The sequence below is a fragment of the Podarcis muralis genome, chromosome 15 (genome assembly GCF_964188315.1).
Source record: "Podarcis muralis chromosome 15, rPodMur119.hap1.1, whole genome shotgun sequence".
In the NCBI taxonomy this organism is placed as follows: Eukaryota; Metazoa; Chordata; class Lepidosauria; order Squamata; family Lacertidae; genus Podarcis; species Podarcis muralis.
The window spans coordinates 33,789,773-33,906,030 of record NC_135669.1 but is presented as its reverse complement, the minus strand read 5'-3'; the positions used below and the strand labels follow the sequence as shown (position 1 = coordinate 33,906,030).

At 47.9% G+C, this 116,258-nt stretch overlaps 1 protein-coding gene and 1 non-coding gene across 4 annotated transcripts; one reads left to right on the top strand and one right to left on the bottom strand.

Annotated features, from left to right (window-relative positions):
* Positions 1–1,391: 1,391 nt before the first annotated feature.
* Positions 1,392–103,322, bottom strand: SPNS2 (SPNS lysolipid transporter 2, sphingosine-1-phosphate). Of its 3 annotated transcripts, none has more exons than XM_077919630.1 (14): positions 102,919–103,322; positions 65,081–65,146; positions 50,777–50,913; positions 37,672–37,823; positions 35,539–35,605; positions 29,659–29,801; positions 28,407–28,559; positions 26,144–26,333; positions 25,059–25,124; positions 23,454–23,552; positions 22,352–22,515; positions 18,195–18,278; positions 6,156–6,202; positions 1,392–4,064 (listed from the first exon to the last, which is right to left on the bottom strand). In XM_077919630.1, the coding sequence occupies exons 1-12, from the start codon at positions 103,250–103,252 to the stop codon at positions 18,218–18,220; spliced, it is 1,632 nt and encodes a 543-aa protein (XP_077775756.1). In that variant the 5' UTR covers positions 103,253–103,322; the 3' UTR covers positions 1,392–4,064; positions 6,156–6,202; positions 18,195–18,217. The 3 variants fall into 3 exon arrangements, with proteins under 3 accessions (XP_077775756.1, XP_077775755.1, XP_028563924.2); XM_077919629.1 differs by having other exon boundaries at positions 18,203–18,278; positions 102,919–103,321; XM_028708091.2 differs by lacking the exon at positions 18,195–18,278 and having other exon boundaries at positions 102,919–103,319.
* TRNAK-CUU (transfer RNA lysine (anticodon CUU)) lies at positions 10,976–11,048 on the top strand. Its single transcript has one exon. It is a non-coding gene; the product is annotated as a tRNA-Lys (tRNA).
* Positions 103,323–116,258: the final 12,936 nt, after the last annotated feature.

Sequence of the window (116,258 nt, the reverse complement as noted above, 5' to 3'; positions counted from 1 at the left end):
CCAGGTCAGTCACTGACTTCCCCTGTTTGCAGGCGGCTTCTACTTGAATCTGCCTGAACGCAAGTAGAACCATCCGCACTGTAACAAGTCATTTAGCCCTAAGGCTAATCTCTCTGTAGCTGACAAAAACAGTCAGGGTGACAACGCTAACCGGTCTAGAGACCGATGATCTGAGCAACACAAATCTCAACAAGAGTTGCACTGGATCATATCAACAGCCCCATCTCTCTATTGATTTCCCCCTAAATTGATTTTTGAATTCTGAATTTATTGTTATTCACGTTTTATACTGTATTTTATGCTCATTTTTGTTGCGTCAATTAAGTGTTTTAAATTTGTTGTTAGCCACCCTGAGCCCGGTTTTCTGAACCGGGAAGGGCGGGGTATAAATAAAAAATTATTACAGTGGTACCTCGCAAGACGAATGCCTCGCAAGACAAAAAACCCGCAAGATGAAAGGGTTTTTTGTTTTCTGAGCTGCTTCGCAAGACGATTTTCCCTATGGGCTTGCTTCGCAAGACGGAAACGTCTTGCAAGTTTGTTTCCTTTTTCTTAACACCGTTAATACAGTTGCGACTTGACTTCGAGGAGCAACTCATAGAACGCGGTGTGGTAGCCTTTTTTGAGGTTTTTAAAGACTCTGGTGATTTTTGAAGCTTTTCCGAAACTTTTCCGACACCGTGCTTCGCAAGACGGAAAAAATCGCAAGACGACAAAACTCGCGGAACGAATTAATTTCGTCTTGCGAGGCACCACTGTATTATTATTATCCCAGACCCTGCGGTCATCATCTGAGGCCCTTATCCATGTGCCGCCTCCACGAGGGGTCCGGACGGTGGCAACATGAGAACTGGCTTTTTCTGTGGTGGCTCCCCACTTATAGAACGCTCTGCCCCAGGAGGGTTGCCCGGTGCCATCATTACTGAGATTTAAGGGCCGTTGCAGTGGGGGGTAAGGGGCCCACCCTGAATCGCACCAGCAGAGCCCAGGAGAACACAGATGGCAGCCCCCACGATTGCTTCCTAGTGGTCAGAGAACAGTAGCGCCTCCTATTTGCCAAGACGCTGCTGTAGAGGTGGCATGGGGGGGTGCTGCCAAGGAGGAGGCAGACCCAGCTTCCAAGGAGCACATCACAGGTGTTGCTGGAGACACGTTCCTTAGAGGCCGGATCTGCTGCCCCTGTGTATCCTGCCGCCCGAGGCAGTTGCCCTGCTTTGCCTCCTGCGTGGGCCGGCCCTACTTGTTTGCAGCAAGTCTCTTCAGATCTCTGCACAGGCATGGCTGTAAGCGCTGTTGGAGGAGAAACACCCGCGGTTTCTTTCAAAGCCACTGTCTCACCTGGAACCCGCGTCTCCCGACAGGCAGCCGAGCGAGAGATGAAAGCTGGCACAAAGTGTTTAAATAGCTTTATTTCTTAATTTACATAATGCATATATTTATATTTAATTCTTCTTCTTATACTCTGAGATCCATAATCAACTTCATTGCTCTTTAAAATATAAAATAGCCATTTTTCGTCTTATTTGTTTTTGTTTTGCTTCTGAAAGAAAATCAGAAAACTGGTTCGAGTCCTGCCTTGTATAACAAGAAAACGTACGTCACATTTCCATCCCTTTCACCATTTGCCAAAGCGATTGTTTTTAAGTGTCTCTTTACAAGGAAAGAAAGACGGGGGGGAAAGGACGGAGCAAATGACAAAAGCCCGGCAGTGAGAGGCAGGGTGAAAGGTGGAACATTTGAGGAGATGCGGGGAGATGATGAGGGTGGAGGTCAAGATTACTTTCCCATCTTGCGTGGTGATGCTTTGACCTGATTTATGCTCTGAGAGCGCACCTTTTTCTTAATGTTCTTCTGTGGCTGAAATTCAGACCATGGTGATACCTTCCCCTCCAGGCCCTGACAGCTATGTTCTCCCTGCCACTGCACCATTCTCTCTGGCAAATAAATTCAGCCTAATCCCAGAGTTGGCTCATAGCTTTCCAATGCAAAAGTGGGTGCGTATAATAAACAGTAAACTTAGCTCCACTGTCTCTTCACTTTGTATTTTTAGGCCTCTTCTGGAGAGCAGCTTCCTATGTGCCTATAGCCCGCTCCAGGCTTTCTACATCCGAGTCAAGTAAACAGGTGAAGGACAAATGTCCTACACAAACCCACCCCCTGCCGCTATTCCTGTTGAGCCCCCTGGAGTCCTCATCCTCAGGGGTTCATGCACAGAAGAGGCTCCCTTCTTCAGAAGTTTGCCCTCCAACACACCTGACTTGCGGTGTCTATGTGTGTGTGGAGTTAGCTTGCTTGTCTCCACCACCCCACGCAGCTGCAGAAAGCTTGTAGCACCAACAACAGGAAGTGGAAGGGACTGACACTTCTATCAGGGATCTGTCGTAGAGAATTGGCACCGTGTACCATGCAACTTAGGGACGTGGGTGGCGCTGTGAGTTAAACCACAGAGCCTAGGGCTTGCCAATCAGAAGGTTGGCGGTTCAAATCCCTGCGACGGGGTGAGCTCCCGTTGCTCGGTCCCTGCTCCTGCCCACCTAGCAGTTCGAAAGCACGAAGTGCAAGTAGATAAATAGGTACCACTCCAGCGGGAAGGTAAACGGCATTTCCGTGCACTGCTCTGGTTCGCCAGAAGCAGTTTAGTCATGCTGGCCACATGACCCGGAAGCTGTCTGCGGATAAACGCCAGCTCCCTCGGCCAATAAAGCGAGATGAGCGCCGCAACCCCAGAGTTGTTCACGACTGGACCTAATGGTCAGGGGTCCCTTTACTTGGCAGGCCTTTCGTCTTCCAAGGTGCTACAACCTTTCAGCAGAGCCTCGAACCCCCATAGGAGTCACTACCCTCCTGGCCCTTGCTAGAGGTGGGAGGCAATATTCCTGACTATATGTGCATGTTCACTGACAAGAGATGGCTGATGTTAAACCCAACACAGCAGAAATCACGTTCTTTCTGCTTCTCTGAGTGAGTTGACAGGCGCTACTGGGAGCCAATCAGGTTCTTTCTGAACACACAAATTTCTTGGAACAGCAGAGACTGGAGATTTCGGGATCTGGGTGGGATCACTGTGGCTCCACCACAGCCTGCCCTACTCAAAGAGTTCCCTAACATCAACCTACTCCCATAGCATTTGACTCCAGCAGGAAACAGCGGTTCTTCTCCAACCTAACCTTGACCCAAAAGCAGCAACTATCTCACATTCACTTGCATTTAAAGAAACGGACACTCTGGGCAGCTTCATTTCTGACCCGGAGGACCATCAGTAGGTAGGTAACGTTCTCGGCTAAAGCTGCCCACGCCGCCTCTTTCTCTGTTACTTCTCCCCACCCCTCAAAGGGCTTGAAATTACGCTTGGATTCCCCAGTAGAAAGTTGAAACACCAAATTCCTGGCCAAGACCAAACCCTGCAGTGGCCTTGAGGTAGCTCCAGCAGCTTCCTAATAGTGCAAAGAACACCTTTAAATTAAATATATATATGTATATATGTGAATGTGCCCATCCGGCCCAATCTTTTTGACCTCCTGCAGGAAGTGTCCTATGCCATGATTCAATAATACAAAACAGATCTTGGCTTTCACAACCCAAAGCTGAGGCTCTGCTTCTCCAACTAGGATGATGCCTCTGGATGGAGACAAGAGATGGATGGCAAGAGCAGCAGTGTGTTCAATGGGGCAGGGAGTCTTCGCCGTTGACCCAAGGGAGCATCTTCATGGAGCCGAAAGCAAAGCTGTACACCGGTCCTTCAAGTGACTTCTTTTTGGGAAAGATGCCAGCCAGGAAGGTCCCTTCCCTCTGGAGCAGGGAAGACGGGAGCTCTTCTTTACGCAAGACCGCAAAAGCACAGGACTCCACGTCTGTTGAGATGTGCTCCGAAGGACTCCCCCTCTCCTCTGGCTGAAGTAACACCATGTTGCTGCGTAATTGGTTCCCCGGGATGAATTTCCCGCGGCTCCATGTTCCGGGAAGGGTGGATCGGAGGGGGGAGGGCGTCTCCTGCAGGTGCTCGTTTTGGGGTTTGGCGGCTGCTGGAGCTCACAAAAGCTTTCCTTCATCATCCGGGACGTCAGCTGTGTGGAAGGGAACAAAGACAAGTTGTTAGCGTGGAAGAAAGGAGACACACAAGCTTTCAGAGCAAGGGAGACAGTTGGATGTGTATTAGCTCGGACCGCTAACGGGAATATGTGTGGCCATAATCCAACAGGCTGCAGAACTGGGCCAGAAGTAAGGGAGGGAAGACAGGTTCAGTTGTTTTCTATGGAAGTCTGCTGCATCAGGCAAATTGCTTACAGTGGTATCTCGGGTTAAGAACTTAATTTGTTCTGGAGGTCCGTTCTTAACCTGAAACTGTTCTTAACCTGAGGTACCACTTTAGCTAATGGGGCCTCCTGCTGCCGCCACACCGCAATTTCTGTTCTCATCCTGAAGCAAAGTTCTTAACCTGAGGTACTATTTCTGGGTTAGCGGAGTCTGTAACCTGAAGCGTCTGTAACCTTAGGTACCAATGTATTTGTAAAGACAGAAATACGTGAGGATGGTATGGGCCTGACTTCATTCCTGGTTTCGATGTAGGATTTTAAAATTGGGCAGTTTTATCAACTCAGCCAACCCAAGACTTGCAAGTTACCTAAAGAGGGTTTTATTCTCCTGTTCCTCCACGGCACACGGCTGTAAGCGGTGATAAGTCTTAGGCTTAATTTTCCTTTATAGCTGCTTCAGATACAAAGCAATTTTTTAGGACATGGATCTGTTCCGATCAGGCCCTTATTAAACACACTACAATGCCGAAGTATTAAGTTCTGCTGATCTAGTCTGTTCTTGCAAAATTAAAGAGTGAACATGGCATTTTCCTCTAGCAATGAGTGACAACCTGTAATTAAATTGTGACTCTCTCAATTTATTTTACAACAGTCACATCCTGTCTGTGCTGTGAGAGAGCTCAAGCTGGCAAACACTGGCATTCCCAGGTGGCCTTCCATCCAGGAACTGACTAGTCCCAGATCAGCTTAGCTTCATTGAAGGGCCTACATCTCCCCACAGCTATAGGTCATGTGATGCTCCCACTTATGTGCTGTAAGACCAGACAAGTTTTTTCCCCCCAGCGGCTTTTTACATGCAAACATATTCAATGGTTTGTTACATGCCCAAATATGCAATGGTTTGCGGCATACAAATATATGCAGTGAAGCTATTATTTAAGCAATACAGGTAAAGCCACATTTTGGGACTGGGATCAGCTAAAGGAAGCAAGGGGCTCACCCAGTTTTGGAACCCCAGAGTGGGAAAAGCCATTGTGAACTTGGAGGTGGGGATTTGGAGCAGGAAAATGGCAGGCTGGGGAAAAGTAAAAATGCCCGCTTCCACTTCTAGAGCCTAACAGCTCCCTCTGAAGTGGCATTTTCTGCATTAAAAATGGAGGGGCTGCTGAGCTACTAATACACTTGAAAAGCCTGTTTGCCTAATAATGTACCTAAAGTGATTAAAAAAGACTAAAAGGACTGTCAAATGAATCCCTTGGTGTTCATACGATTAAATTTAATCACAACTGTAAGAGCTACTTAATAGGATTGTGCAAAGGCTCCTACTGGGATGGCCGGATTCCTTTTATGACTCCTTTCGCTGCTTCCTCCTAGGAATGCTCTGTCCAATTTAAGAGTCACTGAGGGGAGTCTTGAAGTCCACGTACTCAAACCTGCTGCATTTCCAATACATGGATAGAGGAGCAACTCAATTCAGCATACCTTTAAAGCCAAACATTTCCCATTTTGTCATTCTGAAAGGAATATGCACGAATCAAAGGAGCCAAGCCTTCAAAATTTGCACTCATCCGAATTTTTCAATGCCCAATAAAGCTTTACGGACACAAACGCTTCTGCCTTGTGGTTTCACAGGCTTCCTGGCCGCAAACAGCCAGCACACTCCTAAGGTTTTGTCAGAATCTCCTCCCCTGCATTTTGGATCCATTGGCTCAGATCCTCCCCTCTGGAGCAGCGGAAAGCAAGCTTGCTCTCTCTTCCATGTGACAGCCCTTCAGGTATTTGAAGATGCTCCCCTTCAACAGGTTTAGCTCCCCTTCAACACATCAGCCCAAAGGCCCGGCAACCACCTTCCAACCTGCACACACACACAGAAGACGCACACATCTCTTTGGGTTTACTCACCACCTTAGACTTTCACAGAGGCTGGAGGCATCATGAGTTGATTTACTCTGCAAAGCAAGAGGGGGAGGAAAGGTATCAGCAAGTTCCAAAAATTAAAAAAAAAAACACCACAGAAACTACAGACACAGACCCTGACACCGAGAGCAGCCGTCACTGGATACTCAACCAGCCAATGCTGAAGCCTATCCTGCTGGCTCACTTGTCATTTTTGGACAGGCGAGCCATTTGTGGAAGAGAACAAGAAAACAGGCAAGCGGAAATGGCATCGCCCAGGTGCACTGGGCATCCCTCCCACGGTGGCCGTGCAAGAGTCGCGCTGCTCCCACACTGGGAACAGTCAAAGACCCAGCAGCATAAACTCCCGAAAGGTTTCTGCAAGCAATGTCACCCCTTCTTTAGCTGGGGGGAGATGGTTGTTTTTGTACAGTGGATGTTGACAAGCCATCTTTAGACGACTCCCTGCCTGTCATCCATCCATCCCCTCTGGCAATACAACAACATCTGCCTACTTCCTGTCCTTTCCTCACTCCCCATTATCTATTTGTGAGAAAGGATAACAAGCACAGCGTGCCAAGCAGGGGTCTCAGATTACTGGCGCAAGATATTAGAGGCAGGGTTGTGTGTGTGTGTGTTTAATAAAATGGCTATAACACTTTTCTAAAGAGAGAACAGAAGAGAAAAATCAGACGACAGGCCAGCGTACAGGAATAGAAAACAGAAAACCAAACCAGCCGCTCAATAAAGTGAAAAAACAAGGCGGCTTAGTATTAAAGTTAGAAAAAGCTAAAACAACAACAACCCCAAACTTCAAATTTTTAAAAAGAAGACCACCACACATTTGGCGCAATGCTGTCCTTGAGAAAGGCATCCTTTGCCTGGGCTGCTTGAACCTGGCCACACAAAGCACAATTCCTGCTGGCATTGCCCCTCAAGGGCTTGGGTGCTGTCAGGTGTTGGTGTGGTTGCTCGAGAGCAAGCAGGCAAGACTCTGCCCTGTCTTTTCCAGCTTTACTATTAGTCCAAAATATTTACGGTGAAGAGCGTCGCAAGTTCATGTCTGGCTCAGTCGCTGGCAGAATCTGGGAGTAGCCTGTCCTTGTACCTCCCCCAGAATGATAGCCGTGCGACCCCCATCCTTCTCCTCCCCTCTCTGCGCCAAAACCTACTGCGCAGAGTGGGCGCTGGCAAAGTAGTACTTCCCTCCCCTACGCTTTGCTCAGGCTCCCCTAGCATCTCCTGGTCCCTGCACCTTCTCCCCACTGGAGGCAGGGCTTTCCTCCTCGCCAGAGGAGGAACTGCTTCGCAAGATCTTCGGAGGTTCCCAATAACACAACTGCCCTTCCACCTCTCGCCTCAGAGCTGATGGCAGTTCCCTGACAGGTGCTCTAAGGGAGGGAAGCAGCACTGCTTGGAGAGGGGGCTTTGTGAGCTGTGGGGCCCCCATGGATGCTTCCCCTGAACACCCTCTGCAACACAGACGGCGGTTGCTTCCTCCGTTATGAGAAGGGCTGGGGAGCCAGTGGCCCGCTAGGTGCTGCCAGACCGTGACTCCCATCCTCCTTGACCATAAGCCAGGCTGACTTGGGACAACAGGAGTTGGAAGTCCACGAATATCTGGAGGGTCACAGATTCCCCTGCCTGGCTGTAAAGGAACAATTTGAGGGTCAAAAGGCCTGCCTTGTACTTGAGGTGAACCTGATGAACACGCTCCAAATAATTATAATCATATTCCCAAGCTTGGAAATATTGCCTGCTGCTCTTGTCACCTCAAGAGTGCCTGCTTACCCACCAATGGTTCAGGCTTTCTGGGTTGGAACAGGGCTGTAGTGTCTCAGGCCATATCTCTGCCTTATAGGGAACCTCAGGCTCAGGGGCAAAATATGGCCCCCAGACCCCTCTGACCGGCCCTTGGGAACTCTTGTCAAGTGCTTCTGCATGGTCAAATGTCACCAGGCTTCTTGGTTGCCTGGATGAAGGATGCAGAGATGTGCTCTGCCTTTTGCGTGGCCCTAATGAGCACAGCCTCCTGTACAAAGAGTCACACCTGTTGCCACACCCACCAGTAGTGTGCCATCCCCAAGTTTTTTTAAAAAAGTCCTTTCCCATTATAGAATTAGAACGTCATTGAAAGCAGCTCAGACCGGTTACCTGAGAGCCCTACTATAGCTCCACGTGGGGTACCTTATTAAAGTCGCTTTGAGTTTAATTTAAAAAGCGACGAATAAGTGCAGTAAATAACTAAAAACAAACCTACTCCAACCTACTGGGGACAGATCTCCTTTATAAATAGCCCTCCCAAACAAATCTATTTTTCTTGAGATTGCAAATCTTTTTGTTCCTTAAAGAGGGGGAGGCAGCGACATCCTTCTCTGCTATTTTCTGAAAGGAAATAAGCTGCCATTGTTTTCTTTTTTAAAAAAAAAAAAGTAGCAGAAAAGTAGAGAAAAATGAGATCTTGGAATTCGGAAAAGCTCTTTGTCTGCTGTAGCCTTCTGCAGGGTTTGTTTTGTTGTTTTGATTTTGGAAAACACCCTTGTCCTGTTGTCTGTTCCACCTTCTCACTCACTATAATATAGCTTGCTGCTTGCAGGAATCCGCAGTGTTTAATCCAGGACGGACTAAAACTCATTCCACAACCTTTGCGAACTTCTACAATTAAGGAGGGTTTGCAGCAGCTGCTATTTTATTCTCGCCTACCTGCTCCAAAATGAGTCATTCAATTATTTCTAAAGGTATGTGAAAAAGGGATCTAATTTGATGCCCTGAAAGCTTTCCTGGAGAACCCTCAGGGTGTCTTCGCGCTTCTATGCCCCTTCTACTGGTAAACCGCTGGTTTCAGCGGAACGCTGCAATTTCCCCATATGTCACCAGCCTGCATTTTGACCCTTCCACGTGTCCCTCCTGGCGTTGTCTTACTTTCCTACGGCACTGGGAAGAAAGCCAAAAGCAGCATCACGTTCATTGCAGGAACTTCAGGTGAGCCCTGTCCCAGGGATGGGATGCGTAAACCTGTCAACTGCAGTTTCGCTTTTCCACGTTTCCACACCTCTGTGCCATTTTTAAAAGTCCTCAGGAAAATTCACCAGCATTTTAGTGAAAATTTCTCCCATGCACATTTTTGTACTCAATTCTGCCAAATATAGGAATTTTTGCAATGCATTTTCCTGCAACATAATGTATTTTGTGCATTACTTCCACTCATATATGCATTTTAAAACGCACACTTATGTGCATGCATTTTTTAAATGCGTTCTTTTAAAAAAAACAGGATTAATTTAGGGGTGGGGAATCTGTGGTTCGCCACAAGTTTTTGGACTCCAATTCCCATCAGCCTCAGCAGCAAGGCTTATGGTCAGGGATGATGGGCTTTGGAGTCCAGCATCACTGGAAGGCTACCCCTGATCTCCCCAATGAATCTGCTAAACGTTACAGCCCAAGAAAAGCGAAATTTGACCATTGAGTAGGTTTGGGAAAAGGCCTGGGCTGAGTGAGCTAAAAATATTCCATCTAGTTACATATTGCTTGATAAGCAATGACAGTGACTCCAAGCCTTTAAGGGAGCTGGCTGTGCTTTGGGAACCAAAGGCCGGTTTGCTCAAAGGAAAAGTCACAACCGATTAGGCCACTTGAAAACGTTAGTGCAAGAATGAGAGAGGATGCTGTTCCTGAACAGATCTGGGAGACTCGTGTGTTGAAGGCCAGCCAGGGGATTGGACATACTAATGGAGGATAAGAGGGCCTTACCAGTAGTCATTTGTTACGAAGGGATAGACAGAATAGTGTGGCCGCACCCTTGATTTTATGGAGTTTTATTTGAAGGAGTCCTTTATTTCCAAGTCAACTTACAAAGCATGGGTTATTAAATTGGCTTGTGCACAGTTAAGATTAACCACAGTTTAGCATTCAGATGCAACACTAAACCGGAGTCAATCAAAAACGGAAGTGAGAGCTTCCCGACTCATGGCCATGCTGGAGGAGTCAAGGGCAGCACATGAGTCCAAGACTTGCCTTGGCTCATTCTAAATAACTGGTTGTGTTTGAGTGCTACACTAAACAACAGTTCATCACGTCATCCAAATGCAGCCAGCTACTCAGCCCTGATTCGTCTCTTTCCGCCACTGTTATCTCCAATGCTTCTCTCAAGGTTTTTACCTTCCCAGCCTGTTTTGCTTCAACAATTTGAAGGGGAGAGGGATTCAGGTCCGTCGTCTAGCTCCTTTTCCTTCCAGAGGAAAACTCGGGAGGATAAAAGCCAGCATTAAAAAAGAGAACAAAATCAATAGCGTTCCCTTCTCTCTTCCCCAGGCAACAAAGCGTCAAGGGCTCTTCATTAAGCAACCAAGTGTCGAGACAGAGATAAAACTCCAAAAGACAAAGCTGTCCTACACTTTCAGCAATTAGGACTGAAGCTGAAAGCTTGCCATTCTCCTCCTTATAATGGCGGATTTGCATACGGACAACCTACCGTATTTTTCGCTCTATAAGACGCACCAGACCACAAGACGCACCTAGTTTTTGGGGGAGGAAAACAAGAAGAAAAAAATTCTGAATCTCAGAAGCCAGAACAGCAAGAGGGATCGCTGCACAGTGAAAGCAGCAATCCCTCTTGCTGTTCTGGCTTCTGGGATAGCTGCACAGCCTGCATTCACCCCATAAGATGCACACACATTTCCCCTTACTTTTTAGGAGGGAAAAAGTGAGTCTTATAGAGCAAAAAATACGGTATATACCAGGTGCCTGCAAGAAAGTTGTTCTACTCCAACTCCCATCAGCCTAAGCCAGCAGGGCTAAAGTCAGGGCTGATGGGAGTCATAGTCCGAGGCTAGATAGCTCAGTCGGTAGAGCATGAGACTCTTAATCTCAGGGCTGTGGGTTCAAGCCCCACTTTGGGTGAAGAAATTCCAGCATAACAGCTTTCAACAAGCAGAGAGTTGCCATTTTGCATGGAGGAACAGTCCATACCATGAACCCCTTCTGACCTGTAGTGGCACAATGCGAGGCACACCTCAAAGAGAACTAGCCCCTGGAGTCCGAAACCATCAATGGCTACCCCAGTCCTGTGATAAGCCCTTCTCACTTTGCACAGCTTAATTGGTTGCAAAACAAAGATCTGCCACCTCCAAATCATCTGCCCTAATCATTTTTAAAGGATGCACTCGTCATCGCTCCTCCACACTTGTAAAAGCTGCTAAAAGCCTGCCAATGTTTCTGTCACACAGGAATATTCGCAAACACACTGAGAGGGAGGAAATGTCAAGATTGTGTGTGCGCATGCGCTTGCAACTGCTTTTGAAGCTGTTGTGCCACATTTTGGTACATCGCAAATATAAAATATTCGGCAGTTTACTTTCCTGGGTGACACCAGATTAAATGCAATGAACTCGGGAACTGGGGCAAATCAGCCTGTTGTCTGAGCTTGAAATGGACCCTCGTCTCCTGATATCTGTGAAAATGAGTGTGATTTTTATACTGAATTTGTCTACATTATTCTGTGTTACACTTTTATTTCTGTTTTAAACCTAATTGCTGTACAACAACTAATACCAGTGAACTAATACCAGTGTACTGGAAGAAGCAAAGATCACCAGTGCTGAAGCAATGATTCTTCAACATCAACTTCGTTGGACTGGTCATGTTGTGCGGATGCCTGGTTATTGCCTTACAAAGCAACTACTCTATTCCAAACTTAGAAATGGAAAGCGTGATGCTGGTGGTCAACAAAAGAGGTTTAAAGACTGTCCCAACGCAAATCTAAATAAATGTAGTATAAACACTGACAATTGGGAAATGCTTGCGAGCGCTCCAATTGGAGAACAGCCTTTACCAAAGGTGTCATGGGCTTTGAATAATAAAAAATAATAATAATAATATTTATTATTTTTACCCCGCCTATCTGGCCGGGCTTCCTCAGCCACTATGGGCGGCTTTCAACAAAATATTAAAATACCTTAATGCATCAAACATTAAAAGTTTCCCTAAACAGGGCTGCCTTCAGATGTCTTCTAAAAGTCTGGGTTCTCTTTGACATCTGGTGGGAGGGCGTTCCACAGGGCGGGCGCCACTACTGAGAAGCCCCTCTGCCTGGTTCCCTGTAACTTGGCTTCTCGCAGTGAGGGAACCGCCAAAAGGCCCTTGGAGCTGGACCTCAGTGTCCGGGCAGAACGATGGGGGTGGAGACGCTCCTTCAGATATTGAAGACACTCGAACTCAGGACGAGATACATGCTAAGAGGAAGGCATGCTTGGCAAATCCACACTGTGATCAACTCCCACACAGTAACCAAATGCCCCCACTGTGGAAGGACGTGTGGATCCAGAATTGGCCTCCACATTCACCTACGGCCTCATTGTTAAAACCATGTTTTATGGAAGACAATCTTACTCGGCTACAAGTGATCACCAAAGAAGCAGCAGCAGCTGTATAATGTTTCGGGAACTTACATTATGAAGGGGCAGGCAAATGCAAGTAACACCTTAACCTCTATAATTGGAAGTGTGTGAGAGAGAGAAAGACAGGGAGAGCATCTATCTTTTCATCCACTTGTCAAGCACTCTTCTTATAACTGTGATTATAGGGCAGTCAAGAGGTCTTAAGGGACACTCCATCTTAACCCTAGGATTTTGAAACAAGCAGCCTTTCAAGCCCCAACCTGTGCAGGCCAGCATGTGCTCAGAACGTGACACCCAGATTAATTCATTAGCGAAGCCTGCAACCTTCGACCCCTTGTGTCCCGGCCTTGCTTATGATAAATGGGTTTAATCTAAAGCTTATGCGCTGGAACCTATGATCAACGAATAGGTCCGCAAACCACTTACGTGCAGCCTTTCTCCAGGCCTGCCATTGGTGGGATAAATCAGGGTCTTGCTCTGAATCCAATTGGGGAATACACATATCGACAAATGATTCTGATTTCCAGGTAGGATTTTAGACACAGAGGGGGCTTTCTGGAAGGTATCCACTGCGACTGGCTACACTTCTCTGTCTCTTTTGCTTACCGTACTTTTCCATGTATAACAAGCCCCCATGTATAAGACGCCCCCTATTTTGGGGGACTCAAAATTAAGAAAATTGGGGGGGGATTGCCCTGAGTTAGTGAGCTTTTTTTAGGGGGGGGGGATTGCCTGGCCAATGCTGCCAGTAGCACACGTTGCAGAAGCCAACAATACTCAGCCCCCTCGCCGCCAGCAGCTGCCAATCACCTGCCCAATTGACGCAACAACAGCCAATCGACAGCAGCCCTCGCCGCAGCCACCAATCACCAGAACAATCGCCGCAAACAACCTCCTACTCATGGCAGCAACCAATCACCCGCCCCACTCTGAACTGCCCATGTATAAGACAACCCTAATTTTTAAACATTATTTTTAACAGGAAAAAACCTCGTCTTACACACAAAAAAGAACGGTACCTGGAGATAATTCTTATCGGATTTACGGGTGAAGTAAAATATCTGCTTTTAGACGTGTGAAGGAGATGCATCTTATAAGAGAGCTCAAACTGACAACGGCAAGCATAAAAGGAGGTTCTTTGTAAATAGAAAAATGGTAGCCCCTCCGGCACCTTCTCTGTGACTGGCTGGGAGGCCAGAGTCCCAGTTTGTAAGTCAATCAAACCATGCAAAACAGGACCTGACCATTGTTCTGAGAAAGAGAGAGACTGGAAAGAAGCATGTAAATCAAAATAATTATAGCAAATACTGGCAACAAGAGGAATCTACGTCAGCATCTTTTTGGTGATGCAGTTCTCCAACCAGGCAACGTTTAAAAAATGCACATATTATCGGAAAGTGTGCATAAAAATGAAAGTATTGGTGAAAACTATATAGAAAAATAACTTACAAAAATGCTATTTTGCACTTGCAAAAATATGAACAGTACATTAGTCCAAACTATACACAAAAATGTGCTTATTAGGAGAAATTCACACAAAATGCTATGAATTTTTAAGAGAATTTTTTAAAAAGTATCACAAATTGCTGCAGAAATGTGGTGGACTGAACTAATCGTTGGAAAAATGAAAAATGGAGAGAAGCAAAATGGACGGATCCTTCCACCCCTAATGCAGGGCGATTGCCTGCTGAATAATACCTCCTAGGCCAGTCAGAATGGAAAGAGGAAGGATGTCAGAAGGGAGACAGAAAATAAAAATAGACAAGTTGGTACCAGAGCGTCTCTCTAGAGAGAAAGCGCAGAGGGCAGAGTTTGGATGCCTCTGGTTTTCAGAAACAAAATCAGCTGGAACACTCCTCAGAAGACCCAGCTTGGACTAGATAGCACTGAGGATCTACATGGCTGAGATCAAGGAACAAATCTACCACAAAAACATTAATCTGCCGGTTGCCAGGAAGGGGCTGGAGATTGTGATCACAGGGACATAAGAAGATCCTGCTGGATGAGCCCATCTAACCCAACATCTTGTTTTCACAGAGGCAAGCCAGATGTCTACAAGAAACTGGCAAAAAGGATGTTCTTAGGTTGGGGGGGAGGGAATCAAAACTTCTGAGTTCAGAATCAAGCATGCAGACTGGTCAGGGCAAAGGAGGAATGCCAGAGATTTTATCTGCTTGCATAATTTCAGTTTGATATTTGAGCTCCTACAAGGCGAAGTGGTAAAAACAAAACACCCCCTTTCTGGACCCTGTAACCAGCACTGACGTCAAGAAATCCTTGGCAAACGCCGATTCCTGACTGCAGAGGCAGCCAGAAAGGCATTTGGCAGTGACATCTGTGAGTTACATTTTAGGGTTACAGTTCTCTGATTCAGGCGCCCGCAAAAAAGGACTCTGCAAGGAACAATTGGAAGTTGGCCACAAGTCTCCCTACCCGCTCCCCACGCAACTCACTAACACATGCTACACTCCTTAAATCTCATAAGGAGATTATCATCTCGCTCCTTCCAGGAGAGACATTGCTAAAGGACTCATGGCGCAGCCTGATGACAAATACCTGCATTAAAATGTGCATATTCTTATCGGCATGTCTTGATGACTCTGGGAAATTAACAAGGCCAAGCCGGGCTGAGGTTCCACCAGCACTGCAATTTTTGCAGCTGTCTTTTAAGTAAAGGGTTTTTCTTTGGAAGCTTAAAAGCAGTTCAAAAGAGGTATTGTAAGAGTTGGAGAAGGTTCTGAAAAGGGCAACCAGAAAGATCAAGGAGATGGAGTGATTCCCTTTCAAAGAAAGGTTGCAGCATTTGGGAATTTTGAGTTTAGCAAAAAGGCAAGAGATGACACAGTAGAAACTTATAAAATCATGCATGACGCGAAGAAAGTAGACTGAAAAACCTTCTTCTCTCTGTCTCTCCTAACATTAGAACTCGTAGACCTCCAATGAAGCTGAAGGTTGGAAGGTTCAGGAGAGAGAAAAGAAAGTCCTTCTTCACACAGTGCCTAGTTAAACTAGGGAACTCATGTCCACATGAGGCAGTGATAGCCACCAACTTGGAGGGCTTCAAAAGAGGGTTGGGCCAATTCATGGAGGATCAGCCTGTCAATGGCTAGTAGCCATGATTGCTATGCTCTGCCTCTACTGGAAACCACAGGAGGGGAGAGGACTGCTCTTGTGCTCCTGCTTGCCAGTTTCCCACATGCATCTAGTTGGCCACTGTGAGAACAGAATGATGGACAAGATGGGCCATTGCAGGCTCTTCTTATGGTATTAAATGTGGGTCGCAAAGGGTAGAAGATTGGGGACCTCCAGTAAAAGACCCTGGGATTGTGACCCCTGGACCACCCACCAACAACGGCCCTGCTCTCAGGCAAGAGATCCCAGAACATATACATACAAAAATGCGTATTTTAGGGTAAAGTCCCCCAAGTATGTAAATTGCATACAAAAAGACACCTTCACTATGCAGCTTTCATTTTATGCTGAAGATACACCTCTTTGCCCTGGTCTTTTGCGCTTGAGATGATGGGCTCCATAATCCACACAAGGTGACCAAAGCTACTTGACATCTCAGATTGCATCCCTGAAACCCTGGAACCTTAGTGTGGTGTGCATCTAAAAATTTTTATTATTAATTATTGTTGTTATTAGGTTAATTAGTAATCGTGTGCAATACTTAAATCCCTGCAGACCTCTAGCATCGTCCAACAACCCCCACTCAGCAAATTTATCTAGGCAAGAGGACTTGTGGAAAAGTTGCTTGTATAGAAAGCTCACTCTCTAACCAGGAGACCCTGTAGCATATTTATTGTCATCGTCATTGCTAAGAGTAAAATGTTTACCCTAAACGTGTGGACTTTCTTGAAGCTTTTATAGAACAATGCAAAACAGGACGAAGCAGAGTTATGATTCAACACCTGCGAATCTGAAGCGGACTGGAGACACACAGATCTGGCCGCCCCTATCCCTGACCCCAACCACAAAAGAGGTATTCGTCCTTTCCTGCCCCACAGGGAGGAAATGCCTCTTCTGAGATTGTGCAACAGGTGCACGTGTCGCCCACAAACCAAAGCTAGCGAGCTTTCTTCCTTCATAACTTTCGGCTTTCTCAGGCGCAAATCTATGCAGGTTGAGCATCATCTAATTCCGTCAAAATAAGGTTTCTTCAGCGGAGTTGCATTGTAGGAAAAGAACAGGCTTGTTAGAATTAAGAGTCGGGATCCTAAATGCAATAGTGCCAGTGCGGTGCTCAGCTGCAGGGAGTGCACAGGTGTCGTGACACAGAAATTCATGCAGTGCTATTGCAAAAGCCTTCCAGAGCATTTGATCTCAAGCAGAGATGGGGAAACAGGGGCCCGCAAGACACTGATGGACTCCGACACCCATCAGCCCCAGCCAGCATACCCAATAGCCAGGGATGATGGGAGCTGTAGTCCGTCAACGTCCCAAGAGCCACAGGCTTCCTATCCCAGGTCTAATGGACGACAAAGCACATGCTTTCAGAAGGTTCTCGCCTCCTTCCTCTTCCGCAGTGTAGCAGCTTTGCCAGCTCTCCCCGTGCTCCGTAATTGACTTAATGTCACGGTTTCATAGCCAGGTTCTTGCTATCGTTTCCTCCATGCTGTTTTTGTTTATTGTTTCAAATCACAGGAGGTTGGCAATGCTGCATTCCTTCCGTGCAAGCAGCTAAGGTAAAGGCTGATCTGCAGTTCTGCTGGCAAAGAGGAAACCCACCATATATGTAGATATTTGAGAAATCTCCCCGAAAGGGAAAGAAAACCGGGGTGGGTTGGGGTGGGGGGACAACAACCCTGGGAAGCTTGTGGAATTATCTGCTACGAAGGTTTCCAAGGAAAAGTGGACAGATATCCCACCAAGCGTGGTAGGATGCCACAAAAAACATTGAATGCGCTTTTGAATCAATCCAGAATGCAGCTTCCTAAGAACCTCAGATTCCCTCTCAAAAACAACTGGCAAAGCTGATAGTCCTCATGGTTTTCCAGAAGGCATGTGATGCCTGCTGAAATTTCAGAAAGCAGAGGAGTGGGGTGAATAAGGTCTTCAGTGGGTGGAGGTGGGTGTGCTTCAGGACCCCACATTAGCAAAACTGGAATAAATAATGCAAATTCGCTCAAGTTGAACGAATTGCATAGCTCACAGAACCGAGCCTCGTCCCCAAGCAGAGGATTCCGTAAATGTTAATGTATTTATTTATTTAAAATCACCTTAATGTAAAGTTTTAATGTCAGCTCTGGACGAAGGAAGAGGCCACATGAATGAGAACGGATGCCGTGCCAGCCACCCCGAGCCACAAAAGGATTGGGGTGGATTATAGGTCTAAATTCATAATGCATTAAAAATAAATACACGGCTATCAAACTCTGCCCAAAAACGTATCGCATAACGTAAGAGCAGATCCACAAACATGCCTACGGAACCACATGTTTTGGAAACAGCAGCCCGCAAGAAGCAGCCTGGTCCAAAAAATAAAAAACCAATTTCCCAGCAGAAAAGAAGTTCAGATTTCTGTGTGTTTTCTTTTGGCACCGAAAATATTTACATATATGGTGGGTTTTCTTCCCCCTTCCATCCCCTGGCCAGTGAGTAGAAGCTTTCTTTTTTTCCTTTAAAGAAAGAAGACAAAAACACACACCAACTAACCCCAAGTTGTAGCGGTCATGTGGCTGTGTCTTCCGAGTTACTGGAGGTGCCCGTGGCGAGGCGGTCCAGATCCGTGCTGAAAAACACGCAGCCCCAGATTGGTTGGGTTTCACTTTTAACAAGCCCCCCCAAAGGCTCAGCAAAGATAATTACTGTATTTTTCGCTCTATAAGACGCACCAGACCACAAGACGCACCTAGTTTTTGGAGGAGGAAAACAATAAAAAAAATATTCTGAATCTCAGAAGCCAGAACAGCAAGAAGGATCGCTGCGCAGTGAAAGCAGCAATCCCTCTTGCTGTTCTGGCTTCTGGGATAGCTGCACAGCCTGCATTTGCTCCATAAGACGCACACATATTTCCCCTTACTTTTTAGGAGGGGAAAAGTGAGTCTTATAGAGCAGAAAATACGGTATTTGGTCTCCACTGATTCTAGAACAAAATGTTGTGTGTACACAGCCTGTGAGTGGCCCAAGGCTACCAAGGAGTGACAGGGCACTCAAGTATTATTTCATATTGTAAACAATATCTAGTCAGACCCTCTCTCTCTCTCTCTCTCTCTCTCTCTCTCTCTCTCTCTCACACACACACACACACACACACACACACTGTATTTGGTGTTGTTGTTTTTAATTGCATCTCTATCCCACCTTCCCTCTAAGCTCAAGGTGGCACAGTTTTTCTTCCCCACCTTATCCCCACAACAGCAACAACCCTGTGAGGTAAGTTAGGCTGAGAGACTGTGACTGGCCCAAGGTCGCCCACTGAGTTTCACAGCTCAGCAAGGATTTGAGCCTCGGTCTCCTGGCTTCCGAGTCCAGTTCTCTAACTGCTACACCATGATGGCTTATATTTCATACAGCTTGCACATTCAGCCTTATAGGTATGGCCGGGGGGTGGGGAATAATTAAAAGAAGAAGAAAAATGACTTTGGCAATCCCACCCGCCATTGCACCCAATGTGTTTTGACTATGATTTTGGCATGAAGTGTGATCCCCAGAACGTAACCCCTCACGTAAGTTGTCGGCTTACTGTATATTAGGTAAAGGTAAAGGGACCCCTGACCATTGGGTCCAGTCGTGACTGACTCTGGGGTTGCGGTGCTCATCTCGGTTTATTGGCCGAGGGAGCCAGCGTACAGCTTCCGGGTCATGCGGCCAGCATGACTAAGCCGCTTCTGGCAAACCAGAGTAGCTCACGGAAACGCCGTTTACCTTCCCGCCAGAGCGGTACTTATTTATCTACTTACACTTTGACGTGCTTTCGAACTGCTAGGTTGGCAGGAGCAGGGACCGAGCAATGGGAGCTCACCCTGTCACGGGGATTTGAACCGCTGACCTTCTGATCGGCAAGTCCTAGGCTCTGTGGTTTAACCCACAGCGCCACCCGTGTCCCTGTATATTAGGGCCAAGCTAAAATGGCTGGTATGATCCTTTTGAACATTTCCCATACTCCTTGGCAAAGGCTCTAGCCTGCTGTTTTCTGGGTCTAAATGGCACCCCTAGTTTATATACTGCCTTTCCTCTGTGCAGCTCAGGGTGGCGCACGAGGTTCTCCCCCGTCCCACTTCAACCTCACAACAACCCTGTGAGGTAGGCCAGGCTGGCGTGTAAGTGACAGGTCCAATGTCACCCAGTGAGCTTTATGGCCAAGTGGGTGGGTGAGATTTGAATCGGGGTCTCTCCATTCGCCACGCTATCTCACAGAGAAGCGGGGAGCGGAAGGAACAGAGGCAAAGATGACTGAGGCTCTCTTGCATTGACCTGCCCACCCCACAGCACAGTCAAACGTACGTGTCCGTTCAAGCAGGCCCTTTTAAATTAATTAAACTGCCTCCAACCCAGTTTCTGGCTGTGACAACATTCCCCCCTCCCCCTGCCCCCCGACACACTACATGAGCTTTTAACTTAATTAAAATTAAAAGGTGGCGGTGGGAGAAACAGCAGCTCTCCTATCCTATATTGAGAGCAGCTTCTGATATTCTGGAAGGTTGTAACACTTGCTGGATCGGGGCCACTGTAGATCGCACGTGGCCTGAAGGTTTAACTTGAGCCAAGCTTCTGAGCACGTCCAGAGTTGAAAATGAATAACCCCAGCCCAGTCTTTAAAGTGTCGTATTAGGGGGCAGGGATTCCACAGCAAAGGGGTGCAGCTTCCAGATAATATTCATCTCTGCTTCGCTCTTCTCTCTCCCCTCTCCTTATTTCTAAAATGATGATGATTGATAAATCAGTCAAGGACTGCCTATAGGCCTTCTTTCCCTTCCCTTCAATTATGACCCCAGTTGCTGCCTCATTATGCTCAGTCGCCAGGTATAAAAGATGACCGAGATGCTGTGGTCTGCCAGAAGAGCTGGGAGTCCCAGCATTCCCTTCTTCAAATCAGATTTCCCGGTCTCAGAATAATGGGGCGTCTTTACAGCGAAGAGCTTCTTGTGCAGTTCGTCAAAGCTGCTTTTTTCGAGATGGTGATTTAGAGCTTTGCGGAAAAGTCTCGGGGCCAGGAAGCTGGAAAGTCATTCCAAGGGAAAGGAGCTTGTGCCAGTTTGACAAGTGCCAGGACGGGGATCTTCCAGGCAGAGCGCCAATAAACTGGGCCCTGCTTATGCTACGAATATAAACTAGTCAGAAGTCCATTTGGCTACCAGGACTTGCTCCATCAGAGGCACTGGGCATTGGATGAGGCCCAGGAACTGACAGAGGGACAGGGGGCCACTGCCAAACTCCAGAGTCCCTTGGGCCAGGGGACGGGCTGTAGCTCAGTGATGGAGCAAATACTTTGCATGAAAAAGAACCCCCCAGCATCTTCAGGTAGGGCTGGGAGAGAGACACACCCGAGAGAGCTGCTGCCAGCCAGAGAAGGCAGCACTGAGTTGGATGGACCAGTGATCTGACTTGGTCTAAGACAGGGGTCTGCAACTTTTAAGACAAAAAGAGCCACTTGGACCCGTTTCCGAAGGAAAAAAACAACTGGGAGCCGCAAAACCATTGCGACATTTAAAGCATGCGCGCCGCTGCCCTCCGATCTGACAGCGGGTGGGAAGGTGACGTCGGGACGGTGCGTGACTAACGCACGCACCGCCCCCATGCGACGTCACAGCCAGTACAGTGCCCGCCACAGTGGGGAGTGTCGGGGCGCACAATGTGCCTCCTCCCCTTGCTAGTATCCGCCCTGGAGCCGCAGCAAAGGTGTAAAAGAGCCACATGCGGCTTCGGAGCCGCGGGTTGCAGACCCCTGTGCAACAACCATGCACAGAACCACACAATAAAAAACCATATACAAATTTGAAACCTGCTAACTATTATGGAAAGATGCATTATTCTTAATGGCCTGCATAAGCCAGCCTGATGGAAGAGAAAAGTTTTGGGACAGAAGGGGCCAGCTGAATCTCTGTTGACAATGCTGAGCCAGTGACACGAAAGGCTCTGTTTCTTGCTGCCATCAAATGGGCCTCACCATGACCCACGGTGCTCCTGCAGATGTTCAGCCCGGGATATAAGAGTACAGGCAGTTCCCTGAGGTACCTTGCACCCGAGTTGTTCAGGTCCTAGTAAATTATGTTCCTACGGAAAGGAGCTCACTCACAGAGGGAGAGAGCCTATGGAGGTCAACACACCCAGGTGCCCTCCAAAACCTGGGAACTGGCACCAGCTTGCTGCCCCCCAAACAGCCCTGGGAAATATAGCTTCATGAAGGCACTGATCTTGCTTTGTTCTAGATCACTCTCCCTTTTCATGTACCGTATTTTTCACTCTATAAGACGCACCAGACCACATGACGCACCTAGTTTTTGGAGGAGGAAAACGAGAAAAAAAATATTCTGAATCTCAGAAGCCAGAACAGCAAGAGGGATTGCTGTGCAGTGAAAGCAGCAATCCCTCTTGCTGTTCTGGCTTCTGTGATAGCTGCGCAGCCTGCACTCGCTCCATAAGACGCACACACATTTCCGCTTACTTTTTAGGAGGAAAAAAGTGAGTCTTATAGAGCAAAAAATACGGTAACTGGGTTCCTTGATCAGCAACGGCGACGGTCAAATGGGTCTGAATCTCATTTGACTGCGTAGTGCAGACATGCTTTTTTCCCACCGGCTGTAGAGGGCACCAACCCAAAGCTGGCATATATAATGTCATGTGCAAATGGCGGATACTCACTGTTGCTCTGCTTTGGCTCGATCGCTCAGGAAGAAGAGGGCCGTGGCTAGGAAAAACATCCCCCCCAGGACGACGACGAAAGGGCAGAGCATGAGCGCGTAGCCCAAGCTGAGGAATTCCCAGAGCGGCGATTCCTTTGTGCTCTGGCGAATCAGGTCAGAGATCTGGAGAGGAAGCAGAATTGGGGTCGGGGAGAGGGGGAGAGAAGTTAGCATCTTTCCGGGTGCAGTTTATTCAGTATGACAGCGATTGCTCGCTTGCAAAGATGTGTGGGACTCTCAAGAGATGTCAAGAGGGAAAGAAATATGATGGTTGCTACGATAAACCGGCTCCTTTTCTCATTGTCAGTCAGGGTTTCCAATTGTTATGCTTCCCTCCTGCTGGTCTGCAAAAACCCCTGCATGGAGGGCAGGAATAGCCAGGCTAGATTAGTCGTGGATAAGAGCAGGGAGTGTCACCCACAGCTTGGTGGTACTGCACATGCGTGATTGAAGAGGGTCCCGGGTGCAAGCCCAGGTTTCCCCAGTGAAGAAGAAGACCAGAAAAATGATTTTGCCTCCTCTTCCCCCACTCTAGTCCTTGCTACTTTCAGACCCTCCAAGTGCCCTGATTTTCCAGGGACAGTCGCAGATTTACAGAAGCCATTCTGGTTTCTTATTTTATCCTGGAATGTCCCGCTTTGCCTTAGGGCTTCCCTATTTTCATCGGGGAAATGTTGGAGGGTATGGAGTTATGCGACCCCCGAGCCAAGGAGATAAGTAACTATACAACCTTGAGAAGACATCTGAAGGCAGCCCTGTATAGGGCCTTTTTTTAAACAAAAAGTTTAATGTTTTATTATGTTTTTATATAGGTTGGAAGTCACCCAGAGTGGCTGGGCCAATCCAGTCAGATGGGTGAGGTATAAATAAAGTAATAATAATAATGATGATGATAATAAGTAGTAGTAGTAGTAATTGAATAGGACATCCCTATTTTCATCAGAGAAATGTTGGAGGGTATGCACTTTTCTTCCTTTGGTGGGGAGACACGATTGCCTTGCAAATGAGAGCCAAGCCTCTCAACACATCCCTGACCCATGACACCCCAAAAATGCACTTACAAATCCAATCAGGTAAGGGCTCCCCGCGTCTCCCAGAAGGTGTGAGGTGAAGCTTTGCAAAGCTACTGCAGTTGCCCGGCGTGTAGGAATAACCACGTACTGGCAGGGAGAAATATATTATTTATTATCATTGCATTTATATCCCTTCTTTCCTCCAATTAGCTCAACGTGGCATTTACGGACCTCCCACTCTGCGTATTATCCCTCACCACTGACCGGCTCAGGGTGACCCAGTAAGCTTCATGGTCAAGTGAGGATTTGAACCCTGGTCTCCTTGGTCCTTGTCCAACACTCTATGGGTGAAGCATTTCAACAACCAGTCCATCAAATGACTAGCCCACACTGGGATATGCCATTTAGGATAAGCATGCATTTGGGGACCATGCGATTACAGAAAAGAAAATGGTGGCAGAGCTGGCCTGATCTTGGTTGTACTTGTACCAATCTAAGAGCAGACCTACTGCAATTAGAGGCCTATACATTTAAAGATGTATTAAAACAACCATGGCTTCCCCCTGACTGCAGGAGAGAGAACCCCACAGTTGTGTGGCAAACCTATACAGTTCTTGCCATGGACTGGCTGGATGGAGAAGGAATGGTGGAAGGAACCAGCTGGGGAACTCCCAAGGGATTGGTGGTGGGACATTGGGTCCCTCAGTACTGTGAACACCCAAGGCAGGGAACCTGCAGCCCTCCCAGGGTATTGACTGACTGGGGTATTGGCCCACCCTCAGTATTGACTGACTGGGATATTGGCCCTCCCTCAGTATTGACTGACTGGGATATTGGCCCTCCCTCAGTATTGACTGACTGGGATATTGGCCCTCCCTCAGTATTGACTGGCTGGGATATTAGCCCTCCCTCAGTATCAACTTACTAAAGTTAGTGTCTAACAACATCTGAAGGGCCAGAGGTGCCACATCCCTGCTCTGTAGCCACTGGGGAAATCTATGGGGCCCTCTGGAAGTTATCAATCCATAATTCCCATCTGGAGGGCCAGAGTTTCCCCATACTTGTAGCAAAGGATGGTAGGTGCCCTTTTAAAGAGCACTTAGAAAAGAAAAAAACCCAGCCAAACATTAGTTCCTGCCCAAGTTTGGAAAATAAGTCAATTACAGGCCTGAGTGAACCAAAAGTGCACCACAGGAGCTGGCTCGGATATCCCTGCCAAAGATGGCGGCAGGTTGGCTAAGCCAGGAAGCAGAGTGTGGGATCGCCCCAGTTGCTCCAAGCTGAGCGGCACACACAGCTCAGGAAGCCAGAGGAAAGACCACAAGGGTTGCCCTGGCAAGGCCTCGCTTCCTAAAATAGAGGCCTGGGGAAAGGGCTGGCGTTGCCACCAATGTCCTCTTCGCACCACAAAAAAAATGAGCAGAGCTATTCATGGCATCACACAGAGTACCACTAAGCTGGCTCTGAGGGCCAGGCAGAGAGGCCTGGAGGGCCACATTGGGCGCCCGGCCCAGAGGTTCCTCATCCCATCCTTCTTAATATTCCTCCATAATGGCAACAGGATGCTGAACTCTGCACCAGTGCAATTGCAGCATTATGGACTGCATGTGGCCTTCACCAACACAGTTAAGAGCACTCCCCATGCCAGCTTACCATGAGTATGTCAGCAGTGATGGCCCAGTTTGAAAACAAGAGCGTCTCACCGATAAAAATGCAGACCTGTTGATGGAACATAGACAGCACCAATTGCTTAGTTTTTACCACGTTTTAAGAAGATTTCGTAAAACGGTAGTACTCACTCCTAACATAACCAAATGCACAGCAATTTACTTTATTGCACTGTGAAATTGGGCGGCTTGTTTCCTTTTGTTTGGGAGGGAGGCTGGAAATGTTCTTAGACAGATACTAGTCAAATTCTCATTAATTATGGTTGTGGGTGGAGTTAGATGGAGGAGGGAGAATCCTTATATTGCAAGGAGAGAGATAAAGGGAGCTAAACAGCAGATAGAGAATATTTATTTTATTGACAGTATTTATGTATTCACTGTGTTTGCATAGTGAGTCAACAATTTCCATTGATCTCTATGGGAACATTTCTAATGCGTTCCCGACCACAGAATTTTGATCCCCAAATGACAGGAAAAACCCAGGAAAACCCTTGAAGGGGGAAAATGCTCTCTTATTTGTCTGATTTCCCCCCCTCCCCTCATGGTTTCTGGCAAAATAGATACCATGGACCAGCAAAACACAAAAAGTAAGGCTTTTTTTAAGGCTGTTTACTTGTTTACAATACCACATGCAGGTCCAGATGTTTGGATATGTGAATCTCTAGTGCATAGCTGTCAACTTTTCCCTTTTCTTGCGAGGAATCCTATTCAGAATAAGGGGATTTCCCTTTTAAAAAGGGAAACGTTGATAGCTATGCTCTGGTGTGCATAGCAAGGTTTGGGTAATAATTCCTCATGCTTGGATAAGTGAATTTTTGTATAAAGAGTGTTTGGGTAGCGGGACCTTGGGAGCTTGTGGACTTTCCTTCCCTGGAAGTTTTAAAGCAGAGGTTGGATGGCCATCTGCCATGGATGCTCTAGCTGAGATTCCTGCATTGCAGGGGGTTGGACTAGATGACCCTTGGGGTCCCTTCCAACTCTACGATTCTATGACCTGCGTGTAATTGCAATCAGGAACTTCATTCCTCCCCCCCCCCCCCCGGACGCTACCCCAAGCTGCTTCATACATACATAGGCTCCCACAATGCTGCTCTTTGCCGCAACGAAGATCAGGCAAGTGAAGATGGCTGAACCCAGCATCCCAACGGCGCAGACTAGGGGATCCGCTCGCTGCGTCTTCAAACGGCACCACTTGGTTGCGCCGGCCCCAGTGATCACGCCCAGAAATCCGGTGAAGCAAGTGATAGCTCCGAAGATCAAGCTAAGGGCAAGGAACAATTCCAAAAATAGAGGCCTCTCTCACTGATACGGGCACATTTTTATACACAGGAAGGTGAGAGGCAGGTGGAGGCCGGGATTAGCAAAGCAAAAAGCATGAGTAAGATGTGCTAAACGGACATTTATGGGCGGAAACCCAAAGCAGGGAATTCATAAAATTAAGACGCTGGCTCTGAGGACCGTCTGGACGTTTTCCATGGGAATCTGAGGTTCTCAGGTGACTGAACCTCGGGGGGGGGGAGCACCTTTTTCTGAAGGGCGGCAATCTGTAACTGCATTTTAAAATTAACCTGGTTCACTTATGTGCTCTGTCTCTCAGAGGAGTCTATCTCTACTTTTTTCTTTTCTTCCTTTTTGGTGGTGCAATGGGGCAAGACATGTACAGTATGTCAGGCCCAGGAAATCCTTTTATAAAATTTATTTATTTGGTTTTTCGAATTAAAATTTTATAGTCACACAGTCAACATACAATGTAAAAAACAAGATTCCAAGAAATCTCTTGGACTTCCCTCCTCCCCTTTGTGGGTCCTATTGTTAATCATTTCCTCCTGAATCTTTTATGATAATCCAAATCTTTTACCTCTCCATTCCGTCCAAAATTCACTATCAAACTACAAGTGATATTCCAATCTTACTAACGATTTTAACTGTTTACGATGGTCTGTAAGAAAATTTTCTCCATTATCTATCTCTACTTTCCACTCATTGCCTAACCTTGGAGGAATCCCTGATCCTTCAAGTTTGAGTTCCTCCAACATTAAACAGGAACCCTCCTCTCTCAGTGGGTTGGCATAACAGCAAACCTGTCCAAAGCCAGGAAAAGGGCTCTGAAAAACTGAAAAGGACTTTTATACAAAGTGATGAGCTGTTAGTGAAGAGCCAGTGTGGTTCAGCATTTAAAGTGCTGGACCTGGGAGACCAGGGTTCGAATCCCCCACTCGGGCATGAAGCTCACTGGGTGACCTTGGGGGCCAGTCACTGCCTCTAAGCCTAACCTACCTCACAGGATTGTTGTGGGGGCGACCTGGGGAGGGGGAGAGCCATCTATGGCACCTTCGGTATACAGGCCACTGTATTGGTCGCGCCAAACCTGCAGCTGAATGCAGGATTGGAATATGAATATGAAATCATATTGAAAAATCAGAACTCCTATTAGAATAAACAAGTTCCGTTATAAATACTGAAATACTAAATAAGATGGATAACAATGTGTAACAGAAAAAGAAGTAGAAAGTTGGTTTAAAAGCGTGTGAAAGAAAGTAATAGAAGTGGAAAGAAATTGCAATTGAGTAGATTGGAAGTCAAGCACAGGGTGGGGTGAGGGATGGTGGTGGAAAAAGGAAGTATGTGTGGGATTGAGTGTGGGTATGTATGAATATTTTTAAGGATCATATAAAATGTATGTTTGTCTGTAAATTTGTAATATGTATGTAAGGTAAAGGTAAAGGTACCCCTGCCCGTATGGGCCAGTCTTGACAGACTCTAGGGTTGTGCGCTCATCTCACTCTAGAGGCCGGGAGCCAGCGCTGTCCGCAGAAACTTCCGGGTCACGTGGCCAGCGTGACAAGCTGCATCTGGCGAACCAGAGCAGCACACAGAACGCCGTTTAACTTCCCGCCGGTAAGCGGTCCCTATTTATCTACTTGCACCAGGAGGTGCTTTCGAACTGCTAGGTTGGCAGGCGCTGGGACCGAGCGACGGGAGCGCACCCCGCCGCGGGGATTCGAACCGCCGACCATGCGATCCACAAGTCCTAGGCGCTGAGGTTTTACCCACAGCGCCACCCGCGTCCCTAATATGTATGTATTAATGTTGAATTATTTTAATAAAATAAAACTTAATTAAAAAAAAATTAAAAAGAAGAACGCATGTACTGACTCCCCAGAAATGCCTTATTTCCAAGGAGGGTGCTATAGCTGACACTTAAGAGAATCTTAGAGCAGTGACACTGGGGGTGGGGGGCATCTAGCCCCACCCCATGCCAAATGCAAGACCGACAGCGCAAACTGCCCCCTGCGGCATCCCCGCTAGACGTAAAAGCAAAGCAGGAGCTCACCTGTCTTTGGTCCCGCAGGGCTGAGATGTGCAGGTCTCTGCGGTTTTCTGGACCACTTGCGCCCGGTGGAGGTAGAGGGGGATCCACATGCCCAGGGCCCCCGTGGCGAAGGAGACGGCCGAGGTAGCCAGAGAGGAAAAGACGTAGCTGCGGCTGAAGGGATAAAGGGGATTTGGGGGGTGAGCCAAGAAGGGGAGGCTTCATATCCCATGCATGCAGAGGAAGCTCTCGCTGCTTCCCCATAAACGATCCTGGAAGGTCCTGGTTTTAATTTTGTAATAGCATGGACAGAACATCAGAATGGACAAACCAATATAAGATGATAAAGCCATTCCAAAGAGCATGACGGGGGAAAGAAAGGCACTGTGCGTCTTCATTACACACTTTGAGAAGAATACAGTGGTACCTCGGGTTAAGTACTTGATTCGTTCCGGAGGTCCGTTCTTAACCTGAAACTGTTCTTAACCTGAAGCACCACTTTAGCTAATGGGGCCTCCTGCTGCTGCCGTGCCGCTGGAGCATAATTTCTGTTCTCATCCCGAAGCAAAGTTCTTAACCCGAGGTACTATTTCTGAGTTAGAGGAGTCCGTAACCTGAAGCGTATGTAACCCGAGATACCACTGTATATCTGTAAATGTGTATACAATGAGTGCAATTTAAATGAAAATTTGCTCTAATATATCTATATCTATCTATCTATCTATCTATCTATCTATCTATCTATCTATCTATATCTATCTAAGGTAAAGGGACCCCTGACCATTAGGTCCAGTCGTGACCGACTCTGGGGTTGCGGCGCTCATCTCGCTTTATTGGCTGAGGGAGCCAGCGTACAGCTTCCGGGTCATGTGGCCAGCATGACTAAGCCGCTTCTGGAGAACCAGAGCAGCGCACGGAAACGCCGTTTACCTTCCCGCCGGAGCGGTACCTATTTATCTACTTGCACTTGGACATGCTTTCGAACTGCTAGGTTGGCAGGAGCAGGGACCGAGCAACGGGAGCTCACCCCGTCGTGGGGATTTGAACCACCGACCTTCTGATCGGCAAGCCCTAGGCTCTGCGGCCTCGAGCGCCGCAATCCCAGAGTCGGCCACGACTGGACCTAATGGTCAGGGGTCCCTTTACCTTTACGTCAGCAAAAAATCAGCAAAAAACAGGATGCAAAGAAACTTTGAATTAGGGGGTGCAAAACTGACACAGCATGGAAACAGGCTGATGTGCCCACCCCCCCACCTCTGCATAGTTCTCTTACTTCCTTATCAAGGCCTTCATGTCCCTCAGCCACGAGGTCCGAGCCTTCAGCTGCGCCCCCAGCTGCTCGGCGTTGCCCCTCTTAGCAGCTGGAACAAATATTAAGATGAGTGTGCCGGTGATCATACCTAAAAGTGGGGAGACCTGGAGGAGAAAGAGGTGTGTGGTGTGAGGAACCAGGAATCAGAAACATCTAATAATAATAATAATAATAATTTATTATTTATACCCCGCCCATCTGGCTGAGTTTCCCCAGCCACTCTGGGCGGCTCCCAATCAGTGTTAAAAACAGTACAGCATTACATATTAAAAACTTCCCTGAACAGGGCTGCCTTAAGATGTCTTCTGAATATCAGGTAATTATTTATCTCTTTGACATCTAATGGGAGGGCGTTCCACAGGGCGGGCGCCACTACCGAGAAGGCCCTCTGTCTGGTTCCCTGTAGCCTCACTTCTCGCAATGAGGGAACCGCCAGAAGGCCCTCGGCGCTGGATCTCAGTGTCCGGGCTGAATGATGGGGGTGGAGACGCTCCTTCAGGTATACAGGACCGAGGCCGTTTAGGGCTTTAAAGGTCAGCACCAACACTTTGAATCGTGCTCGGAAACGTACTGGGAGCCAATGCAGGTCTCTCAGAACCGGTGTTATATGGTCCCGGCGGCCACTCCCAGTCACCAGTCTAGCTGCCGCATTCTGGATTAATTGCAGTTTCCGGGTCACCTTCAAAGGTAGCCCCACGTAGAGCGCGTTGCAGTAGTCCAAGCGTGAGATAACTAGAGCATGCACCACTCTGGCGAGACAGTTCGCGGGCAGGTAGGGTCTTAGCCTGCGTACCAGGTGGAGCTGGTAGACAGCTGCCCTGGACACAGAGTTAACCTGCGCCTCCATGGACAGCTGTGAGTCCAAAATGACTCCCAGGCTATGCACCTGGTCCTTTAGGGGCACAGTTACCCCATTCAAGACCAGGGAATCCCCCACACCAACCCGCTCCCTGTCCCCCAAAAACAGTACTTCTGTCTTGTCAGGATTCAACCTCAGTCTGTTAGCCGCCATCCATCCTCCAACCGCCTCCAGGCACTCACACAGGACCTTCACCGCCCTCACTGGTTCTGATTTAAAGGAGAGGTAGAGCTGGGTGTCATCTGCGTACTGATGAACACCCAGTCCAAACCCCCTGATGATCTCTCCCAGCGGCTTCATATAGATATTAAAAAGCATGGGGGAGAGGACAGAACCCTGAGGCACCCCACAAGTGAGAGCCCAGGGGTCTGAGCACTCATCCCCCACCACCACTTTCTGGACACGACCCAGGAGGAAGGAGCGGAACCACTGTATGACAGTGCCCCCAGCTCCCAGCCCCTCTAGACGGTCCAGAAGGATGTTATGGTCGATGGTGTCAAAGGCCGCTGAGAGATCCAGCAGAACTAGGAAACAGCTCTCACCTTTGTCCCTAGCCCGCCGGAGATCATCAACCAGCGCGACCAAGGCAGTTTCAGTCCCATGGTGAGACCTGAATCCCGATTGGAAGGGATCCAAATGGTCCGTTTCCTCCAGGCGTGCTTGGAGTTGTTCAGCAACCACCCGCTCAATCACCTTGCCCAAGAATGGTAGATTTGAGACTGGGCGATAGTTGGCCAAATTGGCCGGGTCTAAAGATGTTTTTTTAAGAAGCGGTTTAATGACCGCCTCTTTCAGCGGGTCTGGGAAGGCTCCCTCACAGAGGGAAGCATTCACCACCCCGCAGAGCCCATCGCCCAGCCCTTCCCGGCTCGCTTTTATCAGCCAGGATGGGCAAGGATCAAGGAGACAGGTGGTCGGTTTCACTTTTCCAAGCAGCCTGTCCACATCCTCGGAGGTAACAGACTGGAATTGATCCCATGTAACAGGACCAGACAGAACTCTAGCACTCTCCCGCCCTGGCCCTGCTCCCACGGTGGAGTCTACCTCCTTCTGAATCTGAGCGATTTTATCTGCAAAAAACTTTGCAAAAGCATTGCAGGAGATCTTGGGGTCCCTACCAGGCCCCGGTGGTACAGGTGGTTCCGATAGATTGCGAACCACCTGAAAAAGTCTCCTGCTGCTGTTTTCTGCAGATGCTATGGAGGCAGCGAAGAAGGCCCTCTTCGCCGTCGCCATTGCCACTTGGTAGGCTCGACGTTGAGCTCTAGCCCGTGTCCGGTCTGATTCAGAATGAGTTTTCCGCCACCGGCGCTCTAGCCGTCTCAACGATTGTTTCATCACCCTCAGCTCCGGGGAAAACCACGGGGCTGTCCGGGCTCCATGCAATCGGAGAGGGCGCTTCGGAGCCAGACAGTCAATAGCCCTGGTTAACTCCGCATTCCAGCGTGCCACCAGGGAATCAGCTGAAAGGCCATCAACTTGGGATAAAGCATCCCCTACCACTCTCTGGAAGCCAATTGGATCCATTAAGTGGCGGGGGCGGACCATCTGAATTGGTCCCACCTCCCTGCAGAGGGGAAGGGTTGCGGAGAAGTCCAGTTGCACCAGGAAGTGATCTGACCATGGCACTTCTTTTGTTTCGCTTTTAGTTAGTGTCAGATCACCAGCATCCATAGAGGTGAACACCAAGTCTAAGGCATGTCCATGGCTATGAGTTGGGCCAAACTTATTCAGGGACAGCCCCATGGAGGCCATGCTTTCCACGAAGTCCCGAGCGGCCCCTTGTAAGGTCGTGTCGGCATGGATGTTAAAATCCCCCAGGACAACCAAGCTAGGTGTCTCCAGGAGCATATCCGCCACGACCTGAAGCAGCTCGGGCAGGGAATCCTTGGTGCAGCGGGGAGGTCGGTACACCAGTAGGAATCCTGTACTGCCCCTATTGCCCAACTTCCAGAACATGCACTCAGAGAACTGGGTCTTCCCAATAGGACGCCTGGTGCAGACTAATGACTTCCTAAAAATCACTGCAACCCCCCCTCCCCGCCCACATGACCTGGGTTGCTGTGCGTAAGAGAAACCTGGTGGGCAAGCAGCGGCAAGGACAGGCCCATCTGCTTCATCCAACCAGGTCTCTGTCACACATGCCAGGTCAAATCCTCCATCCACAATCAGGTCGTGGATGGCAGTGGTTTTATTCATCATTGACCTGGCATTGCACAGCAACACTTTCAGGTCATGTGGGTTTCCCTTGCTGATTCCAGTATCCTTCCGGTCAGGACCAGACCTGGAGGCAGGGATAGTCCTCAGACAACGACTAAACCTGCCTCCTCTGTAATGACATGGTCTGGTCTTAGCGTAACTCCTCCTCCTACCCATGATCACTGAGATCGGTTGTCCCAGTGCATCCCCCCCTGTGGAACATGCCCCAGCCATTTTGTTTGCTGGGACCCACTCCCAGGCAGCCCTGACCCCACCCCTTAAAAAGCAAAATACAAACTATATAATAATTTAACAGAATAATAATGATAATAATAAAACAAAACAGAACAAAACAAAGCAAGAAACAATAGCGCTGACTAAATGCTTATCCCTCCCCAAGCAAAAATAAAATAATAAAATAATATAATATTATAAAAAACAACAACCACCATTTAAAGTGCTGCAAATTAAAAACAATTAAAACATTTAAAACCATTTTGTCCATTGCTGCCGGTAGCTGTTCAGGCCTCTTATGCTGTGGCGGTGAGTGCAGGCCCCGCCCCTAGGCCAGATGGAGTTGGCAGAAAAGGGAGCGGTCCTCCCAACACTCACGCAAGCAGCAACAGCAGCCGTGTCCCGGAGGCCTTGATGGAGGCCCTGGCAGTGAGTGCAGGTCCTGCCCCCTAGGCTGGATGGAGTTGGCAGAGGAGGGAGCAGTCTTCCCAACACTCACGCAAGCAGCAACAGCAGCCGTGTCCCGGAGGCCTTGATGGAGGCCCTGGCAGTGAGTGCAGGTCCTGCCCCCTAGGCTGGATGGAGTTGGCAGAGGAGGGAGCAGTCTTCCCAACACTCACGCAAGCAGCAACAGCAGCCGTGTTCCGGAGGCCTTGATGGAGGCCCTGGCAGTGAGTGCAGGTCCTGCCCCCTAGGCCGGATGGAGTTGGCACAGGAGGGAGCAGTCTTCCCAACACTCACAAAAGCAGCAACAGCAGCCGTGTCCCGGGGGCCTCTCTCAGGCCTCTTATGCTGTGGCAGTGAGTGCAGGCCCCGCCCCTAGGCCAGATGGAGTTGGCAGAAAAGGGAGCGGTCCTCCCAACACTCACACAAGCAACATCTAGAGCACACGGCCTGTTTTTTTTTAAAAGGGCGGATGACTGGGGCAAAATGAACACCAATCTTCTCTAAGCAGTGCACAAGAAACTCAATACAATGGAAATGTTAAAAAAAGATGAGTTAAAAATGATACAATTGCAATTCAGTTAAATATGCTTGCTGGAATAAAAGATTCAGCGGACGCTGGATGTTCACAGGAGGGATGGGAGACTCTCTGACCTCGACAGGAAGGGAGCTGCATAAAATTGGGTGTGCAATACTAAAAGCACAACTCCCTTAGTATGAGTTGTGCGTTCGAGCCACTGGGGACCACTAAGAGGGGCTCCCCGAAAGAGTTCAGCGATTAGGCTGGGATATAAAGAATTAGGTGGTTTCTTGGGGTATTCTGGATCAAAGTTGTTCAGGGCCTTGTAAGCTAGAACAAAAGCCTTGAACCACACCAAGCAGCAATATAGGCAACTGGTGTTGAGCTTTGAGCACCTGAGTTATGCGCTGCCGATAGCCTGGCCCCATCAACAGGCCAGGAGACCTGATTTAAGCACCCCACATCATTATCTACAAAAGTTTTCACCTTCCTAAAATTCCATCCAGGGGAAAAGTCGCTCCTCCACTGGCAAGAGGCCAAGCGGAGTCAAAGGTTAGGAAACAGTTTTGCTGCCCTGTTTCCTGTTGGCTATTTCTTTTCTTTTTTTCTGGTCAAGCGCTCTTTGTGTCTGCTGTGTCCACTGCATGCTTAAAGTGTTCCCCGCACATTTCTCAAGGTCCCCCAAAGTGTATAGAAGGAAACGGAGAAACCTTCATGCAGGAAAAAGAATGCAAAAGGCAAACAATGATCCCTCCCACAAAACAAGGAAACATCCCTGGCTGAGTTTCATGGCAGCCAAGGGACACTTTGACTAAAGAGCAGCAGAGGGAACGGAATGCTGCAGCGACCTTTCGTTTTCCTGTCCTGACAATAATCTACCTCAAGCCAGAAGCATCCTAAATTCTTCAGCAGATTTTTCCTCCACTTCTAGCAAAACAGTGGTCCAGGAAGCTATTTAGCCTGCAATGTTTCCCATGACACTGACATGAGGGGGGCATTCTAATATATAGCCAACCGAAAGGGTGCCTGATTCTTGTTTATTATTATTATCTTGGGCAAGTGTTGGAAGGGGCCTTGATAGTCATCTTGTCCCCCACTCCTGATGCAGGAAACCAGCTGCTGCAGTGCCCCTGGCTGATGGGATGCCCAGCTTGCCCTGTCACGAGGGTCTTCATAGTAATAGTGCCTTGTAACCTGCTGAAACCACGTCAGAAGAGGCTCTACGCGTGCACCAATGTTTGCAGGTAGAGCTTCTCTATGCTCTCCCTCGCATAGCTCTAGCGTGCAGGGACAGCCAGTGCAGTACCCCCCAGATGCTGTGGACTACAACTCCCATCATCCCTGGGACTGATGGGAATTGTAATCCAATAACATCTGGAGAGAACCAAGCTGGCTAGACACGGTGTAGATCTTCTTCCAGCATGCCAATGGTGTGGTCACTGGGGGTGAGCATGACTCACCCATAGAAGTCCCACATGTATTCTTTTCAATGTGTGGGCAACGTGATCTGTAAACGGCACCTCAGTTAGGGGCAGAGCGGAGCAGATCTTTGAAACAAACACCAAAAAACAGGCTGCTTGCTCACCCGAAGGGCCCAGTGCCAGTCACCAGCTACTTGCTTGACGCTTGATCCAGTGATGTACCCTAAACCGCTGGGGAACAAAGCAAAAGACAAGAGGAAAAAATAGGGGGATTAGTTCATTCATTCGTTCAAGTTCCTAGCCCACTTGATCTCCCAGCGGCACCTGAAGTGCAGAATCCAACATGCGTAGAACGGCTAACCAAATGGATTGAAAACATGGTACTTTAAAACTTCACCTGTACCAATCCAACAGCTGCACCGTAGCCGCACAAAGCCTGTTTTAAAGAAAGCTCCACTAGATCATGGCTGAAAGGCACGCGTGAATTTCCAGGGGAAGGGAGTCCCACAGTCCAGGAGAACATCTAGAGCTGTTTGTGCATTCTGCAACCAGTCTCAGGAACTACACAAACAAAGCTACTGGCGTTTTTTGTCAGCATCCGTCTTTCTAGAGAGACAACGGAGTGTGCCTCTGAGGTTGAAGTCAACTGCTGCATTTGTAGGACCAAAGTGACACCCCCAGGGCGAAATCCTGGGCACTGTGTATGAAGGTCCTGGGCTGCCCAATGACAAGGCTCCTCTCTCGGCCTCATTGATATGGTCCAAAGGAAAGCAGAGTAATATGCTTGGCACCAGCTTGGCCAAAGTTGCCGGAAGGAGGTGCACAAGGCACCATCCAGCCGTCTTAGGGACTTCACTCTGGATTTCTGTAGGGTTTACTCCTTAGCTTTTTCTTCTCCCAAAGATGTTCCTCAAGGCAACAGGGGACTACTGGTATAAGCGTGCAGAATTCAGCATCCTGGCCATCTCATTTGAAAAAGTGTGATGCAATTGAGCTTTACTCAGTCTAGACACCTTGAAATAATCTGACCCAAATTAGTCATTTCCATAGTTTTCAGTAGGTCCACTCTGAGTAGGATCAGCATTGGAGAGCTCTCCAGGTCTTTAGCCCTTAAGGTTACAAAGACCTCAAGGCGTTTGGTCTAGTTTAACAGCTGCTACCTTTTCTATAGGGACCCTTGGAAATCCATAGTGCTGAGAGGAGGCCTACTGAAATCCCCCTCACCAAAATGAAACTCCCAGGATTCTTTAAGAGAATCTAGAGTAGTTTGGTTTAGTTCACAGACAGATCCTGACCATCTCTAAGTACCAGTTGCTGAGGAGCAAACAACTGGGGCTGGCTGTTGCCTTTACGAGTAGCTTTGGGAGTTCCAGGAATAATCTTACTGACCCCTCTCAGATAAATGGCCCAGGGACCCCATTTGATCTGACCCTCCTCACTACACCACCCAAACAATATCGAGCTTGCTATTTTAAAGCCAGAGTCACGGGCCAAATTCACAGCCTCGCTTCCTGCTGTTGTTCAGGAAAAAGCTGCCCCCAGCGTTCTCAGGCGGGCCTGGGGACGCATTTTTTCCTGAAGAGCTAAAAGGAATGCTTTCAACCCTTTGTCTCCAAGCTGGCCTGCAAACGGTGAGTTCAGGATAGCTTGTTCGCCAGCCCGCCACAGATGTTTTGTCACCCGACTGATTACGGGAAAGGTTTCCCCCGCGCCGATGGAAGTAAACATGCGGCGCTGAGATTCCCCGCAGGAAACGGCCCTGCCAGCTGGAATGCGGAGCGCCCAACCCGTCTGTCACCATGCCAAGCTGGGGCAAGGAGGCATTGTGAGGAGAGAGGAATCCCCAATGCACCAGGCTGATAAGGGCGGCTCGAAGCAGGGAAGGAAGCCATTAGCCCCAAGCTTGGCACCGTAGCCGAGGTTTCCAAACTGGGACCTCAGTTATTCTGTACCTCAGGGGCACTCTGTCAGGGGCTGCATGCCCCCGGTGGATGGGGCATGGACGAGTGGTGGGTGGGGCTGAAGGTAACAGTGGGCCGGGCCAGAGCAAAAAAACACAAGGCCGCTTCCACAACAGCCATTTAAAGCACTACGAACCCACTTTAAACACACACACACCAAAAATTTTCTGGGAACTCTAGTTTGTTAAGGACGCTAAAGGTTGTTAGTGCTTCAAATGTAAGGTGCAGACATGGCCCAGGGCTCAAGGCGTTTTCTGTGTTCAGAGTAAGAAAGCAAAGAAACGAAACACGATGCGTGTAGAAACAAGGAGTCAAAAGGTCCGTGGAGTTCAATACCTGCCCAAAGGGATTGCGAAGTAGAAAACGGAGAGCATGAGGGTCCGGGTGTTTTTGGTGAAGAGGTCTCCGATGATGGTGGGAGCAATGGTGGAGTAGCTGGCTTCGCCAATGCCGACCAAACCCCGCGAGAGGACGAACAGCCAGAAATACTGAGGGTGAGAGAAGGAAAAGGGGAGAAGGAGTCAGTCTGTTGTCATCGCGATTCATGCAGCAGTCCCAAACTCCCCTAAAATGCCTGAGCCACAGATCAGAAGGAACTCCCTCTCCAGTTGAAACTCTACTGTGGAATAGTGTGGTGTAGCAGTTAGAGCAGGGTTTCCCAAACATGGGCCACCAGTTGCTTTTGGACTACAACTCTCATCATCCCTAGCTAGTGGTCAGGGATGAGGGGAATTGTAGTCCAAAAACAGCTGGAGAGAGACCCAAGTTTGGGAAATCCCAGTTTAGAGTGTTAGACTAGGAGTAGCACCTGGGAGACCAGGATTCGAATCCCCCACTTGGCCATGAAGCTTGCTGGGTGCACTTGGGCCGGCCACTGTTTCTCAGTCTAACCTACAGTACCTCACAGGGTGGTTCTGAAAACAGCATGGCAGGGAGGGAAGCACCTATGCTCTCTCTGGAGTAAATCTGGGGCTGGAATGTAATAGATAAATGGAACACCCCCAAGCCTCAGCCTCCCTCGGTTCCCTCTGGCCTACTCTGCACATAACACTTAATCCGCTGCTGCCAGTCAGTGTAGACAGTACTGAGTTAGATGCACCAGTGGTCTGATTTGGTATAAAGAGGCAGCTCCCTGTTTGAATCACTTCTTTAATTTGAACGATGAGGACTAGCATCTTACTCTGCCTCTAAGGGAAGGGCAGTAGCTCAGTGGTTTTGCATGCAGAAGGTGCTAGGTTCCTACGTTCCTCTGTGCAAATGCCTCGCCCGCCCCGCGACCCGGTCTAAAAGCAGGTGGAAATCTGCTGTCCTGGCACATTGGCTCTGCACCGCGCTGCAAACCAGCCAACCTCAATTTGCCTTTTGTGCGCTTGGCAGCTCCACCTCGGTACCCTTTTTTGGGAACTGTTATGCTGCCGCGTGCCCTATAATTACAGGTCCAATTAAATGTTTCCTGCTGCCCTTGTCATATCAGAGACAGATGTGTGTGGGCTGAGCCCTAAAGGGCAGGCGCATGACTCAGGGCCATTTAATGAGTGTCCATCGCCCAACACTAAACCGCTCCGGAATACCGTGGGGAATCTGCTGATGCCCAGTGGAGCCAAGAGGCCTTTCAAGGAAGCGGCCATTCTCACAGAGCACACGCTGAACAAATTAGCTGGCAAAACATTTGTAGCAGGAAGAGACAAGGGGTGTTTCTGCTAACGCAAATGCACAAGCGTGTGCACACACAAACATATATTTGAGGAGTTTTACTTGAGGAGGAGAAGAATCACAGAATTGTAGAATTGGAAGGGACCACGAGGGTTACCTAGTGCAACTCTCTGCAATGCAGGAATCTCAGCTAAAGCGTCCATGACAGATGGCCCTCCAACCTCTGCTTTGAAATCTCCAAGGAAGGAGAGTCCACAACCTCCCCACTGTCAAACATCTCTTACTCTCAGAAAGTTGGTCCTGATATTAAATCGACACCTCCTTTCTTGTAACTTTTTCTGTGGGATTAGTGTTATGGACTGAGTTGAATAGGATCCAAAATGGAGCAGTCTGATTGGTCCTATAACAATAGGATCCAAAATGCAGCAGTCTGATTGGTCCCAGAACAATAGGATTCAGAATGCAGCAGTCTGATTGGTCCTAGAACAATGCAGCAGTATGATTGGTCTGCAGGAGCCACCCAATCTACTCCAGATGGAAGTGAATCCACAACCTGATTGGCCTAAAGGAGAATTCCGGAATTAGCCAATCACATGCAGCCCATTGTGTAAATAATGTATATAAAGCAGATACTTTGAGGGGACTTCCATTCCTCCTCACTATGAGCTGATTAAAGAGCATGAAATCCACTCTCGACTCCGAGTATATTTCAATTAGCAACACCTTTGAAGGACTATTTAGATTTAGAAACGAGTAGGGAAGGGAGGCGTTGAACACCCCCCCCCCCTTTGTGCAAATTCATAGCTAGAGAACTGGACTGAAAAATTCGGAGAAATGCTAATTTCGAAAGGTGGCAGCATTGAGGTCCACACAGTGTTCCGGAAAGCGCGAATTTAAACACAAGTAGAACTGACTTTCTCCCACTTCCCTAGCCTTGAGTGGACAAAGCCATGGAGAGCTGAGGTGAGGACCAGCCTTCACAACCAGCTTGGCACGTAGACACAGAGACTGCAAGGATGCCCAGTCCTCATCGGCCTGTTCCCAGGGTTTCCCTCACTCTGAGAGTTTCTGCCCTCTAATTTTTGTGTGTGCGCGCGCTTCTGCAAACTGGGACGCTCCCTCAAACCTTCCAAAACCTCCCTCTTTCGCGTGAGGGTGATAACAATCGGCACTTGCTGTCTAAATGTCGGAAGTAGAGGGAATGGCCCTCCTTTGGGAGCCAGCAGAATAACAACTACAGGAAAATGGAGGACAGAAATATATATATACACACACACTGCCAGCCAACTCAGAATGGATGGTTAAAGTCTGGGACATTGTCCTTTTGAGTAAACAGATACATTACACCCATACAAAAGAAATGTCAAATGGCTGCTGAGTCATTAGCCTTACTTGCTGTATGATAATGACACGGCGACTGCCCGGCATTCCTTTCGTGTGTTTTTTGGGAATAATTCGAGACAGGACAAATAAACAAGGCAACTTTTGATCTTTTTGAAGTCTGCAACAGTATTTTAAACCGTGGCTGTGGTGCAATGGGCGTGTGCAAGAATTTCATGGAACAATGCTGTCCCCATTGTGAAATACCCCACTCCGCTCCATGAAATAACGGGGAGGGGGCTGGAAAAGGGGCACAAAAACACCCACCCATTCAGAGTGAGGGCAGGAAGTACAGTTCACATGTCGAGGCTTTGAGATGACATCACATCCTGAAATCTGGTTGGCGCAGCGATGCTATGATGCTAGCTACATAGCTGGAGTAACTCAAAGCAGGGCTTTCAGTGCAGATGCCCTTGTTCTGTGCAGCAACACTCCTGTCAAGATACAACAGTATCCGCACTTTCCAAAGGCCATTTATATTTTTATTGTGACCCCCTTTCCCAGTTGGATGACCAAGTCTCTGCCATAGGTGTTGACTTTGTATTGCTTCTAAACTAAGCTGCTGTAGGGAGCCAGTGTGGCCTAGTGGTTAGAGCAGTGTTTCCCAACCGGTGTTCCGCGGCACACCAGTGTGCCGTGAGACCTTGCCTGGTGTGCCGTGGGAGGGAGGCGGGAGAGGCGGGGCGGCCCCGTGCTTCGCGCAGCTGTCCGCAAGCCTTGGGCGCCTGGGGGAACTCCCCCCCCCCGGCGCGCAAGGCTTGCGGGCGGCAGCCTGCAGCGCGGAGCGCGGGGCGCCCTTTGGAAGACGCCCCGTGCTTCGCGCAGCTGTCCGCAAGCCTTGGACGCCTGGGGGAACTCCCCCCCCCGGCGCGCAAGGCTTGCGGGCGGCAGCCTGCAGCGCGGAGCGCGGGGCGCCCTTTGGAGGACGCCCCGTGCTTCGCGCAGCTGTCCGCAAGCCTTGGGCGCCTGGGGGAACTCCCCCCCGGCGCGTAAGGCTTGCGGGCGGCAGCCTGCAGTGCGGAGCGCGGGGCGCCCTTTGGAGGACGCCCCGTGCTTCGCGCAGCTGTCCGCAAGCCTTGGGCGCCTGGGGGAACTCCCCCCCCCGGCGCGCAAGGCTTGCGGGCGGCAGCCTGCAGCGCGGAGCGCGGGGCGCCCTTTGGAAGACGCCCCGTGCTTCGCGCAGCTGTCCGCAAGCCTTGGGCGCCTGGGGGAACTCCCCCCCGGCGCGCAAGGCTTGCGGGCGGCAGCCTGCAGCGCGGAGCGCGGGGCGCCCTTTGGAGGACGCCCCGTGCTTCGCGCAGCTGTCCGCAAGCCTTGGGCGCCTGGGGGAACTCCCCCCCCGGCGCGCAAGGCTTGCGGGCGGCAGCCTGCAGCGCGGAGCGCGGGGCGTCCTTCGGAGGACGCCCCGTTCTTCACACAGCTGTCCGCAAGCCTTGCGCGCCCAGGGGAACTCCCCCCCACGTGCACGGCTTGCGGGCGGCAGCCAGCAGCGCGGAGCACGGGGCGCCCTCCGTAGGAGGCTGCGGAGGGTGTCGCGGAGCTGCCCGCGCTCCAGGGCTTCTTGCAGCTCCGCGCCACCCCCCGGATCCCGGCGCGAAGCCGCGCGGGGCTCCGGAGGGTGGCGCGGAGCTACCTGGGCTCCAGGGCTTCCTGCAGCTGTGCACCACCCTCTGGATCCTGGCGCGAAGCCGCGCGGGGCTCCGGAGGGTGGTGCGAAGCTGCCTGCGCTCCAGGGCTTCTTGCAGCTCCGCGCCACCCCCCGGATCCCAGCGCGAAGCCGCACGGGGCTCTGGAGGGTAGCGCAGAGCTGCCTGCATCCCGAAGCCTGGTGCGCGCTGAAGAGCGCCCCCGGGCTTCACGCACCTCTCCGCAAGCCTGGGGAGACCAGTGTGGCTCCCTAGGCTTGCGGATATCAGGCTGTTCTGGGGGCTGGGGTCGGGGGAAGCTTGGGCTTCCCCCGCGCCTGCCCCGTGCCTGGGGAGGGGAAAAATTTTTTTTTCTTTATTCTCCCCCCAAAAAATTAGGTGCGTCTTATGGGGCGGTGCGTCCTATGGGGCGAAAAATATGGTAGTCAATATAGGCACAGAGTTAAATTTTTTAACATTTTCTAATGGTGGTGTGCCTCGAGATTTTTTTCATGAAACAAGTGTGCCTTTGCCCAAAAAAGGTTGGGAAACACTGGGTTAGAGTGTTGGACTAGGACAGGGGTCTGCAACCCGCGGCTCCGGAGCCGCATGTGGCTCTTTTACACCTTTGCCGCGGCTCCTGGGCGGATACTAGCGAGGGGAGGAGGCGCATTGTGCACCCAGACACTCCCCACTGTGGCGGGCGTTGTACTGGCTGTGATGTCGCATAGGGGCAGTGTGTGCGTTAGTCACGCACCGTCCCGACGTCACCTTCCCGCCCGCTGTCAGATCGCGGCTCCAGAGATATATTTGTTTTAAATGTTGCAATGGTTTTGCGGCTCCCAGGGTTTTTTTCTTCGGAAACGGGTCCAAGTGGCTCTTTTTGTCTTAAAGGTTGCAGACCCCTGGACTAGGACCAAGGAGACCAGGGTTCGAATCCCCTCTTTGGCTATGAATAATAATAATAATAATAAACTAAGCTGCTGTTATTTTCCATTTTCCTTTTAACTGCTTTAGGCTGTTTTCATTGCACTATGTATATCACTCCGAGACACGTTTTTGGAAAGCGGTTAAATTATTGTTGCTATTACTACAACCAGTACTACTAATACTAATAATATAAACCCTGATTGGCTTCATCGCAAGCCAGAAAAAGGAAAAAACTGTCTTTAAAACACTGTACGAAAAGAGGGAAGCTGCGAACAGGCTGTGAAGAAAACGACAGCAGCTTTGAGGAGTTTGCAGGAAACACCCCCAGCACACCAAAACTCTTTGCCCATCAAAATTTGGCTCAGCCCAGCAATGTCCTCCACCCTGGTATTCTTCTGCAATCTCTTTAAATGCATTAAAATCGAAATAGTATTTTTTGCAAAGGTTCGAGAACCCCCCCCTCCCCACGCTAGCATTCCTCACCAACACCCCATTCCTGCATCCGCCGACGGCCAGCCATGCAAGTAATCCATACTTTAATAAGCCTAAATGTGTCCCTGCTCCTCTTGCTCTCCTCCTAAATTGCTTAAGAAAAGGAGAATTACGCTACTGTTCTCCAAGAGCTCCGCAGCCAGTGATAAAGCGATAATCTGCTGAAGTATGTCTAAAGCCCAGGGGCAAACTGCCTCGCCATCTCAAAAAGCACATGATCCTTAAATCCCGGGGTCAGAAAGCATTAGAAAACGCATGTGATGCGATCGGAGGCTGCGGGAAACCCCAGAGAGAGCTGCGAGGCCTCTGGGTGAGGCTTCCACGCATCCAGATCCTGAGATACGTTTACGTGGAACTGAAATTCTTGGGGTGTGTTGTTGTCTTTTTAGACACACATCTGGGAACAAAATATCCTAAGGCCTAGTACAGGAGAAGCCTGTAGCTCAGCACACAGAACATGTCACTGCCGTGAAGGAGGGGGGAAAGTTGCAGGTCCAATTCCTGAATTACTGTATTACTGTATTTTTTGCTCTATAAGACTCACTTTTTCCCTCCTAAAAAGTAAGGGGAAATGTGTGTGCGTCTTATGGAGTGAATGCAGGCTTCGCAGCAAAATCAAATATCTTTAATACGGTCAGCGACCAGGAAGCAATTTATAAAAAAATATGACATTAAAAGTAGTATTGCGCTACAAATAACAGTAGAAATATGGCCAATTCACAGAATTGGTGCTTATATTTATGACCAGGTTTCGACTTTTAAGGTTTTAAAAATTCAATTCAGGTGTCGCTACTGTTTATTATCGTTCCTTCGATGTTTACAATTTGAACTCCGTTGTTGACATCATTGCTCGTCTTATTCTTGTTGCAATGTAACAGTACTTTGCCATGAACCTGTTAATTTCGGGCTCTTTGTCAGCTAAGAGGTGTCTAATATAGGTGTCGTCTGTACTACGAGGTATTTTCCTCAGAATCGGTTCGATCAGCTCTTTTCTTGAGTCTCGATATAATGGGCAGTATAAGATGACATGCCCAATGGTTTCGATTTCATTGCTGTTACAGGGACATAATCTTTGTTTGATCGGTATTTTATTGTATCTTCCCTCTAGAAGAGCTGAAGGGAGAGCGTTAAAGCGGGCCCTGGAAAATGCCCATCGGTGTTTAGCGTTGTCTAGAACTTTGAGATAGTTTGCTAGATGGGGCCTTTGGGGATTGTATAAAGGTTTATAAGTTATCGAAAGTTGATTAAAGTCATTTTGGGCTTCAATGTCCCTGAGTCTTTCTTTGATTATGTTCTTGGCCCTTCCCCTTTCTAAACTTAATAAATACTCTGGGGAGAGACCATATGTGGCCAGTTTTCTGAGAGTGCCCTTCAACCAACTAGATTGGAATTTGTCAAGAAGCATCAGGGAAAGTAGTCCAACCAGCGAGTTGTTAAGTCTTAGCCAAGTGCATAAGGTTCTTATCCATACTTTGGCTTTAATGCTGTATAAACCCGCTTCCAGTCGTAGGGCGGCGTTTGGGACGCATTTAGGTGTTTGCAGGAGTGATCTAAGGAAACCTGATTGTATCTTTTCATATGGGTCTAGATTAGAGAGGGAGACGAGTGGTGCGCCGTATAGTATTTGTGCTTCGCAGCTATCCCAGAAGCCAGAACAGCAAGAGGGATCGCTGCTTTCACTGTGCAGCGATCCCTCTTGCTGTTCTGGCTTCTGAGATTCAGAATATTTTTTTTCTTGTTTTCCTCCTCCAAAAACTAGGTGCGTCTTATGGTCTAGTGCGTCTTATAGAGCGAAAGATACGGTAGATTAAAGCAAGGGGCAGGGAAACTTCGTCCTGGAAAGTTGATTGGGGTCCGCTATTGATGGTGGACATCTGGTGGTGGTAGGGGGGACACCAGAGTCAAAAGGTGGCACTTGAAGCAGTGGTGTTTGGAGCACTGCAGCCGAGCCACTGTGGTACAGGACTAGGACCCGGGAGACAAGGGTTCGAATCCCTGCTCAGTCGTGAAGCTCACTTGTTGTGTTGGTCCACTCAAAGGCAGTGTACACGTAACATTTTATTCTAGAATCAGTGGAGAGGGAGGAGTTGTTTTTTTCTACGTACTCCATGCAGAATCTAGATCTGTTGCATATATCTTCTAACCCTCAAAAGCATTTTTTTTTAGGAAACTGGTTTCATTTTGAAAACAAAACTTTGCAGATTCATCCTTCGTTGCTTCACCTGCAAGCAGTTCTCGAACACGAGAGGCCTCTCTCCCTTCCTGAGTTTTCCAGCAACTGATATTCAGAAGCATTGATGCTTCTGACAGGGGAGGCAACACACCATGCCCAGTAGCCATCGATGGCCCTCTCCATCATAAACTTGTTTCATCCTTTTTCACAGACATCCAAACTGGTGGTCATCGCTGCCTCCTGCGGGAGCCAGTTCTATAGTTTGTGTTGCCTGAGTAAGTAAAGGTAAAGCTAAAGGGACCCCTGACCATTAGGTCCAATAGTGGCCAACTCTGGGGTTGTGGAGCTCATCTCGCTTTCTTGGCCGAGGGAGCCGGCGTACAGCTTCTGGGTCATGTGGCCAGCATGACTAAACCGCTTCTGGCGAACCAGAGCAGCGCATGGAAACGCCATTTACCTTCCTGCCAGAGTGGTACCTATTTATCTACTTGCACTTTGACGTGCTTTCGAACTGCTAGGTTGGCAGGAGCAGGAACCGAGCAACGGGAGCTCACCCCGTCGTGGGGATTCGAACCGCCGACCTTCTGATCGGCAAGTCCTAGGCTCTGTGGTTTAACCCACACCGCCACCAACGTCCCTGAGTAAGTACTCTGTCCTAAATCTTCACTGCACGTCCCTGAGTTCTGGTGTTGTGGGGAAGGGAGATAAAACCTTCCTCTACCACGTGCATAATTTTATATACCTCTAGCTTTCTCCCCACAGGCTCCCCAGTCCTGCTTTATTGCGGCATTTTTCTTCCTACCTCCCCCACAATTTTTTAAGATGCAGATTTAAATGGACTTTGCATGATTAATCGCTGCATATTTCTTTGAATTGGGTGGCTGCCAACCTTCCGAATTAACTTCCAGGAGGGTGTGCAGGCCCACCTTATCTTGGCAGGTGTCCTGGACGAAGCGCCAGCGATTATGGGTTTCCCTTTCGGGCTGCATGTGTTCCTGCCGTATAATTAGAGGTGCTTTTTATTGCTCCCTCTGCATAATAGATCACCGGTTTCACCTTCAAATCGGAATGCTAAACTCCCCTTGTATTGATTTGCAACTTGCCTTGAAAGTAGGAGCGGTGGGATAAAAATAACGCAGGTTAAAAATAAAAATGAACACCTGGTTTCATGGGACAAAAGGAGTGACGGTTGTGCCCTTTGGGTTTGGGGGAATGCGGGAGGCCAGAAATCACACCCAGGGATAGCCAACAAACTCACTGTCTGCCTTGGAGGTGGTGGTAGTAGTAGTAGTAGTAGTTGTTTGTACCCCACCCATCTGACTGGGTTGTCCCAGCCACTCTGGTCAATGTTATTTTTCTTCCTGGCATAAGTACTTCTGCAGCTTAGTGGTCGGCTGGCTGGCTGTCATTCTAAACAGGACTCCTCCACTCTGCAACAATTTGTTGCAGGTACCACTTGGGCCATCCACATTGTGAGAATGAAATGGCAGTGAAGAGACACGAAAGGGCACGAGAACTAAGCTTATTCCGGGAATTTCCAAGCCGGCTATGCATTCTCACACTGCACCTCACCTCCCAAATACGGGAAGCCTTTTGCTAGCTGCCAAAGTTATAAAAAGGGAGAGAGAAAGAGAGAGAGAGAGAGAGAGAGATGGAGAACAAAGTCTGTATTTTAACATGCCAACACAGGAACAGGATGCTGCAAACTGACCCTGTCAGATATCCTGTTAATTGCTTTCCCATTAATGGATTCAATGCTTCCCGATGACCGTTGCCAGGGCAGAGGAGAAAAACACAGAATAATAGAAATAAAATAATAAATGCAGTTGCGTGCACTGATGGCTGCAAAATAAGAGAACTGGACAATTCCATGAAGATCCTTGGGAAGAGTGATTGATTGTTGTTAAAGCAGTTTCTGGAGGAAACTGTAGCTCTGGGAGAGGAACAGGAGTCTCCTAGCAGCTCTCAGCACCCTTGACAAACTATAGTTCCCAGGATTCTTCCCTGATGAGTTCTCCGAGGGAGACGGTTGTACCCTTTGGGTTTGGGGGATGCGGGAGGCCAGAAAGAGGAAGCTGACGAAGAGGAAGCTGATGGGCAGTAAGGAAGGAGGCAGGAAGGGAGTGGCTGGCTGTGGCTGGTGGGGCAGTGCCCCATTCTCTCTAATGGACCAGCCTTCGTTAGGGGCAACAGAGAAGGGAGACAATGAGAAAGTGGGCGGCTTTGAGGCACTGACCAACTCCCAGCAGCCAGAGTTTACATACTTGGCCTTCCCAGCTACGTTTTGAGGTGTCGATTGTAGGAGGGCCATTAGGTCAGTTAAAAGGTACACGAGGAAACACGATGAGGAACAAAATGTCCTCTTGCCTTTTGGAAATTGGTGGGAGGCATGAGAAATGGACGAGGTCTAGAGCCGGCAGAGAAGGAGAGCCTTTGGCTGCTAAAGTTAAGCAACATGTAGCAGCTGGTAACTGGAGGGGGGGAATTCGTTTGGACAACGGTATTCGTCACGAGCACTGGAACACCAAAAAGAACTCTTCAACTGTGCAGGAAATGGAGAGCTTTACCATTTGATGATGACAGAACTGGTAACAAGCTCTCTCTGATATGTTGGAAGTAAAGCGACAAGGCATGCAATAAGCTACCTGAAGCAGCAGGCAGAAAGGCAACCTTTTCTTCCCTTGCTGATTCCTTCTTAACTACCTGCAAGTTGGTTTTCTCTCTCCGGCTTTACTTCCTTCCTGCTGCTTCTCCAATGATTCTCCATGACAGCAGCATGTGAGCTGGCACTCAGAATGGCCTTGTTTGCCAGGACTAATAAACCTTATGTTTCTATATTCTTTCCACCAGATTCCTACTTTGCAGAGGGTTGGACTAGATGACCCTTGGGGTCTCTTCCAGCTCTAGGATTCTATGATTCTATCAGGCTATTTCTGTATGATAGGACACCTGCTAGAACAGCAATGGGGAGCCTCGCATGCAGCCTTCCAAGTCCTCTCATTCTGGCCCGTGGGACTCCCCTAGGCCACACGCACCTACCCCAGGCCACACTGCAACATTTTGTTGCAGATCCCACTTGTGCATCCTAAACCAGTTTAAAACTCTAGTGTAAATACAACCTGCAGGGTTGATATTCCATTTTGCTTCCCATCAATTAAAAAAACCCCACTCCTTGTGACTCTGAGGCGACTAGCCAAGCAAAGTATGATGGCTTTTAGAAAAGGCTTTTAGAAAAACTCGCCTTTTTGTCACAGTGAGTCGGCAGCTGAGGAGCCCAGACATGCACCCACTGACATAATTAAATGTGTATTTTTATCCCCAAGGTATCTAAACTTGAAATGAAGGGTTTGGGGGGGTGGGGTTTTGTTTTGTTTTGTTGTTGAGGCAGGCACAGACACGTTTCACCTCAAGATAGCACGCTTGCGGTAACCTACATCATGTGGCAAAACACCACTTCCTGACGTGAGGTTCAAAAAGGGGGGGAAAAGGAGGAAAGGAGAAGTTACCGCATGATGGCCAACCACCAAGTGGAAAGTGTGAGGGGAAAGGTGGGGTCCTTTGTCTCCGAGGCACACCCAGCCATCCCTGGAAGTGACCGCGGCTGTGAGGCCCTGCCGGCCACAAGGCCGGGGACTGTCGTAAGTGAAGCAGACAAGCTCAAAATGAACCACCTGGCCTTGTTCATGTATGCAACGGCCGCAAGAATACTCCTGGCCCAGAAATGGGAGCAACAAGAACTCCCCACCTTGGAAGATTGGCAAGAAAAATGGTTGAGTATGTGGAGCTGGCAAAGTTGACGGGGAAGATCCGGAATCGACGTGATGAACTGTTCCAAAAGGACTGGGGCAAATTTATACTTTATATGAAAGAAAATTGTAAACAGTTGAAAACGTTTGTAGGTTTAAGTTGAAATGTTTGGTAATGGGAAATTAAAAAGCTGATTTACTTATAAGAAGGTGATTGCTTTAAGATTGATATAAGGTAAAAAAGTGAAATATAGGAATGTGAAGAAATTGGTAAAGTGATATGGAAGGCTGTTAAAGGGAGGGAGGAGGTTGATGCTTTATTTAAGCAATGCTTTAAGTTATAAATTCTTTGATTTTTTATTCTGAAATGTAATGAAATATGGAAAACTTAATAAAAATTATATTTTAAAAAAAACAAAAACAAAATGAACCGCTTGGCCAGCAAACTGAGAGGAAGGTTGCCCTTTACGCCGGGCGCTAGCAACCAAACAAGCCTTGCTGAAGCAGATACCTGACCCATTTTACTGAAAGGAAAACTGAGAGGGCGAGAGGAAGAAGGGGACTGAGGTCACAAGGCAAAGCCCGTGGCAGAGGCAGGAATCCCTTTTGGAAATGTAAACAGTGAATAGTCCTGGGAAATGGACCTGCGCGATCTGCCCCCTCCCTGCGAGGTGACAACCAGCATTCAATTATTAGAAACGGCACACCCCATGGGATCACGTGGGTGGCTGCTCACCATCTGGGTGTGACAGGATGAGGGTGATCCCAGGAATGCAGATGGACCAAGAAGACGAGAGGAGTGTGGGATGGTTGGCTGGCTCCCTCCTTCTGGAGGGAAATGGCCCGGCACGACTTTGATTGATCTCGCCAGGAATACATTAATTAGCCCTCTTCAACAGCAGGTTGCAAAACAGGAGCATTTCTGTTCCCAGCTGCGGAGGACTGTGGCGTCACAGCGCTGGCGACGGAAAGCTGCAATGTCTCCGGCACAAACAACCCCTTCCCACTCCTGGGTCCAGAAACAGGTGTGTGACTTGGAGGTTGCTGGAGGATGCTATATTTAGCCTCCCAAAATTAGGCAAGAGCAGCGCCCGGCACGCCAAACCCCAAATTGCATCTGATGAGCTTGGAGCTCAAAGGGCAAAACAGAGGCGACAAAGAGGCAACGGCGAGGTTGTTTCGGGGCAAATCTTCCCTGTGCGGTGGGTTTTTGTCACACGCTAGGGAGGAGTAGGCCTGTCCAATTCAGTTGACAAAAGTTTCTGCTGGTATTTGTCTATGTCACCGCATATGATTAATAAATAGACTTTTGCCTCTCTCTCTTTTTAAGCTAGCAAAACTTCCACATGGAAGCTTAGAAGCAAAGCTGTGATACTTAGTTGATCAACACAGCCCAGAATAAGCTGCAGAGTAACCACTGTTTCCTCTGCACATGATCTTACCTGCTCAGTGATGAAGGAGCTGGAAAAGGTGATGGCCGACCAGAAGAAAATGCCACAGCTGAGAATAATTTTCCTGTTGAAACGGTCACCCAGATAGCCGAATATTGGGGCTGCTACCATGAAGCTGCAGATGAAAACTGTAGGAGGAGAGAGAATCAAAGAGATGGGTTGAAGAAGAAGCATTTCCCAGACTTGAGCAGGTGCTAACTTATGCTGCCCCCAAACCAAGCACCAGTCATCTCTCCTACTCCTGGGTGAATTGCCTGGCATACAATTCCTCACCTACAGCATCCTTTGCCAACCTGATGCCCTCCCTATTTTGGGGACCACAACTCCCATTAGAGCAGGCAGGAGGTGTAGACCAATGACTGGGCTGAGAGCTTTAAAAGCAACTCCAGAAAGCTTTTCGCAATGGAGGATTTGGATAAAGTGTAAGAAAACTATGACAGCACCAACAGTTGCCAAAAGATCTGCTTTATTTAGATATAGGGGTGAGATAATTTGCTCAATGACGAGGGGTGTCAGAAGACATCGTTTCCCGACCTAGCCTATATTCATTGCATGTTGTAGCTTTGTTTCTGTTCTGCTGCAGTTCTTCTTCCGTCAAAAACCACATGATTAAATAATAGAATCAATTGAATAATTATTAAATTATAATAACACAACAAGATGGAAGAAGTAAAATATTGAGATCACACATGGGTGAAGGGGAGTGGGGGGGTTATGAGAATCTATAATATCATTTATAATATAATTTGTTAATTGCATTGTATTTACATATAGCAAAGGGAAGCCTAGAGCAATTAGATATATTTTAATTTAGGTAATCTATGTAATAGGCTTATGTTCGAAAATGAATATGGATTTTGAATTTGATGTTTCTAATTTTTTTTGGTTTTGAAATAAAAATTTAAAAACACACAAACCACATGATTAGTCTCAATGTCAATTATGCAAGTTGCGTAATGGGTTACACATGTTGTGTTGTTTGGACATTATCCCACTCCATTCCTTTCGATGCAAAGGAAACTCAGTGCAAATGGGGGAGGGGAAACATAATCGTGTATCACAGAATCATAGAGTTGGAGGGGATCCTGAGGATCATCTAGCCCAAGGCTCTGCAATGCAGGAATATACAGATGTCCCATATGTGGATCAAACTTGCAACCTTGGCATCATCAGCACCATCCTCTAACCGACTGAGCTATCCAGGCCGTTTGCAAACTGAAAGCAATAACAGGAAATACCAATTGTATTTGCTAGATTGATCTCTGTTGCAGACATGAAAAGAATAGGATAGCATCTGCAAATCCCCCTGCCCCCGTTTCTGTTCTCATCAGAAGTATACAACATCCCTACCTGAGATACCTTTTTCAGAGTTGAGTATCTCCTGCTTGCACACACTGGAAAATTCCCTGCAAGATCTAGTAACCAACAGAATAGAATCCTGTTCTTGGGCGTTTCTTCTTTAGCCAACTCCATAAAAACATAATGGAAGCTGGGCTGATTCAGATTAAGGTTCCCTCTAGCCCAGCAGCCCATTCCCCAAAATGCCCAACTACATGCTTCCAGTTACCCCACTGGTACTGAATGAGAACAGATTTCCCTTGCTGTCCAACCCCTCCTACAAAGGGTATCCAAAAGTGCAAGTTAATTAAGCTGAGTGTTGCAGGATGGAGTGTTCCTGCTCAGGGTTTCAGCCAGCCAGTCAGCAGTGCCCAGCTCCACAGTGCTCCGTTCCGTTACCCCAGCATCTTGGGTGTTCTTTGCAAATATCTTTTTTTGGGAGTGGGGTATATCTACAAACCTCAAGTCTGGTGCTAACCCTGAGTTAGGCTGCTAACCCTGGTGGCAATGTTCTGCCTCCACTGTCAGAGGCAATATACTTCTGAATACCAGTTGCTGGAATCTGCAGGAAGGGAGAGTGGCTATCCCAGATAACCGACATAAGCTTGCAACCAAATTAATAGGAGTCGTCACCCAATTAAAGACATCTTAGCCAATTAATTTCATGGCCCTGATTAAATCTGCATTACCTTGCATATGAGAAAATCCAACCGCCTGCAAAGGAAGGAGGAGCCCATTTTGTTCACTTATGCAGATCTCAATTATATTAGAAAACCTGTTCCCATGGGATATAGGAAGCTGCCTCCTACAAAGTCAGACCACAGGTCTCCAGAGTTTCAGGCAACAGGCATTTCAAGCCCTATCTAGAGACATCAGAGGCTGGAACTGGGCTCTAACCACTAGGCTGTGCTATATAGGCATTGCTAAGTTGCCACTAGAGATGGAGAGACCTGTCACTTTCAGGTTTCCCCAATTCCCCACATTCCTGCAGCAATTTGTAAAAAAAACAACAACCCACCAACAACTTCTCTTGAAAAATCCTCACGAAAATTATTCCACATTTTATGGCCAATTTCTCCCAATAGACACATTTTTCTATGCAGTTTTAATTAATGCAGACATTTTCTTGCCAGCTACTTCTCCAAATAGCATGCATCTTTGTATACTTTTTAATTGATTTATTCAGTTTTAGGCACACTTTTACCTAATGCGTGCATTTTTATAAGTGCTGGTTGGAGAACTGCATGCAAAATTTGGATACGCGTGAATGTCAAAGGACAGCTGTGTTTTGGTTCTCCCTGATCCCTAGTTATTTGCAATTTGTTACACATACTTGTGTTAAAAGTAAGTTAGATGTGCTCCACAATTTACCAGCAGTTCTTTAGTCCATCAGAATGTGAACTAGATTGAAATCTCAAACATGAGTTTCTGGCCATGTCACAAGTCAATGGCGGACGCTCCCCATAGCCCCTCTGTGGGCTGCAAGGAGGTCCAGGCAGAGGAAAGCCAGGATTTATGAGGCACAAATCCTGGCAACGCTCCCCTGTGAGGTCTGGGGAGCTCACTGCATCCTGATGTGTTGCTCAAGCCTGTGTCTGCCAAGTTGAAAGGCAGAGCGGGTGCGACCTGGGAGTGTGTCCCTGCCATGGAAGAGCCTCTGCCTCCGGCATGATTTATGGCTGGTTCCTCCATAATTTGGACAATTGGCATTAATCAAGAGGCACTCCTGGACCTACATATGCTAATGGGCTGCAATCAGTCAGCTGCCGAAAGGACTGGGCTTGGCTCTTTGAAGGTATTTGAATGTTTTCTTTGAAGCTTAAGAATCCTGACAATAGCCAGGAAAGGATGGAGGAGAACAAGGTGTTTTGTGCTTCTTGTGGTTTCCAAATGGTCTCTTTTTTTCATTGTCCTCCCTGCATAATGAAAGAGTCATGTAGCCGCTGCTACAGTGGCACCTTGGGTTACGTACTTAATTCATTCTGGAGGTCTGTTCTTAACCTGAAACTGTTCTTAACCTGAAGCACCACTTTAGCTAATGGGGCCTCCCGCTGCTGCCGCGCCACCGGAGCACGATTTCTGTTCTTATCCTGAAGCAAAGTTCTTAACCTGAAGCACTATTTCTGGGTTAGCGGAATCTGTAACCTGAAGCGTATGTAACCCGAAGTACCACTGTATGTTACTCTGTTTGTTAAATCAAAAGCCCCCCCCCCTTTCGAAGTAAGCTCAACAAGGAATTTAACAAGGTTTTACTATATGCCCTCGACTGAGGATGAATGGACTTTGTTTAAAATTATTCCTGGACTGCTGTTGGAGAAATGCAGTGGGGGGGGGGAGAATGAACTGCTGCTGAACAGATGTGGTAAAGAGGCTGAATTTGAGGAAAAGATCTTGCTTTTAACTGTGTGCTGAGGAAGAACTCCAGAGTGGAATTTTAATGGCGGAGTTTGGATATGCATTCTGTGAATTATTTATGGCTGCAGCTCCTCCGCTCGTCTGTAAACAGTGGAAGGAATGGAATGTGAACTTATAACATCCAGATAAACACTGCAAAGATCTGAACAATGTTCCAATACACCCGGTCTGGAACAACAATGTATATGAAGGATTACACACGTGAAACGGATTATTTATTTATAAGATGTAACAGAGGTGCTGCTTGTAAGGTGGAAAAAGCAGCCAGCTAGAAGAGTGGTTAAACAGCAAGTGAAGGATGTCAGCTGGACTCTAAATAAGAAATGATGAGGCTATGAGAGAAAATGGTGGTGGTCATGTTTGGAACAGGAGCGGGAAAGCTGATTTTAAGAAATTGTATTAAATTAAATTAATCTGGTTTGATTTGTAATAATTTGGAAAAATAATTAAAATAATAATTTGGAAAAGAAATCTCAAACATGCTTACAGTCCTATCAAACACAGTGAAAATGACTTCCAAGTAAGCACATATAGGACTGTGCTGATAATCAGTGAGACAAACTGGTAAACCTATAGTGGAATCCTATAGATGCGCACTAAGAAATAAGTCTCACTGATCTGCACAGACTTTGGCTTACTCCCAAAGTAAGTCAGTGCAGGATTGCAACCATTAGCGTCACAGCCTTACAAAATCATTGTCTTGGATTTTTTTGCGATGGAAGTTGGGAGTGTTATTAAATGCACGACAGGACACAATCTTCCATGCACACACTTAATTATTACTCTAAGATGTTGGAGAAGCTGTTAATAATTCGAATAAAAATGAGCAGCAAACTAACTTGCTCATCAGGAAACAGCAACCCATCAGGAAATGTGAGATCTGAGCAGCATTCAGTTCTGCATACATTTTCTCCCATTACAAATAATTTGTTGGCTAAAAGCAGATGTCACCCTGCGTTGTGCAATGCGCCTTGCTAATATTTTCCATTTTCCCTCCTTGTATTAGCAAGTTACATTTAAAAGCCAACAATTAGAAGACTGATGCTGATGTGCAACATGACCGGAGAGGGGAAGAGATGCATAGAGGCGGACAAAGGAATAAATTCATTGCCAAGAACAAAGAGATGACAGAGCCCAGATGGCACAATAACGAGGCCAAGCCTGTCACAGCTATACATTTACAGGAGCCTCGAATTACGTGAGACATCCAAACACTGATTGACTTGTAAACAAATTCAGAAAACGACTCTTAGCCTATCAGACAGATTGCTTGCCAGCGAGTCTTGTTAGGCACAAATCAATTCCTGCGACGCGTTTTCATGTGATGGATGGGGCTTCTGAGCTCCGGCGACAGGTCTTTGTCCACCTAGCTTACCCTCCAGCACAACTGAATGCAGGTGAGCGCATACCAAGGCTAGTCGACAGGCAGACACTGGGCCCAAACCCAGGGATAGGGAACCTGTAGCCACACAGGTGTGGTTGAAGGACAACTCCTGGCCATTGGCCATGTTGGTTCAGGGGATGCTGGGGTTGCCTGACAAAATCTGGAGAACCCTTTGATATAGAGGAAGGAATAGATGCAGGATGCAGGGGACAAAAGTAAGAAAGCCCATCTGAAGGGGTGGGCAGGCCTTGGACCTGGCGCTCCCACAAGGCTGAGTTGAAAGGGACCTCAGCAAAGTGGGATCTGGTGGAACCCCATGTGGTTTCTGGTTCTCTCCTTGATGGCACCAGCAGCTCCAGACAGTGGCCATTTCCACAATGCCCTAGAACAGTGTTTCTCAATCTGTGGGTTCCCAGATGTTGTTGGACTACAACTCCCATCATCCCTGACCACTGGTCATGCTGGCTAAGAATGATGGGAGTTGTAGTCCAACAACATCTGGGGACCCACAGGTTGAGAAACACTGCTAGAAGTTGAACCATCTTCCATGGTGTCATGGAAAACCAAGATGTTGGCCACCTGGAGCCTGATGGAGTGGGGGGTTTGGTGTCTGATCTTAAAGGATGCTTGGGGGAGGCACCACAGGGGGATCCTGCCAGGGTACAGACCTCCCCCCCCCCAGCAGCCCCCAGAGGCCTGCCTCCATTGAAGTTGCTAACTGGGAAGACATAGCTGTTTACGGAGGATACACCACGAGCATATGGGGAACCTCCAGCCCACAAAGGGAGCTACAGAATGGTTCAACAATCAATCCCTCTTCATGAGGGACTTTGAGACTTCCAGTTCTGAGAGGGGAACAGAGTTCTCCTAACAAATCTCAGCAACTTAAACAAACTACAATTCACAGGATTGTGTGTTGGGGGGTGGGGGAAGCCTTGACTGTTCAAAGCAGCATCACAGCACTTTAAATGCATGGCGTGAAGGGTGGTCTTGGTTTGGGCAGCCATTTTGTAGACCAGGAAGGAGGAGCAGAAAAGGACCGCTTTCAGAGGCGAGCCACACCAGAGCCATTTAAAATGGCGCTGGTTAAGCTACCAAGTCCAGTCCGCAGACACCGCTGAGGGCGTTCTGGCAAATGCTAAACTGCCAGCTGAAAGGGGAAAGTAAACAAGAAGAAACAGAGCATACGAGCTTCTATCCCGTTTCTTTGAAAACTAATAAAATTAAAAATATATTTTTAAAAAGAAAAGATATTTTTTTTAAAAAAGGAGATAAACATGCTTTTTCAGCGAAAGAACAGAAATTAGCTTTTCGCAATGCCGCTGAACGAAAACCAATGTCAATTTCTGAACGACACGGTTGCTGAGCATTTATGGCAGATCGAGCGCTTCAGCGTCGCATCCCATGTTTCATTCTACCTTGCATTCTGTGGATCTATAATTTCATTAAAATGTTGCTTTTGGTGGGAGTGGGGGAAACAAGAGGCGAAAAAAGAAACAGAACATACGCCCTTTCCATTTACTGTAAGTTCCTTCCTAAGGGAGGTGGATTTGGGGTGGTATTTTGGAACTACAACACACACACACTGGAAAAAATGCATTTGTTTCGCTATAATTGTGCTTAAAAAACAAACAAAAATCAGAGGAAAGGCTGAATTAACTAGACAGGATGGGCAGTTCAGTGTCTATTTCTGCCTTCAGTTGCCTGACCCACCCCGATACAGGTGGGTCGTTGTTTCTCTCAAATATGTCCCAGTTCTTTTTTGGTATGTGGTTGGATTCTTCGCTCTATCTCTCTCTCTCAATTAAGTGAAGAGGGAAAAAGCAGTTCATTCTCTCCTGGCTCCATAGCTTCCTTCACGCACTGCTACCCATGAGTGTCCTGCTCAGTTATTCCGACTCGGGAGAAGCCATTCAACCGACAACTTGGCTCTCTGACAGGAAATGTGAGGTGCTGCTGATTTTTTTTTTTTATTTGAAGAAATAAAATAAAATAAAACCAACACAGGGGATAAAAGCAGGACGCACAAATCTGATTTATTTTCAAATACAAAACCTGGGTGTTGTAGGAGATTAATATCATTAAACGTGCTGTGGTGTTTTGAAAGTTTCTCCGCAATGTCAGAACAAGGAGATTAACTGAGGGAAACCGAAAGCCCCCAAATGGGCTTTGGATTTCAAGATATCCCCCTCACAACCAGAGACGCGGGAGAAATTTGGTTCAGTTTGGATTTACTTGCTTAAAATTCACCCTTCCTGGAAAAATAACGAGACACAACCATCGTTCGAAGTGTGCGTTTCTCAGAGGTTAGGGCTGCAGTTCCCTAGCCAAATGAAAATGGATGTATTTGCGGAAATAACTTGTGAAAGGCATTGTGCTAGGGGAGAGTGCTTGCAAAAATGTGGAAATCGGGCAAAATCTGCATTCCCTGTCAGAGGCAGCAATGTTTCTGAATATCAGTTGGTGGAAAGCTCAGGAGGGGAGAGGCCTTATGCTCAGGTCCTGCTTGCAGGGCAGAGTAATGCAAAAATCGATCTACAATAAACTTTTGTTTTCAGAATGAAACCAGTTTCTCAAGAAGAGCTTTTCGGGGTCAGAAGATATGCAACCGATCTAGGTTGTGCACGGGGTCCGTAGAAAAAACAAGTACTGTATTTTTTGCTCTATAAGACGCACCAGACCACAAGACGCACCTAGTTTTTGGAGGAGGAAAACAAGAAAAAAAAAATATTCTGAATCTCAGAAGCCAGAACAGCAAGAGGGATCGCTGCGCAGTGAAAGCAGCGATCCCTCTTGCTGTTCTGGCTTCTGGGATAGCTGCGCAGCCTGCATTCGCCCCATAAGACGCACAAACATTTCCCCTTACTTTTTAGGAGGAAAAAAGTGAGTCTTATAGAGCAGAAAATACGGTATTTGGTCTCCACTGATTCTAGAACAAAATGTTGTGTGTACACAGCCTGCGAGTGGCCCAAGGCTACCAAGCGAGCTTCACGGTTGAGCAGGGATTTGAACCTTGGTTTCCCAGGTCCTGACCCAACACTTCTAACCATCCTGCTACACTGGTCTCCGCTTCCACTCCAAGCACTTCCAGTTTAAAGGGGATCAACGTTAGCTAGGCTGGGAAGAGACTCTCTGCTTGGGGCACGGTTTCCCAAACTTGGGTCTCCAGCTGTTTTTGGACTACAAATCCCATCATCCCTGATCACTGGTCCTGCTAGCTGGGGACGATGGGTTTTGTAGTCCAAAAACAGTTGGTGGTCACTATCCTCCATTAATTTGTCTAATTCTCACTGCCCTGGGTTACTCAGAGCATGCCAATGCCCCCCTCTTTTATTTCTCAGCAGTTTCCATTTGGCTCCATTTTGACCGGCCCTCACCACCCAAGTCTGGCATCAGAAGGAGAGATGCCCCAGTTTTCCAGTCAAGTTAAGCAGGGAGAATTGGCTGCATGCTGCAGCGTTTAAGTGCATTTGTGCCACACATGAGATTATGCTGTTTGCTGATTCTTCTATTCCCCCCCTATGAAAGTTCATGCGGCAACAACAAAAATTCCTGCATTCAGCAACCCTGGGGTTCCCAAGGTCTTTAAAAAAATAAAAGGAGAAGAACGAAGTCCGCTAATTACCTTTAAGGAACAAGAAAGAAGCATGCAAATTAATATCTTTAGCCAGAAACACCTGTACAGGACAGATAAGGCAGCTGAAAAATTTGAGTACTTGAGAATCACATGTGAAGGGCTTGCACACACACCCCAATGTTAAGATCTCCCCCTCCCCCATTTAACAGTAATATGGGCTTCCATGTCTCTCACTCATGGCAAGGAGCATACACGCCAAGTTCTGGGGCCGAGGCAATTTTGGGGACCCCAATTTTTTTTTTGAGGGGGTTGTACCCCCTCAATGTTCAGAGGGCATTTGGCTCCACCCCCCGGCTCCTTGTGATGTCGCATGTGTGACATCAGGCTGTCGCATTGGGCCCCCTCAAACAACTTGTGAAGATGACGCTTCTGGCAAGGAAGCAGTTGAGCGGGTCCCGGAAGCCTGCAGCCATCGGCTTGAACTGCAGACCTAGGCTAGAGGCTGCAATTATATAGGACCAGGAGGAATCTTATTGGCTCCTCAGGTCACCTGAGCTGCTGGGCCTGAAAGCTGCAGTGCCTTTTCTGGCCTCACAGAGAGGTGGCACTGTAGTGGCAAAAAAGCGTAGGGGCAGGAAACCATCAAATGATGTCACACATTTGGCCCCTGGGGTCCCTGTCGCCTTTGCCCCTAGTTTGAGCTTCTACCATCCCAACACCCCTCTTCCTTCATTGCAAAACTCCGCAGGAATAGCTATTCAAAGGCCCCAAACCTTCAACTTCAAATTTTTAGAAGCCATAATCATGCTCACATTTCTAAGCCCCAGCCTTGACCGCAGCTGAAAACAGAACTATAGATGGAAATGGAGAATGAAGACAAATTTGCAGAGGAGGCGAGCAATTACCTTGAACTGTTTATACACCATTCTTTCCCTCACTTGGTTCTGTTTTTAGGTTTTGTCTTGTTTATGCTATGTTTGATTTGCTCCTTTCTATCCTTTTATAGAGAGGATTCAGTCAACCCCTAGTAGCGCATATTTAGAAATCTACGGGGCAGAGAAATTTGTCGCCTTCTAGCCGTTCTGGGCCTCCAGCTCTCGTCAGCTCCGGCCGGTATGGCCAAGGGTCAGGGATGATGGGAACTGGAGTCCACTAACCCACGGAGAGCACCCAATCCCTTTCCATTTGCTCCAACCATGGGGTGCCTTGCTGAGAACTATTCTGCCTTTAATAGGGCATCACAATCAGGAACAGCCTGAGGCACTTCGTGGTCTGAGGCAAAGAATAAACTGACACCCCCACACACACACACACACTTGAAGGCAACTGATAATTAAATTTTAGTTCAGCACTGCTGATGGGGCCACAGAGAAGGCCAAGTGGGTGCCAGTCCATTAGGAAAACTGAAGCACCAAGCTCAGCCTAATCTTTCGCCAGTCCTCACCTGCCTGCCTCCTTGATTAACAAGCACAGCAAGAGGGTGGCATTGACTGTTGACACCCTCTTTCTCCTCCTCTCCAGCCTTAGTGTTGCCCACATGGAGAAGGATGAGGACAAAACCAGGCCTAGCTGCCCCGGCCTATCGTTTGCCTCTGGCTTCACCCCCAGTTGTCCTCCCTGCCTTCTGACTTATCAGTCGCAATAGGCACCGGCCACCACGGGCAGCACACAGATCTCTCCTCCAGGGCCACCCCCCAAGGGTGGATCAACTATGAAACTCATGAAGCTTAAGCTTCAGGGCCCCCAGAAGCAACTTTAGTCCACATTGCTTTAGAAAAAATGGGTCTAGTAGACCCAATTTCATCATTCTGTGGCACATCATGCTTGTATAGAACATTTCCCTAATTACCATCCCCCTGCATAACTCCAAAACTACTGTATAGGTAAAGATAAAGGGACCCCTGACCATTAGGTCCAGTCGTGACCGACTCTGGGGTTACGGCCTCATCTCGCTTTATTGGCCGAGGGATCCGGCGTACAGCTTATAGTCATGTGGTCATGTGGCCAGCATGACTAAGCAGCTTCTGGCGAACCAGAGCAGCGCACGGAAACGCCGTTTACCTTCCCGCTGGACCGGTACCTATTTATCTACTTGCACTTTGACGTGCTTTCGAACTGCTAGGTTGGCAGGAGCTCGAAAACTATAAGGCACAGGAAATTTTCGCTCACTTTATTGACTTTGTTATGTGTGGTAATGCAGGACAACAATTTTAATCAAAATCTGAAATGCAGTCGTTAAAAAAATGCAGCCATCAGTTGTGGAGCAACCCCACTGAAGATGATAACATTGGTTACCCAGACCTCGTTGTTGGTTGTGAAGGGGGGCCCTTAACAGTTCAAGCTTCAGCCCCCCGCCAAATGTAGATTCACTACTGCCGCCACTCTTTGCATCTGCCGCCCGAGGCAGGTGCCTTACTCTGCCTAATAGTAGAGCCGGCACTGCTGACAAAGAAAGGTGCCAACAGTCAACCTGATTGGGCAGTGGTGCTCCCTGACCTCCAAAAGGCATGGGACATGGGTTGTGGTTTCCCAGCACAGAGGTAAAATGGTATCCCGTCTGCCCTGTGGCTTCCAGGCAAGCCAGATAAATTGAACCATGGGTTATTCCAATGGAAAGGGGAACCAAGTCACACCACCAGCTTCCTAAAACCAGATCAAAAAACCACACCAGTGGCTTGGGAAAGCACTGTTGCTTTGATGTCGCTCTCGTGTAAAAATCCAGACCTTTCCCCCCCAAATGCACATTTGAACATGCAGAGCAAAGTAGGCAAGAGCTGAAATGTCACCATTCTCCGCTCCACGCAGGGAAGGTGTGAGTATCGGTTAAAATGCAGGCGCAGAGCTGAAAACCATGCCTGCCTTTTACTTCTTTCCTGTGCCAAGGTTAATTCAAATCCTTGAAAACATCTGAAGACGCACAGCAAAGTGAGGCTGGCAGTAGCCTCTGACGATCCTCATTCTTTAAGAGTCAGAGAGACATTTGTCAAATTATATTGGAATTCAAGAAGGTGGGGGGGGGGAGTGCACTTGCAGAGGGAAGTCACTCAAGGAATGCTAAATTAACCAGCCTTGGTTTACAGTCCTTGCTCATCGCTGGGCTTTGTGTTTCTGTATTTGGCTCTTGGGCTTTATGCAAACTTCTCTCTTCAGGGTCACCACCAACAACATAAGAACATGAGCCTGCTGGATGAAGCCAATGGCCCATGTAGTCTAGCATCCTGTTCCCACAGTGGCCAACTTTAGCCTATCCAAGTTTATGCCATAGTGCGTTAAGTCTAATGGTTGCTTTTGTTCAGACAGCAAAATATACCAAAAGCCACAAATTGGTGCAAACCAAGGTTTAGTGTTACATCCAAACCAAGAAACTCTGGCTTGGGGACATTGCTCCACCCTGCTGAGGATACTCTGGATACGGGGTGAGGATGCACAAATCAATGATTCACGTGCACATTTTTACCACATTGTGGTTTGGGATCCAGACTTCATTTAGTGAAAACCATGGTTTGGTGCGACACCTGAACCAATTGTAAACACCATCTTCCTGGCTCTACAGGAACAAACGACTAATTTTGGTACTCTGGGGTGGGAGAGCAGAGGGAGGACAGACCTACAGTCAGGTTCTAGGTTTTATATGAATAATATCCACCGTGCAACAAGGAACGGAATTAGTTAATAAGGTCCCTGATGCACACACGCCTACGCTGCGTTGGGTGCAACCAAGTGATGCGGCTTCTTTCTAGCCGGGCTTGGAAAAAGCCAAGGCCGTCTGTCTGCAATATGTGTCGCGTGCAGCAGCTTCACCGAACGCCACCTTTACAAAAGAGCACCATCTGGCCACGTGTTTTGCGAGCCAGGATTGGCTGGCAGAAGATTCAGAGAGCTTTGCAGCCTGGGTGGGGAACCCGTTTGGCTCCAGATCTACTATGGAAGGTGGGCGGGACCACAGACCGGTCGATCACGTGGCGCCATCACAATGTGCTGTGACTGGCAGGTGGGTAGCCCAACCCACCTGCGAAAATCCCTTGCGTGGACTTTGGGACACACGAGAATAGGGCCGCCAATGAGGCTACTTTCTCTTTTCTCTAAATTCAAAATTCCCAAATGCTGCTGCAACCGTTTGATGTACAGCATCAAAACTGTCTTGTTCCGTGACCCCTCTTAGAACCCTCCTGTGATGGGCTAAATGCTCCAAAACCCTCTCAAAGCACCCACCCCTAATTTTATAATCTGGTTCGGGATTATTGGGGTTGCAGTCCTACAGTGTTGGAGAACCCAAGATTGAATCATTCATTTATTAAATTTATTAGCCACTCTTTTTTCTGTGGCAACTCAAATTGGCTTACAAAAAAACCCCACAACACCCACATACATTAAAACTAGGGGGGAAATGCCTTAAAGCATCCCACGCAGTCTAATACGACACAGATAGTTAAAAGCCAAAGACCTGGTTAAAAAAGGAATGTTTTTGCCTGGCACCTGAACATATGTAACGATGGTGCTCTCCCTGGGGAGAACATTCCCACCAACAGGAAACCACCAGTGAAAAGCCATCAGGATGATCTGCTTATGGTAATAAAGTGGTAAAGTAAAGGGTAAAGGGACCCCTGACCATTAGGTCCAGTCGTGACCGACTCTGGGGTTGCAGCCCTCATCTTGCTTTATTGGCCGAGGGAGCCAGCGTACAGCTTCCGGGTCATGTGGCCAGCATGACTAAGCCGCTTCTGGTGAACCAGAGCAGCACACGGAAACGCCGTTTACCTTCCTGCCGGAGCGGTACCTATTTATCTACTTGCACTTTGACGTGCTTTCGAACTGCTGGGTTGGCAGGAGCAGGGACCGAACAACGGGAGCTCACCCCATCGCAGGGATTCAAACCGCCGACCTTCTGATCGGCAAGTCCTAGACTCTGTGTTTTAACCCACAGTGCCACCAGTGTCCCTTAATACAGTGGTACCTCGGCTTAAATACTTAATTCGTTCCGGAGGTCCATTCTTAACCTGAAACTGTTCTTAACCTGAAGCACCACTTTAGGTAATGGGGCCTCCTGCTGCTGCTGTGCCGCCAGAGCACGATTTCTGTTCTCATCCTGAAGCAAAGTTCTTAACCCAAGGTACTATTTCTGGGTTAGCGGAGTCTGCAACCTGAAGCGTCTGTAACCTGAAGCGTATGTAACTCGAGGTACCACTGTGAAGTGATGGCGATTATTATGACTGTCATCTGTTTCCTAAGGCTCAGCACTGCCTTAGGCTCAGTTCAGCTCCCCAAAGCTACACAAAACAGGAGACGTTGTCTGTTTTACCTGGGATACCGAGATGCTCTTTGCCAATGGGGGAAAAAAAGATGCTACAAGCATCTATGTCATTCCTCACACCCATCACCTGCCTTGCTCTGCTTTGCTTGGATGCTGAAGGCCAAGCTGCAGCTGAGCTGAGTCAAAGCAGGGCGCAAGGATGTAAAAACAGGCGTTTGCCAGCCAGCTGCGATTTAAAACCAAGCCAGCGCTCACTCGCAAGGGCACTGCGACCTTGGATTAAGAAGCCGCACAGAAGAGGAGGGAAAACACACTCAACAGTTCTCTTACCTGTCTGCAGCAAGCCGGCTCCGCTGTCCTTGACTCCGAAATGTTGCTGAATGTCTAGCAAAACACCTGCAGGGCAGAGAATAACATCGGATGAATGAAGTTGGATTCTGAATACCTGTGAAAAGCAGCAATCCTCAAGGCATGTTCAAGAGAGCTTGCTGTCCCCATTTACTAAAGACAGGCCTGATTATTATTTTTTAGAAGGAGGTGGCATCATCAAATATCAGCTTCCCAAATTCAAATGTTAGCACTGTTGTTTTTTAAAATTAAAATTATAAATCAATACAGTAAGCTGCAGCTAAGCAGTCATTTCCTCAGACTAGATAAGAGATGGAGGGAGGAAGATGGGACCGCAGGACCTCTTCATTCACTTTGCCGGAAGATCAGGAATAAATATTTCCATTCCAGCTAGTTAGTAGGAGAGACAGTGTGGTGTAATGGTTAGAGTGTCAGACTAGGACCTGGGAGACCAGGGTTCAAATCCCCCCACTTGGCCATGAAGCTCAATGGATGGTCTTGGACTAGTCACTGCCTCTCAGACTAACCTACCTCAAAGGGTTGTTGTGTGGATAAAATGGGAGGGAATGTAAACCATTTCCAGCCTAGCAAAGAGGCAAGACACCTACCAAAGGACAAACGACCACAAAGTATACAAGGTCTAGCTTTCCCGCAGCACATTTGCAATTACATTAATCAGATAAACCAGCATAAGTGTCAGTTGATTAATCAGTCGGGGCCCAACAAAGTTGATTGACAAGTTCCGAAAGGGCAAAAAGGAAAAACTTATTTCACAAGAAATCCAAGGCTCTTTTATCAGAAGCGCCTAGTAACACCCAGGCTTAGCTGCCAGCTTCAACATCTTTTTTTATTCTTAGTGCTCTCCGATTTTGAGTCATTCCCCCCCCCAAAAAAAGTGTTCTTTGCTACTGCTTTAAAAAAACGAGCTTTAGTTGCACTTTTACTATTAAATGGTTTTATTGTTGTGCAATTGGCTATGCCGCTCTGCAAATTTTTAGCAGGCGAGCAGGATATTATGCTGATTCTTTATTGCTGTTGACAGGATTGTAACCCCAAACATCTGGAGAGCACCAGGTTGGCGAAGTCTGGCTTTAGGCATGCTTTTTTTTAAAATAAAGAAGAAAAGCATCCATGCAATGCTTAAATCAGCCTTTGCTACCACAGGAGGGATCCGCACCACATTGTCCCAATTCCAGCGTGAATACTCGGGAAAGTAATCTCCCGGGTCAGCCGAGATCTGCCGTGCTAATTGGAGCCAATTTCCTATTTCACACACAAGCCCATGTGGGACGTCCACTGGGCCCTGAGAGTGTTTTTCTACAGTTTCGGAAGAATTAAATTGGAGAGGCAGCCAGGGAGACCACACTGATGATGTAAGGGGCACCCGAGGGAAGGAGAGCCTCCTTACTTCCATGCATGACTTTTTGCCCTGAAACCTCCTTTGGGGGGGAGTTGCTGCAATTGCCAGGTTTCCTCGATTGCATTTCAACAGGCCCTTTTCTCCCTTCGTCTCCTCCAAACTCTCTCTCACCCCTTAAATGCCCGCAAGTCCTTTTTTCAAGGAGGTGCACTGACAAACTGCCACGTATCCCAGTGTGGTGAGGGGTCTGTAAACCGAGTCCCCACAAGGAACAATTAGGTACTTAGAAAACTGCTTTATCCCACATACAGCCTTTGGTCCCATCTAGCTCAGTATTGTCAACACTGACAGGCAGAGACTCTGTGGGGTTTCAGGCAGAGGTATCTTTCCCAGCCCTGCCTAGAGAGAAGAAGAGGAGGAGTTTGGATTTGATATCCCGCTTTATCGCTACCCGAAGGAGTCCCAAAGCAGCTAACATTCTCCTTTCCCTTCCTCCCCCACAACAAACACTCTGTGAGGTGAGGCTGAGAGACTTCAGAGAAGTGTGACTGGCCCAAGGTCACCCAGCAGCTGCATGTGGAGGAGCAGAGACTCCAACCTGGTTCACCAGATTACGAGACTACCGCCTCTTAACCACTACACCACACTGGCCCAGTGAGAGAGCACTGGGCATTGAACCAGCAGCCTTCTGCATCCCAAGCAGCTGCTCTACTAGGGTCTATGGACGCCTCAGAGATGTAGTTCTAGCCTGGGAACGATGTGCTGGGCCTGGAGAACGACAGGTTAAGGAGAGACATGGCAGCAGTCTTCACATATCAGAAGGGCTGCTGTCATGGACTGGCTGGACGCAGAGAATTGGTGGGAGGAACCAGCTGGGGAACCCCCAAGGGAAGAAGGCCCGGAGCCCCGGGATCGGTGGTGGGACGGCAATGAGAGGGAGAAGACTAGGAAGAAGTGCTGGAAGATGAAGAGGCAACAGGGTTTAGTGAGTGGGGAGAGTCTGTGGCAGAGAGCAGTTCAGAAGCAGAAGTGGAAGCAGGAGAGGAGGGAGACCAAGAGGCAGAGAGGAATAAGGCTGGTGAAGGAGCCAGAGTATCTCCCCCTCCTGCTACGACAAGCTCCCCTCCCTGCTGGTCTCCCAGAACCAGAAGAGGTATGAAGAGGGAGGAGCAAAGACAGGCACGCCAGCGGAGTCTCAGATTTCTTGGGAAGGAACCGGGAGAAGAGGAGGTTTAGGTAGCTGTGGGAAGATGGGGACCGTCAGTCCCCACAACTGTCTCGTAGGGGCAAGATCTACCGGGAAGAGTTGCTGTGCTCATTAGGCCTGGCACTACTCAGCAGCCCTAATTTCTTCTACTAAGGAGTTAACTTCACTTGATTATTGCTGACCCTTTCCTGACACCTGCTCCTGGAGAACAACAGGTTAAGGAAAGACATGCTAGCAGCCTTTAAATATCTGAAGGTCTGCCGTGAGGGAGATGACGAGACTTGTTCTCCATCGTACCAGAGGACTGTAATCAGTGATTGGAAATGAGAGAGAAATCAATTCTGGCTAAGCGTTAAGAGACACTTCTCAACAGTGAGAGCAGCTTTACAGTGGGCTCTCTTTCGCTGGAGACACTTAACAGAGGCTGGATTGACATCTGTTAAGGACGCTGTGGTTGCATCCTGCATTGCACGGGGGTGAGACTAGAAGACCTCTGAGGTCCCCTCCAACTCCATGGGCTGTATCCTATTCAGAGCAGGCCCACTGAAATTAAACAGGGCATTCATTTCTGCAGGTGTGCTCTGAATAGGACTAAGTTGAATACAACCCAACTATTTTACTTGGGAAATTTTTTACCACGGCAGCACCAGAGGATGGGCTGCGGCCCTGAGAGCAGAGTCACCAAGACTAGCAGCGAAAGGGATGGAAGGTGCTTTTAAGCAGCTGGAAACGGTGCATCCCGTGTCTCCTTGCCGGAACGAAGGAAAGAAGGAGCACCTGATGCAGCCGTGGATAAGCGAAGTAGTCGCCAGTGGCAGACAAAAGTTTGTGCTAATCAGAACATTCATCAACATGTCTCCGGAGAAGCGGCAGAGTGACAGCGAGTGAGCAGCCAACACCCTTCCATGAGAAATGGCGGGGATTTGGCAATCGCCATGCAGGAGAGAGAGAAACTTACGACACGCTCAAGCTGCCTAATCACCACTTTCGTGGGCCTGTATCATTATGCACACCTCTAGTGCTTGCTCCAAAAAACACCTCCCAGGATCTGTGGCTCCGGCTCTGCATTAAGCAAGCCACCCACCTGAGCCATCAGCATAGCACCTGGGTGATTTAAGCCCATTGAACAATGCCGAACGAGACAAAAGGAAGATGCAGCCAGCCAATGTACCAAGAGCCGTGACCGAGAGAGACGCAGACAGAGCGAGAGAGAACCCATAATACAGGAAAACGATGATGGGGATAGAATGCTTCGTGTATAATTAGCTGGTTTCCATTTAGCGACGGCTGGGGCTGCAGGCTGCATGCACCAGGTTCGCCAGTGCCCGACAGTGGGCTTGAAGTCCCCTCTGCAAAAAGGCTTAGGAGAGAGCGAGAGATGCAATTACCCAAAGACAGAGATGCTGTCAAAATGATAGTTGCAGGTCCCGCCCCAGACCAAACAAGCCGATTGGCACTTATCAGACTAACGCACAGTTACAGGGAACTAGGCAGAGGGCCTTCTCAGTAGCGGCACCCGCCCTGTGGAACGCCCTCCCACCAGATGTCAAGGAGATAAATAACTGCGCAACTTTTAGAAGACACCTGAAGGCAGCCCTGTGTTGGGAACTTTTTAACGTTTGCTGTTTTATTAGGTTTTTACATCTGCCGGAAGCCGCTCAGAGTGGCCGGGGCAACCCAGCCAGATAGACCGGGTACAAATAAAAAAACTACTGTTATTATGATTATTCGATCAGAACCTAGGACCTCTTCACTGGGTTTCTCACATCTCCAAATGTTTCTCAGGTTCAGAGACAAATGTGGAGATGGAACTAAGTCATGGGTGAGGGCCGTGCTTTTCCATTGCAACAAGATGCAATAAAAGGAATCCCTTAAAGAATAACACATTTATGTATCATGGCAGAAGCCAGTTGCCTGGGGCTGTTGGAAGTTTGTGGTCCAGCACTGATTTAGGGGAGGTTGGCAGGAGTTTTTTTTTTTTAATGCCAGTCTATTTAAGCTGGCACAAATCATCTATTTGTTCATTTATTACTAAAGTGGTATCTCGGGTTAAGTACTTAATTCGTTCCAGAGGACCGTTCTTAACCTGAAACTGTTCTTAACCTGAAGCACCACTTTAGCTAATGGGGCCTCCTGCTGCCACTGCGCCGCCGGAGCACAATTTCTGTTCTCATCCTGAAGCAAAGTTCTTAACCTGAAGCACTATTTCTGGGTTAGCGGAGTCTGTAACCTGGAGCGTATGTAACCTGAAGCGTATGTAACCTGAGGTACCACTGTATTTATACCCCACTTTGCTTCTTTCCTGGATTCTAAGGCAAGTCTCCCCTTCAGGCATTGACCAGGATCAGGCCGGCTGAGCATCAGCAAGGGAGTGGTCCTATGGTGCTGTCAGATCATCCTGCGACCTGTGTGTGTATGAACTAAGGACTGCTGCTCCTGCTCGTTCCATTCGCCAGCTCCACCTACCGCTTTGCCATTCCGCTTTCCCTCCTCCCTTTCCACCTCACCCACCCTCTCGCCTATCCCCTCACAGGTTGCCCAAACTTAACCTCCCCACCACAGGTCCCTCTTCCCCTCACAACTCGCCGCAAGCCCCTCCTCCAGCGGGAGGCACTTCAGAGTGCAGTTTGGCCCTGCCATTAAACTGCTTGCCTGAGCCAACTGCACCTCCCAAATGCTCCTTACTTGCTCACCTGCCTGCCTGCCTGCCTGCTGGTCTGTCACCCCAGTGGAGTTGGCATGGCCGCCTGTTGGCCATGCAGCGTGATGACAGCCTTACAGTTCTATTATATGGTAAGAAATGGGGAGGTGTGAGGTTAAGAGGAGCATAAGATGCGGGAATTACAGACTGTGACAATTTCATAAAAGACAGGCCATATGCAAAGTCCTCACAGCAGCCAATTAACAAAGCCGTGATGATGTTAATACAAACATCATGGCGTTTGTGAGATAATTAACAGTGACACGTATCAGAAGCAGGCAGATCTGCCCAACCCAGCCCCCGAGTGGCACAACCTGGAAGGCTGCTGATTAGCAGAAAGCAAGCTCTCTGTTTTTAAGAAGTTAGGGCAACATTCCTTATCGTTCAAAAGCAGCCAAGCACAAAACGTAACTAACAGTTTATGTTGTTCTTCTGAGAATAGGTCAAATTACTGGAATCCAGAGTCACCATAGACAGTAACGGCCACGACTTACGTTCACTTTCAAGGTGAACCTAGAATTCATTGAGAGGGATGGGGTTTCTGTATAGCCATCAGGTGAGATGGTGAAAGAGAACTTCTATCTCCAGACTCAGTATTCTACTTCTACAGTTCAGGACTGAGTACCCATTGGCTACATAACCAAGACAATGCCATCCACTCAAAAAGGAGGAGAGATCATCAGAACAACAAGAAGAGACTTCCATCTAGTCCAGCGTCCTGTTCTAACAATGGTCAACCAGATGACCCAATGCGACAGCACTCTCCCCCCCCCCTGCTGTTTCCAGCAATGTGAAGAAGCATACTGCCTCCGACAGGGGAGGGAGGTCATAGCCACTAGTTAGTAGCAGGCTTGGGGAAAAGAAAAGACTTAGAAACATAGAATTGTAGAGTTGGAAGGGACCCCAGGGGTCATCTAGTCCAACCCCTGCAATGCAGGAATCTGAGATTGAAGCCATTGGAGAACTAGATAAATTAACAGGAAGGATTCGAAACCTGCGGGATCAGAGATTCTTAGAGGACTGGAGTAAATATATGAACTATTTGAAAAGTAATTGTGATGAACAGATTACGCTAGTAGGACTGCAAGAAGTTTTGTAAGGTGGGTTATCTGAAATATTACAAGAAAGACTATGAAAAGAATTATTAGTTAAGGACAATTAAATGCAATATAGAAACTAAGAAATGCAGAATAAGTGATAAAAACAGAAAAGGTGTTGACGGAAGTCTAAAACATTGTATAAGATGAGAAGTTATGTTGTATGACTGTTGGAACTGATATGCTTAAAAAATAATAAAAATGTATATTTAAAAAAAGAGAGATTGAAGCCATTGGGTTCGGGTCCTCCCCTCCAGAGCAGGAGAATACAATCTTGATTTGAACCCGCCTCTCCAACATACAACCCCAGCACCCTGATCTGCCGTGCCCCAGTGACTCCCAGAAAACACCACCCGCCCCCAGGATTGTTTAGCAGAGTTAGCTACACATCCGAACTCTCAGATGCTTTGCAAGGGATACCTTGGCCTGCTCTTCTGGAAACCTTCCCAGTCTCAGAAGGAGAGCAAGAGTTTCCCCGGGCGCCATGTTGGCCGCCCTTGCCAAAACTATCCCTTTTCGCCCAATCAGCTTCTCCTTCCCTTTGTCATCATCCCTGTGGGAAGAAGAATCTCTGCACTATTCCTTCCTCCCTCAAGGGGTTCTGGCTCACCTCCAGAACGCGCAACAGGTAATTATAAACATCAGAGGGGGAGAAGGCCATGCAATTAGCTCGGGGGAAGAGAGATAGAGGGGAAAACAGCTCCGGAAAATAAAGTTAAAAATTCCTTTCGCCGTGGAAGTGGCTGAGCCAAGATTTCTCAGGAACCGATGACAGGACAGCGCGAGTGTCTTGCATGGCAAACCCAAAGAGCCTTTTAATGCAATCCATTTTTTTTGTGCCACAAATGCATTTACTTCACATTCCCTCGAGGTCTGGCTTCTCCTGTGGGTTTGTGGCAAGAGGGGCGTGGGGTCTCCTATTTTTAGAGTTCTCCAAGCAAAACATTTTTCTACTTGGGGAAAACGCCCCAAGGGTGAAGGTGTGTAATACAGTGTCTTGCTGTTGCAACTGTCACCGCTGAGAAATGCAAGTGAGTAAGTGGTATGTAAATGCCTTGAATAAATGAAGTGCTTCCCGGTGCTTCCCGGCAAAGAAAAAGGAATCAGCTCATTCTGCCTCCTTATTGTAATACGGGTTCACTCATCTCAAATAATACTTTCACTACAGGAGAACTTCTGGAAACAATTCCAGAAGTGGAAGATTGTCGGAAGAGGCTTTACACCAAGTTCAGACTGTTGGGTCATCCAGCTCACTACTGGCAGAGATTCTCCAGGGTTTCAGACAGAGCGGTCTCTCCTAGAGCTATCTGGAAATCCGAAGGATCGAACTGTGGTCCTTTCGCATGCTGTCAGGTACACAACACTCAGCTGCAGTCGTCTCTGATGCAATGGAGCTATGCCAGCATTGGATTTCGGGGACAGCCTGCCAAGGAGATCAGTAGTCTTTGGATCCTCTCCCCTATCGTTAAGGCCCCATTGGCACCATATCTTTAAAGCACTGCTATACCACTTTTTTGGGGAGGGGGGGTAGTTTCTCTGAACCATGCTAATTCTTTAAAAAAAAGTTGTTATTTTCAATGCAAAAGTACAACAAAAATTAAAAAGATACAATCCCAAACAAACAAAGCAAAGCAAAACAAACAGAAACCACACAAAAAAGGAAACACACCTACAAAGAAAACCATGCCATCATAATTGGCAAGTCCTAGGCTCAGTAGTTTAACCCACAGCGCCACCCACGTCCCTAATAAACTTTAGGTACATATACATATATTGACTTCCTTCCTCTGTTTTGAGACCTCAAAATTTTTAATCTTTCTGAATTGTTGTGTCTAATGTACGTTACCTCTATCTTTATACCTTTTGCACCGTTTTTCAGTTTCTTTAACCCTGCAAAGCTTCATTCATTACATACCGATATACTTACTCCACAACAATGTTTTTTTCATATATTCTTTAACACAATCCCATTCTTTTGCTAAATTTTGGTCCATACTCTAACATATGTACTGTTTCAAAGGCGTGAAGGGGGGATCGGGACTCTGAGTACGTGGATGGTGAGGGGTGGGGCTGGCTAGAATGACCTTAGGACCCCTCACATACCCTTTTAAAACATGGGGGGGGGGTCTGAGAGACCTACTGCACCACCATTCAAGGGATGTTCACACGGTACATAATTCAGCGAGCACACGAGCTGTACACCAGTGTTTACAAATCATTGAGCCGCACAACAGTTCAGCAGTTCACACGTACCGTTCAACCCACACGTGATCTGCGCACCTGTAGGTACGACAACTGGGTTGTACAAGTGAACAAGCGTGCCCTCTTTCACACCAACACGTGTAAACGTGTAGAGACGACTTGTCCTGGCGTTGAGTGCGATGTGCGAACAACTTCATAAGGAGCGAAAGATGAATTCTGACCGAAACTTTCCCCCAGGAAGCCTGACGCAATCTTGGGTTTGCGTCAACCCTCGTGGAATGATCCCATTGCAGACGGGGAAACGTGTGTGGCTCTATCTAGAGACATCTCGCCCACAAGAGTGTGGAATGCTAACCTGGATCGCGCAAACATCTGGCAGCGAAGCTACACCCTAATCAAGCCTTTGATCTTGCTAATTAAAAGAAACCACACAAAGCCAACCCTGTTCTCATCGGTGGATTGCCTGGGAAGCAGAAGTTCCTGGCGGGTCGAGAGGAGGGCAAGAAACCGCACAGGCAAGGGATGGCAGAGAAATTCAATTCAGTTTCCCTTTTTAAAGGCCGGTCTACCAAAACAATCTGCGAACTGAAACAGAGCAACCCATGGGAATTTGCATTTATCCGAATTCTGCAATACCACCCGCCAGCCAAACAACGTTTGAAAATATTAAGGGAAACTGCACATAAAAGCAAAGACGTTATCGAAAATAGCATACAAAGCTGCCTCGATATGAGGGGAAACCGCTTGCAAAAAAAACCAACCCAGTACATTAGACAAAAATGTGTTCACTGAGAGAAATTAGCGCTAAAATGCTGGTGAATTTTCATGACACTTAAAAATTATAATAATCCAAAACAATGAACTGCAAATTGCTGCACAAATGTGGAGACCTATATTTAAAATTGGAAAAACGAGAGAAGAGGAAAAGCAAAATTGGCAGATCCATCCTTACTCACAGGTGACAAAGCAAGGAGCAGGGTGTTTGGGGAGAATATTATGTGGAAATTGATGTCCTTCCTGAAGGTTTAAAAAGGGAAAGTCTGAGTGCTTGAGAATTTTTGTGCCTCAAGGTGCGAATTTTTTGTACACTTTTTTTATGGATTGCAAAATTCAGAGGAATGTGATTTTTAAAGGCTGGCTGCATTTTCCATTTGCGTATTTATTTGGGAAACGCTAATTAGGTAGGTTCACGTTAAAGTGAACCAATTCCCACCTTCCCCCATCCTTACTCCAAGCTAAGGGATGCAGGTGGCACTGTGATCTAAACCACTGAGCGTCTTGGGCTTGCCGATCAGAAGGTCAGCAGTTTGAATCCCCGCGACAGGATGAGCTCTCGTTGTTCTGTCCCAGCTCCTGCCAACCTAGCAGTTCAAAGACATGCCAGTGCAAGTAAATAAATAGGTACCACTGTGGCGGGAAGGAAAACGGCATTTCCATCATGGTGTTCTGTTGCGCCAGAAGTGGTTTAGTTATGCTGGCCACATGGCCCTGAAAACTGTATGTGGAAAACACCGGCGCCCTCGACCTGAAAGTGAGATGAGCACTGCAACCCCATAGTTGCCTTTGATTGGACTTAACTGTCCAGGGGTCCTTTACCTTTTTTACCTTTTACCTACTCCAAACTAAGTGTGCATTCGATTGCAGCCTTAATTTCTCCCAGTGGTTACGAAACCAGTTCTCTGGCAACATATAACTTGTGGGCATCCATTGGATCTGAATGCTGGAAGTTTCGGGAAGCAATAATTTCTTCACACAGCACATAGTTAAAAGATGGAACTCACTCCCACAAGAGGCAGTGATGGCCACCAACTTGGATGGCCTTAAAAAAGGATTGATTAAATTCACGAAGCAGACTATCAATGGTAGCTCCACTGTCAATATGCTTCTGAATCACGAATGAGGAGAGTGATGTTGAGCTCAGGTCCTCCTTATGGGCTTCTCACGGGCATCTGATTGGCCACTGTGAGAACAGGATGCTGGACTAGATGGGCCATTGGCATGATCCATATGGGCTGTTGACATTTCCTGTTGCAGAAAGAACCAAACAGATGGCTGGGATTGGCAGTATGGCGGAAGCTGTGACTTGGGACCCAAACCAGCCAGCCATTCTACGGATCTGAAACTGAGCTTGTGGATCTGGAAGACTGAAGGCCAAGGAGATCGTTCTCAGAGGTGAACACCCACTTGAGGTTTACTCTTTCTGAAGTTTCTGCCCTGTGCATACTCATTTAAAATGTTAATCTGCTGGAGGGCTGGTGGTTTAAATTGGTTGACTAATTTAATTAAGAACTCAAACAGAATTTTAATTTCATCGTTAATTGAATTTAATCGTACTCTAACCAATAAATAAACGTGCACGTTGCTAAAACACCAGCGTAGGTGTCTTTCCGAAGAGGTGAATGCTAGGGTTAGAGCCAGCAGCTACTCTCGCCAATGGCCACAAGTCCTATTGCACCCGGGTCCTGCTTGTGGGTTTTCTTTTCTTTTTTTTTTATAAATTTTTTATTAGTTTTACAACAATTTTTAAAGACAAACAAACACTTAAAAAGACATACAAACACGTATAGTTTCATAACATTTTTTCATGAACCTCTTTTCCGTGACTCCCCCATACCCCCCCTTTCTGCATCCCAATGCCCATGATTTTTTAACAACTTCTAAATATTCCTTTCCAACTTCTGTCATCTTAATCTCTTCTATAATCTAATCTTATATCACTGTATCCCTTTTTTTTTCTAAAAACCTCGACATACTAACACTCATTAAGTTTATAGTAGTCCTTAAGGTAGCTTTTAAATTTTCTCCATTCTTCTTCCGCCGTCTCTTTTCCCTGATCACGGATTCTGCCAGTCATCTCAGCCAATGTCATATAGTCCATCACTTTCATCTGCCATTCTTCCAGAGTGGGTAGATCTTGTGTCTTCCAATACTTTGCGATGAGTATTCTTGCTGCTGTTGTAGCATACATAAAGGAAGTTCTATCCCTCTTTAACACCAATTGGCCGACGATGCCTAAGAGGAAGGCCTCTGGTTTTTTAGGAAAAGTACATTTAAGTACCTTTTTCATTTCATTATAAATCATTTCCCAGAAAGCCTTAATCTTCGGGCATGTCCACCAAAGGTGATAGAAAGTACCTTCAGCCTCTTTACATTTCCAACACTTATTGTCAGGCAAATGGTAGATTTTTGCTAACTTGACTGGGGTCATGTACCACCTGTAAGTCATTTTCATAATGTTTTCCTTTAAGGCATTACATGCCGTGAATTTAATACCGGTGTTCCACAACCACTCCCAGTCAGCAAACATAATGTTATGACCAATGTCCTGTGCCCACTTAATCATAGCTGATTTAACTGTTTCATCTTGTGTATTCCATTTCAGCAACAAGTTATACATTCTTGACAAATTCTTAGTGTTGGGATCTAGCAATTCAGTCTCTAATTTTGATTTTTCCACCTGAAAGCCAATTTTCCTGTCCTGTTTAAAAATCTCCATTATTTGGTAATATTGAAACCAGTCTGGTACTTTAGACTTCAGTTTCTCATAACTTTGTAATTTCAGTTTATCACCCTCCTGTTCCAAAATTTCCCAATACTTCGGCCATCCAACCTCCATATTGAGTTTCTTGAAAGCCTTAGCCTCCAAGGATGACAACCATCTAGGGGTTTTGTTTTCCAACAGATCTTTATATCTTATCCAAACATTAAACAATGCTTTTCTAACAATATGGTTTTTAAAGGCCCTATGCACCTTGATTTTATCATACCATAGATATGCATGCCAACCAAATGCATTATTAAACCCTTCCAAATCCAAAATGTCTGTGTTCTCGAGGAGCATCCACTCTTTCAGCCAGCAAAACGCTGCTGCTTCATAATACAATTTTAAGTCCGGCAGGGCAAATCCCCCTCTTTCCTTGGCATCTGTCAATATTTTAAATTTAATTCTGGGCTTTTTGCCCTGCCAGACAAATTTTGAGATATCTTTCTGCCACCTCTTGAAACAATCCATCTTGTCAAGAATCGCTGCTTGTGGGTTTTCCACAGGTTTGTGGTTGGCCACTGTGAGAACCAGCATTCAAAATTTGCCAGGCGCATTTTGCATCTGGCGATCGGCCACTTGCAACCCAAGGTGGGGCCCAAGGTGCCAGGATGGTGCCTGCCGTCTCCACCATCTGGAGGTGCATGCCTGGGGATCCCTGCATCTCAACTGTTTTCATACGCTAGCAACACATCCCACAGAACGCTTGGCCGTTCAAAGTGGTATGATACTGCTTTAAATGTCAGGTGCGGATGAGGCCAGAGTGTATAAGGAGGGGAAGATGCATGTGGACCAGGAAGATCTGAGTCTGGGGTGGGGTGGGGTCAAAGACCTGTAGTGAGGAACTTCCTACAGGAAACAACTGCCCCGCATCCCATTTACTTACTGGCAACTTTCACTTCTCTCACACACACACTCAAAAATCAGCTGGCTTGCGATTCTCAAGGGGTAACTGGGCCACCAGCAGACCTGCTTAGCTTCAACAGCAGAACTGCACCATTTTCTGGGCACTGAAGGCTGGAGATGTTAGGCCCTATCTGCACCTCCCTCCAAATATATATGTGTGTGTATATATATATTTATATATATATACTGAAAAATGTAGTTTATTAAAGGTGCTGCTGGAAGTTGTTAGGAGAGCACCTATTCCCCAGCTACAGTTCTGAGAACAGTTTAAGAATCAATTCCCTCTCTGAGGGGAATATTGGGTCTGGGAACTGAAGGTCTGCAAGAGAATACTGGTTTCCTAACAGCACCCTTAACAAACTACAGCTCCCACAATTCTGGGGGGAAAGCCATGCCTGTTTAAAGTGGTTTGACACAGTTTTAAGCATACAGAGCTGATGAAGCCCTCGGTAGTCTGTAATGTGTTGTACTTCAATTTGAACACAGCAACAACCACCCATTTTGCTTCCGAGTGCCTATTTTGGCTCTAGCCTTGTCCACCACTCGCCACCCGAGCCGACTGTTAGCAGGAATGATACAACAGTGCAAATTATTATTTATGTAGCACTGTCAATGCACATTAGTGGCCCGCAATATAGGCAAGGAAGGATGAGCCTCTGCCCCAGGAGGTTTGTTTACAGCCTAAAATTTCGGAAGAGGGAATGCTAAGGAAGGATATTGTTGCTGTTGCACGTGTCAATGCTCTCCCCACCCTCCCAGGAATGAACACACCTCAATTTCTTGACCCTCCGTTTTGGCATTCATCAAAGCACGCGCTCTGGAGCTGGTTGGAAGCGAGCGAGGCGCCAGAGACGGCCGCCGGTCGGAACGAGGGCCAAATTACAGCGTTGCGGGAACTGCCGTTCCACAGGCAAACCTGTAATCTGCAAAGAATTCGAACTACCAGGGAGAAAACAAATTAAGGCCACAATGAAGAAGGGGGGAAAAACACACACAGAGAGAGAATTAGACAGGGCTCTATTTAAGCATCATTCTTTCTGAGGTCGGGAATGGAGATGAAGCCGGGAAAAGGGAGAGAGTTTTGTTTGTTGATGAGTTGTTCAAGTTTCCATGAAATTGGGGCGGATAGCAACCACCCTTCCCCGTAATTAGCTCTCACTTCTTGGGCAGCACAAAATTAGCCCAACGTGCTCGTGGGAGAGAGGAGAGAGAGGCTTCGCTCCAAGCATCTAGAGCCCTCCTCGTGTCTGCCAGGCGGAAAGATCAGTGGTGTCGAAAAGTCTCCTTGCTTTGGGGAATTCCCACCCCCCCCAAAAAAACCTTTGTCTGTTGCAGGACTCCTGTGTGTCGCAGAAGTCTTGCACCCTGCAAAGGGTTATGGGAAATGGCCAGGCCTGCTGAGGCCTAGTTGCTGTTGACATGGCACACATTATGGGGGAAGACCAAGAGGGGATAAGATAAGAGCAGGTATGGGGAATCATCATCATCATCAAACCTTTTATTGGCATCACATACAAACATCCATAGCAAATCAATACAGAATTACCGCCTTCCCAGTGACACAAAACATTTGCCAAATGAAAGAGGCAGAGCAGTCTAACATTACATCTCTAGGTCTCCAGGGAGATCAGACGTCTGCAATGTGTTCCGACGACAAAAAAACAGATAAAGGTATTTAGCCACTAACTTGGTGAGCTCCTGATTATTCCCCAGTAATAGAAAATGGATGACCTCTGACTCTGGTTGTAAGGGGAATCTTTGGCCTTCTAGATATTGCTGAGCTGAAGCTCCCACCAGCCCTAGTAGGCATGGCCACTGGGAGCTGTCGTTCAGCAACATCTGGAGGGACAAAGGTTCCCCACACCGGCACCGGCTTCCTGAAGTATGTCAGTGGCTTTGGCGGAGGCCTCGCAGAGCAGCAGCCTTCACTGTGGCAGTGGAGGTCTTGGCCTCACTGCAGTGGCAGCAGAGGAAGCGAGACACCTGGGATTTCTAACAGAAGCCAGGGTGGCTTTTGTAAATCAAGGATGTCCTGCTCAATGCGGGACAGTTGGCAGGTATGAAACTGATGTGCAGAAGAGTCAGGGTAGACTGCAGAAAAGTGTATGTTTTAGACACATCGTTTTGTGGAATTTGTTCCCATGATGGTAGAGCCAGGATGGGGAACCTGTGGCCAATAGTGAAGGATGATGGACGTTATGGTCTAGCACAGGGGTCTGCAACCTTTAAGACAAAAAGAGCCACTTGGACCCGTTTCTGAAGGGGAAAAAACTGAGAGCCACAATCGGGCGGGAAGGTGACGTCGGGATGGTGCGTGACTAACGCACGCACCGCCCCCATGCGATCTCACAGCCAGTACAGCACCCGCCACAGTGGGGAGTGTCAGGGCGCACAATGCGCCTCCTCCCCTCGCTAGTATCCACCCCGGAGCCGCGGCAAAGGTGTAAAAGAGCCACATGCGGCTCCGGAGCCGCGGGTTGCAGACCCCTGGCCTAGCAACATACAGAGGGCCAAAGGATCCCCACCTCTGGTAGTAGAACATGTGTGTTCAGAAGGTCTCAGATCCAATTCCTGCAGCTTCAGGCAGGGCTGGGAAAGGCCTTTGAAACTGGAGAGTTGCTGCCAGCCAGTTCACTGTAAACAATTTTAAATTTGTCCACATGATCTGAGTCGATATAAAGCAGCTTTCCATATTCCCTCATCCTGATAGGAAGTCTTCCTGGCGTTTATATTTAAGCAGAAGCTTGCTTAAATACAGGGGTTTTTTTTTATTAAAGTTGCATTTGTAAAAAAAGAAAAGGGAGTTTTTCTTCTGAATGCATTTGTAAATTTTTACATGAATAATAAAGTTTAAGGAAAGGAAAAAAGGATTTTACAATGCCAAGTTATGCATATGGGCACCAAATATTTTGTGAAGCACCGTGCAGAATGGCAAGACAGAGCACCGGGCCTAGTCTCCACAGAGCTTATACCATACCCTAAACCTCCCTAGATTTTAGGAGGAGCAGTTTTCCCCTAAAAGCAACGCTTTCAAGGATTTCAGAGCACAACTTCCTACGTGGGAAGGTGCATTTATGCAACAGGCACCCTCGTCGGGGCCTGAAGGCTATTTAAGTCACAGCAACTTGAGAGCTACTATCTTACAAAAACACACACCACCAGCGAGAGGCAAGCCCAAGTCATAATCTTGCGGCGAGCTCATCCACTTAATTGTCAACAGGCCGAAAACTTCGAGCAACAGAGCCACAGCTAAATTACAGGGGGCACTGGGCAAACAGCAGCTTGGCAATTGGATTCGGTAATTTGCAGTACAAAAACAGAGGGCTGTTCCGCGCACCCATTTGCAAGATGCTAGCCTCACTTCTTAAAAGGAGATCCCATGACACACCAGAGAGGGCGGGTGGCGGGGTTGGGGGTGGGAAGGGGAAGCTGAATAATTTTCTGTAGTTTTTTTCCACCTTGAGAGCAACAAGATTTCATTGGTTTAAAAAGTTACTTCTCTGAAATTTCTCGCTAAAACCTTCCCTGCGCGCTGGACTGCACAGTTGCTAAGCTACACATCATCTTCAAAGGAAATGTCCACAGTGTTCCACCGGGTTCCATGTCCTTTGGACCGGGTTGTTAAAATTCCCTCATATGTTTAGCACCACAACACCACCAGCCCTAGGCAGCAAGCTCATTGGTCACGGATGAGCTACAGCCCCATGGAATCAGGTGAAAGAAGGCTAGCCTAGCGGTGTTCAATGTAGGTTTGTCTCGAACAATGGCAGTCAGTCTGTCAGAATTCTTACCTGGGGAAGCTTTCCAAAAAACCCAAAAAAACAGTGGGGAAGTCTGCCAGTTTGGAAAGCCTCGCTCCAACCCATAATAGATTAGGTCAATGTTCAAAAGTGCTTTGTCAATGTCAGAGGTGTCCATCCCATTTTTTACTGCGAGAGATCAGTGGCCATTTGGGTTGCTGTGATCTCACAAAAGTTCCCCTTGGAAAAAACGGGCCATGAACTCATGTTTTTGGGTGCCGTGCCTGGGGAAAAAATCACTTTGGGGGGAATTACAGTACGAAATCACGCGAGATCATGGCGTCCAGGAAGACAGCATCCCAGATTTTGGCTTTAAGGTGTTGGAGGGTATGCATCTGCAAGTCAGAAAACTGCTGCGGGAACCATACCCCAACTTTGTAACCAAGAGCAATCTATGTCTACAACAAAACGCTAGACTTCGTCTGCACTATAAATTTTAAGCAGAATCATACCACTTTAAACCATGATGGCTTCCAGCAAAGACTCCTGGGAGCTGTGGTTTGTTAAGGGTGCTGAGAGTTGTGAGGAGACTTTTTTATTACCCCCACAGAGCTACAATTTTCGGAGTGGTTTAATGTTTGATCCCTCTTTCTGGGAATTGCAGCTTTGGAAGGGGAATAGGGGGTCTCCGCGCAACTCTCAGCATCCTTAACAAGCCACAGCTCCCAGGATTCTTTGCCAGAAGCCATGAATGTTTACAGTGATATGATAATGCTTCAAATGTGAGGATGAGGCCCTAGTCTCAAGTATAAATTGAGGAGGTGGGAGATTGTGGGCCCCAGGCAAAGTTTCTGAGGGGACATGTCTACCTGCTGGATCCAGGTTGCTTATCCCTCTTGCATATTTTCCCTGTGATCTTTATGACCACTCATAAGGCAGGCCAGTATTACTGTGTCCTTTCTGCAGATAGCATACTACTCAGTTTTCCTGCTTTAAGTGGGACATACTGGAACGACAGAAGCCATCTTCTGTGATCCCAGGATGCCCCCTTTTGGCTCCCGCAACAGTCCAGTCCCAAAACACTCTCATCCCGATTTTCCTCTGTGGTAGGTTGGAGGGTAACAGGCAGGAAAGTCAAGGCGAAGGAGGAACAGCTCCAGTGAGACCTACAGGCAGCTCTCTGGGAGAGGGAAGATTCCTACAAGCAACTTCTCTATTCACAGTGCAGACTCTGCACTACACAGGGGGGGGGGGGATGTATTTAAGAGATAGAACACAGTAGGAAAAAAGCCCAAGGCATTGTGTGGGGAGCATCTGACAACTGCCCCACTTTCCCATCTCTGGAGCATCACTTTTTTTCAAAAAGCAATAGGGTGTTTCCCAGAGAGGGGGGGCATTTGCCCCACCAGCAGAGGGGCCTAACAGCGCTGCCATTTCCCCTTTGCACAGAGAAACCAAGATGTTCGGATGCAGCTTTGGAGAACTCTCTTTTTGCAAGTCCCAGGTCTTCCACATTAAGAGGGGACTCATCAGGGCTGCTTTGCTTGTGTCCCCCCCCCCCCCAAAAAAAATCACAACACCCTGGAGCCAGCTTTGGAAAGCAAGACCATTGCTTAGTCACAGCATGTCCTGCCCTGCGTCCTCCCGTTAAAACTGTTACAACACTGCAGTAGAATCTAAATTATATCTTCTAAATTATATACATTAATACGCCGCGGATGTCATCGTAAAGAATGGGTGTAATTACAGCATACTCTTATAACCTACCATGACTCCCTTTGAGAGAGAGAAAAAACCAGCCTAAAATAAAAAAAGGATTCTTTCCGAGCTGTTGCCCTCCCCCTTCTTTACCCCTCTGGTCCTTTTTCAAAAATAGAAGCGGGTTTTTTGGCATGAGCCAAAGGCAAAAGTCACACAGGCCTGCTCCCGCCTCTTTTGACAGCTAACACGAGGGAGCCACGAGGCAAACATATTCTATTTCCAGGATTTCAGCTGCGCCGGTGTAATCAGAAGCCGCTTTCTAATGAGATGGCTGGGGCTATTCTGAGGGGTGAGGATGACTTTACTGACGTCAGAACAGGGAACTAACAGCACTGTCCTGCCTTCTCTCACGAAACCAGGGCTCTAGAAGCATGGCAAGCCTTTACACCTGAGCGCATGGAATGATATCTGTCAAAATGCTTTTAATGCCTTAAAAAAAGCTTTACTGCAGTTTCAATTGCTATTGGCACCTGACCCAAAGAAGCCTTTCGTAGTTCAGACTGACGCATCATCTTAAAGTAGACCTGGACCACATACATACAATGGACAGCCGTACCTCAGAAGTCAAGCGGAATCCATTCCGGAAGTCCGTTTGACTTCCAAAACGTTCAGAAACCAAGGCGCAGCTTCCGATTGGCTGCAGAAAGATTCTGCAGCCAATCGGAAGCCGCGTCAGATGTTTGGGTTCCAAAGAACATTTGCAAACTGGAACACTCACTTCCAGGTTTGCGTTAGACTTGCAAGGCGTTCGACTACCGAGGTTGTACACGACTATATTTAGTATAACCATTCTACAACCAACGATAACCGAGCAAATAAATTACAAAACAGGAAATATACATGAAAAAATATCCATAATGCATACTGCAAGACTAAAATACACTATTTAAAATTGATTTTAATCCTCATAATCCACATAGATTCTAGACAAACAGTCATCAACTTTGTTAGCACTTCCTTTTTATATGAACTATGTCAATATCCAAATCCTGAAGAGAGAGACTCCATCTTAAAAGCTTTTGGTTAGAGTTTTTTTACTCTGCCTAACCAACATAACACTGACCCCAGAGGTAAGAGTGTAGTTTATTAAGGGCTTATACTACAGGTGAGTAAGAGGGCGTGCAACTCAACCCTCCTGTACCCATTGGCAATGGCTGCATCCATGCAACCGTTCTGCTAAAAGTCATATTATATAAATATCATAATATTTTTCATTATATTTAGATCTTCCCCCAAAATATATGGTTCTTCCCTACACACACGTTTTATCCTCCTAATAACCTAGTGTCAGGGAAAGAAAAGTGTGTGTGTTGAATTGATTACGCTTGGGTCTGCTTAAATTAATATGCCAACAGACTTCGACGCCTCCGTTCTCCCTTAGAATCTAAACTATTTCTAAGCAAAGCTCATGCGACCCAAATGACATGTCTCAAAATATTTACAACATAGAAATCTTCTGCTGAGACCGAATTTACAGGTCACTCTGATACACATCTACCTCAAAAGAAGTCCAAGCGAGTTAAACAGAGCTTAAGGATGGTACATTATTCAAGAACAAACTAAAACATCCATTAAGCAACAGAAAAGCTCCCCCCCCCCTTCTCTCTCTCTCTCTCTCTCTCTCTAATCTGCAACAGTCTTAGGGTCTAGTACCTTGAGCTCCTGCCTTTAAAACTTGGACTAGATCTGCCCCAAACTCTGATGAACTGGAAGGCATTAAAACATGGACTGGACTCCCAAAATATTATATGGCAGGGGCAGGGATTTTTTTTTTGGCTCCACGGGTCAGAATTTTATCACAATTTGCATCACAGACTGAATTCGACTGATGGGCAGGTCTGCCCACTTGTCAAAATGCCTTTGACAGCTCTGCAAAGTACGCTTTGAAGCAACCTAACCTCCTCCTTTAACTTGGGTGGGGGGCAGTTTCATATGGTGCTTTGCAGCCAAGCACTTCAAGGCAGTCTTCCGTACTTCTGTCAGACACACAGGAACTTCCCTCAAAGCAGCAGAGCACCTCTGCTTCTCCTTCAAGCGGGCAGGAGGCAGGAACAAGGCAGCGTAGCCCATGCAGGATTAAACCCTGTCCTCCTGCCCAGTGATGCCAGCTGAGGGGTTGGTAGGAGTGGTTTTTTGGAGGGAAATGATCCCATGAGCCAAATTGGATACCACGGCAGGCCAAGACTAGCTCACAGGCTGAATGAAGCGGCCAAGAGAAATCAATTGAGAAATCCAATATTTTGATGTATCTGGGATTGGACACAAATACATGCCCCCCACCAAATACTCCCACTGAAACAGTCCGCCGAAGGCTGAGCATGCTCAGCGGGGAAGGATTGTTTACTTTGGGGAGGAAATGGGAAGCCCTACAGAATTATATTGTTCCGCCCATGCTCTCTTGTTGATTGTTCAGCTGTTAAAAATCGATAAAATAAATATGTATTTTAATAAAGAAAGCCAGGGAGACGGGAGATTGAATGGAGATAGCATGGCTAGCAGGCACACTGTACAGGAGAACTTCACACTACAAGAATCTGTTGCAAGAGCCATGGGTAAACAATAAAGGAATTCGTCCTCCCGTGTTTTTTATGTGGATGGGGCAACCAGGTGAACGATGACCCTGCTGCATCTCATTTGGACATGAAAAGAAAGCTAATCTCTCTAGGACTTGCCAATCGAAAGGTCGGCGGTTCGAATCCCCGCGGCAGAGTGCGCTCCCGTTGCTCGGTCCCAGCGCCTGCCAACCTAGCAATTCGAAAGCACCTTCGGGTGCAAGTAGATAAATAAGGACCGCTTACTAGCGGGAAGGTAAACGGCGTTCCGTGTGCTGTGCTGGCTCGCCAGATGCAGCTTGTCACGCTGGCCATGTGACCCGGAAGTGTCTCTGGACAGCGCTGGCCCCCGGCCTCTTAAGTGAGATGGGCGCACAACCCTTGAGTCGGACACGACTGGCCCGTACGGGCAGGGGTACCTTTACCTTTACCTTATATATATATATTACTTGTCTACCACTCCATTGCAGGGAGAACTAGAGCTTCCAAAGGCTGCAAATCTGCAGGCAATCCTGCTTGTTCAGCCTTTGGTGGAAGAGAAAATAATAATAATAATAATAATAATAATAATAATAATAATAATAATAATACGAATGTTACATCTGCAGGATGTAAACGTCAGCAGATGCTTATGGGAAAGATTACCCGGGAAAGTCAGCCAGCCGTTTCAGCTGCAGAGAAGAACGAGGGCTTGAGTCTTGGGAAAGTGCATGAAAATTCATGCCACTGCAGAGGCTCGCAGCCTCCCCCATTTAACATTAGATGTGCTTTCAATGCATGGTGTGGAGGTGGCAACATTTTATTCAGCCTGGGGGCTACAACACCCTAGGACAGGGGTCTGCAACCCGCGGCTCCGGAGCCACATGTGGCTCTTTTACACCTTTGCCGCGGCTCCGGGCCGGATACTAGCGAGGGGAGGCGGCGCATTGTGCGCCCCGACACTCCCCACTGTGGCGGGCGCTGTACTGGCTGTGACGTCGCATGGGGGCTGTGCTTGTGTTAGTCATGCACCGTCCCAACGTCACCTTCCCGCCCACCCGCTACATTGTAAGGGGCATGTACGCTGGTCACTGCATTGAAAGGGGGCATGTACGCTGGTCACTGTTTTGAAGGGGAGTGAAGAACACACACACACAAAAAAGGTAACTTGTTAATTTAACGTTTATTTCTATGAGGAGGAGTAATTCTGAGGGGTCAAACAAAGAAATAATAAAAAAGTGACAAAAAAGTTATTTTTATAATGATGATTTTTGCGGCTCCCAGTTTGTTTTTTCTTCGGAAACGGGTCCAAGTGGCTCTTTTTGTCTTAAAGGTTGCAGACCCCTGCCCTAGGAGAAAGCCAGTGGCTGGCAGTGCAATGGATGTGGCTCTATTCCAGCTATGCCCCCCCCAATGCCCCCCTCCCATGATATCTCTTCATCCAGGTAAGCAAGGGGGATTATCAAAATTCAAGTGCACCCACCAGCTCAGCATGCGTCCTTGAAAAAGGGAGCAGGGGAGACCAAGTTTGCAGCCTGGGGAGAGATTGACAGGCCAGAGAGATAGGCCTGGAGGGAGACGTGCAGCCCGAGAATCCTCACATCCCTGCTCTAACCACTACACCCCATTAACCAGATGCGCCAATCAAAACGAGACTCCATTCTACGTGGTGTCGATAAAAGTGGGCAGAGAAATGCTTTCCCTCCCTCTCTCGTCATACTGGAACTCAGGTACACCCAAGGAAGGAGGACGTTGGAAGATTCTGGGCAGAAAAATAAATAAAGTGCAGAAGAGCTGAACTCTGGAACTCACTGCCAAAAGAGGCATCAATGGCCTCCACCTTGGATGGCTTTATTTAAAGAGAGCTGGGCAAATTCATGGAGGAGAAGGATCCAGGATGGCTATTCTCTGCCACCTCGGTCAGAGGCAGTAATGCTTCTGAATGCCAGCTTCTGGAAACCACACGAGGCGAGAGGGTGTTGTTGCGCTCTGCACATGCTTGCAGGCTTTCCAGAAGAGGCATCTGGCTGGCCACCGTGAGAACGGGATGCTGGACTAAGTGAGCCACCGGGCTGATCTGGCAGGACTCTTCTTCTTCTTATATTATTATTATTATTACGCCTTCCTTTGGCGATCCTCGTAGAACTCTGGCCCAGTGGTTGCCATTTTATTTTGAATTGATTTTAGAATACTGATTTTAGAATGCTGTGTTACTTTTATTGCTTTTAGCCGCTCTGAGCCCGGCTTCGGCTGGGGAGGGCGGGATATAAATAAATTATTATTATTATTATTATTATTATTATTATTATTATTATTATTATTATTTTCCTAAAACTGGAGACTCCATGGCTGACATCAAGTTTAAAATAAGAGGACACATAAGGGGACCCAATCGTCTGCAAAATGCCTGTTTTGCAAACTTGTTCACTGCGGCCCAGATTGCAGGAGCCTTTCACTTCCCGCTCTGCTCTTTCCCTCAGGTAACCTCTGCGCATAGCTGGAAGGCTACGGTGCGCATGCCTGACCCCAAGCCTCTGGGGCGTGTGAAGAAACAAAACAGGCACACCGAGGCAGAATTTCGGGATGTTTAATAGTAATACATTACATACTAAGATCCGCATAAGTGAACAGGACTTTGTCACTGAAAGGAAACCGGACGATCCGGCAAACCAATGCATAATTTGGCAAAAGTAGCAGACGCTCTGTGGCAAAACCACCACAGGGTCTGAGGCCCCAACTACAGGATCAGACCACTTTAAACAGTAATGGCTCCCCCCCCAAAGCATCCTGGGAATTGTAGTTTGTTAAGGATGCTAGTAGGTGTTAGGAGACGACCACCACCACATTCCCCTCACAGAGCTACAGTTCCCAGAGCTCTCTGGGAAGATGGATTGCTTGCTAAACCACTCTGGTCACTGTGGCTCTGTGAGGGGAATTGTCACTTCAAATTTCACCTCTGTACAACAGAATAGTTTCTACAGACGCTCGCACATTCCTCGCCGTCCTCCACCCCTTTAGGCAAAATGCATTATCGGAATTGAGGGACACATTTCAGCCAGGCAAGGGGCACTGCTGGTGAGGGGGTGTGGCCTGAAGAAAAGGGGCGTGGCCTGTGGAGAGTTCAGAGGGCCAGATAGAGATGGTTTAAGGCAGGCATGTCCAGACTTGGCCCTCCAGCTGTTTTGGGACTACAATTCCCATCAACCCTGACCACTAGTCCTGTTAGCTAGGGATGATGGGAGTTGTAGTCCCAAAACAGCTGCAGGGCCACGTTTGGCCATGCCTGCTTTAAGGGATACATTTGGCCCCCAGGTCTGAGCTTGCCTGTGAAGTGTTCTAGAGAACGTGAATGCTTGCACACAATTTTGTGACGTTTTAGTTGCCCTAATAAAAGGGAGCATCTGAATACGGATTTTGGATTTCCCCCCTTAAATTTAAGACCAACCCCAAACTAACTCTGTTTGATTGAGACTTCTTTTTTTTTAGGGACAGAGGAGGAATTTTGCAAATGTCCAGATCGGACCAATTCTAATTGGTCCATCCCTACTTATTTCTGAGAAAACATCTTACGGTATTTATATCTTTATTGTATTTATTTCCCATCTTTTTCTCCAAGGATGAAGCAGTTAAACTGGATACAACTTAAAAGCAACAGTTCCAGCGTGGGATGTGCAAAGGCGTTCCTGTTTCAAAAGATGCATCCATATGTCTCTCTCTCTTTCTCTGTGCACGTGCCTGTCCAACTCTGTCTGAAGAAGCAAACATTCTCCTTTTTCTAATATTAAAAGTGGCAGACTCCAACTTGTCATCTGCAGTACCTGCATTAAAAATACAGTGGTACCTCGCAAGACGAATGCCTCGGAAGATGAAAAACTCACAAGACGAAAGAATTTTTCGTTTTTTGAGTTGCTTCGCAAGACGAATTTCCCTATGGGCTTGCTTCGCAAGACGAAAAATACATGAAAATTCATCAGCATTTTAGTGAAAATTATGTACCTTTGCAGGGACGCGGGTGGCGCTGTGGGTTAAACCACAGAGCCTAGGACTTGCTGATCAGAAGGTCGGCGGTTCAAATCCCCATGACGGGGTGAGCTCCCGTTGCTCAGTCCCTGCTCCTGCCAACCTAGCAGTTCAAAAGCACATCAAAGTGCAAGTAGATAAATAGGTACTGCTCCGGCGGGAAGGTATACGGCGTTTCCGTGCGCTGCTCTGGTTCTCCAGAAGTGGCTTAGTCATGCTGGCCACATGACCCAGAAGCTGTACGCCGGCTCCCTCGGCCAATAAAGCGAGATGAGCGCCGCAACCCCAGAGTTGGTCACGACTGGACCTAATGGTCAGGGGTCCCTTTACCTTTACCTTATGTACCTTTGCATGCAATTCTGTCTAATATAAACATTTCTGCAAAGCGTTTTCCTCCAAAATAATGCATGTTGATGTTATTTTCACTAATATCTGTAATTTTTCTGCATATTACATGGCACTACAAGATTAAGATGAGGGCACATTTTAAAGGATGGTTGTGTTTCAGTTCCGATCTTGCTTTGGAAAGTGTGATTCAGGTAGGTTTGCCTTTAAATGCACACTGAGTTGAATTTCTTCTCTATCCTCACCTCCAGTAAGTTCGCTCCAATCTCCTGTCCAAAAGCAGCAAGATTTCCCATTTCCGAAGCATCCCAAAAACCCGAAAGGCAGGAAGGAAATTCCACAGCCTTCCAAGGAAGTCTGGTCCGTTGACAACCTATTCTCAGCGCCATCCATCTCTGCATAACCCAACACAGCAACAATAGCATCAACTAAGTGGGATTTTGAAAGAGTGTTTGATCAAGTAGTCCCCAAACACAAATTGTATTCTCTTTGGCAACATTCCTTCTATTTCCAAAGTACAGAGTGCGAGTGCCAATCATTTTGTAGACAAATAAAAGCCAGCGCTATCTTCACAACAGCAGGCTCGGGGGAACCATAGAGTTTGGAGTCGTACCCCCAAAAATGTTTTTTTTAAACCCTGGCCAGGAGGCGGCAACCCCAAAACAGCCCAGTGAGGACTGTGTTTACTCGCTGGTCACATAATAATGCCTGTCTACTGGAGGTACACGGACGCGGGTGGCGCTGTGGGTAAAAGCCTCAGCGCCTAGGGCTTGTTGATCGAAAGGTCGGCGGTTTGAATCCCCGCGGCGGGGTGCGCTCCCGTTGCTCGGTCCCAGCGCCTGCCAACTTAGCAGTTCGAAAGCACCCCCGGGTGCAAGTAGATAAATAGGGACTGCTTTTTAGCGGGAAGGTAAACGGTGTTTCCGTGTGCGGCTCTGGCTCGCCAGATGCAGCTTTGTCACACTGGCCACGTGACCTGGAAGTGTCTGCGGACAGCGCTGGCCCCCGGCCTCTTGAGTGAGATGGGCGCACAACCCCAGAGTCTGGCAAGACTGGCCCGTACGGGCAGGGGTACCTTTACCTTTACCTTTTACTGGAGGTAGAGAGACAGAGCAGGAATCCTCAGCAGCTGCAGCGAAATAAATTATGTGCAGTTCAAATTCATGCAAATCTCTAATCCCAGCCATATTGCACTCATTTAAAACTCTTACACTCTGCCTTTCCAAGGTGACTTACAATTCCTTTCTTGTTTTAAAGTCAAATGAAATCCACAATAAATTAAAACTAAGCACACAGACGGCCGCAGAACCACCAGCAGAAAAATAGCCAGGGGGGGAAATGATTAAAAGATCATGTTATTATGCACCAAAAGCTCAAGAGAATAAGGCTGTGCACATGCCATACATTTAAAGCACAGACTTCTCCTTCCATGCCCCTCCCTAAAAGAATCCTAGAAACTGCAATTTGCGAGAATCGTAGCTTTGGGAGGGGTAAACTATAGTTCCCAGGATTCTTGCAGAAGGGGTGCTTTAAGTATGGGATTTAAAGGGCCTTTTCATATAAATGCATTGCATATGCCAGCCCTGTATGGTAAGTTAGGCTGAGAGAATCTGGCTCTGCTTTGTTTGCATGTGTGCACTTAACCCTTTCTCTAGGTAAAGGTAAAGGGACCCCTGACCATTAGGTCCAGTCGTGACCGACTCTGGGGTTGTGGCGCTCATCTCGCTTTATTGGCCGCGGGAGCCGGTGTACAGCTTCCGGGTCATGTGGCCAGCATGACTAAGCCGCTTCTGGTGAACCAGAGCAGCGCACAGAAATGCCGTTTACCTTCCCGCCGGAGTGGTACCTATTTATCTACTTGCACTTTGATGTGCTTTTGAACTGCTAGGTTGGCAGGAGCAGGGACTGAGCAACAGGAGCTCACCCCGTCGTGGGGATTCGAACCACCGACCCTCTGATCGGCAAGCCCTAGGCTCTGTGGTTTAACCCACAGTGCCACCTGCGTCCCTCCCAACCCTTTCTCTACTGGCCAGTAAAATCCACCACTCCACTCCCCTTTCACTGTGGCTTTTCTTTCAGTATAAAAATTCACAGATCTTGTATATTCCCTCCTGCCGCTGAGAAAAATGGTGATTTTGATCAGAAGGATGACCTCTGGGGGATGCGTTGAGACACCCCCTTCTCTGTGTTGTTGCTTTAATCAAATCTGAACCCTCCCCTTCACAAGCACACAGACACCCCCTCAAATGAAAGAAATGATTAAAACAACCCAGCAACAGGGGGAAACTTGAAGTAAATCTCCCATGCCATACCTAATACAGCCCCAAGACATGAATCAATGTCTACTCTTCCAACCGTATTCACAATTTAGGCTTCCAAGTCCCTGGTTCACACACACACACACACACACACACCGTCTTTGCCGTCATAGCTTGAAGGATGTAGGCTGGGAAAGCAAGCTATTTATTTTTTTTTAAATCTGCATCCGTTGGGATAGCATTGTTTTAAAAAAAAGGAATGTCAAGAGCAAAACATATTTGCATGCTTCACCTCGTCAAACTCTGGAGCCAGAGGAAAAAGTTACACCGATACACTGAGATATCTCCTCTGAGGCTCATCTCAACCACAGGATAGCTGAAGCCTTGCATACAGATCATCTTTGCTCGAACAGGCTGGCTTTGCAAGCAAGCCTCTGGAAGCGAAGTTACAGAGGGAGAAAAGGCCTGACAACATAGAGGTGTAGGGTGTGTACATCTCAGGTTTAGCGATATGTATCTGACTGACCTCAATTCATGGAGGCAACTGAGGTCTTGCAATGTCCTCTGCTGCAACCTCCCTTCTGGTGCAGCTTCTCTTGACCTCATTTAGGAAGCATGGATAAAATAATAATTAAAAAAGCCGCATGGAAGCAAATTTTGCAGTGGTAAACCAGACTCTAAATAGAGGAAGGGAAAGCATTCTGCCTAAAAATAGATCCTCTTGCCTTGCAAGTGACAAGTTTGTCTTTAGAAGGCAGAATCAAGACTCTGGGTAGTATCCCACTAAGTTCTACAGATTCTGATTAATGACTGAGTGAGGTCCGTTCATTTCAATGGGTCTACTTAGGGTAAAACACAGTTGACTCTCTGCCCTTAACTGCTAGGGGCTTATCTCCTTTCCCATAAGGTTAGAACCCAATGGGGTCGTTCCATGAAGCCTCAATATCGGGAGATACAGCGCAGACAAAACAACAAACTTCTTTACGCAACAGCTCATAGTTAACTTGGGGGATTTGCAGCCGCAAGTGACGGCCACTAATGGCTTGAAAGGGGAATTACTGGTAAGACAAATTGGAGGAAAACATCAGTGGCCACTAATCAGGATTGCTATATCAACTGCAGCCTCAGAGGCAGGGGACATGAGTGGGAACAGTGGTGGACTTCCAGCAGGGCCCTGTACAGAGCCAACATCCAGACCTTCCACTGTTCATCATTGTTGTGGCGCCCCCGGTTGTGCCCAGCGTGGGTGAACCAGTTGCGCTCTCCTAAATCTGCCTCTGAGTGGTAGAGGGGTAACTGAGCTCACAGCCCACATTCATGCTTTCATAGGCTTCTGTCTGGCCAGTATGAGACTAAATGAGCCTTAAGTCTGATCCAGTAGGGAATAAGTGAACTAGTGTCAGGAACTCCCCAGGCACGTTTTGCTACTGGTCCGGGTCACATTGCGACTGCATGAAGGTTCCTGGGCACCAGGTTGGCGACTGCAGTTTAAAAACCTCTGCCTTTGTCCATAGTCAATGCCATTTCCATTTCCACTGTGTGTGTGTGTGTTTCTCCTTCTTGCACACTGGGACAAGTGAACTGTTGTAAGAGCAAGCTTCAGTCAAGGAATGTAAGCTGAGATAATAGAATCGTAGGATTACAGCATTGGAAGGGACCCCGAAGGTCATCCAGCCCAACCCCCTGGCCAAAACAGACATTTGGTTGTGGCAACCTAGCTTTTTGGCGCCTAGTTTATATGTCTGAGTTCCTAACACCGGCGTGAACCATAGGAGCTAACTTATAGGGGTCGAGGTCCCTTCAACCCCCTAAATAAAATATTTAAGGGGGGCAGGCCCACACAAAGTTGATGGGCATTGCCATTCAGATGGTGTGCATGTGGTCGATTATGCAGGGCAGAGCTCACCTGACACACACACCCCATATTTAATTCAAGTTGGCAGCCTTGTGATCCAATACATCAGGCAGAGTAGAACATACAAAGTTACCTTAACCAAGCCAGACTGGTGGGTCCATCTAGCTCAACCGTGTCTACACCAATTGGCAGCAGCTGTCCAGAACTCCACTCCCAGCCCTACCTGGAGTTGCAAAGGATTGAATCTGGGGGTTTTTGCATCCAAAGGAAGATGCACTGCAATTGAGCTACAGCCCTGCCTTTACAGAATTGCTTTATTCGGGCAGTGACCCTTCCTCCGAGTATGGAGGTGTGTTGAGATGAGGATCCCCCTTTGCAAGATATTGGAAGGAAACTCTCCTGTGGTTACAGAAACCATAATGAGAAATCAGGAAAGAGGAAGCGAAGATCAGAAAGAATGCAAAGAGTTACTAAAAGGAGATGCGAAGGATGAGTCAGAGGCAAAGGCAAAACAACATTCCAAAGCCTCCGAATCTAGAATCCACGTGACTTTTGCGGAAACGTCATCTTGAAGGAGAGGCGGACACCGTGCCAACAGGTGTCTCTGGAATGCCGCTCCGACAATTCTCACCGTGGCGCTGCAATTGCCTCCGATGACAGAGCTCGTTCTCATATCCTCAACCACTTCCCTTCCTTAGTGACAAGAGGCACACAGTTTTCTTCTTCTCCAGGAAAAGGCATGTGTGCAGGCAGGATAAGAGAAAGCCAACTCCTAACTCCAGGCAGACGGAGGGTAGCTAACATCTTCCACGCAAGCCTTTGGTGGCAGATGAAGGCTGCAGAAACTTCTGTCGTGGTTATCTGCAAGTTGAACTTGCTGCTTAAAGGCAGAGGAGCCAGCTGTGCAGGTTTCATCCTGGTCAGTTGACAACCCAGCCTGCCAACGGACAGTCTGTTCTGGACCCTCTCAGACACTTTGAAAGCCTGCCATCATAAACTCTGGAGGGTCACACAGTGCCAATTTGCAAAGCAGTGAATCACTAGATAACTCAGTTGGTTAGAGTGTGGTGCTGATAATACCAAGGTTGCAGGTTCGATCCCCGTATGGGACAGCTGCATATTCCTGCAACTGCAGGGGGTTGGATCAGATGATCCGCAGGGTCCCTTAAAACTCTGCAGTTCTGTGATTCTATGAACGTGGGGCTGCTTCATTAGACATTAAGCCAACATGTCTCTTGAGCAAATGCACACACACACACCAAATTTCAGCTGTCTGTTGGGGAAGTCTTACAGCTGAATTTTCCCATCAGCAAGTGAATGAGTCAGTGACGACAAAATGCCAGGCAACAAAACTCATTATTATTATTTTTTATAGACGGTTCTCTGCACCACAACCTACAGCATACACTATACCCTCACAACAACCCTGTGAGGCAGGCTGGACTTAGAACATGGTGGTCCCACGTTCCTCCACCAAATGAGGATTTGAACCTGGGTCTCCCTAGGCCTAGTGAAACACCTTAACCGCTGGACCGAAGAATGAATTCCTGAGATTCTAAACAAAATCTTGCAAGCTATACTTGAAGGTGGAGATGACCACAAATATTTATGCATTTATTTGCCCACCCCTTCAGAAGAGTTTTGTTTTGTTTGTTTTTTCAAAGAGAACCAACCAAGAGCTTAACAGCTTACTCACTACAGAGCCGGAAGTCAACAGAGAAGCCACATATTGCTAACCAGGTATCAGGAAATGAGCACGTAAGGTTTGGCTTATGACTTAGCAGCCAAGCATAAGGATGTGACCAAGGCAGAAACTGCACCTTATCCTCTGACACACACACACACCGAAATCTGTCACCTTGCAGATATCCCTCTGGGTCCAGCTCCTCCCTTGCAACTGGGCCGGGGCCAAATTTCCAAAGCTGCTGCGTTCTTTAATGAGCACACCATGCTTTGGCTGCATTAAAGAGCAGGTAGTGCTAATTGCCACCTGCCCTGAGACACAAACCGGATTTTTCACCTGATGACCTGATTCGCACACAAACACACACATACATTGCTGGCACCTGTCTGGGGCTGGATGTGCACCCAGATTGCTGAATCACCGATTCCAAATTAGAGCTGGACAGGGAGGGGGGGAAGGGGGCGGGAAACACATTTGCACAAATATAGCACAGGCAGAGTAATTAACCTCAGCTAATCTTTTCATTACCTTGGGCTGCTGCCTTTCCATTTGCAGAGCTAGCAACCCAGAATTTGTACGCAAGCTACATTTCAATTACACTGGTGCTCTGCCGCACTACCTTCAAGGCTCTAGTCCTCATTTTTTACATGCCATCTCAGCCACGCCCCATGACTTTTGAGAAGCACGTCCACAATGAAAAATCCTGCATATTTCAGTGACCTGTGGATTATTATTTTTAAGGCACCCACTCAGGTCACATCTGTCCCAATGCGAACATACCTTGAATACTAAGGTAGCTGCACATTAGAGAGGGGAAGCAGAAGTGGCAAGCAAGGCACATGTCAGCTTTATTTATCCCCTTTATATCGCATATTTTTCTCCAAGGAGGTCAAGGTGGGGTACATGACTCTCCCTCTCTCTGTTTTATGCTCGCAACAACCTTGTGAGGTAGGTTAGGCTGAGAGTTCACGACCGGCCCAAGGTCACCCAATGGGCTTCATGATCAAGTGGGGATTTGAACCCTGGTCTCCCAGGCCCTAGGTCAACACTCTAGCCACTACAGGCTTATCCACAATCTTATCCACAATTACGGTGTTACTGAGGAACCCAAATAAACTTTGGAATAATAACAACAGTAGTAGTAGTAGTAGTAGTAGTAGTAGTAGTAGTAATACTGTAATAGAAATTTAAAGTTGCAAGAAACCTTGAATGTCACCTAGCCCAACCCAAGGCTCAATGAAGGAATTCTGTATCTGCCAGCATCCCTGAGAGATGCCCATCTACTTTCTGCTTAAATATCTCCAGCGATGGAGACCCCACCACCTCCCAGTGCAGTATGTTCTACAGTCAAACAGACCATTAACTTAGAAATTTGGAAGCTGCATCTCAGTGGCAGAGCATCTGTTTTGGAAGCAGAAGGTCTCAGGTCTAATCCCTGGCAGATCCAGGTAGGACTGGGACTGTCCCTACCTGAACTCTTTTGCACAGCTGCTTCCAGTCAATGTAGACAATACTGTTCTTGATAGAGCAACGGTCTACCTATGTCCCTATGAAGCAGCTACCTAGGTTCCCAAAATCTGCCCGCCCTGGAATTTCTAATCCTGATCTCTGGAGCAATGGAGCACACAAGGAGTGCCTTGTTGGATCAGGCCAGTGGCTAATCTAGTCCATCTTCCATTTGTCCTTCCTTCATAGATTTGTAAACAGCTTCCATTCCTCCCCTTAAACATTCTCTTCTCCAAATCTCTCTCTCTCTCTCACACACACACACACACACACTCAATGGTTCCTCATCTGATGCGGTTTCTCAGTTTGGAGCACAGCTTAGCGGGGAGTGTGAAACCATCGCCCTTATCACTTTTCCATTTGGAGGTGGGTTAAGTAAAGTTAGTTCCTGCCTCTCTATACCCAGAACGTGCCGCATTAAGGAGGGCTTGGGACTTCCCCAGCTTTATAGCCATCTTCAGAACCAGAAGCCAAACAGAAAAAAGGACCAAACAAAGGAATGTGTTAGGGTTGAGGAAGCCACCCATTCCACAAGGCCAGCTGACATTTGCCCAGGCTTTTGTTTACACAGGCGTTTCCTGGATTTCCTGAAAAATGGTGGCCTGCCATCGCTCCACGCCCTATCAAGAAGGTCTCTCGCCACCACCTCGTCCTGGGGTCTCTTCCCTGACAAAATGGATGTGAGGGACCAGGGTGGGGTTGCAAATAAGGATCTCATTTGTGTTCTCCCAGAGTGAACAGCGGTGGTTTTCTGCGGCGTAAGCAGATCTGACCAAACGCTAGGAATACAAAATGTGCTTGGTTTCCCATCCAGCCCAGGAGGAAGTTCCCTCCCTCTTCTTCCCCTCCCCACCCCAACAACTCCGGCTGTCCCTGACACCATTTCTCACAATAATAGCGTGTCACTGCCGGCCTGCGAGCTGTTTTTCCACAGTTTGGTTTTCACTGAAATGTCATATTGCATTTTACAGCTGTTTACGTAAGCCAGCTCAAAAGGGCCTTACCCTTGGAATGATTAAGGAAAATAGACAACCGTCCAAAAATTAGGAGCCTTCCCCTCAGCCACCCAAATGTCAGGTCTACATGACTTGCAGGCTTCCCACAGGCATCTTGTGGGTCACTGTGAGGAAAAGATGCTAGACTGTGAGCATGTTCGCACCATACGTTTTGAGCATTACGATACCACTTTGGAAAGCTGTGGCTTTCCCCAAAAAAATTAAGGGAGCTATGGTTTGTTATGGGCACTGAGAGGGATTGCTGTTAAACCGCTCTGGGGATTGCAGCTACATGGAAGAGAAAACTACGCTCAGCGCCCTTAAGAAACCGCAACTCCCAGAATTCCTTGGGGGAAGCCATGGTTGCTTAGAGAGGTATCTTATGGCAGTGGCGTAGCGTGGGTTGTCAGCACCCGGGGCAGGGCAAGTAATTTGCGCCCCCTAACCCGTGGATTTGTGCCCCCTAACCTGTGGATTTGCCCTAACCCCAGATGTTGCGCCCGGTGCGGCCGGCCCCCCCTGCACCCCCCACGCTACGCCACTGTCTTATGGTATGAATGGGGCATAGATGGGCCTAGAAATTGGTTCAATGATCCAGCAGTCAGGCTTCTTTTTGCCTTGTCAAACACCCTGAGGGGGTTACAGGGACATAGGAAGCTATACAGAGCCATGCCACTGGGCCATCAGTACGGCCTCAGCACTGACAGGCAGTGGATTTCCAGGATCCACTTTCCTAAACCTACCCGGAGTTGTTGGGGATTGAAATTGGGAATTTCTGCATGCATTGCTCAAACACAGAGCCCTGCTGCTTCCTTCTCAGCATAACTAGGGTTGCTATACATCTGGAATTTCCTGGACATATACGGTATTTGGTCCTCTTTTGTAGCTGACATGTCTGGGGAAATGAATGGCAGCCCATGTCGGAAGTGTAGGTTTTGGCGAATTTCATTTTTAAAAAACCCAACCCTCAACAGGGTTCCCCCCCCCAAAATATGGCAAACGAAGGCCCCCACTGTCCCCAAAATACCGCCTCTCATTTCTCCCCGTGGCTGGAAAAGTGCTTCTGGGAAACTGGCAAATAAAATACATTTTTATAAAGCCCTTCCCTGTTGTGTGTACTCTGTGGAAGCACTACTTGTGTCAGGAGAGTTTGCCTGTAGCCGGTGGCCCCCACCACACACTGCAGTAGCTAATCTGAACCTCTTGCTAGCTCTGTAGAGAAAATGGGTCCAATTTCAAACACAGTAAGGGGCTTTCTGAACCTGCCCACATAAAGAATGGAGAGAACATGGCTCAATAGCAGAGTGCGTGCTTTGTAGGTTCAGTACCTGACATCTCCAGTTAAGGAGTATTGTGCAGGAAGTGAAGGGAAAGTCTAGCAGAGATTTTGGAGAGTTGCTGCCAGTCGGAGCCAACAGCACTAGGCTGTAGGGACAAACAGTCCAACCTAGTATAAAGCGGCTCTCTCTGTGGGCTTCGTGGCTGAGTAGGCGTTTGAACCTTGGTCTCGCAGGTCCTAGTCCAGCTTTTCTCAAACTTGGGCCCCTAGGTGTTGTTGGACTACAACTCCCATCATCCATAGCTACCAGAACCAGTGCTCAGGGATGATGGGAACTGTAGTCCAACAATATCTACATACAAATATGTGCTTACTGTATTAGGAAAAAAATCAAACTGCTGAAGAATGTTCATAAATGTTCTTTTTTTAAGCATTAATTGCTGCAGAAATGTGGAGGATTGAATTTAAGACCGGAAAAGAAATAAGAAATTGAGAACAATGGCAGTGTCAGGTCCTTCTATCCCTATTTGAGAGTGTAGCAGTTCCTAGCAGGAATTATAAACTGCCTCCCCGTATTCTCTTTCCCAATCAGAAGACACTCTGTGGCCTTATATAAGCACTATCTAAACATGATTATAGAGGCAATATAGCATAGTAGCCAGCACTGGCTTTGGATATGGGAAGCGCAGATTCAAACCCCTCTGCTGAACCATGAATGTCCTGCAGCTAGTTACTACATCTTAGTTTAAGCTACCTCAGAGGGTTGTCGTGATGATTAAATATGTTTTCCAGGTCCCTGGAGAAAAGGCAGAATTCAAAGGCAGATGGGGGGAACTCAAGCTTCCCTTGTCCTGTTTCTCCCCAGTGACAACAGACCTGCAAGGTAGGAAAATATGCTACAAAATGGAACAAGCCCGAGGACCATCAGTTCTGCCTGCTGAACTGGCTCCAAGAAAGAGGCATTGAATTCTGAGCCATGGCACCTTGCAAAGCTGAGGACAGTACTTGTGTCTGTTGGAAATGAAGCATTTTCAAAGCATTCAGCATTTCAAGGGAAAACACACAGCAGCTCATTTTTGCTGGCTGCCAGTTCCCCTTCCAGCATGTTTTCCTCTCCAGGCAAAAAAAAAAAAAGGGGGGGGGGAGAAATCATAGCCCATTTTCTTGCCTAGAAGAAAAAAGCTCTCCTACAAATCTCTCCATGTGCTGCTGCAAAGAGCAGTGTTGAAACAGAAGCCAAGATTGCCCTCTTCTTGTGCTCCAGAAAATCCAGGATATATTATACACACACAAGCACGCACAATGACATGCTTGGGCAGTACACACACACACACCGCAATATTTCCAAACTAACTGGAAAATACCCATCCTTCCGACCCAATTCATTTTCAAAGTACATCTTATCTCAGGTCTAACAGCTGTACCTGTCATCCATGCAGAATGCAGAGAGGCATCCCATATTTCCCTCACAGCCCTTTCTCTCTCTATCACACACACACACACACCCCACAGTGTCAGGGATCTGGGATGTGCAAACACAGAGGAGTTACTTTCGGGAGCCCCATCAGGGCTGGGAAGCAAACATCTCTGAGCTGGGACCCCAAACGACTTATTTTATCGCAAAACTCAACAGGGGAAGGGACAACAGAACCTTCCTTCGTTTACTGGGGTGCACAATTAAAAGACAGAGCGGAAGACAATGCCGCAAGCCTCCACACAAGGAGTGTTTAGTTAATTACGTTGCACGGGCCCCGATTTATTTATTTATTAAAACCCAAAGCGCTGCAATTCAGCCATTGTAAACATGGGTGGGGGGAGAGAGAGTGGGTCGTCTAGCGTGGGCATCTATTGACCTGAGCAGTTTTAAATTCTTTATCATTTTTAAATGACACACAGAGAGATAAGCCTGGCTCTGAAACCACCTCCAGCTGACCTGCCTGGAATTAAGAGAAAGGCTTCAAATTCTCACACCGAGCCAGCGAAAACAGCGAGGGCTGTCTAACCACCACAATGGATTCCTTCTGGGTATGCGAAGCATGTTTGCAGCGGAGAGATGCGGACCAAAACATCCATCCATCTATCCATTCATGCCAATGGCACTGGCCACCTCCAGCATACCCAAATCCAGGAGAGGACCCCTGCTTTTCCGAGGTGCCTAGCGGTGGGCGCCCCTCACCGCCCGCCCCGCAGCTCTGCTCAGCCTTTTGTATGCACATCCCCATGGCAAACCAGAGAGCTGCTTTTTTTCCAATAGGACAGCTAAACAGCATGCGGCAGAGAGAGAGAGAGAGAGAGAGAGAGAGAGAGAGAGAGAGAAGCGCAGATGGAAGAAGGAGGGCGAGCAGATCGCTGGGGACGGATGGAGAAGAGGATGGGGAAAAGAGAGACGGGGAGAGGAAAGGAAGGGAATAGGAAAGAGGAAAGGGAGAAGAGCAGAGGAGGAAGAGAAAGGCTGGAAATGGGGAGGAAGGGAGAAAAATCAGAGGGGGAAGAGGAAGCGAATGAATGAGGGAAAGAGGAGGAAGAAAAGGATATAAACGGAAGAAAAAGGGAAGGAGAAAAAATTAGACGAGGAGGGAAATAAGAAAGAGGGCGTTGGGGAGGGAAGCGCAGGATGGAGAAACAGGAAAGGAAAGAAGGCGAATAAATGGAAAAAGAAGAAATGAGAACAGGGGAAAGTCAAAGAGAGAGAAAGATCAGATGGAGAGAGAGAATGAATGAATGAATGGATAAGGTGGAGAAGGGGGAGCGCGCGTGGGTTTTTTCCCCTCGGGGGCAGAGAAAGCCCCTTCTCGGCCCGCCTGCCGGGGATCTCCCGAAGCGCCGCCTCACCTGCCACGGTGTACCTGTCCAGGTAGTTGAGGACGTTCCCCACGCTGAGGATGGCGGCGGCCGCCACGCGCGCTCTGCCCAGGCTGGGAGGCGCGGCGCCCGCGGCCGCCGCCGCTGCCTTGTCGGCGCCGCCCTGGGGCGCGTGGACGGCGCCCGACAGGGTCTGCACCTCGCCGCTCCGCCCGCAGCAGCCGCGGTCGCCGCCGCTTCCCCCTCCTCCTCCGTCGTCCTCCTCGTCGTCGTCGCCCGCGCCGGCCGCGGCCGAGACCCGGAGGCGCCCGCTGCAGCCCGGCGGGCCGCCGCTCGACGAGCCGTCGCTCTCCAGGCACATCATGAGCCGCCGCGGCCGCGCTGCCACTAGACGCGCACCTGCCGCCCGGCCGGCCGCCGCTCAGCGCCAGCAGCGCCGCATCTTCCACCGGCCCCGCCCGGCCGCCAGGATTGGCTGCGCCGCCTCGGCTCCGCCCACCGATCCTCCGCCCCTGCCCGACGGCGCGCAAAAGGGAACCGGGCGGAGGATCGCAGATGCGCGCGCTCGCGCGCTCTGTCCCTCGCGCTCTGTCGTCGGCGGGGGCCGCCTCTGACTTGCCCCTTCCTCAAGTCGGTGGGACTTACTCCCGAGGAGACGTGCACCCAAGTCCGGTGGCGTAAAACTGCCCAGCTACGTTCCTCGACGGGCTTCCACCCAGTTAGAAATCGGCCATGGCGCACAGTGGGGGCGCTGGGCGGATTTTAGCCTATGGGCTTCTTCAGGCAGGCTAGGCTGAAGCTGAGCCTAGCTTCAGAGTCAGAGTCAGGCCTTGGGTCCGTCGGGGCAATATGGCAGCGGCTCTTCGGGGGTTTCAGGTAGGGGATGTGGCCACAGGGTTACCTGGAGAGGCTGATGAAGGAACTCAACCTGGCATCCGCGAGGGGAACTTGCTTCTGAAGAAAGGTGAGCAGGATAGGGGCGCTGCCCCCCAATAACTATTTCGTGTTTACTTGGAAGTAAACGCCACTTGGTTCCATGGGCTTGGCTCCCCCGGAAAGGTCTGACATTGGCTATGGATTATAGCACTCAGAGCCACTTTGGCTATTCATTCCCCCACTGCTTTCCCTGGAGGAACACAAGCTGGAAATGTTTTCTATACATAAGCAGAAAAAACCGGGGGTCGGGGTTAAAAACCTTCTTCCCTAGCACTGTGGTTTGGATCTGAATCACTCCGCCCTGTGGCATCTTAAAAAAATATAAATAAATGTATGCTTTTGTTCTTTTCACGATTTCAACAATGATTTATCACATATTTCATAAAACCAATTATACACACACACAAAATCTCTCTCTCTCTATATATATATATATATTCTAATATGCACACACAATCTTAATCATGTTTTCCCACATCACATCTAGCATGACTAAAGGCATGTGCAATGGGGCAAGTATGTCACTACACCGCTAGTGTTTGTTTATTTCAAGCACTTCCCCCTTTAGAGCCCCACACGCTCTCAAGGAACACAGGAGCCCGCCTATGATAGAACTCCTATAATCCGTGGCGATTGACAGGTTGTTGGCATCCATGCCTGTCTCAAGAGACAACAGAGGGTGCCTTGGGAGGTGAAGTCAAGCCACTGTTTTTGCAGCACTGAACTGATTTCCCCAGAGCACAAGCCTGAGCACTGTGTCTGGAGGTCCTGGACCCCCCTCTTGGCCTCGCTGATGTGGTCCAAAGGAAAGCAGAGCAATATGTTTGGCACAAGCTTGGCTGCAGGAGTTGCTGGAAGGAGGCATACAACATGCCATCCAGTTGTTTTAGGGACTACACTCCAGATTTGTGTAGGGTTTATTCTTCAGCCTTTCCTTCTCCCAAAGATATCCCACAAGGCAGTGGAGGTTTAGGATCAGAGTTTGCCTTCTCCTAGATGGGCCACCTTCCCAGGTTGACAAGCCCCATCTGCCCCACTCTTCCCTCTACGGTGAGGGTCAGCAACCTTTTTCAGTCCACCGTCCCTCAGACCATGTGGGGGGGCGGACTATATTTTGAAGGGGGAAAAATGAACACATTCCTATGCCCTACAAATAACCCAGAGATGCATTTTAAATAAAAGCACACATTCTACTCATGTAAAAACACCAGGCAGGCCCCACAAATAACCCAGAGATGCATTTTAAAGAAAAGCACATATTCTGCCGAAGAATTGATGCTTTTGAATTATGGTGCTGTAGGAGACTCTTGAGAGTCCCATGGACTGCAAGAAGATCAAACCTCTCCATTCTGAAGGAAATCAGCCCTGAGTGCTCACTGGAAGGACAGATCGTGAAGCTGAGGCTCCAATACTTTGGCCACCTCATGAGAAGAGAAGACTCCCTGGAAAAGACCCTGAGGTTGCGAAAGATGGAGGGCACAAGGAGAAGGCGGCGACAGAGGACGAGATGGTTGGACAGTGTTCTCGAAGCTACCAGCATGAGTTTGACCAAACTGCGGGAGGCAGTGGAAGACAGGAGTGCCTGGGGTCACGAAGAGTCGGACACGACTAAACAACAACAACAACAAAAACACTCTGATTCCTGGACTGTCCGCGGGCCGGATTGAGAAGGCGATTGGGCCCCATTCGGCCCCCGGGCCTTAGGTTGCCCACCCCTGCTCTACGGCATGTGCAGAAACCGCCTTCTTGACCATTGGTCTCCTCTGCTCAATGCATAGGAGACTGTCTTCGCAAGTAGGGTAAGTCCCTAACTCACTGAGGGTTTGAGACCCATTGTCTACCCTCACCTGGTTTAGCCGGTGAGTTGAAGCTGTTTTTCAGAATGTAGCCGCTGTCACACACTACCACCTGCCAGGAGTTGCAGGTAAGAGTTGAATATTGGGTGGGGACCAAAGATGGACAAACTACTCCAGAGGGAGCACCATGTATCCCCCACCAGAATTACTACCCCTCCCTAACACCCCATACACTCCATTGGCAGGTATATACAGGTGTATTGTCTATACCTGGGATGGGGAACCTGTGAGCCTTCAGATGCTGTTGGGCTCCAACTCCCATCAGCCTCTGCCAGTTTGGCTAATTGTCCAGTGACCAGGGATTATTAGATTTCTGTAATCGAGAGCTGAAGTTATCCTTACCCTCCCCACTTTCTAATCACCTCACCATCCAGCTTCTTATGCTTCATTTTGTAGATTTTTGGCCTTTCTAACATGTCTTCTTCGCCTTTGGCGATCACTCGTAGCCGAGTAAGATTGTCTTCCATGAACATGATCTTAGCAGTGAGTCCGTAAGGGCCTGTGGAGGCCAATTCTGGACCCACACGTCCTTCCACAGTGGGGACATAAGTGGTGGTGATGTTGATAGTGATTTTATTATTTCGAGGTCCGCTTCAGTTTTATTTGTTTTAGCCAAAAGAACAGGCACCAAAAAACACAATAAGTGAGGTAACTGCAAGGCGAGTGTTAAAATAGAAACGGAGATCAAAGGAGCAGAGCGTCGCCTGTGCAACATCCCCATTATCTAATTTACAACCTCAGAGGGCCTGCTGCCTTACTTAGTTTGTCGCAGCAAAAAAGCAACAGAAGCTTCTCTGCCACCCAAAAGCATCCTCGGGCTCCCATCAGCCCTAGCCAGCATAGTCATTGTGGCTAAGGGCTAGGAATAGGGATGAAATTCAGTCCAGTTCTCATTTTAATACAAACCTATCTAATTCCCAAAGCAAGATGTGCCCTGAAACGCAGTTATCCTTCACAATTTCCACTTGCAATGCGATGTACGAAAATACATATTTTGGGGGAGGTGTGCCAAAAATGCATATATGAGTGAAAATAGCATATCAAAAAAAATGTAATATATTAGGGGAGGTTGCTTGCAAACATTAATATTAATTATCAAGAATAATATTTATATTATTATATTTATTCACCAGCTATTTATAATTCAGTATGAAGAACAGTTAAAGCAGATCTCTGTCACCAGAGTAGGGTGGGTCCTGAAAACACACGACGCAGGTGTAAAAAGCAAGGTTAAAAAGCTGTGTGCTCAGCATTCACTGGAATTAAAACACATTTCCATATTTGACAAAATTGCATATTAAAAATGCACACTACAATGTGGATGAAATTTACCAAGGACTTAAAAAAAAACTGAGGAGAAAATAAAGGCAAACTGTACTTAAAATGGGAAAAACAAGGTACCGAGAGAAACTAAAACAGAAACGTTCATTGCTAGCTGGGGCTGGTGGGAGTTAAAGTCCTAAACATCTGGAATTCAGGGCACCAGGTTAGGGGAGGCTGCTCTGAAGACTGGCACTTAGGGCTCACCTTCACTTCTGTTTGCCCCACTACTTTCCTCGGGGGAAACCTGTGGTTTAGACCGGAATCGGGACAAATAGCCATCAGGTTTTCTGCAGATTGCTGTTTGTTCCAATTTAGCACTAAGGAGCAGGTTTCCCAGGGAAAGGTGGTACAGCAAAGGCAAAACCACTTGAACCCACTTGGAAGACAGAAGTTTTTGTGGTCCAAAATCTACTTCCCTGGATTTGTGTGTCCATGCACAGCATTCTCATCATTCTACCCATTTCACAGATCAGGGAATTGTGGCCGAGTACTAACCATTTCCAAAGGGATGCGGGTGGCACTGTGGGTTAAACCACACAGCCTAGGACTTGCCGATCAGAAGGTCGGTGGTTCGAATCCCAGTGACGGGGTGAGCTCCTGTTGCTCGGTCCCTGCTCCTGCCAACCTAGCAGTTCGAAAGCACGTCAAAGTGCAAGTAGATAAATAGGTACCGCTCCGGCGGGAAGGTAAACAGTGTTTCCGTGCGCTGCTCTGGTTCGCCAGAAGCGGCTTAGTCATGTTGGCTGCATGACCCGGAAGCTGTAAGCTGGCTCCCTCGGCCAATAAAGCGAGATGAGCGCCGCAACCCCAGAGTCAGCCACAACTGGACCTAACGGTCAGGGTTCCTTTTACCTTTACTAACCATTTCCACACTGATACTCTCAAGCCAGCCCCGCTCCTTACTGGATCTAAATTGCCACCTGAAAAAAAAATGCCACCCCACCAGCAAAACAAATAACCTTTCCTTCTGGACTAGCATACCAAAATCCACCAAGCTATCATTGGTCACCATGGGTTGATTTGATGTTTCTATGAAAAAATCCCTGTCCCCAGCAGGATATCCATGTTCCAAGTGAAATTACTTTTGCGGTCTCGCTGCAGTCCTCAGCAGAGACTGTGCTCTCCTCTGAACCACATCTTGGCACATGAGTGTGCACGCACACACGCACACACACACCCCGCTTCTGCCTGGAAAGAAAACAGGGCGGCTGGCCTTCAAAATGCTGAGGGCTTAAGATTTCCCAAGAGAGACAGCGTATATTTTAACTACAACCCAGAGCTTTCCACCTCTTCAAAAAGCTACCAATTTCTTGGAGGTCTAGTGAACTACCCTTTAGGAATCTCATGCAGAAATAACGTAAGACGAGTGTGCAGGATCAATGCCTAGTCTAGCATCCTGTTCTCACAGTAGTCAGCCAAATGCCTAAATGAGGCCCGCAATCAGGACTTGAACACAAGACCCTCCTCCCCTCCTGCGGGTTCCAGCAACTGGTATTCAGAAGCACACCAGACCGTGAGGGCAGTGTATAACCATTGATGATTTTTCCCAATCTTTCCGTGGCAAGTAACTTAAACTAGATGGTGTGTTGTGATGATGTCACATTGAACCCACTTCAAGATGAATTTGAATACCCCGGGGGGGGGGGGCACACAGAGTACTAGGTAAAGGTAAAGGGACCCCTGACCATTAGGTCCAGTCGTGGCCGACTCTGGGGTTACGGCGCTCATCTCGCTTTATTGGCCAAGGAAGCCAGCGTACAGCTTCCGGGTCATGTGGCCAGCATGACTAAGCCGCTTCTGGCGAACCAGAGCAGTGCATGGAAACGCCGTTTACCTTCCCGCCGGAGCGGTACCTATTTATCTACTTGCACTTTGATGTGCTTTTGAACTGCTAGGTTGGCAGGAGCAGGGACCGAGCAACGGGAGCTCACCCCGTTGTGGGGATTCGAACCACCGACCTTCTGATCAGCAAGTCCTAGGCTCTGTGGTTTAACCCACAGCGCCACCCACGTCCCACACAAAGTACTAGTGGACACAAAGTACTAGTGGACTTACAAATAGTTCTTTGAAGAATTGAAGCCAAGTAGGTTATTTTTGCAAGCTGGTAAGTTTTTATGAACCATTTTGCAGAACGAGTCGACCTCATCCCTAGCAGGGGACATGGCCTGGACGGAGACTGTGTGACCTGGGGAGGGCCCTATTCAGACCCCAGCCTGAGGTTGGTTCCCCGCCTCTGCCCTATGGGATGCCCACAAGCAAACATGAGAATGATCGTCCTTTCCCACTGCATTCAGATGCATTCTGCCTCTTGTCCTGAAGGCAGAATCCATCATGGCGGAAGGCCCATCCATTTTAAGCACCATCATGCCACTTTAAACAGCCATGGCTTCCCCCAAAGAATCCTGGGAACTGTAGTCAGTTGAGAGTGCTGAGAGTTGTTAGTAGGCCCCCTGCTCCCCTCATAGAACTACAGTTCCCAGCAAGCCCTTTCCCCAGGGAACTATGGGAGTTGCATACCCTCCAACATTTATCCAATGAAAATAGGGACGCCCTATCCATACCCTCCAACATTTCTCCAATAAAAAACATGGGCATGACCAGTGCTATTTTTCTAGAAAAAGAGGTGCCGGAACTCACCACAAACACCTCCCTCATTTTCTTAGAATGCCAATGGCACCCACCTGAGAGATGCCGGAACTGAGTTCCAACTTCCTATTCCATATGCTCCAACATTTCTCCAATGAAAATAGGGACATCCTAAGGAAAATCGGGGCATTCCAGCTTCTGTAAATCCAGGACTGTCCCTGGAAAATAGGAACAATTGGAGGGTATGGAATTGTACCTCTGTGAGGGGAACAGGGACCTCCTAACAACTTTCAGCACCCGTAACAAACTACAGCTCCCAGAACTTCGGGGGGGGGGGGGAGCCATGGCTGTTTAAAGCAGTATCGTAGTGCTTTAAATGGATGGTGCAGATGCTACCTCCAAGATTGCTGCTCCCTCACAGCAACATCCCTTCTAACATGTTGGGGAAGGCCGTGACTTCTAAAGTGGTTTGATACTGCTTTAAATGTGCCGTGAGCAGTGGCGTAGCGTGGGTTGTCAGCACCCGGGGCAAGGCAAGTAATTTGCACCCCCTAACCCATGGATTTGCGCCCCCTAACCCGTGGATTTGCGCCCCCTAACCCCAGATGTTGCGGCCGGGCCCCCCCTGCACCCCCCACGCTACGCCACTGGCCGTGAGGATGGGACCTAAGCGCTGGTCTACAGAAGCTCGCTGAGATGGGCGGAGGGAGGTGAAGAGACCTTTGCTCAACTCAGCGCCAGCCAATGTTCTTCAGTTCTGTTGACTCCCACAGTGCTCAGATGTGGGGAAGGTAAGCTTATGAAAGGAAGCTCTGGAAATTGCAGCGAATCATCCACTTCCCGGAGAGCTAAGGAGGCCGACTTGCTAGAAAATGCCCTAAATGCTAAGGCTACAGCCAGCGGTTAGAGGAAAAGCCTCGGAATGTCTCTGTGGCTTCCAAGGGCAGGCTACTCTATTTGATTGAAAGTCCTGCGGGCTGATGTTTTGTATTTTTTTAAAAAAGATTCACCAAAAAAATAAAATGTTTTAACGGCTTGGCAGTGCTCAGTCAATTCCTTTGGTTTGGAAAAGCTTTGCAGCAAAGTCCCATAACCGGCGTTTCAGAAAGAAGCTCATAAAACCAAGAACCTCTTTGCCGTGGGAAACATGAACCCAGATTTATAAAGGAGTCACTGCCAGGTTTAGATTAGGGTGGAGGGGTTTTTTTGCTTTCAGTTTGGAAAAGACTGAAAATAAAGGCATGTTTGAGCAGCGTGTGAGTTTGGGACATTCTGGACAGGCTTTTGGGGACGTGCGCTTGAGAGAGGGGGAGGGACAAGGACATGGGCCAGCCCCCTTGTGTTAAAATTATTGTTTTAACAGGGATGGGGTTTTAACTTGGGAGGGTGCTGTTTTATTTGGAGGATGGGGTTGTTTAAAATTGTTGTCAAATGTTATATGTTATAATTTGGATTCTTGTATTTGTATTTGCAGGCTGGAGTATTGTTTAGGGCAGCCTTTCTCGACCTGTGGGTCCCCAGATGTTGTTGGACTACAACTCCCATCACCCCTAGCTAGCAAGGCCAGAGCTCAGGGACGATGGGAGTTGTAGTCCAACAACATCTGGGGACCCACAGGTTGAGAACAGCTGGTTTAGGGGATTTTTGTTGAGGAGTGTATTGTATGATATGGTTAATTGTTTTGATTATTTATTTTTGCTTTGTGTATTGTAACTTTGTGTTATGAACTGCCTTGAGACCTACAGGTATAGGGCGATGTACAAATATAATAATAATGTTGAATAGGCTAATTAATACATATACATGCAAACATAGAAATTTCAGGGGTAATGGGTAAGCTATGGAAGTTACTCTGACAGGACGCAGTGAGGGCCACCAATTTGGATGACTTTAAAAGAGGAATGGGATGCGGGTGGCGCTGTGGGTAAAACCTCAGCGCCTAGGACTTGCCGATCGCATGGTCGGCGGTTCGAATCCCCGCTGCAGGGTGCGCTCCCGCTGCTCGGTCCCAGTGCCGGCCAACCTAGCAGTTCGAAAGCACCCCCGGGTGCAAGTAGATAAATAGGGACCGCTTACTAGCGGGGAGGTAAATGGCGTTTCCGTGTGCGGCTCTGGCTCGCCAGAGCAGCTTCATCACGCTGGCCACGTGACCCGGAAGTGTCTCCGGACAGCGCTGGCTCCCGGCCTCTAGAGTGAGATGAGCGCACAACCCTAGAGTCTGTCAAGACTAGCCCGTACGGGCAGGGGTACCTTTACCTTTACCTTAAAAGAGGAATAGAGAAATTCAGGGAGGTAGATGTCCGGAACTGGCAGGACACAGAGATGAATGTGCACCGGGGGCAGAAAGAATGGAGTCTGACTCAGGAGGAGGGGCAGCAATTTGTGTGGGGGGGGGGGACAGTTCCATCCAGGAGGCAAGAATCAGAGGCAGGGGGAGCTTGAGAGCTGGAGGGTGGAACACGGGGTGGCTCAGAAGAAGAGGCAGGTCAGGCAAGTGAAGGGCCAGGGGCTTCCGCACAGTGGTGTAGGAAGGGGGGTGCAGTGGGTGCGAGCTGCCCCAGGTGTCATCACTGAGGGTGGTGACAAAATGGTAAAAATATGTGTTTTTGAAAAAATAACTCCCACACCCACCGCAAGGGACGCGGGTGGCACTGTGGGTTAAACCACAGAGCCTAGGACTTGCCAATCAGAAGGTCAGTGGTTCGAATCACAAAAGCAGTCAAATACAGTGGTACCTTGGGTTAAAAACTTCGTTCATTATGGAGGTCCATTCTTAACCTGAAACTGTTCTTAACGTGAGGTACCACTTTGGCTAATGGGGCCTCCCGCTGCTGCCACTGCCGCACAATTTCTGTTCTCAGCCTGAAGCAAAGTTCTTAACCCGAGGTACTATTTCTGGGTTAGCGAAGTCTGTAACCTGAAGCATCTGTAACCTGAAGCATCTGTAACCTGAAGCGTCTATAACCCGAGGTACCACTGTACTACATTTCCTGTTTGCCCAGAGTGGACTCACAGGGGAATGTTGTTCTAGCCAGGAGGACTTGCTATCACACCTGGTCTGGAGCATCCTCCCCTTGTGTGTGACCAGGTAGATGGGCGTGACCCTGGCAGACCTTATAAAGGGGCCAGTCCTGCAGTCACCTTCCTCTTGACTCTCTTGATCCCATCTCTTCTCAATGCTTTTGCTGTGTGCTGGATCTCAGCCAGCAGCACATGGGCTCATCCCTCACAAGAGCACGTAACTGTAACTAAAAACTAAAGCCTGCCTTCAGGATCATACTGTGAACTGAATGTAAGTAAACCTTACCGTTGCAACAACTGTTATGTTGTTATTGTTTTAAGAGAGGATTTACCAGGAACAACCCAATCCGGACAAGCCAGACTGGATTGCTTAACTCAAATGATTCTAACGAAACTATCAACTAGCCTCATGCTATGTAGAATGGAATGTGCTCTGCTATTAGCTCACTAGCGTGAGTCAGGAAGGATAATATTTCATCAATATATCCACTCCTACTATCCTCAACATTCCCACACCAGGTAGCACTGTCAACTGGCTGAAACCCTGGAGAGCTGATGCCACACAGGGCAGGCAACAGGGCAAGTTTCAGTATAGGGTTGTATCCAATGCTAGTCCTACTTAGAGTAGAACCATTGGACTTAATGGGCATTACTAGGTTTGTGAATTTCAATGGGTCACCTCTGAGTAGAGCTTCATTGGGCACAACCCATAGCTGCCTGAGGATGTCATGTGTTGACTCCAACCCGGGGGGGGGGGGGTTCCTCATGTCTAACTGTAAGATCCTCAGGGCAGGGACCTAACTTCATTTATCTGTAAACGACTGCGCACGTTGCAGTTGCAATAGCAGCAGAAGGAATTTCTCTGGCCCACAGGGGGAGGCTGCACCAGCTGAACGTTTCCCAGTCATGCAGGACTTGGTGCTCCAGGACGTATCTTCCAAGAAAGGGGACGGTCGCCCTACCAGAGCCTCAAGATGCAGCCTTCTCCCCGCTGAATTCTCCTGGATGCAAAAGGTGGAGCCTTTTCCATTTCCTGCTTTTGTCTCAGGTGATTCAGAGAGAGGAACTCGTGGTGGGAAGTGTGTGTGTTGCATCACGACGAGGAGTTTATGAATGGCACACAAAAAAAAACATGAATTACTGCAGCATTCAGTTAGGTCCCTGACTGCAGACCTCATTTGCTAGGTGTTATTTTTAATGCACTTTATTACCGAGGTGAAAATAGAACAAAGAAAGAGCGAAAATCACAGCCAGGGAAAAGGAGAGCCTCCCCAAAAAACTAAAGAAGGGGCAGGCAGCCGAATGCAGGAGTGTGAATTCTGCCATATGTGTGATTTTTCTCTCTCTTTAGCAAATGACGTAGGTTGGAGATCTTCCAGCTTCTCTTCTGTTGCTGTGGGATTCTCTGCGGAGCTGCTTCCTCCATCCTTCAAGCTCCTTCCTCCCCTTTGCTGCCAATCATGGCAGGCTGAGTTTGACTTCTGGCAGGGGTTCAATGTTGTGGTGTCAGGGGACCCAGTTCGCTGATGCCCAAGTCACGATTGCCCAGCCACTGAGGTCCCCAGTGCTGGAGAAACTCTGACCTACAGGGCCTTCCTCTTTGGCCTGTAGGGTCATGTTGGTCCACCTTCCTTAAACCTAACATTGCAATACATCAAGGACCGCTTCTCTCCATAAGAACCTCCCTAGACTCTGCGGTCATCATCTGAGACCCTTCTTCGGGGTCCAGATGGCGGCAACACGAGAACGGGCAATTTCTGCAGTGGCTCCCCGTTTGTGGAATGCTCTTCCTAGGGAGATTCGCCTGGCAGCAAGTGAAGAATATTAGCATTATTTGGTTATCAAGCACATTGCATTTAGGGCGGTTCCCTTGCCGAGCCGAGAGGGCACAAAAGATCCATAATTGAGAAGATCCATTTGGGGACACTAGACAGCATCCTAAAAAGCAGAGACATCACCTTGCCAACAAAGGTCCATATAGTTAAAGCTATGGTTTTCCCAGTAGTGATGTATGGAAGTGAGAGCTGGACCATCAAGAAGGCTGATCGCCGAAGAATGGATGCTTTTGAATTATGGTGCTGGAGGAGACTCTTGAGAGTCCCATGGACTGCAAGAAGATCAAACCTATCCATTCATAAGGAAATCAGCCCTGAGTGCTCACTGGAAGGACAGATCCTGAAGCTGAGGCTCCAATACTTTGGCCACCTCACGAGAAGAGAAGACTCCCTGGAGAAGACCCTGATGTTGGGAAAGATGTAGGGCACAAGGAGAAGGGGACGCCAGAGGACAAGATGGTTGGACAGTGTTCTCGAAGCTACGAACATGAGTTTGACCAAACTGCGGGAGGCAGTGGAAGACAGGAGTGCCTGGCGTGCTCTGGTCCATGGGGTCATGAAGAGTCGGACACGACTAAACGACTAAACAACAACAACAATTTGGGGGCACCACACATTATGAAAGATTAAGTCCGCCCTTGTATGAAGTACAACTCCAGTTTTGCTAGGTATTCCAGATATTTTTCTGGCAGGTCTTAGTGAAATTTTTTATGCGTCCCCCATACTCCAGGAGTTCAGGCAGAGTTCCTTGGTGGTTTGAAGCATCCCCTGTTTCTATGCCCTCCAGCTGACGCATGGTGATGCTTTGACATCCCTGTGCCAAATGTCATAGAAGAGTGAGAACCAGCTTGCTAGCATTGCTCGGATGTGATTTCACTTGCTTTGAGAATCTCTCTGACCTGCAATACACAGACCCACACGCTATGATCCCCTCTCCTGTGCTAGCATAAGAGTTGTCACACTGGGTCAGAGAAAGGTCTGCCTTCATTCAACCAGCAGACTGTTGTGTCGAGACCCTCCTCAAACATTTGCAGCAAGGGAGAGTGACAACTGGTTCCCTGGAAGCAGACTGCGTGACCATGGACTGCTTACTTTCTCTCACTTCAGGCCTTCTTCCAAGGGGGCCAACTTGAATAAAATATAGGGGAGGGGGCCAGGTAAGCTGATCAAAATACACTATTTGAATGGAAGATCACTAAAGAATGTATTTATATATGCAACTACGGCCGCACGAACATTATTAGCACAACGTTGGAAGGAAGAAGGTGTCCTAGTTAAAGAATTTTGGCAAGTTAAATTAATGGAATATGCTGAGATGGCAAAGCTGACAATGAAACTAAGAGGAAGAGATGATAACGAATTCGAGGAAGATTGGAAGGACTTTATTGCATATATTCAGAAGCAATGTACTCAGGTTAATACATTATCAGGGTTTTAAGACTACTTGTAATTTAATTTTGAATGGACAATAAGTAATTTGATGGTTTATAACTTTACAATGGACTTGCAGTATGTTGATAAACAATGGAACCAAGGAAGGGATTAGGAGGAAGTCAATTTGTTTTGCTTTGTTTTGTCTTGATATTGTTATTGGCTTGTTTTTGTTATTTTTGGAAAATTAATAAAATGTTTTATATATACACACACTATTTGAATGGCAATGCTCATCAGCTGGAAGGGGTGCTGGCCCCTTTAAATGTTTTATTGGGGGGCCCAAGGGACCTCAGCACCTAGGAGTTGTCTCCTGTGCCACCTAGAATTGTGGAGTGGGAAGGGACCCTAAGGGATATCTAGTCCAACCCCCCTGCAATGC

Excerpts from the sequence above, each read along its gene's own strand:
- SPNS2 (XM_077919630.1), bottom strand. The coding sequence starts at position 103,252 with ATGATGTGCCTGGAGAGCGACGGCTCGTCGAGCGGCGGCCCGCCGGGC. Across the intron at positions 65,147-102,918 it reads GGACAGGTACACCGTGGCAG|GTGTTTTGCTAGACATTCAG; the intron begins GTGAGGCGGCGC and ends TCTGCCCTGCAG. Across the intron at positions 50,914-65,080 it reads AGCCGGCTTGCTGCAGACAG|TTTTCATCTGCAGCTTCATG; the intron begins GTAAGAGAACTG and ends CTCCTCCTACAG.